General features: G+C 40.1%; 3 protein-coding genes across 4 annotated transcripts; all 3 read left to right on the top strand.

Moving 5' to 3' along the window:
* The first annotated feature begins 1,206 nt into the window (after positions 1 to 1,206).
* LOC117551102 (sodium-coupled neutral amino acid transporter 3-like) lies at positions 1,207 to 35,243 on the top strand. Of its 2 annotated transcripts, XM_034223819.1 has the most exons (17): positions 1,215 to 1,719; positions 15,452 to 15,685; positions 16,389 to 16,421; positions 16,589 to 16,682; positions 16,792 to 16,907; positions 21,120 to 21,193; positions 22,120 to 22,212; positions 22,330 to 22,411; positions 26,203 to 26,285; positions 27,589 to 27,647; positions 28,039 to 28,185; positions 29,004 to 29,083; positions 29,533 to 29,633; positions 30,199 to 30,323; positions 30,432 to 30,576; positions 31,545 to 31,648; positions 32,273 to 35,243. In XM_034223819.1, exons 2-17 carry the CDS (start codon positions 15,555 to 15,557, stop codon positions 32,375 to 32,377), a joined length of 1,572 nt encoding a protein of 523 aa, XP_034079710.1. In that variant the 5' UTR covers positions 1,215 to 1,719; positions 15,452 to 15,554; the 3' UTR covers positions 32,378 to 35,243. The 2 variants fall into 2 exon arrangements, with proteins under 2 accessions (XP_034079711.1, XP_034079710.1); XM_034223820.1 differs by lacking the exon at positions 16,389 to 16,421 and having other exon boundaries at positions 1,207 to 1,719.
* Positions 35,244 to 36,349: 1,106 nt separating this feature from the next.
* On the top strand, positions 36,350 to 94,782 carry LOC117551023 (guanine nucleotide-binding protein G(i) subunit alpha-2). Its single transcript, XM_034223677.1, has 9 exons — positions 36,350 to 37,098; positions 75,257 to 75,299; positions 79,370 to 79,511; positions 84,698 to 84,858; positions 90,376 to 90,504; positions 92,647 to 92,776; positions 92,927 to 93,080; positions 93,543 to 93,759; positions 93,848 to 94,782. Exons 1-8 carry the CDS (start codon positions 36,981 to 36,983, stop codon positions 93,731 to 93,733), a joined length of 1,068 nt encoding a protein of 355 aa, XP_034079568.1. The 5' UTR covers positions 36,350 to 36,980; the 3' UTR covers positions 93,734 to 93,759; positions 93,848 to 94,782.
* Positions 94,783 to 100,379: 5,597 nt separating this feature from the next.
* On the top strand, positions 100,380 to 103,249 carry LOC117551031 (PAK4-inhibitor inka1-like). Its single transcript, XM_034223697.1, has 3 exons — positions 100,380 to 100,552; positions 100,672 to 100,705; positions 102,164 to 103,249. Exons 2-3 carry the CDS (start codon positions 100,688 to 100,690, stop codon positions 103,121 to 103,123), a joined length of 978 nt encoding a protein of 325 aa, XP_034079588.1. The 5' UTR covers positions 100,380 to 100,552; positions 100,672 to 100,687; the 3' UTR covers positions 103,124 to 103,249.
* The last annotated feature ends 18,647 nt before the right edge of the window (positions 103,250 to 121,896 follow it).

Here is a 121,896-nt window from a genome sequence, read left to right as displayed (position 1 = left end):
GTTCTCTGACTTTATTATGCGTCAGCTAAAATACATTCATTGCTATATTTAATTATTTATTTAGCATCTCTGCCATCTCTACTTGCATTGCAGACCTGCTACACCCAGTTTCTATGGTTACGCCTTGCTGTGCACCGCTCTTGGCAGTCAGAAAGTCCTCTGGAGCACTACCAATCACCTTAAAGCTGACAGGTAAGGCAAGGTGAGACTGGTACACATGCACGGTTTAAAGAAGAAAGAACAGGGGGAGTTCGTACAGAATACAAAATGTGTGTCTCCAGAACCAGTTGCCATGATGTCTTTGCTCTTCACCCTCTCCTCATTAGTTGACAGTGCCTAAATTAGCATACCAACACATTTTCATGGGGAATAGGAACATCCAGAGGACTATATACTCTTGGAATGAAGCCCGGATTAAAGCACATGCACTTCCTTAGAGTCTCTCTTTGAACTATAGCATACATCTGTTGAGCTGCTCTGCTGACCTCCAGGACGCACCAGTCACTTTCTCAGCATCTCTGGCCCTTTCCTCGATGGGTAGCCATTCCCCACTGGGTTAACCTCAGAGCAGATGCTGCGCTTATCTGTCCCCAAGGTGAAATGTCCTTAGTTTTCCACAAGGTCAGGTTTACTGCCACAGCTTCAAAGGAAATGGTGGTTGCTGGGTCATTCTGGGGTGAGATGACACTGCAGTATGGTATTTGTGGGAGAAAGTGCAGGATGTATCAGCAATCATTGACGTAAAAAGATAAGGCACGTTTTAAAAAAGTAGATGTATTATTTGTGTGTTTGTGTGCAGATTGAGTAATTCATGCCATATAAATGAGTCATTTTCTTATGGAAAATGTGTTTGGCTCTATCTGCCCACCCATGAATACATTGAATACAAGTTCACAGGATTAGGGGACCTGTTCGTATTTTACTGCAGGTGTGTGTCATCCTCTCGTGATTGTGGGCTAGAAGAGAGAGCAAAGAGACCCCGAGCATATAGTGACATCAAAACGCGCTCCCGCTCATGACCTAGAAATGGAGCGTGCGTATCCTTTGTGGTAAGCAAACAGTGAGCTTTTGTGGCACATGGTTCAGGCAGCTGTTTACGTTGTTGACGTTGATGCTTGCCAAAAATATAAATTACATCGATTTTTCAAGAGAGCCCGGGTACGTTTTTTTTCGGGAGACACTCGAGTAGATGAAATAAATGCTAGTGTGTGGTCTCCTCACGACCACTCAATGTCTCATAATGCGCGCTCAAGCACGACGATAAACCCGTCAACAAGAAATGCACACGACCCCCTTCACCGTGTGAAAAATAACATGTTAAGAACAGCGGGCACGAGCCTTTCAACGACCGACGATATCAACGCAGCTTGGGTCATCATTTTCAAACGATTTAAACGGGCGCATGCCAAATAGTAGGGCTCTCGTGACCCTGTGCGCTGGCTTCGCAACAGCACACACACAACAATCATTTGATTGGGGGGTCGTTGTGCGTGCGGTAGGCGGAACCTGGGAACTCTTCACATCCCACTTTTGAGAAGATTACGAGGACAATTGTAGTGGGAAACACATTACATTTACGCAGTTTGGAGGGAAGGTGGACGGACGTAGCGGGACAGAGGCAGGACGAAACGCCACGGGAGGAGGCAGACCCATTAGCGAGCAGAGGATAGATCTGTGTGGAGATATTTGGAGTTGGAGGAGGACACTGGCACTTCACTGGTAAGGCACTGAATGCTGCTCGTTGACGAGTATAGCACCCACAATGTCTGAAACTTATCAACGAGCATGTTTTTCACATAGACAGGGACCTTAAAAATAAAGAACATTAGGAAAAAACGTTCCTTCGTATGTGCAGCATCAGCCTGCTTGCTTAGTCCGACTGTGACATTTAGCCTACACGGGAGTAAAAGTAAGGTCAAGATAACGTTGTTTAGGTTTGTTTCATTCAGACAAGGTCCTTCGTCGTCAGATAACCATCCATAGAGAGATGCAATATTACTAAGCTCGCTGCACTTGATCTTCATTTGTCTTTTGAGATTCTCTTTGCACTCCAAATACCTTCTTTGTAAGTTATTTCTTCATTCGGGTTTATCCTAGAATCAGCTGGAATAATTTGATACACAACTAAATACATGTTCACTCTGCCCAGAGTGCATCCTCTGATTTGAACAGTCATTCCCTCTCACTGCCATGACCCAGTAGTAGCAGTCATCAAATGTGTGTTTCAAATGACCACTACGCTTTGTAATTTGAACAGGTGTATATGTAAGGCACTCAATACTATAATGACAGCATGAGGCATCGTGTGCCCGGATTGCTACCAAATGCTCATGCAGGTACATTGCATTGCACTTCACTTTTGGATTGTCTCTCGCGTTTTTAAGGATGTGCCTGGCTGAAGCATTCACAGCTGGCTCACACCACGTCACATCAGGCTACAGGTGCTATCAAGTCTGAAGGATACAATCAGGCTTTTGGTAGGATATGCCCAACTATGCAAAAGAAGCACTCAAATTAAATACATCTGCTTTGTGCACAACATGCCATAGACTGGATACAACTCCTAACAGCGGCATGCTTTCTGGAGACACTTTCAGTCAGCAAGGTCCAGTTATTAACTCCTCCACGATGAGTCACCTCAAGGGCTTGTGAGCAGCAGGTGAGACAGTGGCAGACTTGACGGTTTGGAGCTGGTGAGAGCTCGTGTCAAGCCCACATGGCCTCTTTCGTTATAATTGAGTGACACACCTCTCTGTTCATCGCTGGCCTGTGTGCTGCCTCTCTCCAAACTCCACCCCAGAACGAAATCACAGTGTAACAGACTTATCCAGCCTCAGTTTTGAGGCGTGCTGAGTTTTTGATCTGCTGTGAGATTAACGCCTGCATTTGTGTGTTTCAGACTGTATCCTTGCACACGTGTATGAGAGGGAAACAAATGTACATGTTTTTGATCAGGCACATGGTACACAGCTGTTATTTGAGTGGAGAATGAAAGGTGTTGTTTCACAAATGTCATCTTATGGCAGGTTGATAACAAAATGTATCGATTGACAAGAAATTAGTAGTGAGCACTATGCAACAAAGGTCATAGCCATCATTCACATTTACTATAGTGGTTCATGGCCAGCAGAGAATAAGCAAATATCTTCCTTAGTATTTGTTTCTTCTCTTTAAATCTGCAGTTAGTGGATGAGAAGTGTTCATGACTCCTTCTGCTGACTCCCTTTTATCCACCATTAGATGTGACACAGACAGAGATACTCAGTAAGTTCCTATTTGATTTGATCAAAGCCCTATTTCTATTTTAGATATCCTGTAGCAGTATCATCACCCCTTGCTGCTAAATACCAACAAACTATGGGCAATATGTGCAATATATACATGCCGTTAATAACTGTGTAATATATACCTGGCTGCTAAATCCTTAGAACTGTTACAAGGTGTGTATTTTGTATTTTGTAAATTGTGTAACTTGCTGCTGTTAAATACCAACCACCTGTGCAATATGTGCTAGATGTGCAATATGCCGTTAATAACTGTGTAATATTTACCTGGCTGCTAAATCCTAAGAACTGTTATGGGATGTGTATTTTTTAAAAATTATTTAACTCTTTATTATATTTTTTTATTATATCATAACTAAAAAAATGCATGTCACATATTTAACATATGTAACATTAAGCTGTCAGTGGCTCTTTTCCCTGTTGTAACTACAAATGTCCCCTCCGTGGGACTAATAAAGGTATTCTGATTCTGATTCTGTATTGATTTACATCTGTAGGAATGAAAAGAAAACATGAAGGGATTGTTCAGTCATGGAGTTCAATCAATCAATCAATCAATGTTTATTTATATAGCCCAATATCACAAATGTTACATTTGTCTCAGTGGACTTCACAGTTTGTACAGAATATCAGTATGACAATACGACACCCTCTGTCCTTAGACCCTCACATCGTACAAGGAAAAACTTCCGGAGAAAACCCACAGTTTAAAGGGAAAAATGGGAGAAACCTCAGGGAGAGCAACAGAGGAGGGATCCCTCTCCCAGGACGGACAGACGTGCAATAGATGCCGTGTGTAAATTGAAAAGACAATACATTTGCAACATAGGTAGTCCAAATGTTTGGAAATGCATGTGTGTATAATAGGAAGATGAATCCACGAGGATATCCATCCAGGACCTATGATCCAGGACCACAGCCACGACTCAAGATCCAGGGCTCGCGATCCAGGACAGAGGAGCGCAGGATCATCCATGACTCCGGATCCCGGCGTATATAGACACCAAAAAGAAAGACATTTGGGGAAGCTGGGTTAATCGGAACATGAGAGTACACAGGTATAGACAGAGAGAAGGAAGAAGTAAGGTGTCCCCCGACAAACTAAGCCTATATCAGCAAAACTAGGGGCTGAATCTAATCAGCCCTAACTATAAGCTTTATCAAAAAGGAAGGTCTTAAGCGCACTCTTAAAAACGGATAGGGTGTCTGCCGCCAAAACACAAACTGGAAGCTGATTCCACAAATGTGGAGCTTGATAAGAAAAGGCTCTGGCTCCCATTGCACTTTTAGAGACTCTAGGAACAACCAACAACCCTGCATTCTTGGAACGCAATGCCCCAGTAGGACAGTAGGGTATAATGAGTTCTTTAAGGTAAGATGGCGCCTGCCCATTAAGGGCTTTGTAGGCAAGAAGAAGAATTCTATCCTGTGTTCTATAGGGAGCCAGTGTAAGGCAGCCAGAACAGGAGTAATGTGGTCCCTTTTCCTAACTCTGGTTAGTACACGAGCTGCAACATTTTGAATCATTGAGTTCACTGTGAGAAGAAAGGAACACCCTGCTGTGACTTTGTTGATTGTATTAATCTATGAGAGGTCATGATTTTTCTGTCTGGAGTTGAGGTTTCAAAAGGGATTTAATAAAAGCAAACTGAAGAAATTCCTTAACCCTCTCCTTTCACTGGCTACAAAAAGCAGTAGTTGTATTGGCACAGTAAAGCGGATGGATTAGAAAGTCTAGGCCTACAGTAAGGTAAATCTATCCTTTTGGCTCAAGTCATTTCACAGTATTTCTACATTTTGAAGAAGAATTGTAGTCCGGATTAGGTCACACCACTTAGAGCTCATCTGACCATTGGCATACGTAGAAAATGATTTTACCCTCAACACTTTGCTCAATCTACTGCTGATAACTGGACAGCAGAGTCTTACATCAACGTCTTACAGAAACAACTGCTTCATGTAATTGAAACTGCATAATGGCCGAAACAATTTTTAAATGGATCCTCAGAGTGTCCATGTCTATGAGATGTGAGCAGTTTAAATGAATAGTAATTGTTTAGCTTGATTGATTGATCAGCCACAATACTTAACAACAGTGAACCACTTTTATAGGGCATTTCTTTATCATTTCTTCTCCTCATAAAGAAGTCAGAGTAAAGGGTTGGTTGGTGTGAGTCTGTCTTGGTTCTTGTTGGTCTCGATTTATTTGCCAAAGACACTTCAGTAGGACGGAAAGTGTTAAGTCTTACCATTGGGTCAAATTAAACTGCCCAAAAGCTGAAAACAATCTTCTGAGTCTCAGCTATACTTGTATTTTTGCTCATTATCCATCGTTGGCTTATTGTACTCAGCACCTAGTTCTATAAGGGATTTGATGCTTAAGCCTTACATTGATCTGCTTACAGTCGGTGCCCGCTCTGATTGGGATTTGGACGTCCGTGGTGCTGCGGCATGTGACAGAGTCAGCAGTGCAACATCCAGCAGGGTGGTCAAACACTGCATGAGTTGTACTACCAGCTCAATGAATGCATTCGCCCCCATGATGTACTCTCTTTCTTTTGCTCTCCTCCCATGTGATCAGGAGGAAACAGGAGTGAGCCGAGTGGCAGATGCCAGGAGAGATGGTACTTTGTTTGAGGGCGCATGATTGAGGGAAGACAGAGCTGGCTTTGAAAAGTGTGGTGTTGACAGAGGACGTCTGAATGAAAGGCTGGTTAGCTGAGTGCATCCTGCTGTATTGTTTCTAACCAATACACAACTGGCATACGCTTTCCTCAATGAGGTGATGTCCTTGACTGTGCCACTGCTGAGCTTTATGTTTGGTCCTTAGTCAATCTGCCTGTGAAGCCACAGTGCGAACAAAATCACAGCTGACCATCTGAGGAAGAAAAAAGTAATTTGCTTGTATATCAATTCAACATTGCGTGGTTAAACAGGCGGATCTGCAATAATTAGTCGATTTATTGATCAAAATAAAATGACATTTCTTGAATATTCATTGATTTTTTTAAAATCAGCATATGTTACTTTTATAGGTCTTGCATTATGGTTTATTTAATATTTGTTGTTTTTACTGTTAGTTGGACAAACCAAGACATTTCATCACCTCACCACTTGTGCCATAAAATAATGTGAGTTTCTGATGTTCAAGAGACCGATCAATGAAGCCATGAATTGAGAAAAATTCATTGATACAGATACAAAATAACTGTTGATTAAAGCTCAATAAACTGGCTCTTTCTAAAGCTAGAAGAAGTACAGAAACAGTCCCCATTTCATAGTTTGTTGAGACTAATGACAAATATATATATATTTTTGGTGTATATGTATTGTCACATTTGCATAAAAAAGAAAGGGAATAATATTTAAAACCATATAAATACATGATAATTTACGTATAGAAAATTCTATTGTCCACTGTTCTTTAAAGATACCTCAACAGTAGATCTAAGGGAAGTGTTTTATCTGTTAAATAGGAGTTTTTCAACTCCTACCAAAATATTTGTGTTTACTAATGACCTTTGCTACCTTAGTATATCCGTTCAGCTGCCAAGATTTTCCAAATTAAACTGATTTGGTATTGTCATCCAGCAACTGGTTGGCAGGCAAAACACAGTAGTCTGCTGGCGAGCTTTTAACACTTTTAAAATGCTTGCACACACCTGCAGTATGCAGCAAGATTGTGATAACTTATTCATATACAGTATATTCATATCGCTAAACTAAAAACATCTTGTTTTAAAGAAGTACAAAATTTACTATTTTGTTTACCCTGACTTGCAGTCTTATTCATCTGGCAGTGAGTTTACTGGCCTTTGCTTTCAGGGCTGTATTTGGCAGCTGTCTGATGAGAACTGGGCACATTTGATTTGCCATAACCCTGTCAGCATTGTGTTACTATCCAGGCCAGTTCTTACCAGCCTTACTGTACCACCCAGATACAATGAATGGGGTGCATGTGTTGAAACATGTTCTCTTTTTCTTAGAAAACAAAAAAGCATTTGATCCCAATCATTTACTGCTTTGGCAATAATTTTTTTATACATTTGTATAAATGTATCAATACCTAACTTTGAATATACACCATCTTGGGTATCATTTCCCCCCCAATTCCCATTAGTTCCTTCTGCAAACAATGTGAACACAACATCACTTTGTCATTTTGCAATGAGTACTGCCCAAAATGTAAGCACCACACTATCTGGCATCTTGTAATAAAAAACGTGTTAGAAAAGTTTTATTGCACTGTATGTGACAAAAGGTGCTTGTTAACAGTTTATTTGCAGTTTTGCACAGCATAGTGTTTGTACAGAGGAGATGATGGCAGCTCGTCAGCCAGAGAGCTGCAGGGCTGAGATCACTTTCCAGTCAAGTGAATCATTTGTTCTACATTCACATGTTGTTGTTGAAACAGATGTGGGACTATACAGAATCTGCATAACCTATCATTTATTTTGAAGCAGCTGATCACCTCAAGAGCAACATGGCATAAACACCCTCGCTGTTAACTGTTTTTTTGTGATATGTTGAAAGATATCCCCTTTCTTGCCTTTTCAATCTTGATTGGGGTTTTCTCATTCTGTTTAGACACACTTTACTGCTTTTTGGTTTTCTTTTAGATGCCATACCCAACTTAAGTTTACAGGGATTTCATTTGACTGCTTTCAGTGCATAATTATAGCTGCCTTCTGCACCTGGAACAGTGTGTGTGTTATACAACGCCTCAAACATGCACAGCAGGATGGAGCTGCAGATTGATTGTCATCTCAAGCTAATGCAGATTCTGCTGTATTGTATAACCTTCACACAATTTGCAAGAAGCAGTTAAAAAAAAAAAATATCTCCAAAAGATTGCACTGGAAACTGAAATATATAAGAAACTACGTAAACGTATAAATACATCCAGAAATAAACGGCAGTAATAATATATAAACCCTGTATTTTACTATTTAATAGCACAAAACAAAAAGACAACTTTCACTTGGCTAATGCTCTGAATGTAATGTTTTATTGATAAGGCTCAGCTCCTAGCTAATTAATGAACATAAGTCTAGCCCATACAGTCTACTTGTTCTTACGTGTTACCTGTCCCCCTTTGTCTTGTCTTACAGGATATTACTTTTGTCCCCAAGCCCATCCCAGGCTGTTTGTATCGTAATCTGTCCTGTCTGCATTCTTTAAAAGAAGTCTCAGGACTTTTATGTGGGGTTACATTGCTCCTCTACTGTCCCTTCCTGTCGGTGGGGTTTCCAGAGTCAGAGTTGAGCCAAAGTGACGGAAAGTGTTGTTGGATTCTATAAATAAATCACAATTTTAGTGAGTCACCAGGCTGGTGCTCCTCTGCAGGGTTGTCACAAGACACTAAAGATGATCCTCACTGCCTCACGCCTCACTTTCCATCTAATCCCTCATCTTGTTCGGGGTCCAGACCCACGTAGTATCGCAAACACCTGTCATCTTCCAACTACAGCCTGCGAGTCAGACCTGCAGACAATACAGTACACCGTTGGCCTCTTTGAGTGAGTGAGTGAGTAAGCAAAACAAGCAACTATATGCTTCTTTCTTTCTTTCTTTCTTGGCCATGAGAATGTTCTGTGTCCTTGTGTGTCATTTGTTGCAAGTTCATACAACGGACAAGGATAACCACAGGGTGTAGCTATGCCTTGCATTAGTCTGGCAAATTGATAAAATATTGTATTTTCAGGGTTTAAAACTGAGAACAGAACACAACCCATACGTTATTAAGGGCTGTGCTGAACTCCAGCTGTTTATGTTCCCTGTCAAATTACTTTAAAATAAAGCTTTTTTTTAGTTATTTATCACCTTATTTGGAAGGTGGAGAAATTGAGGGACATGACACCAGATTTCCACTCGCTCAAATTGCACCATTTGAGTTAACAGACCTCTAACTGGAATAGTTAAGAATGTGTTGACCCCCCTGACTATTGGATAGTGAGTGATAGAGCTCTGTAAATAACAGCCAATCAGATCGGTTGACACTGGTGGGGTGATGGAGGGTCAAGTGGCTGGAATGACAACAGAGAGAGACAAAATAGGAAATATATCTACAGCTAAGATGATCGTAGGGTGATAGACAGAACTGAAAACAATGTACACTAGTTAAGAAGTGGCACTCAGATGTGATGTTAAAACTGATTTACATGTTTTTTCTGCATACACTTTTACTAAAAGTTATATTCAATTTAAATAAGGAATTGGATGTGGAGTACAGAAAATCTAATAAATGTTTGGTAAAAAAAAGTGCGCAGCCATTTGTGGAACAAATATCACCAACAAACTTAAAGGACATAAAACTGCCCCCCCAAAAAAACATCCCCTACACACCCCTGTTCATGCCAACTTATTCAACAGTCTAGAATATCTTGGGTAAAGGTAATAAATCCAACCTTTGCAACAAAGATCTTAATTGTGCAAACGTTGGATGTTTTTAATTAATATGACAGCCTTGTTTTTATGTGCATATATACTTTTTTATGTATGCCATGCCGGTCTTTACAATACTTACACACGTCAGCATCCATCCCTTATGAAGACATTCTGGGTTACTAAATCATAAAAGGAGATTTGAGGGGGAAATGATTGCCAAGAAATGATTCTCTCTGCTTTGAAAATTTAGAATAATCCCGATTAGGCTCTGTCTGAAACACTTGATTTACTGTGGGATAATACCTTCCACATGATAGGGAATATTTAAATGCACTGCCAAGCAGAGACCACTTCCTGCATCCTTTCACAGTCTCTGGCGTGTGTTTCTCACTGTATACGGAGTCCTGATGACGAGGAGCATCTCAGAAACGGACAAATCTCTTAGTCAGACGTTAATCTCCTATTCTCCCTGTTGGTTTATCACAGTGGTCTGTAGCAGGGAGAGAGATGGCCGGTCAACAGAGGGAACACACGTCATAAGGCACTGCCTGTGTTCTGTTTAATGAAAGACTCGGAACATGCAGTTGCAATATAATCCTTCTCAATTTGTGGTGAATCTAATGATTAAAACTCTCAGACATTCTTTGTAAGCTTTTTTTTATAGATTTTGTGAGAGGCATTTTTCAGGGAAAAGGAGGAGCAACAAAAGCATGCCTAAAATCCCTATAGGTTAGCAGGGAGCTCCCGCTTGTATCATTCTTTTCAAGGTTCAAGGTTCAAGGTTCTTTATTGTCAAACTAACATAGCTACAGAGTAATTATGTCGTTGAAAATCTTAGGTCACAGGCTTCTCCAACAATGCTACATAATAATACAGATAAGCAGACAATATTAAAGCAATATTAAAGTATATTATATTAAAATAATACAAAAAGAAAAATAGTTCTAAAATAAAGTGAACAAAAAAAAAAGTGGAATAGTGCAATACGAGTCTATATACAAGTTATTGGAATGATATATTAGATAATAGATAGATATTACTAAGTAGCAAATGAATGTTATGACATTTACATTTCTCACCTAAATACCAGCATAGCTCTGGCCAGATGAGCAGAGCCCTACTTAGCAAGAATGATTGAAAACACTGGTGTGGTTCTGCATAGCCTTAAATAATATCTTAAAAGTTCCTCAACACAAAATAACTCCTTTTAAAGTTTAGCCAGATACAAATGTATATATATATATTGTGGGCATCAGTTTTGAAAATGTCAAATCTACATTCACTTTTCATTTTTTGGTATCACAAATACTAAGCTTCCCATGAACCTGAATCTGCATTGCTTTGGAGAAGAGGATTGTCCAAGATGCAACTCAGAGCTTTAGACACAAATGCTCAGCTGTTTGGTTTGGGTGCGAGCAAAACATTGCACTGCAGTCAATTTACCTACATTTCACCCAAATCACTAATTGAAGCGATTTTAGCACCATGTAAAATAAAAGGTTGCATGTCCTTGGTGTCGTAGGTAAGCAGGATATCTCAGATATGGTAAACAATACAGGGATGTGTGACTCTACACTGTTCTGTAGCTGTTTCATGTGTTTCATCCATCCAACAACAGCATACCCTTGTTCTGTAATTACACTGCATATGTCTTTATAAGTGTGTTTGGCTTCAGTTGTATTTATGTTCACTCTCGTGTAAAGAACCAGAATACAGGCAGATGGTTGTTGGATGTGTTTCCTGTTTATTTCAGGCAGCTGCAGTGCTCAGTGGAACATGCAGTTAAACACAGCTTTAAGTGAGACATGACATAAGGGCTACAGTGAGGGTATTCACTCCTTTAGAGCTATTTTTATACAGATGCAGGAGTATATATAGAGTAACCTGATCAGTTTGATCCTGATTTCCTGCTTGAGAGAGAGAGAGGGACCCTAATCTGATCAACTCTAATATCCTGCTGTCAGAGGTTCCAAGTTTAAACTCACTGTTTTCCCATAACATGTTCCCCGATAGATCTTTTAGCTGCTCATCAGTGAAATTGTTCCCATGTGTAATCTTTTAATCTACTGTAAATCTCTTCCTGTTCATGGACAGAAATGGAGGGTGAGGAATTATCTTTAGATGATAGAACCATGAAGAATCCTGCTGAAAATTAGTTTTATTTTTCATTTTCATTTCATTGCTGCAATGAGAGAGTTTTGATTGATTTCAAAAGTCATTTAAAACAGTTCAGCTCTGCTATTAGCATATGTATAGACCTGGCTGTGAGAACAAATTGGAAAAAGCAGTCCATGATTGTCCATATGCACTTGAGCAGATTAAGAGTCTCCGAGAAACACATTGGACACTCAATTAAGAAAGCTTTTTGGCCAGATGACTGTGGGAATCAAGTAGTGACAGTATTACACTGTGAGATTACTCGTTGCATAAACTGCACACACACACATAAACACACATGTAATCAGTCCTAGAAATACAACTACACAAATGAAAAGCAAGTAGTGAGGATGAATCAGCCTGCAGTGTGTCATTTGGTCCAGGTATCAGTTAAGGAATAACAATGAGTGGAAGCGCCTGGCTCCGTTTGCCTCCCTGTGCGATGACGTCTCTGAGCAGAGCTGCTTACGTCGGAGTCACTCGCTGTGTGTTGGCACACTGAAGTGATGTTTTGGATGAGGGCTTGAATAAACATAGCCTCTGCTGTTGCTGTGAAAAGACTCACTCACTCCCACCAAAAGCATTACAATGTGGCATTAACTCTAGCAAAGGATTTGGAGGTTTGGATCATTGAGGGAGCATTGGATTTCTAATGATAATCTTTATTCCTTCCGGTCCTTCTGTTGTTGATTCGTATTCTTATTTCTCCTATACAACTAATTTAGTTTTAGATGTTATACATTTGCATTTGGTTGTGGTTTATTCGAGGGCACTACGGTGACAATCAAACTGATAATTAAGAAGATATATTATCACCCTGTCAGCGTCTCTATGTTCTGCAATGTGTCATGGTGCAATTAGGAAAATGGGCACATCAAATAAACCAGCATTATTTATGTGGAGCTCTTAAGATGTCTTGTGCGTCTGTTTTTCTTTTGGATAAGACATGCTTGGGGTTAAACTGCATGTGTGCTTGGATGACATAGAGTCTGCAGACTACAGAGCAGTGAGCATTTCCTCGTGGACATACAACCCTTCTCTGTTTCATACCACAATGGTGCTATGGTAACTGGTGTTCAACCTGTGGGGCTCAACTCAATTGTCTTTGTGCTGGTACTAATTTCTCTCCATTTTTTTATTTTAATATTTAGTGGTGGCTTGTCACAAAATAAATCCTTATGTTATACACCACAGCTTTGTATGTATTATTTATATTCAAGTGTGACTATGCAATGCAAAAACATGTAAGTCTAGATTAAATATTTTTCATTTAAGGATTTATCTAATTGCAATCTTATCCCCATCCCAAACTGCATCTGTAATTTCTGTCTACAAATGTATATTTATTTTGCAAATAATACATGATATCAGAATTAGTATTTATTTGGTCAGAAACCTTGTCCTACTTGTAAAGGACACTTGTTTCCCCACAGCAATTCAGCTACCTCCTTTTCACCCTCCTTTGCTTTAAACTTGGAGAGGACTGGAGACCAAACTTCCTAAAAATAAAAGCTCTGCCTTATTTAGCGTGATTTCACTCAGCTTCTTCCAAGGATGTCATGTACTGCTTTTGTCATTAAATATATTGATCGTCGAGAGCCACAACTCTGCCATCAGGTCTTCTGTATTAAGCTTCACTGCTTGAGGCCATTGAAGAGGCACCCTTGTAGCCGGACAACCCATCATGTATTGGCCTTGAATGGCTCCCCCCAACCTCCTTGTGATTTGTAGAATTTCTGAGTGGCAGTGTGGTTCTGTGCAGTGATTTGTCCCACTAGAGGGGCCTTGCCTCTGCCATCGCTACCGTCAGCAACTCTTCTACAACTGTGCATGCATACAGGATACTGGCATTTGCTGAATCCAAGGTGGCGTCTTTTCAACCAGAACGCAGTGAAATACCTTTTCAGCCCCTCGAGTGGTCTGGCGAACTACGGCCAAGGGGGCCCCAGCAGTATAATGATGCCTGGCACAATAGTTCCACTGTTCTCCAACCCGTTCCCAGGAAACCGCACAACATGTGCCATTGTGCACTGTGCTTTGCTGCCCAACCACGTTGCCCGGCTTTAGCCAGAGACACCGAGAGTCCTGGTTGTGCAGGGCAGCTCACAGCAACGTGGTTGGTAAGACAGGTTCAGAAGACTTCTAGACGAAGGGTTTATTCACCTCGCACTGCGTTTGATCTGTTAAAATAATATTGTACAAAGCTACATTTAAAAGGCCAAGCTGTGAAGCGGAAGAGGCCTGAGGGGAAAAGGACAGCTGAGTGGTTGCCAGGAATGGTAGTACAGACAGCCCTGAGCATTGTTGTTATGCTGAACCCTGCTCAATAAAAGAGGAAACCAAGAGAAAAGTGACAAGCAGAAAAATGGTGGCACAAAGACGGCTAGAACTGGTTCGTAGCTGGTCCGAGCTGGTTCCTCTCCTTTTATCTAATACTGGGGATTCAACCGTTTGTGTTCCTCTTCTATGGCCCCTGACGTGCTCTCCATTAAAGCCTCCACTATGCAGCAGAGCAAAGGAGATCTTTCAGGGCCGGCCAGATAGAGGCCTTTAGTCAACTGCATCCAGGAGATACATGTCACGAGGGCCTTTCTGGGCCCCACTAGCCAGCTGGTCACCTAAGACACCACAACGGGATATCCAGGAAAAAGAGGCCTGATACAAAGCCCAGTGTGTCACAGTTAACTGAAAGCTCCGTTTCCTCTGATCGTAGACATGTCAGTTGATGTGTCAATTATTCACAGGATTTGCCAAAACATCACTTTATTGTCAACTCACTGTTAAAGGGATGTGTTTTTGCTTTAAGTTACAAGTGAAAATGTGTATAAGCCTTACTATAATTCTGAGCTTGTTTTTTTTTATCCATTTCAATTTTCAGAATCTTTAGAAGTTTTAGAATCTTAATCTAAATCTCCAATGTGTTGTGGCGTGTTCTTAATGGGAACATTTGATCAGAGTCTTCATTCGTCACCAGTCCCATTAAGCTACAACTACAATATTAAATGATGTTGCTTATTTAAATAAGACTGAATGAAATGTTGTGATTGTTGCTCCATCTTGATATCACCTTTGTCATCCTCTAATAGTGATTTGGAGTTCATTCCTGTCACTGTTGGCCCTTATGGAAGATAAAGACTCACATGCCCTCAGGGTGGCCTCCTTTATCTTCCCACGTGTCTCTTATTGCTGGAAACTAGGAATGAAAGCATTGATAGTGCCAATACATTCCATGTCAACTCTCAATTGAGTTGGACTTCCTAATATAGTTCATGAAAAGAACACATTATCTCAAATATCAAGCAACAGTTACATATTGTTGCTGTCCATTTACAACGATGTATAAAGGATCTTTTTTATCCTTCTGTTTATAAAAAATAAATAATTGCCCAAATAAGTGTTAGAGCCGTAATTTCGATTATGATAAGTATAAACACCTGTGTGGGTTGAAAGGGCCTGTAATGTTCTGATGTGGTCTGTTAACAAGTTATCAATTTACAATATATATTCAATATGCCTTCACCACTTCATAGAACATGTAAGTGTATAGTGTATATCATTGTTGTCCAGTGATTTTGAATCTTCAGGTTGTGTTGCTAATTGTCCCTATCTTTTTCCCTCTACAGATCCCAGGAAGAAAATAGACACTTCAGTCTCAGAGCACTTTTCAAACATTCACAAGTTTGAACAGACGTGTTGTTGCATACTAAATAAAGCACCAGAGCAAATATGAGTGAAGATAAACCAGCCGATACCGCGGAAACTGCTCCGGCTGAGGTGAACGCAATTCCTAATGGGAAAGGCCATGATCCAGGGGAGGATATCTCAGCCAAAACACCACCTGCAGAGAGCGGAGGGAAGTGAGTACAATCCTCCTTAACACAGATGTCTTTGTTATATTGGGAATACCTATTTAGTTTAACACAGCTGACAGATAAATAACTAGGATTTTATACTGTCAACACTATTTACGGCAGGCGATTGAAGTCACAGGATGCTTTTAATCGTCAGCTTAACATGCCACTTACTGAAGGTCTCAAATGTCTTCTCTCATAGCAGAACATCAAGATAATTAAGTGTCGGGTGTAATTTGTCTGTGTCTGTTCATTGACTCATCATCAGGGTGACTTCAGCACAAGAAGGACCTGCGACCTAGAGAGAAAGAAATGACATGCAATATTTGTATGAATTGGCCAGAGGCATTAGAAAACGTATTACTCAAATGCTCACATTACGTTATGGGGGAGATACAAAATTGCACATTCGCTGTGACAGCCTGGTGTAATTTACCTCCTACTTGCTCCTTCATTGTACTGTCATTTGTGCTGGAAAATGGAGTGAGCTAAATGCCTCAGTATTATATGACTGTTTGTCTTGCAATATGTTTTTAATACCCTCTCATTTTGTATAAATAGTTTAATTAAAATGTCCCCCTCAGATGATGATCCATGAATGGTCCGTTCTGCCGCATTTTTTGACTGATTATGTTGTAACTGAGGGTGTTGTGTTTCCACTTTGTGCTCTCGTTGGGTGATGGATGGCCTCTCTCTACACTGCTTGTAGGGAAACTGTACCCAATAGTACCCAGAATGCTAGGTATGTATTTTGTGATAAGAAACAGATAATTCAGTGTGCTATCTGCATTTAGTGATAGAAATTTGCACAGAGAAGCAACTAATGTAACCAGAGCATGGTACAAAAAGAACATGTATAATTTCTGATGAATCTTGAGTGTTTTCTTTGACAGTATTTCTTTCCTTTAGTCCCCACAGAACTGAGAATGCAGAGGCCAACCTCCCAGAGGGCCAGGAGTTTTTATCAGGCGTGGACGACAAGAAGACCACTCACTTTACAGATGTAAGTTCAAACACTTCCAATCAACAGTTCTCAATGGTATCATTATATATATTTACTATCAGATTATCTAGCATGTTTGATCTTACCATCTGTCTTGCATGGGTTATAGTTTGAGGGGAAAACCTCGTTTGGGATGTCCGTCTTCAACCTGGGCAATGCGATCATGGGAAGTGGAATCCTGGGACTGGCGTATGCCATGGCCAACACCGGGGTCGTCCTGTTTCTGTAAGATATTCAACTGCTTTTGATACACTACATTTGTAACTCTATGATTACTGATTGGAAGAATGACGTACGGTTAACAGATGTTGTCCGACTCATTTTCTTCCCACTTTCCAGTGGAGATCTGCGTCACACATAAATAGCACCTACTTGTTATTCTCTTCTCTGAACCGAGCAGCAGTCGCTGAAGCATATGACACAGGGCACATTTGTTTGATAAATAAAGGCCCCGATTAATAGTGTTTTGGCAACCATTTACTTGTTCCATAAATGACTGCAATTAGGGGTGAAGAAGATTACCACATTGTTTCTGCGTGGTTGATTCTCTGCCATGAACCAGTGGGTGTATATACTGCATGTGGCTTAACATATATAAGCCTCTGGAGAATTGTGTGTCAGGATACTGACGTCAGAGGCGACTGCAGCTTTCAGGTTGAATATTAATGTTTTCACGCAGATGCTTTTCTACCTTTTTTAAATTCACTGGACGTCTTCTGACCTATGAGCTGTAAGTGAGTGCTCACAGTTGTTTTGTTATTTTACATATTTTTTAAATATCTATAGCCATTAATGCTTGTCAACTAGCTTGTAGCTTGCTTTCAGCTAATTTGACTGGATTCACCACTTCATTACATGCTTGTCATACAGTGTGGTAAGGGATTACATCATCAGTTTTCTTGTGGGAAAATAGATCTATTCTGCTAGCTATTACTCAAGTATCTCCCCAACATTTCAGCTGGTTGGATTTACGGTGGCTGGATTCTGCATTTACATGCAAACATGAAGCTCTAGGGTGGAATCTAATTTATACATAGTGGTTGTATGATATTGGACTGATGGGCTATTGAAGCTTAACATGCTCATGTCAAGGTCTTATGTGTGTTATCCCCTTCCTTCATGATGTTTTCAGCTGTAAGGTTGAACAGTTTGGTTGCATGCTTCTCAAAAGTAATCAGTGTGGTGTTTCCAGAATGTGATCTCACCAGATAGCGCTGAAAGAAATCAACACTTTCCCCATCTTGTCCCCCCGTGGGCTGTTTTGACACCTCTTCCAGATGGCGCTAGATGTGTCTGGTGTTGAAACAGGCTGAGTTAAGTATTTTTCTGTGAACATGCCCTGATGTAAGCCCCTCACCATTACGTTTCTTAAATGTCAAGCACTGCTGTTTAACTAAGCATTCCAGGATGGAAATGACAATGCAGAGATCCAGTGAGAGATGAAGCAATGTTTGATATGTCTGTTTAACTCTTGGCTTGTTTTAAGTGGATGTGCAATAGTGTAAAAACTAGATTCTCTCTCCCCTTGGTAGGCAAGATGCATTTTTCACATCTACAACAGAAAGGTAATAGCATATTAATGTTAGCTTTCAAGATTCAAATTAATAAGGGAGACATTTGAAGCCTTCCTCAAATATTATTCAACGTTATTTTCGAGGCAGTAATGTATTTTTTTCTCGTGTTAAAGAAAGCTTCTTATTTTGAGCTGAGTTTTGTGACTGTGGTTTTTCAAGCTGTGTGAGGTCTTGCCTGGCTGAACCCTTTGTCAAGGAACACCAATGTATTTGAGACCTATAGAAAGGAGCTGAGATCAACTCTAGCCCATTATATTATTATATATCATGAAAATATCTATTTGCATGTGAATTAAGAGTATGTGACAGAAATGTTGTACGAACAATAGAAGAGCTACTGAGAAATAAAGGCAGGGTCAGGGACATATTTGGCACAGAAATGCAGGCATTCTTTTTTTCCCATTTGACTCCAGGCTGGTGATCGCCTGAATTTTTCTTAATCATTTATCCTAGCACAGTGTCATTGGGACCTTGGTTCTGCTCCTTAAGGGGACAGAAGACCTCACAATGAGAAAACCATGTATGCTCAAACATAGAGACATTAACAAATGCAAAATAAATGCTACTTGTTGCTATTTTGGTTTAATAGGTCATTTTAATGTTTCTTCTCTGACTGGGTCCCTTGCTGGAGACATATTTTATACATTGAACCTTGAAGGATAATAATTCATTATTCACTTTAACCTGAACACTGTGGTTAGGCCAGATACATTAGTACACTCCACATACAGAATGTAAACATCTGCCAACATTTGAGCATAATTGCAGATGACTTTTGATTGATAACTACATAACTATGAATATCAACAGTGAAGTCGTTGGGTTATTATCAGTCAAGTTTATTGCCAGGTATGTTTACACAAAGAAGGAATTTGCTTTGGTATCTGGTGGTGCGAACATTAAAAAAAAAAATGAGGATAATAAAAAACAAGTTTTAATAAACAATTTAGCATTAAAGAATGCTAAAGACAAGTATTTACACCAAATTTAAATTTAAATGTACAAATAACCTTAAAAGCTAAAAAACAAAAACACTTAGGACAGCTAAAAAACAAAAACACTTAGGACAATGCGTATATATGGCGTGAGCTGAACAATTTATGGTTAAATGTCAATCAGTACATCCTGTATCTGATCCTATTTCAGGTTGCAGGGTTCAGGCAGTTGTGAGGACATCTCTGATGTAAGGACAGTTTTAGGATTACAGTAAGAAACACAATTTGACTCATGCTCTTAAACTAGATAATCGTTTCAGAATGTCCCTTGTTTCACTTTGCCTAATGGCCTGATGTATCACACAGACTTTTGTTGGCTGGTGCAGAGGCTTCAGCAGGTCAGTGGCCCGGCCGGGGAGGAATGCAGCGGGGGGGAAAGCTGTGAGCAGAGCTACAGGGACCCAAGTGTGTCAGTCTGTCTGACTGTCAGCAGATCGGTCCTCCCACCAAACTGGACTTCCCAAATCCTCCACCGCAAGTCAGCCAAGCATTCTTTCACCTAGTCCGAAAAAAAACAACTGCGACAAGAAAACCTGTTAACTGGCCAAGAGTTGAAGACCAGTTGAAAGACGTGATGGCTGGCTTTTCCAAACAGTGAGAGTAATGGAGAGAGTGTGTGTGAGAGAGAAAGTTAATGTCGCCACAAGCAACAATAAAAGAAGAAGAAAAAGGGAATAGTTGGAACGAGGATGATTGGGTCAGTCAATAGATCAGCGACCCATTCACAAAGCGTCCTCATGCTTTGCATTTTGACAAATGTTTTAGAGGCAACATGTTTCTTAAAAATCTCCTTTATTTATTAAATATTAGTAAAAAATACAAGTCTTGTCTCGCAAGCAAATGAAACATATTATTGAGTGTAGTAGTTTTTTTTAAATTGGTAGTTCTCTCATATTTAGTCAGTGTCTTGAAAAGCGCTGTCATTTCAATGCCATTTCAATCTCCTTCAAATAAAAACGATATCTTTATATCTCACATTGAGTTATATAAACATGTTTTTCTGCAAAACACTTTAAAATTAAGAGAGCCAAAGTGTTAAAATATTAAATCAACGTTGCACAACAGACAGTCAAACAGGCAGCCACATATTACTGACAGTATCAGAAACCATAATAATACCTTTTTTGTTTTGGTGTGTGCATTCAGGAAAACTACGGAAAATGTTGGGCCATGTAATGAGCTCTCAGATCCTTTCTAGAATGTTTGTGCATTTATGTCCCCAGGTTTCTTATCCCATGTCACTCTGATTTTCATCTGGGATGATTTGAATGAAAGCCAAATAGAGTATGCTTTTCGGAAAGCATTGAAAATCATCCATAAAAAAAACAGAGAAATCTAATGATTGAATGGGAGAAAGTCGATTCCTTCTCAAAGAGACATCTGTATTACTGAATATAGAAAGGATGCCTGTTGTTGGGACTGAAGTGGGTTATTTCACTGCTAAGGAGCAAAAAGCAGAAGATTAATCTTTATAAAGGATTTTCCTCATTTTGTCAGTCTCAGCAGTAGAAAACGCTTTCTATTAAAACTGTCCATCTGGTGTGTGTGTGTGTGTGTGTGTGTGTGTGTGTGTGTGTGTGTGTGTGTGTTCTTACTTACTGTGTCAGAGGGCAGAGGGGCTGACTGTGCAGCCTCCTTACAATCCAGGGTAAAGCAGAGCCACAGGGACTCTGTTCTTCCACAATAATCTATGTAACCGCATCCAGACAATGTATGCCTGTGTTGCAGCTGTATAAATAGCCTACAGCCGAATGCAAAGTGTTTAACTGTAACATATAACTTTGTTTAAAATGAGAACCTTTATTATTGATATTGTACTGCTAAAAATTGTAAAAATATTCATGTCTGTATTTGCTTGTCTGTTTCAGGGTACTTCTAACAGTGGTGGCAGTCCTCTCAGCTTATTCCATCCATATACTACTGAAGTTATCTGGTATCGTAGGTATGTTTGTATCCTGACAATATGCATCTTCTGATTCAAAACCATAGGGAATTTCTTTTCATATGCATTCAACGGTCACTAATATATTTCGATACATTAACACCTTTTATGTAAGGTTCAAAATATACACAGCCTGCAGTGAAAACAAATCTGCGAAAAATAGGTAGATTTGAAGATATAAGAGGGACAACAAATTGAGTCAGTGGCTACCTGCCCCTTTGTTTTGCAGAAAATGAAACAATCATATTGCCTCAAAAATGAGTGGTGTGTAACTCAATGCCACAATATCGCTTACCTGATGGTATCAGTGAAAACAAGTGATGAGAGTTATCTCTGATAATGGGATATCTTCTGTTCCTGCTCCTGCTCTCATACCTATGGCTGATTGATTGATTGTCACTTCAGGTCAGATATCAGTTAGGTTACTAAACACTATTAAACTTCCTGTTAATCAATTTCAATAGTGCACTGATATACATTGAAGAACATCTAAGAAACGTTAGCGTTATCCTGTGGATGTGCACATTTTAGTATGCAGTATGCGTTCTAATACCAATTTAAAAGTGTGAGAAAATCTTTATGCTTGAGTAATTAAAAAACATCCAATACTAGACAGAAACACCATTAGTGTCGGAGGTCCTATTCTTTGTCAAATCAATAATCACCACTTGGTTTTGCACACATTGGCAAAAAGGTTTTTCACAGTGCACCACAGGGGAATCTCTCACCTCTCTCCTGTAGGACTGTTCATCCTTTATCAGGACAAATAAACCAAACCAATATAATACCCTCTAATGTCAGATATGGTAAGATTGTACTCTATAAACTACGACACAACAAGTTGAGTTTATTTAGATCTAATGTCTCTTTGTTAGTAATTGTTAGTATAGATTCAAAAATATTCTTACTTTGTTTTTGTGGCCCAGGTATTCGTGCGTATGAGCAGCTGGGCTACAGGGCCTTTGGGACCCCCGGGAAGATGGCAGCAGGTATTGCCATCACGCTGCAGAACATTGGAGGTGAGGTGACACTGTCACACTTACATATACTTACATTTTCATGTTCCCAGAGGTTTCTGGGATAAAACTCTGGGGTTTTGGATTAACACTGTATGTGTTCCTATCTCCTTTCCACAGCCATGTCCAGTTACCTGTACATAGTCAAGTATGAGTTTCCTTTGGTCATCCAGGCCTTTCTGAGGGTGGATAAACCTGCTGGGTGAGTGGCCATTGCATGCATGACGTAAAAGTTGTAATTCACACAATGCAATAACACAAGTGACCTCAGGTCCAGGGAACACACACTGTGTTTTATAGGAAGGAGTACATGACTTAAATTAAGCTTAATCTAGATGTTATAATTGAGTGATTATATATTTATTTACAAATACTCGTATTTTTCACTTAACTTCACTCAAAAGAACATGATTAAAGTTGTTATAGGCTTTCATTTCTAGGCGATTAGCAACTCCCATGGTCACTTGTTAATTACAAGTGTAGTTCATACTACAGCAATCACTCCGAGAGCTACTTTGTTGGACATACAGTACAGCATAAGAGCACCTGGTGTTTCTGTGGCAGTAAAACACACTTAATTTAAGGAGTCACTTCAATCATGATGAACCTTGATTGAAATAAAAGTGATTCTCCACACTTGTAATAAGGTTGAAATACCCCTTGTACACATTTGTACAAACTGCCATGCCTCCTAAAGGTAAAAAATGTGCCTGTTCATGTCAGAAAGTAGTATGATATCTCATCACTTCTCTGAGGGACCTCATGCAGCCATGCTCTTTTCAGAGCAGAGGTGTCAGGCTGTGCCAGTTGGTGGCTTGGTGCTGCTCAGGATGTGCTGAGCAGCTGACCTGAGAACAGCTGTGATAGTGACCCTGGAGGAGGAGAACAGCACGGCCGCCTTGAAACACTCACATCAAAACACAGCTAGACTCCATGGATGAAAATGTAAACCATGGGATATCACTGGCCGGTGCAGGTGGCCTCAGAAACAAATAATTGGGAGTGGGATGTTCCCCCCCTTACACCTTAACCCTTACCCCAGTTAGATCCTCTCCTCACATATTCTTTGGGTTTGAGAAATGTTTGTTATAGGGGTATACTATATTAGTATATATTACTGCTGTGCTGGTTTCCACCTTTATTGAGAAAAATGGATGCTCTGCAACATGCTTTGCTTATAAATGTTGAGATGAATGTGTCCCGCTACATTTAGTCACCATTCACCATACTGTAGAAGTGATATACTGTGACAACATGTCCTCCATGTTTTCTCTCTTGCTTTGTGAAGCAGTGCTGTGGGTCATGGTCAACGATCACAGTTTATTTGAAATGACAGACTAGATAGACCCAGTGACATTTTATGTGTGTTTATATTGTTAAACTGTACAGGGGACATAAATAACACCTCACAAGCCAATGCAATATAGTTAAATAGCTTTATAACTAATACTACTTTTATAATAGAACGGAATAACACTGTAATGATAACGCTTATAACATGAATTGCAGCTTAGCGTTTTCAGTTTTAGTCGACTGGATAATGGATAATGGATAATGGATAATCATACTATATAAATATTTACATTTTTGTAAGATGCAATTATCCAAGTTATCCAATGTTTATTTGAAAGGTTGAAAATGTTCATTGTGACGAAGGTAACTTCGTCACTATGGACTGACGGCTTCAGGCCGGGTAATATTGCACTTTATTAGCGTGATTGCACAGTACAGTTGACATTACATATTTGCACATAATTCATACTAATTATTGAGGTAGTATCTTTTAACTGATTAAACCGTATTTATTGGAATGTTGTCTGGCAGGTGCTGGTCGGGTCCTCGGCTCCGCCTGAAAAGATAGGGGAGTTTGCGAGAGCGCCGAGAGTAGTTATGCTGGTGTAAGGATGACAGCGGTTGAGAGTAATCAGGTTGCAAATAATATGTTGATGTCTGTGGCTGATGATTGTGTGCACGTGGTGTCCTGTGTTGTCTCCTCCCCCCTCACCTGTGTCTTGTTGTGCTGATTAGAGTGTGTGTATTTAGGCTCTTTTTCCCTGTCTGTTGAGGAGGCTGGTAGTGTGTGTGAGATCCTTGTGGCTGCAGGATGTGCAAGGAGAACAGCAGGATTGAGGCTGTGAACTTTGTGCACATGATTTTAATAAATGCCCACGTCGGGTTATATTTTCGGACGTTCTGCCTCTGCCTCCTTGCTTGGTCTGGGCCGCTCAACGGTCAGTCTCACATTCATTTTGAAGAAATAATTATAAATATATTTTTTCCAGTTGAATCTTTAAAGCATCTTTTCACATGCAAGCATTTCCATTCTTTGTTTTATCTATATTTATCTTGCAGTGTAGGGATTTGAGTCTACATGTGTGTTGCACCTGAGGCTGTCTCTTTGTGTGTGTTGGTTTAACTAGCTTATCAGGGTATTTGCTACATTTATATTTTCTTATCAACTCACTGTTTGTGATGATTAGTGATTGTGCTTTTGTGAAATATGTTTGAGCATGTGTGTATCAGTGTTGGTGAGACTGCGACCCTGGTCCAGATGGCCGGAGGGCAGGACGACTACAGGATAGATGTGCTCTTGTTCTTTCTGCGTGTGTGTGTGTGCACATGTGTGTGTGTGTGCACATATGTGTGTGTGCGCACATATGTGTGTGTGCGCACATATGTTTGTGTGTGCACATGTGTGTGTATGTGTGTGTGTGTGTGCACGTGTGTGTGCACGTTTGTGTGTGTTCAACAGCATCTCTGCTAAGCCTCCCACCTGATAGAAATCATGAAATCAATCCCCCCTATTGTGTCAGTCTATAAATAGCTCACAGAGGTATATTACTTAGGCATGGCTGTGCATGAGACAGTAACATGTGGTAGGTTGTGTCATTGGAGTCTGTTTGTCATGCTTTTTTGCCAAACATCTATTACTCATGTCCTACACTTAGTAACAATGTTTATACTTCGAATGTGAGTATCCACTTGACTCTGTGTCAGTCAGTGGAAACCAAAAAAAATAGCCTCAAGGGGTATAACTAGTAAATGATATTTACTTTGGTTTAGCCAAAACCAGGAATTCCTTTCTGGTTAATATTTCCCTTTAAAGTTTAATGGGTTCTCTCTTGATGTTCTTCAGTAAATTGATTGCTTTGCAACACCTAATGATATACTGTATTAATCATGCTGCTAAACTGTGTATGGCTAGTGCAATTAATAAGTAAATAATAATACACTCGCAGTCAGCCAGCCTCGCCATTATGAAACCACTCAATCATAGTGTGATGGTGTAATTAAATTCTCAACAGGGCTGTATCTAAGACTTTTTACACACTGAGGTGGTCATAGGTCGGTATCCCCCATCACAACACCACACCTCTAATCCATTTTTGATTAGCCCTAAAAAAAAAATTGTAAATATGTTGATAATTACTTTTACATCTCAAATGTGAACCTTTAAACACTGTTTCAAAGCCTTCTCCACACAACACAGGATCATTATTCTGGTGGACGTATGTTTGGCCTCCTTATTGTGTTTGAATCATTTTTGTAGTCAATGGAAAATATATTAAGTCCAGATAATCCCAGAATCAGTCTAAACACTAAATACTATGTGCAATTTGTGTGTGATAGTAACCTGTACTACAAACACTCTCATAAACAACACAGGACATGACCTCTGTGTTCCAGCCTGGGTTCTCGGTGTCCAGTGGTACGGGGAGCAAAGAGGCTTATTTTCTACTCTAACTCTTCGATTTGGCATATTGGTGGTGATGGAAAGAACAAAAAACCTCATTAATTAAATCCGTTTTTACACAGTGTGCCTTATTTGTGTGTACCTGATTTTCTAGCTGTTCACCCACTTTACCCCTGTGTCTTCCAAATCGATATCTGATGCAGTGCAAATGCTCAAGAGGATTAAGATTGAGAGGGGTGTTTAAGCGGAGTACTTCCTAATCGATGGGTTGTATTATTTGTGTCTTTCTGTCTCTGCAGTGAATGGTACCTGAACGGGAACTACCTTGTGATGATTGTATCTGTTGCAGTAATATTTCCACTGGCTCTCATGAAACAGCTAGGTGAGTATATATAATATCACATCCTTCCTTTAGTGGGATGCTCAGTAGTGTTTCACTCAGGGATTCCTTGTAAATCTGGTGTTGTGTTATATTTTGCACTACTATATAACATTTAGCTAAAATGCTAAGCTATTATGACAGCAGCACAAGGCAAGGCACGTTTATTTAGGTAGCACCTATAAGGTAGTGTGGTGGTCGTCTAACAATTGGAAGCACAACATGTCCATGTATCACTGGGAAGGATACATAACCCCATATTGCTCCCGACACCCAATAGTGCAGGAATGTGTGTGCATTTGTATTACCTTGAGCAGGTGACACCTTGCATGGTGGCCCAACGCAAGATGCCACCTGTGACTTGTATATGTTAAGCGCTTTGAGGGGTTATAAAGACTGGAAAAGAGATCAATGCAGTCCATTTACCGTTAGCCACCAAAGGCAAGCAGCAAAACTTTTGAGGACAAATATGAGTAGTATCTGATATTAATTTTCCCAATATCCTGCAGGGCTTGATGCAGAAAAGGTTTATTCAGTGATCTTCTCAGTAACAATTTAGAACCACGCATGGATGTGTTAGTTTTTTATTTAAGGGCTTGCTCATTTACATGTTAGAGCTAAACTTTGCCTTATTTAATGTATTTTTCCTGGAAGAGTCTTTCTCCTCCCTCCCTCTCTTCTTCTTTCCGTGACCAATTCCAATGTTGTCCTCCTGACATGGCTTATGCCCCTGCTTCTTTAAGTCATACCTGAATTCAATGAGTAGCCATGCCGGATAATTGGCAGCAAGCTGCTAGACCGCCATGGATTTCCTCCCTTACAAATAATAAGCCTGTGTTGCACTTGTGACACACTGAAATGTGTTTTTGCGAGGTTGGTTGAGTGTCATGTGACTGGTCTGTGTGACAGCGCTTCAGATGAGCAAGTTCATGAGACAAAACAGACGGAAAGTGGAAGAAAAGCAGAGAGAGACAGTTTGGAAGTGAGAATAAGAAGGCGTATTGGCTGACCTCTTTTAAGAAGTCTGTCTCCTGCCGAGACATCAAGAACAACAGCCAGTCAGTGCAGTTAGTGTCCAGTTATGAGCTCTGACACCAAGAACAGTAAATCAGTGTAGCTCACCTTAAGGCTTGAAGAACATACAGCAGGAGGTATAGTTCAGCAGAAATATTTAACTCACTGGTGATTAGTTAACAGAGTTCATCTTCATTTTCTTCATATAAGCTTTCTATGTAATATATGTGAGAATAAGCATAACCATGTTATCCTAAAAAAGAGACGTGCTAATGAAGCGTTTGTGTTTTAGGATACCTGGGATACACCAGTGGTTTCTCTCTGAGCTGCATGGTTTTCTTCCTCATTTCGGTACGTCCTCTGCCTCTTGGTATACCTGCATGTTCACTAGACATGATGTCTTTCTTTTTGTTTCAATTCTGTTGGCAGAAACATCAAGGCAGCATATTCAGATGCAATGGGATCTGTCTGTAACAAGAATTCTTTCACCATCCCATCATCTCTTTAGAATTCCCCACTCCTCTCATTGCCATGGACTAGTGTTTGCATGCTGCAGTTCCAGCCTGTGTCGGTTCTCTGACCTAGATTTGGCTGTGTGGGCTGTAATCCATGAATCTCTCACTCTCACTCTCCCCCAACCCCTCTCTCTCTTTTTTCTGTGCCATATTTTCTGCCTGTCTTTATGCTAGCCATGTCTTAGAGCCTTTGTTTCTTCTTAACACCTCTCGTCTGCCTTGCACAGGTCATCTACAAGAAGTTCAATACCCCGTGTCCATTTTCGGACTTTGCATTCAATAGCACTGTCAGTATGCTGAATGTCAGTGCCATGGATCCTGGTGGGGATCCGGATCCTTCCTGTATTCCAAAAATGGCCAACCTCAACTCACAAGTAGGTTTAACGCATGCCACTCAGTCTGAAAGTGCAAATCCACCTCCACTGCCATGACCACTGACAGCCACCAACTTATGTTTTAGTCATCTTCAGCATGTTGCCAGCGACAGTTCACAATGCAAGCATGGAAATCGCACCTGGTTTGAAGCACTCAGTTGAACTCAGGAGGAGATTGGGGCTTTTATCAAGCTGTTAATGGTCGACATTAGTCTGTGAATAATGCAAGGGTCAAAAACTTACGGTGACCCCCGAGCTGTCTGCTCCTGCAGAGGAATACAAATTGCTTTGGCATACTGTACTAACAGTGAGATCATCAAGTTTGCCCTTTGTTGACCATAAAGATGGGTAATGAATGAAATGTGAATGACTTGACATTTCTCTAAGTACCCTTAATTGTAACACTTAGCACTTACCTTCACAACATGAGTGGGCTGTAGAAGGTCTCTCATAGCTATATCCTTCCATTTATTCCATTGTATCATAACATTACTTAAATTGAAACTATTGTACTTTTCAGAGCATAAGCAAAAACGTATTGCTCCTATCAAGTCTTTATTAGCATCCCTTAAAGATGTGTGAGGCTTACTTAACCCGGGCTAGTGCGACCAATCCCAGCTGCTTAGCAGCTTACGAGTAAGGCATTCTTAAAAAGGCTAAACGCTGGTCCTCAGCCAGGCCCAAGTTAATCACAGGGAAACAATTAGCTCTCTGTGATGTGTCCGAGGGAGTAATGGGCTGTAAAGCGCGAGGTTGGTGGTAAGACGTCTGGGATGGTGCTGCTGTATCTATGGTGACCTGTTGGGGTTCATTTTCAGACGGCCTACACCATCCCCATCCTGGCATTCGCCTTTGTGTGCCACCCCGAGGTCCTGCCCATCTACACAGAGCTGCGCAAGTATGTTCTCATGATGGGAAACCCCTGATATATTTTGGACAAGAAATCAGTTGCATAACAAAGATGAAAGACACTGTTTCTGATTTGTCCTTGGCTGATCATATTCTAGTCACATGCACTGCTTTAACTTTGTTTTGAAATGTGTTGGCACTGCTTGTACAATGTAGCATGTTTTTTTAAACGTAATTTCAAATGTATCATCCTGCTTTGAAACGCTGTTGCTTGTTTTCCTAAGATTAAAAGGGATGTGTTATTGAGTAATTTTCCTGCATCTAATGTAGCCTGCAACTGAAGATGGTATTTTATTAGTAACTCGGCTAAATGCTTTCTATAAGGGCATATACAGTATTTTTTCTGTGAATGCGTGTTTGTGGGTTTGTGCGTGCGTGTGTGTGTGTTGGTTTATGTTTGCGTGTGTGACATCACATTGCAATATCTTCTGATTTCAGTCCCACCAAGAAAAAGATGCAGCATGTGGCCAACATCTCCATTGCAGTCATGTACTGCATGTACTTCCTCGCTGCTCTTTTTGGATACCTAACTTTCTATGGTGAGGCCTTGTCCTCCTCCAAATGCAGAATATCCTGTCTCTCTGTCTCTATCTGTCTTATACACATCCTCATTTGCTTCTGATTTTTATTTATTTATTCTTGCGATTTGCTTTCAAAAGAGGATAAAAGGATATTAGCACATTATTATAATATATATATATATATATATATATATATATAATATATATGATAAGATACAGTAAGTCCTTGCAGAACATTAGTCCTGAAGACTGAAAAGCATCATGATGCCTCTACCCCCTCTAGTGGTCATGTGGTAGATCTTAATGTAATCTGTTGCATAAGAAAATGCATCATGAAATAATGTAGGTTTTATTTGATATATAAGAATAGTAGTTTATTTTAACCTTTATTTTTGATGTGATTAAAGTCCAAGTTCTACATTGTTCTTATTGCTATACAGATTTAAACATACCAGTTAATATTCATATTATACTTACATACTTATATATCTTTATGAATTAATATGTATTCAGTACAAATGATGTTTTACCAGCTGGTCTTAGAAGAACCTATTCTATGTTCCTCCTCTCTGATCTCTTTCAGGTGAAGTGGAAGCAGAGCTGCTTCACACCTACAGTCGTATCGATCCGTATGACAGTTTGATTTTGTGCGTGCGTGTGGCTGTGCTCACGGCTGTCACACTCACTGTGCCCATTGTGCTATTTCCTGTAAGTACAGCTTCAGCGTTCACACTCACTTTTGGAAAAACCTTAAAGCAGTTATAAAAGTTAGTTTTTCCTCATCCAATGACAATTGCCTTTTTTTGTTTTCACAAGGTACGGAGAGCAATAAATCAAATGGCGTTTCCCAACAAAACCTTCAACTGGCCACGTCACATTGCCATTGCAGTTGTTCTGCTCACTTTCATCAATCTGCTGGTCATCTTTGCCCCCAACATCTTGGGCATCTTTGGGATCATCGGTAGGTTAGACGAACCCTGGGAGATGGGTGGTTTTGATGCATTAATACACAAACATTTAGAGAGACCAAGTTACTAGTAGAGGGTGCCCAGTGATCTCTAAAGATATATTATGGAACATTTCTGCATTAAAATATCTACAAATGACTAAACTATCCTATATATTTTTGTGAAGTTGTGTACTTACATTATCACAAATGTTTCTTACAAACCTAGAGAAGTTACTAATTTTAAACAAGATAACTGTTCAATTCAGTTGGTGGCCTCTAATGCCGTTGCGTTAGCATTCTGGTTGTCTGCCAGAAGCTGTCATACATCTACTTTCTATCCAGTTTTTAGTCACATTTTATAGTATATTTTTATTTATTTATGTTGATTTTAACTATATAGTCATGGGATGTCTGGATCTTTAGTTATGAGAGAAACAGGGGCGAGCAAAAGCAGCCAAAGAGCTTGGGAGAAACACTGATTTTAGAAGTGATTTATTCAGTGGTTCGACCAGTTTCACTAAGTGGGTTCTCATGTTTTTGATAAGAAACAATTCCATGCAGAAAATTAGACTCCCAGTAAAACTATCCTGAATGATGAACACTAGAGTAATCTTAATCGGAAGAAGGCTGACTGTATTGTCAAACTCACAGGAGCTGTTGTTTTGATTTAGAGACCCTATTGACAACATAGATCAGATTTACATTCTCCTTTATATTTCCACATAAATATCAAACCTCTTTCTGTATGTTCCAGAAACAGTCTGTTTTTAATGTTTTGCTCATAATTTCCAATTCAAAGAGCAGAATGCTTCCACAAGAGTTGCATGCAAATAAACACATTTCATTCCCCCTTCATACTAATTTCCATATCATCACAGTGCTGTTGGACTTGCAGCAGCAATTCATGAGAACTGAATGGACAGAGAATTGATTGAGAATGAGTTTCATGAATAATCTTGGGCTTTTTGTCGATTTTCCAGGTGCCACATCTGCCCCTTGTCTCATCTTCATATTCCCTGCTGTCTTCTACCTTCGTATCGTACCCAAAGAAGAGGAGCCAATGACCTCATTTCCCAAAGTCATGGTAAGCATGTCTTTAAAATGCCAGGAAATTAAGTTCAGTTGTATTTATTTTAGGGTTAGCTTCAGTATTCTGTAGATGCTATGTTTAAGATGCTCTGCAGTGAATGGGAACAAAATAGAGAACAGAAAGCTTTAACAGACATGTAATGTGCTGAATGATCAGAATCAGCTTTAGTGGCAAAGTATTTGTAAACATACAAGGAATTTAACAGTTTAGCATTAGTCTCAATGCATATACACAGAAATACACATATATTAAAAAAACATGTAACTATAACTGCTATTTACAGATATACAAAAAATGTATAGTATATTAAATAACGGAAAATGCCATTTATTTATATAATTTAGGCCTATAAGACAGTATATAGTACAACATGCTTACAGTTGTAATGATATTTATATGTTAAACACCATATATCTATTTCTATTTAATAATGTACGATTTTATTCAAATGCTTACACATACAGTATGTCTGTTTGAAGCTACACAGGTATTCGATGGTTTACTATGGACGTCACTGTAAATATTGTTATATTAGGAAAAGGATGCATCCGGAGTACTTAATGATCTCTCCATCCTGTTGTCACTATCTTTAACTCAATCCCTCTTCCTCTCTTCTAGGCCGTCTGTTTTGCTACGATAGGCGTCCTGTTTATGATCATGAGCCTGAGCTTTATCATCATGGATTGGACATCTGGCTCCAGCAATGCCAGCAGTGGTCACTAGGCACCACTCTCCATGTTTTTCTTTCAGGTTCTATATTGTTGATTTAGATCTATGTTGTAATGTTACAGTTTTTACTTTGAATGATGTTCAACGTTGAAGATGCCCTATCTCCTCCATTAGAGAATTTCGGCCACAGAGAAGGAGTCTAGAGTTCAGGAAGGCTCTCAATTTCTCCACAAAAGCTCTCACCCTAATGACATTACACTGTACTGTACATCCTGCCAAACAGTGACTGCCGATCCACTCCAGTATACTTTCCTGGAAAGTTGATAATAGGTTGTTGACATTTGGAGGCTGTGCCTTGATAGGTAGATGTAAGAGAATATAAGGCAACACTTTACAAAGCTGCTGTCTTTATATGCCTTCCCCTGTGATGTTGGTTGTGAGCATATGCCGCCTTTTTACCAACTCTGTGTTGTCCCTAACATGATCTCTGATCTGAAAACTGCTATTCAACACATAATACACAACCTGAGGCCCCTCATTTTAACTGTAGATTGACAAAAATCTATTGAATGATAGACAATTATTTTATGATGTTTAATTATCTATGATGTCTATAATTATTATTAAGTTATTTCAACATCTACATATTTGCCACACTGCAACTGCAGAGAAAAGTGAACATTTATTTCACAGATTGGTGAATACTTTTCTTGCAGAGAAAATTCTTAACACTAGCTGCTTAGCTTAGCATAAATACTGGAAAGTGTTGAGCTGCTTCTTTTAAGTGTGCAGCCTTTAGCTTACTTCACTAAGTTGTGCTGCTGGTGGTTATTTTAAGGTTTGGAGGTGTTATCATTACCACCTCTGACAGAGCAGGGTGTACAACCACTGAAAGTATGTGGTATATAGCACATTTATTCTAACATTCCTACACAATATGATCAAGATGTATATTTTCTTATTATTATAAAGCACTTGATGAAAACCTCAGATGATGCAGTATGGACTGATAATCCTCAGCTAGGTCTTTCTGAGGCGATCAATATGAGAGAGGCAGGTTTCAGGTTATGGCCGTTGTTTAATGGTTCTTGGCTCTCTAGATCATTACATAAAACACTGCCTAGATGTACACAGTTTTCTCCAAGTATTACTGTGTAAATTAAAGTGATAAAATGGTACTAAAAACCTTATCAGGTGGATTGTATAAGTGATATATGAGAAGAAGAGAAATTACCGCTCAGTGTTCTTAATGATCGAGAAGGGAGCATTTTTACCTGTATGATGAACATGTACTGGAAGTGATCAGAGATAACAAAATAAAAATAGGGTCACTTAATTAAGTCGTTAGCAACAGTTTGGTGCCCGCAAATATGTTGGTGTCTAGCTCAAGCTTGATCCCCAACACAAATGACACAGACATGGGACTTCTGTCTCTTTAACAATCTTGAAAAGTTGTTGGTTAGCAAAAGCACTTTCCATTTGATAAGCACAACTTCTTGTAGCCATTAACAAGTTGAACAAAGCAAATGTGAGGAATTCACATATTAGTCAGATGTGATTTAAGGGCATGTATCTTTTGTAAACCGAAATCTTTGGTGAAGTAATCAATCTAATGTAGATTACGAGAAAATTAGCAAATGTTTTGATGGTTTAATATGGATGTCTTCTCAAACATTACTTGAAATAACATTAAGGTTAGTGCACCTGTGAGCCCCTGCCATCATGATGTTCCCCCTTTGGTCCTTCTGTAGATACAAATAATGAATTGGATGTACTGTTGGAGGTGTTCAAGTGTCCGTGTTGTTAATAAAAGAAAACATGGCTCCAATGTAATTGAACTATAGTACCTACGTATATGCATTAGTGTTGTTAAACCTGGACCTATACTCTAATCAGAAGTATAATTCAAGTGTTTGTCTCCCTCTATTGATAGTTTCGCTGTTGTTTTAAACTTTATGTTTAATGTTTATTCCATTGAATCTGACCAGTGATGAAATGCAAACCTGTCAAATTAATGATTTAATGTTTTTTTCTTAATATATAAATCATTTATAGTCAGTGGCGTATGATCAGTGGTATAGTTTGGGTCGTTCCGAATTCCTTGCTGCTTCTTGGCAGACAGAAACCTACTAACTCGGATTTGATAGTGAGTTGGTTTACTTGTCTGAATATCAATATATTTTAATAATAAACTCCGTTACACCAGAGTACAGTGAGTGCTGAAAGGCTATGTGAGTATTGTCCGGTCAATTTGCTACACAACAAACTTTTTTTAATCCCTCGTTTACCATTGCATCTAGATATTGTCTTTATGTATTTGTATGCGGAGTGAATCGTGTAAATCAGCCACTGGGGCATAACATATTGTGTGGTGTTGTTTAACCAATGCAATACTTATATTTATCCCCAACTTCCTGTTCCTAATTTGACCTTTGTGAGTTTTTCAATGATGCAAACATAAACACCCTTCTCAACCTCACAAGACACACACACAAATGAAATTAACTTCAGGCAGCACAGTTAGGGGATACACTGTGTTGGTGGCTGATATAAGATGATCTCTGAGGACATCTATGTAGATGTCAGTGTTATAAGTCTCCATCTTTGTGTGATTTATTGAAATGTGTATGATTGAAAAGTAACATAATAAGTATTGACATTGGCCAGCATTTATAAATAATGTATATACAGTAAATGTATACCCTTTATATTCTATATGCATATCTAGTTTGTACAATGTAAATAGCAATTACAGTTTTAGTCCAATTAAAATGTTAAATGTAATCATTTTCAAAGTGCTTTTAAACCTTTTTGTCCTTGGATTCATGTCGATTTTCTTGTATCTCTATATATTTTAATATGTTGCTGGCAGTTGTTGTACTGTAAACAATGTTGCAATAAAGATAATGAGGTAACAAAACTTTGATCTCTCATCTTCTGTCAGATGTGACGAACCAGAAACAGGAGATTATTGTCTGACTGTTCTTTAAATTTGAAACAAATTGGTAATTCAACAACTTTTCAGCCCCCTTGTCGAGATGACTGATATTAGTGAGACAATTGGATATTTTAGCATTAGATTTGAGTATGCAATAAATTGAGTATTCAATGCAATAATACCATCGTCTGTCTTTGGCATAAATATGCACATAATTGGATTTTAATAAGACTGTGGTAGATAAATTGTGTAATAAAAGTGTCCAGTCCACTAGGTGACACTATGGAGCTGTTGTAGGCATCAGCTGTGGCGTTATGACCATCAAGCAATGTAACAATGTGGGTTTTTATTACTTTAAAAAAAAAAAAGAACAGATGCTTAAACTATTACATATATTTTAAGTATGATATCTTTATAAGTGTCAGTTGTACCTTTATACAGTCAGAAGTATATTTTTTAACCCAACTAAAGTTACTCAAAGGCTTCAGTTAAATAACTCTTCAGGATAGGATATTTTTAAAGTTCAAACATTGAAATAGACAAATAGTTTTGTGAAATATATGAAGTACTATTATAGATTCAACAATAGGCTATTTATATTGGTATTTGGTAGTAGTTGAAATGGCTCTGTCTTGCTGCTACTACTGGGTCTACAACATTATACTTAGATTGCATTCGTAATATCAACAACTCTTCCTTTAGTTAATTCAACAACATAGCAGATCATGGTTTGTAGCTACTAGTCCTACTTTCTACTTTGATACAAAAAGACAAACTTCTGTATTTTCCTATTGCTGTATTGAAAAAAGAACAGTAGGCTAACCTAGGTTGAGAAAGTGTGGCGTACTGGTTAATAGAGCAAGCTGTTCCCCAATGTGTAGGCTTTAAAAAACAAAAAACACCTGTTATCTCTTCTTTTGGGAATCACATAAACCCTTGACGCTTGGGGCACTGAAGGCTTTTTCTAATAGGCCTACCTTTTGATGAAAACAGTGGCGCGCCGCCTTTGACTACATTTCCCATGATGCAATGGGAGTGGGCGTTTCTTCCTGGTGAAGGTTGGCCCTGCTGCTGCTGAGCTGGGAGGTGACGGGCTGTCTCTCTGTTAGAAGTCGGACAGAGGGGAACTTCACGGCGGCTACGGGTGTGGCTTCAAACGTGATAAATCTCAACGCGGGGGAAGAATGCTTAACGGCACTAGGGATTAAAGCAAAACAACATACAGAGCAGTGAAGATAAATATTATCTGAAAAGTGTGTGGTGTCTGTGCGGTATCCTCACTGGCAGCAGGAATCCGTGTGTGCTCGGGTTTTCAACAGCTGGAATACTTTTTATTTTTGCTCAACTCCTGTTTTCGTGTGTTTTAACCTGCTCTCTTGTTTGACTGTACGAACTACCATTTTACCTAAAAGTGGAACGTTAGAAAAAAGTTCCTTGAGTCGCTGGACAACTTCTCAACTCTGACAAGAAACCACAAATGCTGGTGAAGTGACTGAACAACCAAGTGTGTTTTTGGGAATTGTTAGAAATCCAAGTTCACATTGCAGGAGGAAATCTATGTTTCTAGAGACCTGTCGCCTCTCACCAAAAAGAGAAGTCGCCTTACCCAACTTCAGCCCTTGTTTTTTAAAATAAGGGTTTTTCGGACTCAGCCGATACATTATTTCTCAGGTGATATTTCCCCACTAAGCAGCAGTCCTGAAGCGCGCACTAGGAACCATGGGTTGTACGGTTAGTCAGGAAGATAAAGCCGCGGCCGAGAGGTCTAAAATGATTGATAAAAACCTCAGAGACGATGGGGAGAAGGCGGCGAGAGAAGTGAAACTGCTGCTGCTGGGTGAGTACTGTGTCACAACACTTGTACTGTCTTGCAAAAGTGCCTCATTAATGGCCACAGATAAATTGTGCAATAGCATGGAACACTTGACCATTTGTACACACATGACACAGGAGAATAACAGACACATAACAGACACAAAGCCCACGAGTAAGTTACTTGTTTAGCTTTTAATAGTCACATTTCCCCTTTTTAAAGTGTGGCATTCATTCATATCATTCACACTGTTGAAGTATTTTTACAGCTACACCAGAACTCTATTGGTTAGAGTTGAGTGTAAACCCTCTGGAGACACACATGAGGCAATGTTGAGTGAAAGGTTGAGTGTCTGATTTCTTTTGACAAGGTAGCCAAATAGGCAGTCTTATATTTGCAGAGGTTTCCTCCCACCAGGACTGAACTGAGGGGTCAGACAAGCCAAGGTCTGGTTGATAATGAGTGGGCGGCTGCTGTTTGGACTGAGGGTCAACAGCCCTGACTGTTCCCAGCACTCACACACGTATAAACAACTGATTCATAGTAGTGCTTGGTAGCAAAGAGAGAATGAGGCTTTCCCAGGCTTTTAATAGTCTCCCTGCTTCCTTTGACTTCTAGCTTACTGGACACATTGCTTTGTTCTGCTTTGATATTGAAGACACTGACATCTTGTTTTACTTCCAACCAGCCTTATCATTTGACCCTAAATGAATGTCAATATTATCCTGCTAATCCTTAAAATATGCTCTAAATGTCAAATGGAATCAAACTTACTAGAATCATTTTAATCATACAGTCTCGACTAAGGTATCAATACATCATAATGTTCCCATGCATAAATGTTCTTTCTTGCATGATCATTCTTGTCTAGTTTTTTTGATCAGGCTTTATATTGTGAGTCCTTAAATAGCTATTTTTCATCCGTGATAAAATTCTACATCTCATCACTTTTCCAATACCTATTCTTTTTTTTTTTCAAGCAAGTATCCTCTAAGAAAGAAAACCTTACTAGATATGCAGCTCAGACAAGCACAACAAATTGGCTGCTTCAACAATAATTTGTATGATGAAAAGTTCAAATCAGTAAATTCAAGCATCGATGACGTGTTTATATCGTGTTTATCGATGACATTTCATTTCTATTGATTCACATTCCAGAAGCTACTCCTGTTATTGCCTCAAGATAGTCAATGCAATTTTGAGTCAGCCACTCATAGAACTGTATTGAAAACGCCATGCTGAACATATGCTCTGGTTAATATTGATCCTGTGTGCAGAGAAATATGGGTCAACTTGCATCATATTTGAAAATAACTATTTCATATTTTCATTCTACACCACGCTCAAGCATACTATAGCTTGCATAAATCAGAAATAGTTTGGAGGCATTTTTGTAACAGGTTGGCGGTCACACAACATTGATTTGTCTTCCTCTTCCTGACAGAAAACAGTACATTCTGTAAATTGATAGAGACCGCATACTGTGTTTCTCTCGCTTGGGTCATTAAAGAGATGTCTGGCCGTTAACTTGTGCCACTGGTTAGAAGTCTAATTACATACTCTGCTGTACAGCAGGTTTGATATCAGCAATTATTACCATCCAGAGCAGTGTGTGGGGGAATTATAGGAGAGGTCTGAATCTGAACCCTGGGTTTGTGAATGTATGGACAAAAGACTTTTCCCCTTCACTTGTGCATTTGGAAAAAATCTTGTCACGGTGTGCAAAGACTATTGGATATAAACCTGCAATATCTTTTGTAGGATTTCCAGTCTCTGAAAAGTGAACTTTAAGTTCTAGATCTGGAAAGGGTAAATGCAGTTGTGCATTAATAATACCTTCAAGATTTAAGGTGTATTTTGTCAGTTAGAATAATGCTCCGTTACAGTGTCTCCATGTTGTGTTTTTTAGTTGTAGCTGAAATCATATAATCTATTAAGTATGTGTGATGGAGGTGTGACATCCTTCCAGAGGTGCAACATCACACCTCCAGGTACGCTTTTCAGCACCCCCATCTGTTGCCATGGAATCTGTTGGAACAGCTGTGAAAAGAATGCCTGCCTCCTTCACCAGTAAACAGTCTGTGCTGTCAATGTCCCTCTCAGAGCAAACTCGCGGGACTCTTAATGTGAGCTGTTATTGGGTTTAATGTTGAATGATTCCTCGTTTCTACCACAATGATGAATCTCTCTTTGAATCAATTCTGAATTACAGAGGGAAACCACAGAATGTATAATACAAATCTTAACTTCCCCATTTATATTTCATACAGTGTCATGCAATAAGGAGTTTCCATTATTAATACTTTCCTGTTGCCTGCCTGACTAAAAGAAGGCTGTGTTAGATTGTTTTGCTGTCCCCAGAGAAAGCCATTAGTTAATGTAGCAGCGAGGACTTCATACCATTGAGGCTTAAGTTTTCATTAACAGGAAGCACTCATTCACAGGCTTCCCTGTTGATTCTGATCTTTGATCGACATGTAATCCTCCTCCACGTTCACAACAAAGATTTCTCTGCTCACTTTAGTTGATTCACTCTATCCTTTGGCTTACTAACCTTTTTTTCCAGCTCAACACAAATGAAAATGTATTTTGGCTGCATGCCACGCTTAAACTGTGAGAACTGCAGTCTAGTAGTAGGACACATTTCTGCATGAGGCGCACACACACACACACACACACACACACACACACACACACACACACACACACACACACACACACACACACACACACACTGTTAATTGTGCATAAACACACTGGCTTAGATTAGCGTCTTGATAGGCTATACTGTTATGTAATGTGCTGGCTCGACAGCCTCCTTTTATTGTAACAATATACAGACTTATGGACGTCGTACTAAAAACGTCTTTGTTATGTGTGAACATTAAAGAGGCGTGAAGCACGTGTGAAAACTCCCTTTTCCCCGCACAGCTGTCAGCTCGACAGGGTAGAGTTGATAAATGAATACAAAATAAAAAGGGGGCTGCGGTGAAAAAATGCTGATCTTGGAAGGAAAACAACTCGGTCTATTTTAGGTCTTAAAAAATAACTGATATGGCAGCGCTGTTTTCCCTTTCCATCGGGGATAGTGGACGTGTTGTTAAATGACATGATATAAGGCATGCTCTGCAGTACACATTATACAGTCAGTTTACGGTTGGTGCTTCCATGTGTAATTGACTTGGATTCCATTACATAGCGCCAGTGGTCACTGCAGTGAGGCTGCCATGTAACAATGTAAGGCTGACGTACTGTTCAGCCTGCAGCTGGTTTTATTCCTGATCAAAGCATTAAACGGTTAACCTAAATGAAAGCGGAAGCCACTTTGCATTTCTCATGCCACGGGATGGTGAATTTGTAGTTAATGTTTTCAGGCTAGGAATATATTAACTGTGTGTGGAGAGGGGATGCAAAGAGAAATCTTGTATAACTAACACGGCAACCATGTCTTTACACAAGGTTGTCATTATTATAAACCAGCATTAAAATGTTTTAACCACAGACAAAAGGAAAGAACACATGATGTGAAACCAGTCGTTTTCTCTTCCTCTTTTTAAATGTGCTCTCTGCAGTGTGCGTGAGGATGCTCGCTCGATAATCTGCATACTTTGCTAAAGCCTTGGTCAGGAAGTCGGGAAATAGCCTCACAGTGAACACTGAAGCAGATATTGGATGACGTGAGCTCCAATGAAAAAATGAGGCTAGATAGGCTACACTTAATCGCCTGGACTTGCTCTTTCTTCGATTTCTTTCAGGCAAAAGTGTGGAAGGTTCACCCTTCAGACCACTGAATCAACACTAGCACATAACGGGACATCCCTGCATGACATCCATTTGTTTTTATATTACAGCTGATCAACCCACCTACAATGAGTAGGTATATCCGCTGTGGAAAATAAAAAACTATAAAAGCACCTGGTACAAAAAGTGAGTCAAGTCGAACCAATGCCAGTCAGTGAAAATGCGGTTTAACCTAGTGGCTATTATGATTTCCAATGTTTTCTTAGCTCAAAAACAACGAAACCTATCAAACCTATCAAGGATAATCAAGTTATACTGTACGCTGTTCAAAACAACAACCCCAGAGTCTATCAGTAACGGTACAAACGGTCTTTTATTTCCTCGTTGCAATAGAGAGCCACAACCAAACACTTCAGGGTGACATTTAAGCTCATGTAATTCTAATAGGTCGTAACCACTGTCACACATCTTCACAGTTCACAGTTTCCTCCTGTGGGTTCCAGCAGACCAAACTGTTACGTTCAGTTCTCTTAACAGCTTTGATCAGGTAACTTTCTGGAAGCTCAGCGATGCAGACACAGTATTGATCACAAAGAGAGGGCGTCTATCGACTAGCCCGGGCACTGCTCGATTTGTGAAAGCCATCAATGTGAGCACGGTTGAGCTGGGAAACCTGAGCTATTGGTTAGAGAGGCAGGGAGATCAGGACTCTCTGAACTGAGCCTGTTATTTTATCTTCACCTCTTGGTGATTATAGTGTTTGACTGTTCTGCAAAACTCTATAAAGCTGCTTCCAAATTCCTTCTCCATTTTCACCTCCACACGAGTGTGATCAGAAACAATCCCAAGAAGTCAAACATAACAGGGCCATATTTATCCAAGAAGCATCAACAGCACATTTAGTCTCCAGTGCAGGCACATATTTACTGTAGACAGTTGTGTTTGATGACAACACAAGGTGACATATTCTCCTGCTGGTCAGCCCATGTGGTCAGCGCTGCATAGACACTGGGTTCCTCCCTCTTATTAAAGTCAGTGTCTGAGATTCAGTGGGTGTCGGGTGTAATTACAGTTGGCTGATTATAGGGACCTTGGTTTCTGTCAGACTGACCTGTTCCGCAGCTCCATGTCTCCGAGTGCCTTCTCCGGAACACTTCCACTGCTCCCCAACAAATCTCCTCTGAAACTCAGCTTGCTTTGTTACTGACGTCTACAATGAGCACTTTTGGCAGATATGTGCCGATTCTGTGAGATGTATCATATGAGCTGCTGCCCTATTTTTTTTGGGTGACCGTGTTTACTCAACAGTCTGCACCACAGTGCTGCCCAATTAGCTGTATGACGCACTGGATAGCAGATCTGTGTGTGTGTGTGTGTGTGTGTGTGAAGGGGCAGAATATCCTGCAATTACAGGGAGCGCTAAGATAAAGCCAGCTCCTACAGACTGTGTGTCTCAGTGCGAGTCCACAGGGACAGCGCTTTACCATCCTCTCTCCTCAGGAAATACTCATAGCTTAGAAGATCCTCCACGGCTGCCTCAAATATAGACCACGGCTGTATACCTACATTATTCCTGCTGCTTGAATATTTTAGTGAGGAAAGGGGGTTTGTGATTGTCTGTGCCTTTCTGTTATTGCGCACAGCATCCAGAGTTCACCTTGATCACCACAGGGTGTGAAGATATTTGACACAGGACCAGATCACAAGCATTATTCTCTGTGCAAGGACTTAACCTCCGATGATGTGTGTAGGAGGAGGAAGTAGATACTGCAGACAGCACTTCACACGGGAACGGTTGCAAAATGCAAAGCTCTATTATTGAGAGCCTTGGATATAGGCAGATACAGAAGCAGCTTTCAAATAACGTGTTGTTTTGATATCTTTCTTTAAAGGGTCAGTTCAACCAAGTCTCAGAAAGCAGTTATTCACGGGGGTATCCAGACGTGCAGATATCATTTCATTTGATTAAACTGCTTTCAGGTATTCTCCACCACTTCTACTTCCAGCCAAGTACAATGAATGCATCCTTAAAGCTTCTCAAAATACTAAAATATCATTTGTTTGCCAGAGTTTCTAACGATACGCCTAATTCTGCTCATGTTGGTTAACCGGCTATTTTCTCCCAAAGATCAAAAAGGCTGGAAACGATTGAGTGTAGACAAGGGCGTGAAGAGAAGAGATCTGCAGATGATCCTGAGTAACTGGGACAATGTTTGTGGTTAAACGTGCTGCTGATGAGCCTTTTAAATGTTATCTCTAATCAGTGTGAGCACAACAAACAAAGTAATTCACCTGCACTGTATACGGTGTGTTACAGAACTGTCTGGAATGGAGGTCTGAAAACCTGGGGGATTACATCTGACTTATATGCATCACTTGATACCACAAGTTCTTTTAATGAACTGGCCTGCTCATGCACATCTCTGAGTGTTCTGGCATTTGTCCATATATAGCTACAGGGTTACAAAAACCTTTATTTTCCTGCTTCAACCCAAACCTGATAGACATTATTCTATAGTCATTACTGTGCTCCCTGCAGTGCTGCTTATTTTGCTAGTGTCCTGAGAATACACAATTCACTCCTCAAAGTCATGCCCCCCCCCCCACAATAGAATCACCAGAAATGTCAAAGGTCCCCACTTTATTTTGCTTATTTACCAAGTGCCCTTAGGGGCTTGGGTGTGGGAGTGGGGGCTTTCTTTGTCTGACCAAGCCATTATCCCCTCTCTCCCCTCCCACAATCCACGTCCCTTCTTCTTGCCATTATAGGAAATGAGCTCGCTTCACTTCCCTTCCATCCGCACGGGTCATCCTGTCATTTTTCTGCACTGGGCTTCCCCCGGGGGGGCCGTCCTGCACTCAGCTTTTGAGACTGTGTGTATGAACAGCCAAATGTCAAAGTGTGCTTCAATGGAGGCGGACTTCTTTGTACATTTTATCCTAACAATCTAGGAACAGAAGTAAAGTGAAGATGACAAAATAAGAAAAAGAGGGTTCATTGAACTGGAAGAGCTCATGAGGTAAACAGTAAGGATGGAAGCAGAGGGTGGGCCACAGTTCAGGTTTAACCAAGTGGAAGACAGAGCGTGTCTCTATGATCAGCAGGGAGGCTTCACTTAACACAAATATCACTGCTGTACTTCTCCTCAATCTGCTCAGTTTCTTCATCTATTATTTAGTTCAGCTGCTGTTCAAATGGGTTCGAGGTGGTAGAGAAAACACTTGGATGGCTGTGCAAAAAAAGGCAGACTGTCTTTTAGGAGGGTGTGCCACAAAAGAGATTTTATCATGAAAAATGTTATCATCAACCTGTCCCTGTGTTTCTTACCGAGTGACAGTGTGTCGCCGCGGAGATGTCAAATGATGATGGAGTGAAGCTGTCAGGAAGCAGACAGAGGAAAGGGGGGGGGGGGTGCAGGAAGCCACAGTGTACCCTTTCGGTCTGCTAAGTTCTCAGATTTAGTTCCACCTTGACCTTTTCTTGATCTGTCAATCTGCTGGCTTTCAGCTGATTCTGGCTTCTGTTGGTGCTCATCTGAACAGAGAGAGAGAGAGCATCAAGTGAGGTGCCTAGCATAACTTAAGCAGCAGGGGCCCATGCAAAGGTGATAGATGGTGGGAATAGTTTAGATGTCACACTGGGTGAGGGTATGGTTTTTTTCTCCAGGGGCCTCAGGGTGATGTTGAGACAGCTGCACAGAGAAGGCTGTCATTAAGGGGTCAGTTTATTGCTGTGGTATCGCCTGTCTTCAGCTCTTCAATATCTGACAACTAAACTGATACAACCCTTAAACTTCATTACAATCTTTTATCTGGGTTATATTCTTTACCAACTCGTTTGTTGCTTTCAGTGTAATGCTGCACAAAACATTTACACTACATTAAATTCAAAGCTGTATGAAGTACTTAATGAAGGAAATGTATTTCTTTATGATACATTATTGTACGTTATAAAAAGTGTGTTCACCTTCCAAAACCAATTAGAGCTTCCTGTTGATTCTACAAATGATGATCCTCTGAGGACAAGCCATTTCAAGGAAATTGACACTATAACCACCTTCTCTTTAGCTCATTTTATTATTTTATTACCTCATATTCCCATTTTTCTAATTAAATACGTTGATTAGTTTTGTTGTACTTTAGATCAATTAAAAATAACCTCTCTTTTCTGATATCACATGGTTATGCTTGGGACTTCACTGAAAGCAGCCTTCTTTTGTTATGCTTTTCCGTTACGATCTCAGTCTATTTCCTCTTTCTTTTGCAATTTTGCATCATAGTTGTTAACTGTGTTGCAGATAGAATTGATGTCATTTCCTGTTACAGCCTGTCACCCCCTCCATCTGTCACTTCCTCTTTCAGCTGGCTGCATGTAAACGAGAAGTAGATGTGAGTCTTTTGTTCAGCTGGTGGAGGAAACCAGCACACCCATCCTGTGTAGCCTGCTTCTGATCCTCAGACTGTAGTCTCCACTTTTTAAAACAGACTGTTTGAAACATAACAATGAAGCCCTCAAACCAGTCTGATTTAAAGCTTTTATTCATTAGAAAATCCTGTGCTTGTTGAAAAGAAATGAAAGCAGCCACCCTTTCTTTTCCCTTTTTCTTTTGTCTTTAAAATATCAGCAGTATTAACAATACTCGTGTGTCAGTGTGTTTTCACAATGTAAGTGGCAAACCTAACAGGAGGATAAACTGGTGAAAATGACACACACCCCTGTGTCTGCTCACAATGAGTGGAGTTTAAATAGTGTTAGCAATGATACTTTAGGACTGTTATAACTCATCTTTTGGACATACCCAGTCCATCTCAGCTAAAGATGTTTGGAAGGAATGTACCAGTGCCATCAAATATGTTTTGGTGTATTGTTTTGTTTTCCACCCTTAAAGGTGGGGTAGGTAAGTTTCAGAAACCGTCTCGAGTGCACTCAAATTTGAAAGTACACAGCCGAAAAGAATCCGCCCCTTCCTTACAGAGCACCTCCTCCAACACACATGAACGCGCACATGACGTCAGCAGACTGGTGAAAGTGGCCGCCTGTTGCTGGCGAGTCATTGAAGTACTGCTGCAATGCACGTCCAATGAGGGCACGAGATACATTTGTGCGTGCACGAGATGGAAGGCTGACAGACAGGGCGGCAATCCAATCCGTTTAGCCGGCCCGGATTGGTTGTACTTTTTACAGTACTACGGCTTCCACAGATGACATTTTTTTATGGATTTTTTGTCAAAGCACTTCAGATATTCATTGCTATCGGGATGTTAAGAGCATTCCATGGAATATAACAAAAAGTGTATCACGAGCCAGTTTCTCAAACTACCCCACCTTTAAATCAGCAGGGCACAGTGGAGAAAATGTGTGTGTAACTTTAAGAAATATCCTTGGCTGGTTTGTGCCACTTGTAATTTGTGTGATTTTGTTTAGTGTCAGTGCGAGTGTGTGTGCTTTTCGAGGGCTTTTGTGTGGTGTATAATTTTGGCATTTTTGGCATGAAAGGCAGGCTGACATCCTCTGAAAAACAAAACTAGTTTTAATCTTAAAAAACCTTCCCATGAGCCAAATATGATGAGTTTAAAATGAAAAGCACATATTCAAATATAAAGTTAAGACGACAACAAAAGAGACATTTAGTAATAGATTATGCTATCTGCTGTTGTGACAGTTGAAGTACTTCTGTGATGAAAATAGGATTAATTAGTTTTGCATGTCAAAGCATGCCGCTGTATCTCTTTACTCACAGAAACTATGCATGTATTTGTATACAAAACAAACAGTAGCTGGTGTATGTAAGCCATGGGCATTTCAATGTGCGGTGCATTACTGTAATACCATAACAAATGACATAAAGTGTTCAAATATGTGCAGAACTATGTCAGCACACATTTGGATGAAATATGAAGTGAACAGTGCTTTGTGTGATGTTCAGTGTAACAGAAATATTGTCAACAGCAACACAAACTAGCACATCTGTTCACAAGCAACACCTGGCTATTTATGGTCCAATTTGGCTGAGGCAAGATAGGGTGAAGGTTTAGGAAGAAAGACATCTAGCTTTTATCACCTGCACTTTTCCTCTTCAAGGAAATGGGTGGAGGACGCTGACTCAGCTCATGCCTTTCATTGGCTCCCTCATTGACGGGGATGATGTCCTCCAGGTAGACTTTAAATCAGACCTGCTGGCAACCTGGGAGCTGCTGTGGTGTGTGTGTGTGTGTGTGTGTGTGTGTTGTGTGTGTGTGTGTGTGTGTGTGTGTGTGTGTGTGTGTGTGTGTGTGTGTGTGTGTGTGTGTGTGTGTGTGTGTGTGTGTGTGTGTGTGTGTGTGGTGTGTGTGTGTGTGTGTGGTGTGTGTGTGTGTGTGTGTGTGTGTGTGTGTGTGTGTGTGTGTGTGTGTGTTGTGTGTGTGTGTGTGTGTGTGTGTGTGTGTGTGTGTGTGTGTGTGTTGTGTGTGTGTGTGTGTGTGTGTGTGTGTGTGTGTGTGTGTGTGTGTGTGTGTGTGTGTGTGTGTGTGTGTGTGTGTGTGTGTGTGTGTGTGTGTGTGTGTGTGTGTGTGTGTGGTGTGTGTGTGTGGTGTGTGTGTGTGTGTGTGTGTGTGTGTGTGTGTAGCTCCTTATTGCACTGATGGGGAAAATAGGTACATCCAATGGCTGCGTGGCACCCTGCCCCCCCCCCCCCCCCCTGTGATTGTTGTGCTGTTTAATGTTTAGCTGTAAACTAATGCTCTAACATTAGCAGTAACTTGAAATTCCCCGTGAAAATAAGTTTATTGGTTTTCATAAAATTGCCTTACCGATTGTGAGAGCGTTAAAATGCCAACTGAAAAAAGACTCCCTCACTTATAATATACCAACATGCATCAAGGAGCTTACAAATGTAAATACCAAAATAAGATTATATGCTTTGGTCTGTAAATCCCTTTTAAAATGTAAAACTGTTCCTCAATCCTCACTTTTCCCCATCATTCTTTCTAAATCCTATTTTATACTAGTTTAGCGCTTTCCACTTAAATAACTCAAATTGCAACAACTGTGCCAATGGCTCGCGGAGCTGTGTGCCTTCCATTCGTAGCTCGAATGTTAGGGAGCCGGAGGTTAGGAAAACTAATAAGTAGAGCATATGATGGTCTCATCCACATTATTAAGAATTCCTTCCCACGCAGAGAGGATTTCATTTTGGTGTTGATGCGTGTGTCGTAGTAATCACAGTTACGCTCTGACAAAGTGAAAACAGCCATGGAGATATCAGTGAGCATGTGCCCTACATTTGGTGATTGTTGCAGAGAGAACAGAAAGTGTTTGACGGAGCCACACTTCTCCCAGTCTGAAACATAAACAATCACAATGGCTGACTTCAGGAATACCTGAGATAACTCGGCAGCTATGGCTCATGTTCATAAAAATCACAATGGCATTGAACGCCCTTTTTTATGACACTTTTATTTCCATTTTTAACCTTTGAGCCCTTGGAACGAGCGTTATCCACAGTAGTTAGAGAGTGGATAATATTATGGGACAGTGAAAGGAGAACATGGAAGTAGAAGGATTTCACTGAGGTAGTTGATTGTCAAATAAACTCACGTTATCTAACTCGGAGCTCATTGTAAAGGATTGGTCTCCTCTTTAGTGTCTGCTGTCTTTTCCCTTAATTATTGTACGTTCAATATTTGAAGGCTACTGTCACTTTGCCTTTAATTCCACTGCATTTCTGAGGGAACTAGTGTGCATTTTATTAGATTATTAGCCACTATTAGATTAATAGTAAAACATAAAACAAGAGTCAAAACGTCCTATCAGTAGATTCAAAGATATGTATTAGCTCTTCCTGTTATAAACAACAACCTTCAAAGACTTCGAGAGTAATGTGAAACTAGTAGTTCAATGAAATTGTCAAGGAAGTTTCAAATGATGACGCAGTATTTTCTCATGCTGGTAATAGTATGAAACAGATTTTATTGTTTTAATGCACCTAGGGGAATAAGTGGAGTCTAACACCCAATGTTTGCATCACTTCCAAACACAAATGTAACACTGTATTTATTTGCATTAAATCTGTTTACTTGTGTTGTTTTTCCGTCTGTATCACTGCAGCTTCATTTATTAATGTTTTGCTAAGACTACAAATTGAAGTGTTACACCTTTTCATGTGGAGCAATGGTTTCTCTTTCCTTGTGTTCTTCTCACATTAACCTGCATGGCAGTTTAAGCAAGTAATTCTCTTTTAAAGGGACCTAAGGTCCGACCACCACGGCCGTCCTGTATAAATTACTGAATAATTATTACAGTTTAATTCACTAGAGAGATATTCCCCTTTCTCTTGAATACGGTTTAATGATTGGCTTGGTTCTGTTTGCTCCGACCTGGAGCGTAGACTCTGTATGAGACTGTAAGAGGCTTCTATTGCTGAGGCACAAATCCTCGGCTAATGAGAGCATATTTCTGTTCAGTGTTCACTCAGAAAGTAAACCTATACCCTGTCACAGTGGTGCATCGATACAATAGCTTATTTACCTTGAATTATTGTATGAGCTTGTGTGCGTAACTGTGGTAGAGTTATAGCAGTTCTCCACAAATGTATAAAACAATGCTCTTCTGAGTTAAGACAATTTACTGATCCCCCTAGTGGATTCCATCAGATGCAAACAAAAAAGACATGGGCACAGAGGACTTGGGGAAGTAAGATGAATAGTGGGGACAAGAGAAAGAGAGAGGGGTGAGGTGGAAGGAGGGCATGGGTTAGAGAACTGAAAGAAAGTAGTGAGGGGGGGGGGGGGGCTGTGTAGCTGTAAGCAAAAGCCTGGAAGTGGAGCAGAGCAGGGTGCAGCTGAGCCTCTGGCAACGACACATCACTGAGGGCTTTATTGTGATTTGTAATTATGTGGTTTTCTGTGGGGCCTCAGTTCGGTGCGCTCCCACACTGAGGCTCTTTTTAGCAAAGGAATACTGAGTAGGAGAACAGAGAGAGGGTGGGGCCGGGGGTCACTGTTAACTATTTCTGTTGGTAAGTATGAGCAGACATGGCTCGAGCTGCACTGGAGTGAATCAGGTTTTTATTAAAAAGTATACTTGGCTTGTTGGAATAGGGATAACTTTTCTCTTTTGTTATTCTTATTTCCTTTCTGGGTTCAATATGTGTGTGGTTAGTAAGATGTTTGAACTGGACAACAGTACAATTGGGCAATTGCTAAAAAGAAGCAATATGTGTGTTTGCTCCATGGTTCAAGATGAAGTGATCGGCATGTATATCTTGTTCAGTTACTAAAAGCTGAGAGGAAAGTGAAGATGTATGTGTGGAAATGGGCACGGCAATAAAGTGCTCCACAATAAGCCCTGAGGTTTCTAAAGCTGTACTCATCTATTATCAGCTGACTGGTGTTGTTTAACAACCCACTCACATAGTTCAATTATATCAATTGCTAGACTAAAAATGACTAGGTCAGGACCTAACATTGTTCCTGCTTTAGCCTTGGATTTTTACAATGACAATCGCAGTGTTATACATTTCCCAAAACTCTGTCTTGTTTTTGCTTCTGTTTCATTGGGATGTTTAGCCATTCATCTGATTACACCATAGCAGCATGTGCTACACAAGTAAGTCACTGTAAATGATGGTGGGCAGTTCTTTGTGATGTGTTGTTTGACTGTGAGATTAAAACAAACTGGGAGACTTGAAGGCTGTCGAGCAGTTGTGTGTTTTTGCACGAGAGATGTTGTCTCAGCTTCCTGAAGTCGTGTGCTGATTGAGGACTGGAGCTTTACTTCTGGGAGCCTCCGGAGACTGACAGAGGATCCCTTTATATACATGTGGAAGAAAGGACAAATGGGCTGTAGTGTTTGAAACAGACCAAACAAATATAGATAAAGAGGAAAGATATAAATCTAGATGTCTTTCAACTGAATGTGAAAGGAGTGATGGACAGGAGTGATAACAAAGTGTTGGAGTGTTGAATGGCTGTGCTGCATGCTCTGCTGTCAGTCAGAGTCTTGTGTGCCAGTTAAGTTGAGGAGAGCAGACAGCTGTACTGAGGTGGTTTGAAAACAGAGCGAAGGAGCGCAGCTCGTTATGCCCGAATGCCACTTTAATTGTAGTGCCTGCAGAGCCATACATTCAATACTCCAGGCTGCATATCTGACATAGCCTACGGTGTTTGTTGTGATTTGTTCTATATTGATCTGGGGTTGGAAGTTAGATGTTTTCAGCAGTAAATATTAGTTTTAAACTTTAAAGTCCAACATACTGTGTAATAGACGGTGACTCAGAGACTTTCTTTGTTAGCTCTAATCCTTCCTTCTTCTCTGAGTCTGCCCTTTAAAGCAGGCTGATCCAAAAACAGAAGGCCATGTGTTGACTCAAACCTTCCCACAAAGCTGCCGGTTGCAGCAGGTTGATTTCCTGTTTTTCTCCTGTCCTTCTTTTCCGTCACTGAACACATGTAGGCATGTGACTCTGTGTATCCACTTGTGATAAAATAACACGTTCATTCTTAAGGATTTGCTTCTGTTTGGGTTTATTCGATTCACACATTGTCACATCATCTGTTAAAGTAGATCCCTATTCTTTAGCAATTTTAATGGCAGGCTTATGCTAAGGCCTGTGGTGAAAAATGGCCCACCCTTTCCAGTCAAGTGTGATTAAAGACTGTGGGGAAATAGAGACAGTATAGGACTCTTGGCTGCCGCAGCATGGGGGAGGGTCTCCATGCTTTAGTAGACCCTAAATACAGCTTGTTTTGTCTCCACAGGAGGACCGTTTTGTTAATATTGTTTCTTCTCAATTACAGCCCATCTCAGCTCGGCACATGTGTAATCCTCATGTTTTCCAACTCCTCAGCGTTTTCATTGGCTCAGTCTCATGTTTTGCTTCAGGATTAAAGACAAGGTAGTTTGGGTTTAAGTGTGAGAAGCGCAAGGCAGACCAGTGCTCCTTATGAGCTGTAACATCTTCAGTTTCAATGTTTTCTTTTAAAGTGTTTACAGTCTTGAAGTTTATGTTGCAGATACCCTGCAATCTAAAATGATCCAGTGTGATGTTCACACAATAGTCACCTGGGTGAGCTGATAGTGTTTCCACAAAGAGAGGAAGAACCGGCCATCAACCAGAGCAAACTGTACCATGCATGAACACAGGCAGAGGCTACAGGAAGGGCAGGGCTGGGACTATGCAACGTGTTTCCTGTGAGGCAGGAAGTGAGCAGGGTCAGACCACAGAAGCACTACGACGTATTGCTCTATGCTGCTGCTGCTGCCAAAACCCTAAATAAACAATCCACTTGTGCCTCACTCTTCCTTCTGATTTCATACTGTTTTCTGATCAGACCACTGAGAGACTTGTTCCTTTACACTATAGAGTTTTTTCTCACCCTTACAGATTTTGAAAATGCGAAGTACACAGGCCTCCGATCCCTACACCTGGAAACGGTGTGATCAGGTTGCTCTCGTCACAGAAGGTTTCTGAAGGTTACTGTGCAAAATAAAATAGCTAATCATGTCTCCTAATGCAGTCTGATGGAGGATAGGGACTCGACATTTGTCTGAGGATCAACCATGACCTTTTACATGAAGAGAAAGAAGGATGAAGGAGCAGAGCAACAGATGACTCTGCTGTTTGGGTCTAGTTTGTTTATGCTGACATTAATACTGGATTGCATAATGCTTTTCTGCTTCCTTTTTTGTTTTGTATTCACAGAGACATACACAGACAGTCATTACCACAGAGTATACTGGGAAAAAAAACGTCATACTGTCATGCAACAATATTTTACTTTTCGGATCAGTTATTTACTAAGAATAACATCTGCCTGCATGAAAAAGCATGCAACAAATGTTAGGAGACCACCTTTTTTTATCATCACACCTGGAGACACCTAACATTGTTAAAGATTTGCATGACGTTCCTTATACTATGCTTGGTATCATTTCCAGTTTTTTGTTAAATGTGGTGCGCTATAGACTTTGGTAGTCGACGCATTTTTAAAGGTTTTCTTTTCAAAAAAAGTATCTAGGTGTTGTGATACCTAGATACTAGCTGACATACACTAATCCTAACAGACAAGTGAAAAACTGGTTATGCTACAAAGTGCTTTGTTAAAAAATCACAACAAATTTGAGTTTTACAGTGTTATTTTCTGTATAATATATTTTTGAAATTGCACCTTCATCCCAAGAATCAAAATCAAATTGTGAGATACCAATACATTCAAAAAACACCTACAAATAATAATAGTTTTATTGTCATGTGATGTTTGTTTGTTATTATCTTCTAATTTTCTGAAGACGCAATCCAAAACAATCTTATCAATCGAGTCTGTAATTGTGACACCTCAACTGAACCGTGGATTGTTTTTTATTATTTTTTAACATATTAAATTATACATTAAACAGGATGGCTGCTTTAAAAGGATCTTCCCTGAAAATGTGTTGTTGTCTGATGTTCAGCCAGCCTTGAATACTTTCCCTAGTCATAAATGACTGACCTCTTGGACTATTACACAAACCTTTGTACACCACAGTTGGTTTTATAACACCATGCAGTATATCCCTGCTATCCTGCTCACACAGTGCAGCTCTATTCTGACAATCCTAAATCTATCTCCAAGGTTTTGTGATTAACGTGATGTGTAGCAGCTATAGCCTGACCGATATATCTCTTACATTGAGATCACGAGTTAAACACATATTGACTACGCAGACTAGCAGCTCCTTAGTTCTTTCAACCCGTAATTATTTACAGGTTGCATTAAATTGTTGGCAGCTAGCCATGGGTCGGATGTTGCATACAAAGAGTTTTATTGATGCATTAAATATTGGACATTAAACGACCTACTAGATTTCCTCAGTGCATTCTGTGCAGTGATTTATTTTTAATTTGACCAGAAAACAGCTAAGTACGCAGCCTAAAGTAATGGAAAACGTGGCATGACAAAAGCAGAAAGTGTTAAACCCAGACAAACCACTGCATCAACAAAAATAAAATGACCCTATATGGTTATAGAAAAGAGGATGGGAGACTTATTTTGGGAAGAGAGGATGAAATATCACCTTCCTCTTCTGTAAAGTCTGCTGTGCAGCAGACAGGAATAAAGACCACATATTTGTGGCACACTTTGTTAATTTGTAACCATGCAATCCATACATACTCTCTATTCTTAATGCAGTTGCCATGATAATGCTTATCAGAGTGAGAACAAAGGAAAAATATATAAAAGGTCCCTTATCCGCAGAATGTATTATTTGGCGACACAAGTGTTCATATCGGTGCAAGAAACTGAGTGACAGCTGGGCTCAATCTGCCCCAGTTACTGCCTTAAAGTGCTCCTAAAGCTCTGACTACTGTTCGGAAGTCACCACAAGGATCCATATTGAACATTCTGCTTATTTTTGCTGGTACATTTGATCTGTCATTGTCAGATTGAATTATCTACACTATTTTTTACAGCAGAAGCTAAAGAGTAAAGTGTAATCTCTACAGTTCTGCTATATTTGGACTAACAGGAAGATCCTTATCATATAACCCAAAGTGGCATGAAAACACTGCATTAAAGTATGTGACAGAAAGTTTGTAGAGAATAGGAGCAGAAAAACAAATCCATCGAAGGTAAATCTGACACAGGAGAGAGAGAAAAAAGCTTTTGAGAAACAACATAAATGAGACCAGAAGGAAAACCAAGCGAGGAAAACCCTCTTGGGGTATTGAAGAAAGTGACAGAGGACATGAATCCCACTATATTTAAAAAACAATGACAGCAAATGCAGACTTTTTTAGCACCTCCCCCCTGCACACACACCCCACAATCGTTTCCTTCAAACCCTGCAGTACTTTAGATGTCTTCAATCCAGATTACCTTCTGATCTGACGTTGCTCTCATTTACAGGGAGTTATGGCAGGCTTTGCAAAGCTTTAATGTAAAACGTTGTCGATGATAAAACCTTGATCAAGGATGATATCATACGGAGCCCCTAAAGGGACATGGAAAAAAAAAAAAAAGAGAGAGAGAGAGAGAAAAAAAATAAAGTCAGGAAAACGGATTTGTTTCTCGTGCGCACGAGAAACAAATCCGTTTTCCTGACTTTATTTTTTTTTTAGAAACGTACCGATGCACCAAGGAGGAAGTGGAACACGAGACAACCTATTTCATTGCAGACTGTTATGTTTACGTGGGGAAATGACAGTGCATACATTATTTGAGATATATTTTGAAGTCAGACTTAATTTTATGGACATTTCGGCCAGGGGTGTAGAGCTATTGGTTTAAGCACCGGATTGGCAAAACACTGGCGAGTCTGTAAACCAGTCTGCTTTGATCTATGAATTAATGTCCGTGACTCTCAGAGTACCTGCTGCCCGCAGCTGTTTTATAGGGAAACACACACACACACACACACACACACACACACACACACACACACACACACACACACACACACACACACACACACACACACACACACACACACACACACACACACACACACACACACACACACACACACACACACACACACACACACACACACACACACACACAGAGCCAGTGGCGGACTGGCCATCGGGCCGAATCCCATTGGGCCGGTACCAAAGTGGGCCGCCCGTCACTAGCCGTCTAAGTACGATATATATCTCAAATAATTTATGCACTGTCATTTCCCCACGTAAACATAACAGTCTGCAATGAAATGGTTGTCTCCTGTGCGCTTCACTTCCTCCTTGGTGCATCGGTACGTTTCTAAAAAAAAAAAAAAACCGGTAACTTTCTCAACAAAAAAAAGTGCGCACGAGTTAGTAAAAAAAAAAAAGTCAGGATAACGAGTCCTGACTTTTTTTTTTCTCTCTGTTTTTTTTTTTTTTTTTACACGTCCCTTTAGGGGCTCCGTAAAATCATGACTCGGGAATGTAATAAAATATGTACACAAACCCGTGAAGCTCTGTCTTTGGGCCTCAGCTTGAACTCAAGGGCAACTTCTGCTGAATCTGCTCGGACTTCCTGTCCTAAGACTCAGGGAGAGAAGAGTCAGGGAGAGAAGGGAGTTCAGCATTTCATAGCAAAGAAGTCTTTCTATTTCTTTCTTTTCCTGTAACTCCAACTTCCTCTTCAGCTCAAGAATAGTGTACAGGTTAATGTTGATTATATAGAAAAACCTTGCTGTAATGGTAATGCTCATTACAGCCTCACTGTTGGGCTTTGACATAAAGCTTTGGGCTAAAATGAGCTTTTGATCGAAAATGTAATAGATCTAATGGGAAGTGAAAGAGCATATCTTGCATTTAGCTTATTACCACGGTGGAAATGCCTTTGAGCCAGACACAGTGGTCTTTCCATCAGACTGCAGTTGTACTCGGCAGTTTCCAGAACAAAAGAGATGTTCAGTGAATCTTCCTAGGATAAATACCATATAATGTGAAAAAAACAGCTATAAGCAAGAGTCCTTATCTCCACCTTTCCTTTCTGCCATCTACCAGATGAGGCCTGAGGGCCCTGTTGCCAGGCAGCGTTGCTAAGGGAATGAGTTGTTGAGAGTGGACTCTCATTGTAACAGTGGTAATGAATTAAATCAGCTTCTTCTCATCATCCCTGACCTAATGTTTGATTGCTTGAACACGTCTGTTTCAGTGAACTGTAACTGTTAATGTGTGAAATGGTCCGGATAGCTTTGGGTTTCAGTTCTCTGGTGGTTACTATGGCGATTATCACTGGAACAGGGTGTGTTTTGAAAGCAAACAGGTCTGTTTTGGCACCATGGCGGGCTGGGAGGATGTCACTGGGAGCAGCCGAGGTGACTGTGCCTGCATGACTGTTTTTAAAGGAACACTTCTAATCTGGGTCCTTTTTTTTCATAGTCTCCAACATCAGTTCTGTCTGTTATGATAATGAAGGGGCTGTGACATAAGTTTATGATGTTTTACAAACTTTGCACACTTTAAATACTAATGAACACTGGATATCTTCAAGAGCAGCATTCCCATGTAATCCCACGTCGGAACAGAAGCACAATTGGACATTAATGTTAAGGCTGGGTTGATCAAAAACGAGTCAATTATCATAACAGATTAGATGGTATCTTGCTCTTTCAAGTAAAACATGACCGTCGTTGGACATATTTTATCGTGTGCAGAAACGTTCGTCATTATCTCTTTCACAGTTTATTTGTCTGTGATCAAGGATAGCTGCATATGATTGATAGAAGTTCTGTTAGGAGAGCTCATCTGGTAGTTTTTCAATTACCACGGCCCTGTCTAAACAGGATTTACTTTACACAGCACTTGTCTGTTTGCCTGGTGTCTGTTTATCTCCCACTTTCTCTCAGCGAGTCTCTCTCGCTCCCAGATTCGGAGTCCGGGGACGGGGCCGCTGCTTTGGTCAGCTGCAGAGAGGAACCTGAAAGGAAGTAGAATAAACAAAAGGAGAGCAAGCCGAACAAAGCTGCAATGAGGCTTTGGTGGACATGCCGGTTCAGTGGCAATGTGCGCACACAAAGAGCTCTCTGTGCGAGAGCTGGTGCTCCGTATTCCTGTGGAGTCCTCACTCAGTCACACACGCATTACAATCAGACACACATCAACGCAGAGAAGCTTGACTTAAACCTCCCATACTGCTAACTGTTTTTCACCTTGACACTCTCCAAGATGCTTTATGAATAACTTGTATCTAAGATATACTCTTAACTGTGAAAGGCAATTCTCATTAAAAGCGTTGTCCAATTTTTCTCCGCATGTGTACAGTGGTCTATATAGCATGCTAGAAAAAGGATGAGTGGACTGCCTTGGCATCTGAATGGTTACAGGGCCGTTATGGCATTTCATGCTCATCTCCCCGCATTTCTAAACATTTCTTCTATCAAAATTAGGCAAACGTTCAACAAGAAGATAAGAAAAGAGTAAGCGATCAGTACCTGCAGTGTTTAGGGTAGGTTGGACGATAGCCTGTAATCTGCTGATTTATTGGGTTATTTATCAAAATGAAATATTATTCTAAATGACCCAGCAGTAAGCTTTTCAAATAATGCTGTGCAGCCATCAGCCATCTCTTGTTGCGAAATGACAGTATAATAACAAATAGTAGGCGATGCACATCACTCTATGCTGATTAAACATACATTTAGTCTGTCCATTGTTATTGCACAGTAAAGCATGACTTAAATGAACCGTGATGAAGCAGAGTGACAGTAACAGCCTGAAAAGGTCAGTTATGGCAGTCATAGAACAGAGAGAATTCATGAGGCTGTAAAGTAGCAAAGTATACAGGAGGTTGGGCTGAGTCTGACATTGTAAAGCAGTATCTGTAGCACATGAGTATAATAAACTGTGTGTTCAGGAAAGTATATGCAGAGGAAACAGGTTTACAGTCGTAGCACAATGAGAGCTGAAAATAGGTTATTGTGGGTTGGTCTCAAAATGTCAATGAAATTAAAAATGAAATGACATTAGTCATAAGGGGTCAATGTGCAGGGTTGACGCCCCTAGAGTTCTTTTTTTTAATGCAAGATAAAAAAAAAAAAGACATTAAAAAGATATTTGCTCAAATTCAAATTCAACACTTATTGTCCAAGAAATCCTGTAACTAGAAACCTAGCTGACACCAAGGAGCATGCACTTTTTTTAAAATACAAAGCAACACAAATTCATGCACTTTTATTTCAAAGTTTTACAGGACTTTTTGTTACAGTTTCTTTCTTTTTTTATTACCAAGGATTTGGAAACAAGTCTGATGGAATTATGGAAAGCAAGTATCTGTTCGACATTTGAAACTAAAATAATCGCAACCGAACTGTCAGAGAGAATTTGTAGAGGAAAAGTGCAACTGTCTATCAGCTACTGGGTTTGAATGATTGAAAGAGCAGAGCACCTTAACAAATCAGGAGAGACCTGGTTAGGGTCTGTGTAGACGGAGACAACAGATATCCTCCCTGCTGATCGTCTCTCATGGTGTCATGCAGGGTCTTGATAGTGTTCAGCTGACAGGTGATATTCTGGTGACTGAGGACGACTCAAGGTGGTTCTTTTGGGTATATATTCTCACTAGCTGGTGTGCAGGAAGTTTCATTGAGGCTCACTTCATGACAGTGAAGTAATGTCCTCACATGCATGTTTGGGTTAGTGCACATAGCCCAGAAAATCACCATGGTCCAGACCAGGATGCAACAAACTTGAGCAGTCAGGAGATGCATTTATTTTAAGAATTAGTACAGCTTTTATTAATAACTAGAGTCTTATTGTGAAGTAAGTAGACTTGGGTGGATAGACAGATGTTGTTGTTCAGCCCAAATTGGAAAACGGTTGAAATTAGATCTGAGTTAGTTTGACAAATATACTTGAACTAATATGGTATGTTGAAATGAAAACATGTCCATATCAAGGTTTATTCCTGTGCCTGAACAGTGAGTCACTGAGCAAGCTTTTTAGATCATGAACCGAATATCATCTCTTTTAGGATCCAAACTTTTTCATTATTAGAATTTTGAAAAAAAACCATCTTGATAAGCTTCTTTAATGTTTCACATACTGATATAGTATCTCAAGGTGCTTGCAGACATCTCGCAGCTCATTGGTACGCTCAGGGCTGTTTGCCAACTAGGGATGTTCAGTTTCCTCCTCTCTTTGACCACAGAGTATTCCCATATCTACCAGAGAAACACATGGAGGGAAGAGAGGAGGAATCATTATTTTCCAAAGGTCTCGACAAAATGACCAGATCTTTCAGGCACTATAAATTGTGACTAGAAGGCCAACCAGTCAAAACCTAGTATATCAACAGCCCTCTACTGTACAACGGAGCTTTAATCATAATGGGCGATCTGTAACAACCACAAATGAAGAAGTTATGTTTACCAGCTACTTTCTAACTTTTCTATTCATCCAGTTCAAATTCAGATTGGTGTGAAGTTGAGAAAATGAACTTCCTTAACATGTTAATGAAGTATTTATTTCAGTGAAAGGTGTCAGTGAAGCAAGTTTTAGCTTGTACTTGTACTTGTATGGTGTGAGGGAAATGTGTGTGAACGGTTGAGAAACCTCCCATTTCCCCCCTTCTCTTTCATTTCCTGTGCTTTTTTTTAGGTTGCTATAGCAACACAGAGATGAAATAAACTTCCTGTCTGTTTCCCCCGGGTAATTACGGCATCTTTTGGCACTTTTTATTTTCCTCTTCAATCTATCGCACACTTCAGATTTGTTGATTTCACAGCATTCATCAGTTCATGTAGATACTTATAAGATAGACTCTCAGTTTGCTTGATGAGCAAAGGACATTTCAGAGTCTTGCTTTTAATGTGGATCCGTCAGGAGTTTTATTAATTAACCTTTCAAGACTTGAAAGAAAAAGCACAACTTTTTAAAAACCGTTTGAGAGGGATTGCTTTGTAACAGAACTTGCTTCCTCTTGCTATTAGTATCATGCGGCACAGCAGTTGAGGAATATTAGTTTCTTTGTTTAACTAATCTTTAAGTCTTTATCTTCCTAACCAGCTGTCACAATGATTTTTTTTAAACTCATATCTCAACACTAAATGCACCAACACACTGTTGTATTTTAAGAAATCGTATTAGCTAGCCACAACACACATGACTTCCTTAAAGGATCTGATTCTGAAATTTCCCCTATTATACTGTTTTTCATCAATATATTATAGGTCTCAGATATATACAAAACATGTCTCTGAAGTGTTTGTCGGAAATACCAAACAGATCATTGTAGCATCCCATAACCCCCTCTGTTTCAGCCCTGTTTCAAAGGTGCTGATTCTCTGTCTGTTACCTTAGATGAAAATAAGGAGCTAATGGGCTAATGGGTACACAAGCCAACAAATCTTTATGACATCATAAAGTGGCCAAAATCTGATCAGCTCATTTTCAGACAGGTTTTTATATAAATGGATCAGGACAAAAAGAGAGCCAATCTTTTTTCTTGAAACTTTCAGAATCTCTTTCCACAGAGGGGACACATGTTTATGTGTAAAAGACATGAAAAAGTGGATTTTGCATAATAGGTGACCTTTAAGATGTATGCAAGGTGTTGACACAGTGGGTCTAATATTGAAAAATATAACCTCCTATATATAAACATTCACACCCTTTCCCTAAAACCTTAGACCATACTGATTCTTCTTAAATGCTATGCCAATGTCAGTCCGGTTCAAAATTAGATTTAAGTTCTGCAAATTACACAAAATAAACATAAACAAATAGTTGGGAAAGTATTTAAAAACGGTGTGAGTATATACGTATCCTTAGGATGTTACTGGTTAATGACGTCTAAGCTTCAGCTCAAGAGAAACACCTGGTCACTGCTCCTGGGCTTTGCTTATACTGCCAAATATAATGGGAATGGTAATTGCAAAACTTTAAAATATTTGTATATAGCTGCTGTGTTCATTATTTGGCTTCAAGGTAAGTCTTTAAAGAAAACAAGTTATATCTGAAAGTTAGAATTGGATACAAAGTGTGTCATTAAAACTTGAGTTAAAATCCTGAGCCGGGTGTTTGCCGTGGCGACGTCAGGTGCATCGCTCTGCTCGGGCCTTTCATGTCTGCCGGCTTCAAGGCCAAAACAGCCTCTGATTTTCAGAGAGAAGGCCAGTCGTCTCCGGCAACCTTGGTCGCCTCGCTTGTTCTTTGATCGATGGCCTTTCAGTCTGGAGTAATTATCCCAGAGCAGACTGGGAGCCTGGTGACTTTGTGGACTTCCATGTCCACAAAAAGTTGCATCAACCAAGACAAATCTGGTCACACGTATAAATGAATGCATCCACACCAAAGGTGTCACATTTATTTTCCAAAGGTGTATTGCCCTTACTGAAATGCCAATGAATGCCAATTTCAAAATTGTGGATAACAATGTAATATAAAAGTGTCTCTGCAAGTTTATAGTGTTGTTTCACCTTATATTATATGCTTTTTTATATTGTGCTTCAACATACTAAACATTTTAATGTTCTGTTTCTATTGAAACACAATCCTGAATCCTGAAGAAATATAAAAACAGCTATTTAATCGAACAAAAACACATTTTTCACACAGCATTTGTTTACCACTGTTGTTAGGAGGTCTAAAGAAACAAGGAAACAAAACCTGCAGCACAAAGTTGTTTCTTTACATTACACTAACTGTCAGAAGGAATACAACATTGTTTAAGAAAAACATTTCTACTTCCGTCAAGTCAAAATAGGCCTTTTTTTATTAGATGTTGTAAAAAGACATGGATAAGATTGCCATTGTGCGCTCCCTGTTTTATTCAGCATATGTAATATATATGGAAAGTCCACCGTATCATAGCAATGCCACTTGAATTGAAGCTAGAAACAACTTTTGTTTGGCCTTTTTGCCAAATAATGGTTAATACAGTTCAATTATCAAAACAGTTGTCGATTAACTAATAAGTAATCGACGTATCATTGCAGCTTTACTCTGATTTACCTCCAGGTTTTGACCTTGAATACGGTAATGCATTGAAGGACTTATAAGAAACTTCTGCTTTTACTGTCTGGCCTTATTTCATGTTTTCATCAGATGTCTATACCACGCCTTTTCCTCATCTCATTGCTTAATTGGTGATGCACCGATCCATAATTCATTGAAACCTTTTCCTCCATCCTTCTGTCTATGTGCCCGGACATGTGATTGTGGAAGTGCATGTCTAAGTACAAAGGTTAGTGCAGGAGGCTGGTAATGGAAACATGTATAATGCATCAGCAGTGCATTTCTAGTCGCCCATGATGCAACAGACGCCTCCAGTTAGAGACCACCACACTCTTTCACCTTAATATTGCCAGTAAGTAGTGAGAAAGTGAGGACAAATGTGTCCTGCTGTACTGTACCTAGGGTCAGTATAACAGTGTTTTCATCAACTGGATATTCTAACAATCCTGAGCCTGGTTCATGTATCACTGGGAGGCTGCTGTGGCTGCTAATGAGACTTTGTTTCTCTGCTTTAAGTAAGACTGCTCAAAGATAATTGTGTAGAGAGGCTCCTCTGGGTGTAGTGTGACTGGAGTGGCTTGCTTGTTGACACAAAGTATAATGAATATACATCACTGTAGTCTATTCATCTTCTTTTATACAAACATCCATAGTTTTCTGTTTATGTGCATCGAAATCCTAGACATAAAACATAACTGTTGATACACTTTGAATTCAGGTTTGTTTTTCTCAGGGTGTCGCTAAGAGAGGGAGACACTGAATTATGGGGGCCAAGAGCTGGGAAAAGAGTGTGAAATATGCCAGCTATGAAAGATATTCCTCAGAGCTGCTGCTCAGCTGTTTGCAGGGCTGAGTTAGTGGCCTTGATCTTATCATGTGTTGAGGGAGCTTGCCGCTCTGGATAACTATGAGGTATTTTATTTGTCTCAATTCTGATCCAAACGATTAGCACATTTTTGTAATTTCAACGTGACCAAACATTTTCACATTTGTTTATGTTCTCCCAGAGCAACCTTTTAAAAAGAGATTAACACCAAGTTAGAATCTCTTTAGCATTAAATATAGACGTGCAAAGCGCTGAACACACACAGAGTGTTTACAAAAAAGAGTCAGGAATGTGACGCAAAATAAAGGAAATGAGACCGAACCTTAATGACGTAAAAAGCACAGGAAGTCGTGTTTAGAAACAGTCTAAGGCGTCTTTCTGAGCAGTGAACAAAGCTGTGTCCTGCTTAATTCTTCGAAATACATGTTTTAGCCTAATTGTTGTTCAGTACAGCACATTGAATATCTGTATGAGATATTAAATTGATGTCTGACTTTTGTTCTGGACCATGGTGCTGCTTAAGGGGGGGGGGGTGCATGTGTGTTTGTTTATGCAATAGGATCAAGTAAGGATAAAGGATGCCTGGACAAAGAACCATGGCTTCCAACAGATTTATTTATTAATAACAGATTTATTTATTAATAATTTACCAGTTTATTATTTTCCGAGTTATTGTTCTAAGGAATGTGAATATTTCTTAAATATTTGTTGGCACAGATATCTATTATTGATATAAGGGGTGTCACAATATCAGATTTTCACTCAATGGTAATTTTGGCAAAGATTATTCACAGTAACAATATTATCGCGATATCTATAGACCATTGGAAATAAAGCAACATCTGTCAAATAGCTTTGGCTCTCTTTTTGGGTAAATCCATCACTCGATTATTTTTGGGTGTAAGTACACAAGGACAACCATTACATTCAGTTTTCTTCAGAGGACATGTTAGTAGTAGTGTTGGTGTAAATCCATCCTTTATTGGGAACCATGCTTGAGTATCTGCTTTACAGAAGCACCATGGGCTAAGTAGCCTGCTTCAGATGTCACGCCACATTACAAAAGAGCTCACTGGGCTGCAGACGTTCAGCGCCCCTGTACCCGATGCTCCTTCATCCCAGCAAACCGTTCGAAAATCGCCATCAATTATGAATTATTTCCATCCGTTGGGCTGCGATTACGGCCCGTGGCACTGCAGCGGGGCTGTGAGCTGCTCCTGCTCTCAGCTTCGTCAAATAATTTCACTGCTGCCATTCAGAGTCGATGAAATGAGGCAGGAGAGGAACTTGGGCCAAATCCAAGAAATAAATGAGAGGGGGAGCGACCTCACCTATTTCTTTTATTCGTCATCAGTCAATTTAAAGAGCATAAAAATCGACCCAGTCAGATTTGAGCTTCCCTGTTAAGTGAGTGTTTTTCTGAATTGGATTGTTATACACACATCTACTCCTGGCTGTGGTAGATTTCAAGCTGTCTCCATCATGGGCATTCACAGGCAATGACCTGGCAGTTGATTTGGCACCCTCACTCTCATGTCCCATCAGGGTCTCTGCAGTAGGGCTGCTCAATTAATCATATTTTCATCGTAATTACGATTTTGGCTTGCCACGATTATGAAAACAACATAATCGAAATAAAACGATTATTTATTTTTATTTAGAATTTTTTTTTGGTTTTTCAGTTGAATTATACTTTAAGTTCAGGGTAATCAACTGTTAAAAACTTACTGTTCAAATGTTTCTTTTCAATAAATGGATGTTTTCAAAGTAAATGGGTAATCGTTTTTAATAATCGTGATATCAATTATTGACCCAAATAATCGAGATTATGATTTTTGCCATAATCGAGCAGCCCTACTCTGCAGACCAACTCTGTCTTCTACTCCTTTCCCTGCTCTGTTGATCCTCTCTGCTGTCTGCTACAATGAATGGTTTTCTGTCCCACTCTTCTCAGTCTCCCATCAGCCTCTTTGCTTTTCTTGACCCCCTATGGCTTTGTCCTACCTCTGTTTTCCAACCTCCAAAGAGCACTTCACCTTCACATTGATAGAACCTCTGAAAGCCGGTGGGTTAGAGATATTACCTGCTCTACATCCCATTTGCCATCTGATATGCTTGTGTGTCTGTGTGCTCACTTGCATGCTGCATGTGTAAAAAGGCCTTTAAGGGAGAAACTGTTGCCAGGGGAGTTGAGTATGATGCTTTTTGACGGATAGATCAGTGAAAAGGGCACGATGTGAACGTGCCTTAAAGGGTGAAAACCAACCATGGGTATGTTTTACTCTGTAAATAAATGTCATGTTTTTCTACTGCTTCTTTGTAAGTAAACCTGAGGACGGCTGTCACTATGTTACGATGATCCTCACATCATAAGCTTATCGTGCTATAAAAAACATTACAGGATTTTTGCCATAAAAGCTGAATAACCGTAATAACGAAATGGTATTCTCTTTATTTTTGACCATAAGAAAGTAGAAAGGCAGTTAGAGGCTTGTCGTAATGTGTGTCCTGAGGTGTGGAAGTGAGATCACCAGCAGGGAAGAGTTGGCTATCAGCTGCTGTTCCCTTTTTGATCTTCTTCTCTGTTTTTGCTCTCCATATCCCACCATGGGAGCAAGAAGACGGGACATTTTGTTCCCGATGTCCCAGTAACCTGTCAAACATATTACCCCTTACACGTTTAAGAGTGACAGAAACCTGAGTACCTGTGAGCCTCATAATTGACTTTTCACACGTTTCAACATGATCGTGATCGATTCAACAACATGCTACATTGTTATTACCCCCTCTTTTATTTGCAGTTCCTCCCTCAGAAGCCCTCAATGTTTCTGGGACGGATGAAGGATGCCTGTGCAGCATCCTTAGCGTTAGACAAATATGGCTAACCTCTATATGCTTATTTGATAGGCTTATGGCCTGAAATCTGATTTAAGAAACAGTATGATACAGACTGGAACAACATAACATTTGTAGCACCTTTGACACTTTCTCACTTAATTGACTTCACATTGGATTATTAATATTTTATCAATGATTCCCCATCTCTGACTAATATAAAGGCTGTATTTTTGTTTCATCTTTACACCATCTAATTGCTCTGGAGGTGTGTCTTCAATGCGGTCCTCTTCTGATCTGATCACCTTTACAGGAGATTAACCACACCCCGCCTAAAGCTCCATTGATTCCTTTGTGTCCTTTTTACAGTCCCACAAGAAATGCCAGACCCCTTTATTTCTCATGCCTCTAATTGGTGATGTTACTCATCAATTGATTGTATCCATTATCTGAGCCTTGCTGATGGCAGGGGTTTTCCACACAAAGTAACACATGTTCTCTGAAACTCACCAATGCAGCTCTTCGTCTAACTCACCGCATAATTATGGCTGCTTTTCCATCAAAGTAAGACGCACAGCTTTAATGGTTATCAATACATTATTGATTGTCTCTGTGGCTGCAGACTTGTTGAGATCATTTGCAGAAATGTCATTTAAATGTGTCTTTCTACACTCTCTTACATCCAGTCAATCTACATAGAAGAAGTAGATCCTCTAGCCTCTGATCCCTCTCCTCTTTGGCAGCAGTTGTCACATTGCTGTCCAGACTTGTTCTCTGCCCGGGGCACGGTAGCCATCTGTCGGATGAAACCACATTTCTCCGTCCCTGTCTTTCAAAACGGACAGATATGCCCGACTGTGTGTGCACATTTTTTTTTTTGCGTTCTCGAGTGTACACACGTTTATGCAAGCTGCTTCCATTTCCTCCTTGATTGGATCTGAGAATAGGAAGTGGGACATGTGTCTCTCCGAGGGCCTCTGGTCTCCAGTCTGCACATTTTCTCAACGCGTAGCTGAGAAGAACAGGCGGCGTCGGGTCGCCTTACGGCTGGTGTGTAGGCGGCCGAGGACATTGGGAGGACCCCTTTAAGAAATGATGGAAATTTGAATGGATTACATTATAGAATAAATAGAGAGTGAAGCCTAAGGGAGATTTGGAGATGGAGAAGTGATGAGGCAGTGTTTTTGCGTAAGAGACGTGTGTCATTATGGTGAGGCTGAATTGTCTTACTGGATTCCTCTGTAGTGTGAAATTGCCCCCTCAGCATTTATTATTTTATTTGTTTTTATCCCCTTTTTTCTACGTCTGTTTCCTTCTCCTTACTGCCTTCATTTATTTAGTAACTAATCTTGGCATCATCACCCGCTGCCTCATCACTTTCCCCTGTATGCTTAGTTTAATGTTTAATTGGGAGATTGTGTGAATTCAGGCATCTCATTGTTTAGTTTTTTAAGTCGTAGTGAGTCACAGGGTGGTGAGATTGAGAAGAGAATACGTGAAGTCTGAAATCCGAGAGAAGTCTAACACTGTCTTTATCAGTACACGAAGGAAGCAGGAGAAATAACATTTAAGGGATCTTAAAAGCGTTAGGTCCCATTTCTCTAAGTGCATATTGATTTCAAGCCTCATAACATCCAATATTTGCCTCTAATGTCTCCAGATTCCAGCTTCAAAGCCAGTGCATGTTTGGTAACCATTGGTCAGCCCGTCACTAAAGGGTCAGGTATTGATTTATTCAACAGATTTGCTCTGAAGTGTGGACAGGAAGGACCCGAGGGCCAGACCATTATAGATTTAGTGGACTTCAAAGAAATATCCTTGTGCTCTTTCCAATGTGTTATTCAACTTTCTCTTTGTTTTACCTAACTGTCTCTAAATTCACAGTGGCAGAATAAGAATCAGTTAAATAATTGTCTCATTAAAGAGAGCAGCATTAATTTTTCACTCACACAACCAACCAACTACTGCGTAATGTGGTCAAATATCATTAACACCTACAGTATGCAGTTTAATGCAATGCAGTACTATCGCCCTTTAGTAATACTGACTTTGTGCGACGTTTAATGTTCAATTGGATTATATTTTATCCCAATTATGTGTGGGTTATTACGCCCCTACTCTGTTTTAAAGTCTACATTTAAATGAAAAACGCATCTTTGTACATTATATTGGTGTCTACACGTTCTTCAGTTGAATTTAATTTACATTAAAATGTGTCTTTCATAATACACATGATCATTTAAATGATCTTTCTCTAATCCAAACGCCTTTTCTCACATTGATCCCAATTGTCCTAATAAGAAATGGGGCTTCGATGGTACATTACTTAAAGTTTTGTATTGCCCGAAAGCAATTTCATGAGGAATTCAGGGGTACTTCTGGCACTTTAACAAAATCATGGTGTGTTTAGGATTTCACTCTTACTAACTCTTACTAATCAACTTCATGCTCTAAAACGTGTCTAAACTCATGTCACAGTTGAACTAGGGGTGGGCGATATGATGATATATATCGTCGAGACGATATTAGGTCTCCACGATATGCCTTTTCAGAGATATCATATCTATCGTGATAGTGCACCAGGGTAGGATTTTCACGGCGGCCATGACGGCCGGTCTGGCCGTGAAGCCCCGAAAAATAATTGTACGTCCTACGGCCACCATGGCCTGCGTGCCCCTGATACTGTTAAAATATCGAAGTTGCTTTAAAAGCATTAGAACAGTGGTTTCTGAAATGCGTTATGCTGCGTTCACAACGGACGCAATGCGAATATTCTCACCCTAACCGCTGGAGTTTCACCGCGGCTGTCAGCTCTGTTTACTCCTGCCATTCAAACAGGACGCGCTGTAAATACTGTGGTGGAAACTAACTACGACAAAATGAACCTATTTTACCGTGATTTAATTGTAATACACGTTTCAAAATGATGCCAAAGTAACTAAATATTGATAACGGTTAGTCAAAACCAAGCTGTCTAGTCAGGATTCAGACAGTATTGCACTTCATTTATTGTCTTGGTTGATTCTGTTGGCTTATATTTTATTTGATCAATAAGGTATTTATATTGTTTTTCTCCTTTGAAACAGATGTTCAGTTATGTTAAAGTCTTTGATTGCACTTCAAGTCTAAAGTTTACATTTTAATTGTTTGGCATTGACTTTTCCTCATTGATGTTTTATGTTCTACTTAGTTATGTTTTACTCTCCTTTTCATGTTTATTGATGTTACATCACTGCTAGTGCTACCTAAAACAGAAAGTGCATTTTTATACTGAGAAACTGTGCCTCGAATATTTTATTTTATTTAGCAAAAGAGTGCACTTTACTTGGTGAAGAAACCAGTGTTAACGTTTGTTGTGTAGGGTGTAGGCCTACCTACTTGAACACTGAGGAAGCTATATCAACATTCCTGTTGAATTGTTCATTCAGTGATTCATTGCAGAATTAAAACTAGCTTGAAATGGTATTTTGGTCTGTTACTCCTTTTTATTTTAGTTTTTGTTACCTTGTAGGTGGTTGTACTGTTAAGTAACTTGAAAAATAACCATAATAACCGACATGAAAAAATATCGTCTATCGTGATACTGTTTGAAAAATATCGTGATATTATATTTTTCAATATCGCCCACCCCTAAGTTGAACATATGTTCTTATCCTCAGTGTGAGATTGAACTTCTTCAGTCATGTACCCTCGAGCCATTTCTCTTGCTAGGAGCTATACTGTGTGTGTGTGTGTGTGTGTGTGTGTGTGTGTGTGTGTGTGTGTGTGTGTGTGTGTGTGTGTGTGTGTGTGTGTGTGTGTGTGTGTGTGTGTGTGTGTGTGTGTGTGTGTGTGTGTGTGTGTGTGTGTGTGTGTGTGTGTGTGTGTGTGTGTGTGTGTGTGTGTGTGTGTGTGTGTGTGTGTGTGTGTGTGTGTGTGTGTGTGTGTGTGTGTGTGTGTGTGTGTGTGTGTGTGTGTGTGTGTGTGTGTGTGTGTGTGTGTGTGTGTGTGTGTGTGTGTGTGTGTGTGTGTGTGTGTGTGTGTGTGTGTGGTGTGTGTGTGTGTGTGTGTGTGTGTGTGTGTGTGTGTGTGTGTGTGTGTGTGTGTGTGTGTGTGTGTGTGTGTGTGTGTGTGTGTGTGTGTGTGTGTGTGTGTGTGTGTGTGTGTGTGTGTGTGTGTGTGTGTGTGTGTGTGTGTGTGTGTGTGTGTGTGTGTGTGTTGGCTAAAGCGCTGATTGGTAGGGTCCAGGCCTAAACATCAACAGCGTGCTCTGTTCTGATCTAGCAGGGGTTCACACTGCTGCCTTTGTGTGGTCGCAGGCCCACCAGGATGGGTCACATTAGCACAAAACTCATGCACATTTATTCACACACAGAGTAAAACACCATAGGAGAAAGACCTTTAAAACAGTTAGCATGTTATGAGGCTGTGGCTGCTGGATGCTGCAACACATGGCATGGCACTGCAGGATGAAGACATAGGTTGATCATTTACAGCTGTTGATCCTCAGTCTTGACACAGAACAAAGGTGCTACCTTTCGTTCTATCCTCCTTTTATGTTCGCACTTGTCAGTTTATTGCGCTTCACTGAATAACGAAACTAGAGAGATGGTTCAGGCATGCCAGGATTCCTCACAGAAGAGCTGTCTGGCACACTTCTTCTTCCTGTCAAGTTTCATCCCTGGTCAGAGTCAATAAAGGCTTTGTCATTTCTTTACTCGGATCCTTTTTCTGCAAAAGAAAACTCAAATTCATTTTTAGGACATATTTCTGACATTCAAACAGAACAAATTAGTTTAAAGCCTTCAGCAAAGCTTTTTGATCTCCAGATAGTGATGATCCTTAATGCTGATGGCTTCTGCTTATTTTAAAGTTCATGACACCTAAATACCAAATGAAGTCTATCTGTATGATGAAGTACATACAGAGGGCATTGGAGAAAGTTCAGCAAACAGTGAATTGAAACACTGCGGCCCTCTGTGTCTATAATACTGTAATCACTGTCAGGACAAGAGAAACAATATATTTTTTCTTTAGAAAAGCCTTTGAGCGCCTTTTTATGCTCTTCTTTCAATTAGAAACTTGTATTCAATATGCTTTATTGGCATTAACTTAACAAAAATACATCCAGTTCTGTTATAGCCGGTGCTATTGCAAGGAGCTGCCTTTCCTTGTTGAGACACGACCTATAATCCCTCACAGGACACTGAACCACTTTATTTTCAGAAACAAACACATTACTTTGAGTTGACAAGAGGGATTTTTGGGGGATCTTGTGGTTCTACATTTCGTGATCTCTGGACCTACAGATATGCTGAATAATTATGCAACAGCTGGACCCCTGTTAATCCTGCATGCTCCCTCCCACAGGTTCCCCTGCCACCTATAATGGTGTTTGATCTGTCTGTCTGCCAGTCACTTTATTACTTAAAAAGATTTTCCTTTAGACTTGCTGGGAGATGAAAGATTCCCTTCTGCTTTCTCCTAGTACTACATATTTTCATGCTAGCAACCCTTCTTCCCAAACACGGGCAGACAGAAGAAATGTAAGAATGGAAACACTCACATTCATCCTCCTTTTTTCTATTTTCTATAACTTTTGCAATCCTATTCAAATAAAATTGCAGACTGAACTGGCAGCACTGAATTTTTCCCCCCTCTGCCTTTTTCTCTCCTAATTTACTACCATGAGTCAAAGACAACCACAACTGGCCGACATGTTGCCCAGTTGCTAGGCAGTGGGCACTATTTATTTTCCTGCGAGCTGCTTTAGTGTGTTTTTCAGTTCATCCTCATGTCAGTTCAGTTTGTTTTTAAAAGCAAAGGTCAGTCAGGTTATATTTAGTACAGGTTGAAGCTTTAGTTTTGAAGTGGTTTTTTAAATTATACTGTTTGTGAGGAAAGAACGTAGAATCAAAGGGAATACTTTGTTGGTTTGTTCACACTGTGATATGTTGTTCAAGCAGCTGCAGTCTTGAGCCTCCTCAGTCCAAATGAAGCTATGCTCATATGTAGCATTAGCCACAGATCAGGCTAATTGTGTTGTGTAATAGTGACAGTATCAGTGGTATCAGTCTGTCGTCAGGCCGTTGGTTTTTGCCAAAGCTTTCCCCCACAGAACCACCTGCAACATTGCTCATTGCCCCGATCTAGTGACAGCCCAGCCTTTTATCCCTCAGCAATCCCAGCTGGCCTACCAAGTGTGTGAGTTTCATTCAATTCATCTACCAGTGAAACGGAAGTTAGAGCATCTTAAGCTTCTGAACTGTGAAATATTCTCCACTCAAATTGAACATTCAAGCAATGTACTGTAACAAGAATGAAATGTGGGCTGATTTAGAATTTAGCATGATTGGTTTGTAGTAGCCTACGTGTGCGATATTTTGTTGGTGCACAATATGAGCTGGGATGTGATTTCAAAACGATTAAAAAGGCTTTTTCTTTCCCTCTCCACTTTATTTAAGTAGATTGTATTCAGTCCTGTAGAAATTCTGCAAACTGTTTTATTAAAGTACAAGTGCTTGTTCAGTTGCTGGCAGCCTTTCACTGCCAGCTGGCAGCTGCAATATTCAAGTGAAACAGTGCAGTGCAGGACACCATTTGCCTGCATATGCATGGGAATTGGGGTCTTTCAAGTACTCATAATATGGATTTCTGTAGCAGAAGTTTATTGTTCTTTTATTAATCCTTTTTTGGGTGGAAAATACTGTAAAACCTCACTTTATTCTCCAATTTGTTGTTCCTAAAGTAATTTTTTTTTTTGAGGATTCTGTCACGTGTGTGTGAAACAGAAAGGGTATCTAGCAGTAGATCCAATAAACTAAACCTATTCCACATGCACAGGCTTGATAACTGGAAATATACAAAGTGTGTGTGTGTGTGTGGTACAGTAAGGTGAGCTGCTACCTATTTGTTTATCAAAGCAGCAGAGGCACCGCCTCTATCGACTGTAAGCAGCTTCAGTTTCACTGGACCAACTCCAAAGAGTATGTTTACTTCTTTCAGGAGAGTGTGCGCATGTGTGTGTTCCTGTGTGTGTGTGTGTGCCTGTATGTGTGTGGCTTAAGAGAAATGCATGGTAGCTTGTCCCTGGTCAGGTCTAGAAAGTGTGTTTTGGTAGTTTTGGCTACAGACTCACATATTTTCAACTGTGCAACAGAGGCTGCAAGGTCAAACTCTCCTGTGTTTTGCACAATTATTTAAAGAAATCACTAATGCTTATCCCTTCGTTGTTGTATGAAGGATACAGTTAAACAGCGTTGGTGTGTGGATGCTCAATTGAAGGAGACGTTTTGATGGTCTTTTGGCTTGAAAGCAATATTGTGGCTTGAATCCAACAAAAGCTTGTCGGTTATGCTACATTTTCAATCTGAATTCTGACAAAAATGACTTTATTAATATGAAAGCACACTTCCCATTTCCATTGAATAAGTCTCCATCATAGTTATTTCCCATTTTCTTCAGCATCGAATATGTTTACAGTTTTTAACTCAAGGTACTCCGTGAGCAAGAGAGCATTCCTTCTGCTCAACAATATGGTCCACAGCCTGTACAGCAGATGGATGAGAGCTTCATTGCAATAACATTTGTAAAATTGCCTGGTGGGAGGAAAGGGGACTTTAAAACCAGGAGGTGGATGTAAGATGGAGAATGTCACACAACAGAAAATCCCTTTCACACAGACCATGGAGGCTAACATCCTTTTGGTTTTGATACATTTGGTCAGCCTAGGTTCACTCTAATAAATGTGATACCCAACCGTCTAAAAGGTGTGCATTTTATTTCAAGGCAAAGTGCACATTCTACAGTCTGAGCTCATATAGCATGGAGCTGTAGGAGCTGACAGCTGTCTGGGAAGCTATCTTAGCCCATTCCTACCCAGAGGCTTTGCTTTGCTGTGTGTGCGTGCGTGCCGCATGCTGTGTAGTATTTTAAGGGTCATCCCAGAAAGACTTCACCCCAGGCGAGTACGAATGGAGAGTGCACTGACAGGCACCCCTGGGTGTGTATATGTGAGTGTGTGTGTGTGTAGTGTTGGATTCCTTGTGGCAGATGAGCTCTCTCTGGTCACTTCAGGCTATTAGAATAAACACAGCAGTGGATAAGAAAAACCCATATCCTGTCAGTGCCAGACATTTCCATTAAAATGTTCACCACGATAAAGTGACCTGTCTTAATATGGAAAGGAGGGAATATGAAAGGTGGATTGTGTCCCTTTAGAGCAGTGTTTCTCAAACTTTTTCATACCAAGGACCACTTAACCAATAAAAAAACACTCGCGGACCACCTAACTCCACAAATATCCAAAAACACATCGTTTTTTGCAAATCGCCTTAAAATTGTACAAACAAGTGGCAACATGTGTGATGAAGGTGTTTATCTGGGCTATATCATGCAATCGAAAGTGAAACTTAAGCTTGCTCCATTGCGGAGATATTCCCGCGAGAGTGCGGAAAACTTTAATTAATTAATTAATTTCAAATGTGAAATGTTACCAATATACTCACGGACCACTAGGGGGCGCTCACGGACCACCAGTGGTCCGCGGACCACACTTTGAGAAGTACTGCTTTAGAGGTTCAGAGAGGTCGGGATGTTGGATTAATTTAAGCCCTGTGTTTCACCATTTGAGTCAGACTACAGATAGAAGTGAGTTTCAGAGTCCCTGTAGGTCAGGGGTGTCCAAACGTATTTCTACGAGGGCCACATACAGAAAAATATACGAAGGGCTTGGCCGCTCACTAGAGGTGAGGTTTGCCTTATCAGTTAAGTTATAAGTTAGCAAAATCAATCAAATGTAGGTCAATTATGCTTGATCCTTGAAAAAAACTGCTTACATCTCATCTCTCCATACGGTTTAATTAATTTGGTTGGCTGTTCATTCCTTAAAATGAAAGCCTTAGATTGCTTATAATAAGAGGAAATAGGAAGGGTCTATTTCAAACTTGTTATGTAAATAAGTTATTGGGCTTTTTTCTTATCAACTTAGATTTGATAGAAAATGTTTTTCTTTTTTTATTAACACATGAATACTGTGTAATATATTTGTACATGTATATTTAAGAAGTACAATATAAAACAAGCACAAGGCTCATTTGTGGGCCAGATTTCATTGTACTTTTTGAATTTGCTGAGGGCCAATTCAAAATGGCCTGCGGGCCGCATTTGGCCCCCGGGGCGTAATTTGGACACCCCTGCTGTAGGTGTACAGTAAGAGAAAACAGGAGGCAAGTCCAGGATGAAACTGAGTTCTGCTGCTGAAGGCAAGACTGGGAGGCGAAGGGAAGGGAGTGAGACGAGGGTCCAGATGTGAGGCGGCCTCGCTGGCTGCCTGTTTACATTTCTCAGCTAACGGGAGTGTATTTTTAACCTCTGCTTGTTTTTGTTCTCTCTGCAGGTGCTGGAGAGTCGGGGAAGAGCACCATTGTGAAGCAGATGAAGTGAGTAACTGCTCATTGTTTTGCTTGTCCTCCCATATTCTCAGACAAATTAATGTATGGTTTAACAGCACAATTACATGCATTTGGCATATTTACACAAAGGTGGATTTACAACACTTATTTAAGGATCAGTATGTTCTGTAAAGCTGTTAGAATAATTAGAGCAGCATATTCATTTGTTGATGTTAAAGAAAGTGGGAAGAAGAAGTATCACCTTACAACCAAATGTGCTGGCTTAAAATCTAAGCCCTGTTTCTTTTCTACGTGGCGGTTTGTAGAAGATAATACCATGTTCTCGGTGGCCCCCATGTTCCAATGAATCATGTTTTTAATTTCCACTTTAAAAAAAAACCTGAATAGAAACGAAAATTGAAAAAAAAGAAAATATACATAAATGTTAATAGGTTTCCCCGACAGCCATCTTCTGAATGATTAAAAGGCACCCTTTGACATCAAAATCCTAAAAGTCGCATAACAAAAGTGGATGTAAGCACTTTGTGTTTTTCATTTGCTGATGGTTTTGTGGTAAAACGGTGTGCTTGATGTGACTCTCATGCGATCCTAGTATACAACTTGATGCACCACGTTCTGACCACATACAGCCACATACAGCCTAGGTTAGATAAGACACTTTTTTTGCTGTGATAGTACAAGAGAAAAGTTAATGTGATTCGTAATCAAGAATAATCGTCTTGTGTTTCATTGTAATACCCCATGTCAGAGATAAAATCTGGGTTATTAAAACCAAGCAAAATTGTCAAGTCAGGCAGAAGCGTTTAATTATTGGCATGCAATTGTTGTTTCACTGAACATCAAGAGAAATACCAGAGAAAGTCTGAAGGAAGCAGAATGCATTAGTCCATAAGTGTCTTCCAGTGTAGTTTCTAATATATCACACACACACACACACACACACACACACACACACACACACACACACACACACACACACACACACACACACACACACACACACACACACACACACCAGGTTTATCTTCTTCTGCTCTACAGCTCATGTTATATGCAGGGATGTGCCTCCTTCGATAAATGCAATCTTCTGAATGCTGAAATGGTGAGAGCTGCTTTGGGTTTGGCACAGTTAGCATGGCATTCTTGGTTTAGAGCTAACAGGCTTGAAATAGGCCATTAACCCACATTGCACCTTGCATAATTTTTAACCAGCGTCATGGAGGAGAGAAACATTTGTTAAGTGATTAATCAAATCTAGCGGGGAGTCCAGTCACTGCGCAGAATACAGATATCTGTATGTGTTCTGCACTCTCTATACGTGGACCACATCAGGTACCAAAGTACATCTAATTATTCCAGTCTAAATGCTTCCAGTCAGTTTTGCGTGTGCACAATCTAGACGTAGTCTGGTGAAGAAAGTCCACCATTGTTGTTGCTGCACTGATTGTTATCTGACAAGGCTTTGGTAAGCATTTGCTAAGGATAACATTTTAGTCGGGTTGTACAAAAGATGAATAACAGTGCTCTATGACACTGAAGCATCAGCATGGACACTTCTTCACCATATGTTCTTCCACTCAATGGACTGTCTGTCAGAATATGGACCCTGGAATTGCATGCTGGTATATACCAAGATAGGCTTCAGAATACATTTAAGGCAAGACATAGAACATACATTTGCTTTATTATGGCTCATTTTATTTCACATTTTTAATGCTACAGTAAAAGGACACAACATTTTAGAGTGAGTCATGTTGATTTCTCCTGCTTTCATCTGTAGGGTTAAACTAGGTCTTAAAGGATGTTTTTAAAACCGAAAGACCAGGGGATACTATAGCCTAATAGCCTCACAAAGTGAAGAAGAAGTGAGCTACTTAAAACTTATGTTGGGAGAAAGTTTGGGAGAAAGTGAGTCAAGTTATTATGTAAAACACGTCACTTGATTTTCTGATTGTTCCTGCTTTTAGGCACAGGGTTTAACGGATCTGAAAGGCTGTTTTTAAAGGCGGTAAGACCGTTATAACCTTGCATATGTGAAGGTAAAGTGAGTAACTTGAAACTTTCTGAGGGAAATCCATAATTCTCAAAGTTTCAAACGTGTTAATTGAAGAAAAAGCTTGATATGTTCAAACTAACATGACATGTCTCAAAGATATGTGAAAAGACTTGAGCAAAAAGGAAGACACACATTAGTTGTATGTGTCTTTATAGCCTAAGCTTTTATTTCTGTGTGATGAAGCACAAATGAAAGGCTGGGGTCATGTTCGAGGATCACTCTTGTCAGTCTCTCTTAAAATGCATGTGCACAACACAAATACCAATATCTCTAATTATCAAAGTTATTTCTCTTTATACATTTTTTGATCTTTAATGTTTGTAATCCTCTCACTGAGATCACGTTAAACCCACTAACTGTATATTGACTTGTTTCACATGTTGACTCGCCATAGCATGAAAAATACATGAATAACATTATTGATGCATACACTAAACCAGGGCTGTTGCAAATGTTCCCTGTGAAAAAGATCTAGCTATGCCTTTGACTGACGGAAGTTGGAAGTAGAAAGAGCACAACACCGCAGTCTTTTCTTACATTCAGAGGAGTCGGAGTGACTTCTTTCGTCTACCTAAAAATAGAGAACAAACATAACTCAGTCAAAAGGAACCCCTCGTCCCACACTAGATCCAGACTTATATGAGCAACGTTTCTCTCTGGTTGTCTCTTTTTATGTAAGATGGACAAATAATGGATTTCAGAGCCTCTCTTTGTAGGATTTTCTATTATGACAAAAGGATTCAATTACTGTATGCCTCTCTGACAGTCACAGGAAACTGCAGTACTAATGATGGGCTTTATTTGTGTCTACTTCTTAGGAAGACATCTGAAAAGTTCCCTCCTGTTTCCACTACAGCTACATGATGCGACTTAAAGGATAATTCTGCTTAAAAAAGTATAACAGTCTAAATAAAAGCATTATTGATGGGATTCCTATGTAATCCAGTGTTATTGTATCCTGCTGAAAACCTCCCTGAATGAAACACGACTTGCAAGTTATTCTTAACACAAAAGTATTGAATTATTTAAAAAGGGGAAGGATGCAGCTGAGGTCCACACGATATCACTACAATGGTCATGTTGTGGTGTGGAGAGCGCCTTCATCTGGTCATTTCAAATCCCTCTTTGGTTTTGTTTATCGTATATCATGAACTATAGTTATTTTAGGTCCTTTTTGGGGTGCTTTGGTTTGGCTCAACAGTAAATCAAAAATGTTTTTGGAATCAAAATTTGATATCATAATTGAAATTACAATATGTATTAAAGACAACATGTAATATAATAATATTCTTACTTAAATTGAGATGTTGCAGTTTACTAATCTTATTGTATAGCTTAACTTGAGAAAAAAACTTGATAAAACTTTGTACAGATCTTCACAAAAACTCACAATTTCTTATTTGTTATGATTATTTTCAGTGAAAATGAGATAAATCATCCAAACGTCCACATCTTTCAAATGTTGGATACAGATTCAAAGACCTACTTAAAAAGTAGCTTCTAAAACAAACTGCAAAGTGCTTCATGATCATGTCATAAACTATTAGAAGTAATGTTTGAATGAGGGAGAACAGAGTGGGCTTTGAGTCTCTTGGCTGGGCCTCACAGTGTTCACAGCGGGCTCACTTGCATTTTAATGAGCTCCTATTCAGCACATCACACAACCAATGAGCATCCTGGCTCTGGTCTCATGGTAGACAAGAGGAGATGGTTCTGTTTGGTTTCAGTCTGAGCCCCATGCTTTTTTCAACCGCATGCCTCTCTCTCTATGTAACTCGTCCACAGCCCCACGAGCAAGAACGTTTTATTCTTCTCAAATCTTTGGCAGTTAATTTGCGTATTTTCTCTCAACACGTTTCTTGCGACCCTGTTGACTATTTATAACAAAAGTTGTAAGGTTCTGTGATCACGAAAAATGTGACCATTTGATGTCATTTGTAATCATGAATATGCATGTTATGTTTCATTGTCACATGTGATTTCATCTACATTGACATGCCATTTTTTTCCCTTTTCCTCCCTTCCTCTGCTCTGTTCTCAGGATTATCCATGAGGATGGGTACTCAGAAGATGAGTGTAAGCAGTACAGAGCCGTTGTCTACAGCAACACAATCCAGTCCGTTATGGCCATCATCAAAGCTATGGCCAACCTTAAGATCGACTATGAGGAACCTACAAGAGCGGTAGGTATCTGACACTAAAGTTGAAGGTTTTTACACACCATCATCCTCTGCAGCAGCAAGACCAATGACAATGTTTGAATTGTTTTGGAAAATATTATGCGGCTGCTAGCTTAAGCCATTACAACACTCAAAAGACCAATGTTCTTTTAAGGATTTAAGTAGGAGTCCAATTGTTCCCGTGTTTGAGGTAGTGACAGAAGTAACTGATAACCTGTTAAAGTATAGTGTAATATATCTGTTATATCATCTCTACTAATCACCTCCAAAGCTTCCACCGCCTCCTTCCTCACCGCCTTGAGGATTTGAGGCAGCAGGAATTATGCAGCTAAAGAATTTCTCTCGAGTGCAGTGTCACAGTCTCTACTCGGAAATCAACTCTGGGTAGCAGATGCTTAAGATGGACTCCTACAGTGCCATGTATTTTCAGTTTATAACTGTGTTTGTGTGTGTGTTTTTGAAACCGTAAATCATCTCCACCCGGGGAGATAAGGTGACAGAAATAAAATTCTGGCATTACTCATGAGAGTAGAAAATGCCATCATCTCATGAATGTGATTCATATATTCTATTTTCACAGATCATTTGAAAGATAATTTCTAGTATAAGATAAGTAAGTATCTGGAGAAGAGTCTCTATAGTTCCTTATGATTAATCAATCTGTCAACTCCTACATCGAAGTGAACCTAAAAAGATTGTGTTTGAATTGATTACATGGGGAGAAAAGGAGACCGCTTTTATTCCCTTGGCACAGTCCAACATTTCACACCGATTACACATATTTCAACTCATATGTTATACTTATATTAAAGTAGATCAGTGGCGAGCCGTCAGGGCCCTCAGTGCTTCTCAAAGTGTGGTCCGCGAGTATATTGGTAAAATTTCACATTTTTTATTAATTAATTAAAGTTTTCCGCACTCTCGCGGGAATATCTCCGCAATGGAGCGAGCTTAAGTTTCACTTTCGATTGCATGATATAACCCAGATAAACACCTTCATCACACATGTTGGCACTTGTTTGTACAATTTTCAGGCGATTTGTAAAAAACGATGTGTTTTTGGATATTTGTGGAGTTAGGTGGTCCGCGAGTGTTTTTTTATTGGTTAAGTGGTCCTTGGTATGAAAAAGTTTGAGAAACACTGCTCTAGGCCCTCTGTGAGGGCCTAAGATATTCTAAAAAATAATATTTGAAAACATTAAAAAAATAACGTTTTTTAAAAATATTTTGTTGTTGTTAAATTTTTCATTAGTTTTACCAAAATAACTTGATTTCATTGTATTTAAAATAATATTTCTAAAGAAATAAATCCTTCGAATCTGCCTGTTCAGTTTCTGTTGGAATGTGAAGGGTTAAATGCCGTCTCGAGTTATGTGAAGACGGGAGAGCTTGTTGGTCCCTCTGTACATTCACAGAGGGCCCGCTACAGTAACTCAATGAGAGAGTAATGTCAAATGACAGTACAATTGACCAATAATATCTTCCCTCTAAATGGGCGGGCTTTATTTTCGCGGACTTTATGACAAGTTCCGCCCGCTGTGAGGTCTATGCAAGTGGTGCAGTGACGCGTCCTAAACCCCGGAAGTAAGCTTCACTCGGATTCCCTCGACAGAAAGCATTGGGATTTCTCCATAGGATTTTGGAAAATAGCTCAAAATAAGGTCTGTGGAAAACGAACCTGTTAGATAAATGCACGTTTTGTTCAGCCGGATAATATCCACATGTCTACCCTACTTTTATTATTTTCGAATCATAAATCTAATCGATAGATTTATGATCGATAGATTTATGATTAGCATAAGTTCGTTCACGATGGCTCACTTCAGTGATAGGGATGACATCGTTGCGAAATTATTAACCGAGTCATTTTCAAGATTGAGTGGCAAAGGATCAGCTGAAGCAAGTGCTTCATCCAAAAGGACAGGAGGATGGACTTTGTGTTTAAGTGATTTGATCATCAAAGGTAGGCCTAAGTCATTTTCAATGTGGGCCGCCGTGCTGACTTAATTCATTTGTAATTGTTACTTGGCTGTGGGTGCCCTGTCTATAGGTGTTTATATAAATGGTGTTGTTTTGTGTGGTAGAGCAGGGGTGGGGAACCTTTTTCCTCTCAAGGGCCATTTCAATTTTTTCAACATCCTCCGAGGGCCGTACAAATTATTGACCTCTGCTTAAAAATACTAAAATCACAGCCCATTCATTTTGCCTTTCTTTCATGCTGTGCAAAGAAAAAGCAACCTCTTAATCCAGATATTTTACCATGACTCGCGCATGCATGCACGTGCACAGTTGTGGCATGACCACCAAAACAGAAAGATATGGACACAAGATGTGTGCAATTTAGTTTCCTATCCATGTGATAGGGGGGTATGTTCTCCCAGGAAGATTTTTTTTAAAATATTGAACTTAAAAGCATCAATCTGGTGCACTTTGAGAGCAACATGAGGAGATCTATGAAAACATCTCTCAACACGCATATGAAACAGAACTGGAAGAAGATTTTATTTTTCTTTATGGATTTTTTACAAATCACTCTCCTTTCAAACTGTATTCTTGTTTATTAATAACAACTTTTTTTTTACTGTCATATAGTATTTTATACCCGTTTACTTTATTCTCTTATTTTTTTATAACTATAATGATCATATAAAGATGTGCCTTTACCTCACTGGTTGGAGAAAAAGCTTCTTATATTCGTTAGCATATCTAGCTAACCAGATGCTAATAACAACAAAGTTATTGACTGTATGATCAGTATGACAGATGAACAGATCGCCACTGGGCTTTCAACTAAAGACACAGCCACGCAAAAACTGCGACATGTTTACGACTCTTTATGGCTACTGACATTTGTGAAGTCCCGGCCCGGAGCGGCGTTCTGGTGCTCTGCTCTCCCGCAGCTCTGCTCTAAACCCCTGTCGGACGAGACATGTCCCACGTGATGACACGTTAGGCTCGTGTTGTGTTCAAGGACCCTGACCTTGTCCAGGAAAAACAGGCACTCGCTTGTTTAATTATTTTGCGGTCTAGATTTCTTAATTTTTTTTGTTTTTTGCGTGTGTTACCTCGAGGGCCGTATCGAATTGTCTCGCGGGCCGTATGCGGCCCGGGGGTCGGAGGTTCCCCACCCCTGGTAGAGGGTCGCTGTCATTGATGCGTTTTGCACCCCGGTCCGCTGTTTTGATATTCCGCTGAAGTATACGCTGTGACGTAATATCTCTTCTTTGTTTTCGAGGGAAGGGGAGTCAGAGGGCCTAGGTATAAAAGTCACGGCTCGCCACTGAAGTAGATGAATGTTTCTAAAAGTGTGCGGATACCACATAGGAAATTGTAACCCACCTGATCCCCAGACTTGAATTGGAATAAGTATTAAAGCAGATGTGCGTCATGTAGTGGATACAGCTCTGTGCTTTGTGGCTCTCCACTAAAATATGCCTTCATGCAGGTAATTCAATTTAGACCGGTTTGTAAAAAACATTACTTTGCAGTTTCTGTAAATCTTTGATGCTTGTGTTGTCTCCAAATGTCCCTCTCCTGCGTGACCTTCAGTTGGAATTGGATAAATATGGGTTATTTTGTATGGAAAGAGCTTTTTGACGACTTGGCACATGTGAGGATCCGCTCTGCCAAGGGAGCTAACTCAGCATGACGAGTTCTGCTGGAGGGAGTGAATTAGTTTATTTGAGTTTATTTGATAAACACCATCCACCACTGCTATGACCTACAGGGAGGACAGACTAATCTGGAACATTTCACAGTTTTCAATTTAAAAATACATTATTCGTCTCACCATGAGGGAAAACGCAGTCAGCATTATTCTGAAATCAGCATGTGACCTAATGGATTTGTTTGATCTCTTCATGTAAACACAAGAAACACGCTGCTTTCACTGTTTGCCAAATGTGACAATTCCTGCAGACTATTGGTAACCAAGTAGCATTTGATACAGCGCACACATCACTCATTGGTTGGAGTTTTATTAACTAGTTTTCCAAGATGTGCCGCTTACAGATTTGCAGAAGTTGCAAACATTATTCATGACAGGGTCACAAGACTATTTCAGGTCGAATAAGCTAATTATTAACTAATCCATGGAAGTTTGCTCTTAATACCTAACATCAGAAGTTTACTTAAGCCTTCAAACACAGCGGGTCAGAGGGGTGCGGTGGAGGTGATGTAATCTGTGGACGATGCCCTTCTCAGAGTCCCAGTGAGTGCAAACTAAGTACAGTTGCAAAATGTCATTGCTCACTTATTATGTGTCTCAGGGTAACAAAGGCAAGTACATGCCATTACTTTTAATATTAATGTCCTGCCTGCCATTCGATGCATCTGCTTTTCCAGGCCACTTAACTTTAATAGACGGATTCATTACCGTGCAGAGTTTATGGCAGGTGACTGTGAGACGACACAATGCCAAGTAAGCCAATGATCGATCCTTCATTTCTGGTTCTTTACTCTTCTGTTTACTTTTACTGTGTCTTCACTTCCTTCAATATAATTTGTTGTGAAAGTTTACAGTTTGACATTAGACATGTCTGATTCTATGGAGTGCAGAGGGCTGCAGGAAACTTCAACAAATGCTGTTTCTCTTTCCATCATAGGACTGTGTCCATTGGTCGGAGCTCTTATCTGCAGTGTCTAAGTTGTTTTTAAAAAGCACCAATTACCACAGGCACATAATGTTTTCCCTCGCTACTTCCAGCTACATTTAAAAAAGCCTCTGTCACAGTTAGCTTAGAAGGTCAATGTTGACAACAATACTTATTACATGGCATGCAGTAAACAGTTGTGGTCATTCTTCAGTGCTTTTCATGTTGAAGGCCCTTATGAGATTTGATTCTCCAAGTAACTGTTTTAAAGGTTATGTGTTTGGGAACTGGTTTTCTTCTTCTTCTTCTTCTTCTTCTTCTTCTCGATTAGCTGAAATCTGAGGAATCTGTGCTGATGTATAGTTGTTTTCATCACAATTCTAAACTCTTTGTAATACTAACATGCATCCATGCCCACCATTACTGGGCCCTGCAGAAAGTGGGATATAATTAGCCATGTGAAAAAGATGTCCTAAATCAACTCTGCAGTGCTTATCAGCTTTGTCCATTGAAAAAGAAAAACAAGTGATACTAGACTTTGTATCTTTCTGTGAAATCGGCTCTATCTAATGTGTTGTGTGTGTCTCTTCATGTCAGGACGATGCCCGCCAGCTGTTTGCTCTGTCCGCAGCAGCAGAGGAGCAGGGCATCCTGCCAGAAGATCTGTCCAACGTCATCCAGCGGCTGTGGGCTGACGGTGGTGTGCAGGGCTGCTTCACACGGGCCAGAGAGTACCAGCTCAATGACTCAGCAGCATAGTGAGTGCCTTAATGACATAAAATAACACCAGAGAGCAGCTGCAGTTATTAATAATGATATTAATAGCCTGCTGTTTTGTTTAACCCAGGGCTTTCAAACACCAGTTGTGTCGCTAATCCACAACAACATGGCAACCTCAGCCTCTCTCCGCTGGTCTTAATTACTTGAATGAATCTAATTTCTGAGCACTCAGTGTTTTTTGCAGCATTGTTGTAATGTACCAGTATAATAAACAGGGAGAACATGAGGTAATTGTGAGAGGCTGCTGGTAAGAGGTGAGAGGTTATCACTCGTACCCTGTGGGATGAAATCAGAGAGCTTGAGTCTTGTCGCAAGCTGCAGCAGGAATTAGCTGATTTCTGTTTAATACACTCAGCCTTTGATAACACCATGACACTGCCAGAATGTGCGCTGAACTGTCAGGGGAGTGTTAACTCTTTCACAAGTGATTGCTTTGCAGTAACGGCTGTATTATCTTCCACGGGGAGCGATATTGTTCTCTGTTTGTGTTGGCCGGTATTAGCATAGCTTCACCTTCTCTGCCTCACTGCTCTTGCTAAGGCTGAGGGAACCTGGAAGCTAACAGGCTAACATTTAGAAGCTCGGAGATTGGACAATGTACAGTCATGGCTTTGTCGAGCTCTGAGAGAGTTGGTTGCTTTAATGCCCCTTTCACACCAGCGCTTTTCAGCTCCGACTCGGAGCTGGAGCCTGAAAAGCGCCGGTTTTTCCTGTTCACACCGCAGCGGCGCCGGCTCTTAGCTCCGGAATCCGGTTCACTTCCAGCTCCAAAAAATTGTCGGTCTAGAGGCAAGAGCTTCGGAGCTAAGAGGCGGCGTCGCTTACGTCTCTCTTACGTCGAGGCGTGCAGGAAACTAAACCCACCTCCCCTGAACATGGGTCGACTGTCATGCCTGCCTACAAGCAGTAGTGCTTATAAACACACTTTATAAAGTCAGGCAACACTAACCAGGCTTTGTGTGATTCTGTTTATTTGTACCTTACTTTGACCATCCGTTCACTGTTATTGATCATTGTGGAGAGAGGCAGACGTGTTGTTTTGTATTATAGCAGCTATCGGATGGAATCAATACATGGGCTGCACAGGTTGTCGTGTCCGACTATCACAAGTAGAATCATAATAAAAATACGCCGGTAAAATGTGCCTGTAGAAAACGGTTCATGCCACAATAGGATAGCAAGTAGTCAGTTTAGCTTCGGTTGCTATGCTAACATCACCCATGTTATACCAGAGAAACTTTCATAACAGCGTTGTGATGCCAAACAGCGTCAATTCAGACTGACACACATTCACTTAGGCTAAGGGGAACTGGGGATATGTATCAGCTGCTTGTGTGAGTCGGACAGTGAATACTTTAGAGCGGCCGCTGCAGTGTGAGCTAACCGGGAGCTAACGGAGGAGAATAAACTCCCGTGGAAGAGCAGCCAACACTGCAGCGGTCGGTAAATGCTGCAGAAACACATTAATAAACAATGAACCACGGCACTCTGGAGCAAAGTATAAGGTTGGAGAAGTCGTTATTCAATTTATTCTGGCTTCGTGTGATTAAAAGCAACACGATCATCGACCCGACGCAGTTCCCCGTTGTTGTTGTTGTTGTGAGCGCCGTAATACCGTTGGGGAGCAAATCAGCGATGTAAACGGTGACGTCATGACGCAGCAGCGGCAGCACCAGTCGGGTGCTGGGCAGTGTGAACAGAGCGGGAGCAGAAAAGGGAAACCGGAGCTGAACCAGAAAAGCTCTAGCTCGGAGCTAGAAAGGGAAAAGCGCTGGTTTGAAAGCTGCATATGAGGGAACTAAATGAGTCTGGCAGTAGAGAATAATCCATGTCTGAGCACCTGCTGAGAGCCAGAGAAAGGAAGGGAAAGATAAAGCGAGAGAGATGGCACGGCTCTCATTAACTGAACCTCTCTGCTATGGCTGGTTTGAGAGGGATGTGTAATTTACACTCAAATAAAAAATGAATCCAGCTGCCATTATTTTAGGAAAAACACCTTTCCACATTTCTGGGAGTATCCAAATGAAACAGTCTCTCCTAACGCTTTAATTATTCTGTGTGATGAATATAAAGTATATTAGGGTTCCACGCTAGGTCACTCATAACTGTTTACTTCACGGATGAAAAAAAAACATGTTGAAATGGTTTTAATTGTTCTTGTAAAACCTTTTAAAATGACCAATATTTAAATCTAAATCAAGCTGTGCTACAGTATCTGATGTGTGGACTACAAAAGCATCCTAACCAAGCGGCAAACTCTGGGGAACGGCCGGGACGCCAATACGGAAGTGCCACACACTGCAGTTCATACATGGGCCGCTAGGGACTGGCTGCAGAAAGGAGCAATTTCCATAGACCCCCATGTTAAAATGCCCGACTTTACAGCAGAAAAAAACATGTTTCTACCCATGGATGCAATAAATATTATTATCGATATAGTTAGATTCCACCTTCATGATTATGAATCTGTGAGTGAATTGTTTTCTAACACGACCCTTTTATTTATATTAGGTCTTAAAGTTTTTGCATAAATTAGGGCGTGGTCACTTTGATGGACACGTACATGCCTCACTGTCAGCTAACAGCAACTTGTCCACTCTGCTCTGCTAGGCTACAACCATAGAGGCTACAACGTTAGTTAATCATAGTACTGTACTTGACCCTTTAGCTTTAGCCGTGTTCGTGGTGATTGTGCCTTTTAGGGAATATTGTTACAAATACCAGACAATTAAAATGTCGTGCTGTGCGCTTGAATGTACTAACAGAACTTCCAAGAAGTCTAAAATGATAATATTATACATGGTAACCCCATTCGCAGGTGTTTGTGTGCTTGGTAGCTTAGCTTGTTACTTATTAGCCAGCTAAGGACGTAACCCTTTATGCATACATATACATTTTAGTTTATGATTCAGCCTTGGGTAAGACTTTTATGGCGCGTTTCCACTGTAGCGGGTAGCTCGCTTGAAGCGTGCCGAGCCGTGCGGGGCCCGTTTTTGGTTGCGTTTCCACTTAGCCTAGTTTTGGCCCGGGGCTACTTTTTCACCTTTTTTCTGGCCCGACTAAATCGTGGTTCTAGGGCCAGGAACAACCAGGGTGAGTCGGGCTGAGTATGCTAAACCAGAGAGAGAATCGCTGGCAAGATGAACATATTTGACCGTGAATTAATTGTAATACATGTTTCAAAATGATGCCGAAGTAACAACATACTGATACCGGTTAGTAAAAACCATGAATTAAGGCTTTGACAAGTTTGCAGACAGACGGCAGGCGAAAAACCCTTTTAAAATGCGTGTTTTCTAAATGTAGCTTGGCTAAGCTAATGTTATATATGCTCCGACCGTCCACACTCACAACAACGGCCTATACAGACATAAATAAACCAGCTACTGTATTCGCCATGACACAGGCAGTCTGTGGTTTGTACTTGTTTAACTTTTGTCAAGTTTCTGAACAGATATGAAGAGCTGTGAGCTCTGAGTGCTAAGAGCTAACGGCTGTGTTGTTTTTCTGGGGCTCTCATTGAAGATGACGTCACGGCTCCGCCTACACTGCGTTACTATAGTAACTGCCCCAGTTCCTAAACTGTAATGGAAACGCAGCATTAAAGTGAGCCGCCAGAGCCGGGCCTAATAAGGCCTAACCAAACCGAGCGAGGCCTGCAATGGAAACGCGCCAATATAGTCTATGGCTATGACGCCCATAATGCTAAACGGGAGCAAATGTTAATAGGGGACCCAATTATCCCAGTGGTGGCCGCCGGAGCTAACGGAGCCGCAGGGGGCTAGCTCCAGCCGGCGTCCCGGAGCTAGCCCACTGCGGCTCCGTTAGGTCCGGGCGGTGGAGTCCGTCTTTTCTCAACGTGTGAATGACAAGCATTAAGAATAACAAAATATAGCTAATTCTCTTGCAGATTGTCTCATTTGATTATGAATGTAACGTTTATATAGGGGAACTACACTGTTAGCAGTAACTTGGTATGCATGTATTTCATGTTAGCTTAGCTTCTTAGCCTGAGCTAGCTCTGTTTACTTCCAGTTCGGAGGCAGCAGGTCCCGCCTCGGCTCCGCCTCTTTGCCCTTATTTGGAGCAGGCGGGATTAGACTCTGACGTCACAGTCGAGCCGTTAGTGGCCGACTCCACCTACTAAGGGCTTCACGGCAACTCTGCAGAATCCTATGGCTGACGTCACGGACACTACGTCCATTTATATATACAGTCTATGATCCTAACCCTCTGCCCGTGTGGAGCAGGATTATGATTAAACTGTCGTGGCATGAAATAGTGGTGCAGAGGCTCTAATATCTACAGCCGGGCTGAATGGGATAACATCCAGCACCAACACTTTGTTTTATAACATCGTTTTTTCAAGAGTTAAATATTGTGCTGAAAGAATGACGTAAAAATGTACTTTTGGACTTGTATTTGTCGACCAGGGTAACTTTATAGTTGTGAAAGTGGATTGTGGTCTTATGTTAAAATGTATCAGGCTTTAGGTATGCTGAACAGTGTGAATGCTTTATTGTCCGTTTTTGAACACACACCGTTTTTCTTCTAAATAGATTTGAAAGAAAATATACAGACAAACAGAGCATAGTGTCAAGATATTACATTGAAATATAGGTTTTGACATACAAATCATTATGTATTGTGTGCATGTGGATATGAACGGATCTCAATGCAGGATTCAGTGTATGCATTGCTTAACCATACTACATGATTTTGTGATTGCTAACAAAGGAAAATGTAATCAGGAAACAGAAATCTGCTACCAGAGCTTTTCCTTACCATGATCCACATAATTTACTTACCTTACCTTTCCCATTGCTGGGATAGTGCAGAGTATGTGATATAATATACATCTTTACAATGTCTGTATTCAATTGCATGGTCACAGACAATATATCGTATGCTCCTGTCACTAATAGAGATGTTGCATATCTGTTCAGGCATTCAAAAAGTCAGCAGATATTCAGTTTCGGAAATAATTTATTATCTTTACACTTTCACATCAAGACCCTGAATACTGGGTGCTTGATCATTCATGTCAATGATAACAAAGAGAATAGGACAGCACGTCAATTTAGCTTTGAAATATTACCACACGAATGTTAATCCTACTCGTGTGTATTGCATACATGCTGAAAAAGGACGTCTTGCCCCATTTTTTAAGGGTTTATTTTGTGTGTTGTCCTAGTTTTCCTTTTCTTACCGTAATGTACATTATATAACATGAATGTTCATGACTGTGTGATCTGGTATAGCAGGGGTAACGCAGCAGCCTTGTACAGCTCTCATCACTGTCACTTTGTAACTGGCTGTGCTGAGACGACACAGAGCTGTTAGCGGGCCTTCTGTACTTCTCATGTCTGTGAGAAGGAACAGATGAGACCTTTCACCTGAAAGAACCCAAACCCTTAACATCTTAAGGTCCCTTTATTTCTGCGAGGTTACTGCACAGTGTTAATATATGTGGTGTGTGTCCTTGTTCCCGACAGCTATCTAAATGACCTGGAGAGGATAGGCAAGCCAGACTATATCCCCACACAGCAGGACGTGCTGCGGACCCGAGTGAAGACCACGGGCATCGTGGAGACACATTTCACCTTCAAGGATCTGCACTTCAAGTAAGACACTCCCTCCTTTCATAGTTATTCCTTTAATCTTCATTTTGTAAAATGCTAATAAAGTATTAAAGGTCTAAAAGAATCAGTTTATATTGTACAGCTAAATATTTCATTTGCAAAAGAGACATACTCGTTTACATAAAAACTGTCCCTGCTAATATAAGGTAAGTTACGTTTATTTATATAGCACATTTTCAGACACAGGCAATTCAAAGTGCTTTACATGATCATTAACACTTAACAAGAAGGCAACAGAAAGGAACACAGAGCTCTGGGTGGCTTGTAACAGACCAGTATGTCAGACATATTTGGGGTCCCAAACCATTGAATGCTTTATAAGTTAGCAATAACATTTTAAAATCGATTATACAGTGGTGATGTTTTAGAACTTATTTAGAACTTATGTGTAATGGATGTTTATTTTAGGATCAAATGGTAACCACACTGCCTTCAGGACTCGGGCTCAGGAGGTGACAGTAATTACTAAATGAGGCTCATGCTCACCACCTGAAGTAGCTCCACACATTAGTTATGAGCTGTGCCAGAAATATCTTGCATGTTTCTAAATGTATCAGAAAATATGATCATTACAAAAGCAGAAACTCATTTGATCTTTAAGATATTCTCAGTGAATCGCTGTGTTAGTTGATGACAATAACAGACTTTAAACGCAATGCCATATCTTATCAGAAAATCAACTGTTGTCACAAAGTACTTTGTTCTGACAATTATGAATCGCTAGTGACTGACACATTTTGCCGACTGAGGTAATTGAATTGATGTGCCTTTTGAGTCATGAGTTTCGGTTTGTACAAAAAGTATGTTCTGTGTCTGCCAGAACACAATGCTTCCCTTTTTTGGAAAGTCAATACATTTTGCAAGAAGAAAAACATTTATTTACTGATTTGTCAAGTTGCTGATTGATTTCAGCAGCTGAGATAAAGATGTCTTTAACGGTTAACCAAAGCAGCATGTCCCACTCAACCCTGTTACAGTGATTTTTAGACACCGAGAAAAACCAAGGGGAACTTCAGAAAAGTGACATATCCCACACACAAAAAATGTAGACATGTGTGGGATGTTAGTCTGTATCACAGCAGGATATTAGAGAGGAAGAAAGTTATTTCTGAATACAAACACATTACTACCCTTTTGAATGCTTGTTTTTTGCCATGCTTCTCAGAAGTGTACTTGTTTTGACAATGTAAATGTGTTCTTCTTGTCTATATGTTCTGAAAACATATGCTGTTTTCCCCATTTGTATTTTAACATCTGAAGTCAGCTCTCAATCCATACGTGCGATGCTACAATGGCTACACTCTGCCTCTAGCTGCCAGCTGAAAAGCCTCCTCTCAATGTTAGACGGAGAAAATCTTAAGTGTTGCAACGTCCAGACGAACATCCTCCATCATCCATCTAGGTACCCTTCATCTTCATGAAAAACTCAGGATCCCAGTAAAAAAACCTTCTGCTGCCTTGCCTCATCCTGCCTTAAGGCTGTCGTTACCACAGCAACTGCACTGAACAGAAATGCCCAGAAATGGCAGGAGAAATGACGAGGCCTGTGCAGAGAAACAACCTGCCCAGAGAGAGACCTTGAGGCTGCTGCCTGTCAGCAGGCGAAAGTGTTGTTTCTTCTCCGGCATTATACTGTATATTTAGTGTGTGTGTGTGTGTGTGTGTGTGTGTGTGTGTGTGTGTGTGTGTGTGTGTGTGTGTGTGTGTGTGTGTGGTGTGTGTGTGTGTGTGGTGTGTGTGTGTGTGTGTGTGTGGTGTGTGTGTGTGTGTGTGTGTGTGTGTGTGTGTGTGTGTGTGTGTAGTGTGTGTGTGTGTGTGTGTGTGTGTGTGTGTGTGTGTGTGTGTGTGTGTGTGTGTGTGTGTGTGTGTGTGTGTGTGTGTGTGTGTGTGTGTGTGTGTGTGTGTGTGTGTGTGTGTGTGTGTGTGTGTGTGTGTGTGTGTGTGTGTGTGTGGTGTGTGTGTGTGTGTGTGTGTGTGTGTGTGTGTGTGTGTGTGTGTGTGTGTGTGTGTGTGTGTGTGTGTGTGTGTGTGTGTGTGTGTGTGTGTGTGTGTGTGTGTGTGTGTGTGTGTGTGTGTGTGTGTGTGTGTGTGTGTGTGTGTGTGTGTGTGTGTGTGTGTGTGTAGGATGTTTGATGTTGGAGGCCAGCGTTCAGAAAGGAAGAAGTGGATCCACTGCTTTGAGGGAGTCACAGCCATCATCTTCTGTGTCGCCATGAGCGCCTACGACCTGGTCCTGGCTGAGGACGAGGAGATGGTGAGTTAGGCTTATCCTCAAAAATGTTTAAAAGCTTTGCACGAGGAGGTGATTCCGAGGAAAATGGAGAGGAGAGGTTGGGATGTCAGGGAACGTCTTTTTAATAATGATAACAATCTCTTTATCTCCACTTGTGCCCGTCCCATCCAGAACCGGATGCATGAGAGCATGAAGCTGTTTGACTCTATCTGCAACAACAAGTGGTTCACAGAGACCTCCATCATCCTGTTCCTCAACAAGAAGGACCTGTTCGAGGAGAAGATCGCCCACAGCCCCCTGACCATCTGCTTCCCCGAATACTCTGGTACGGTGGGACCGCCTCAACACAAACACAGGACAGGACCAAATGATAGATTTTAACAAGTAAAATATTTAGTAAATAGGGTGTAATAATTACTCTTGTACTTGGGGTTAGAGTCTGCCTCTGTATAGAACCATTAAACCAGGCTAAATCTAGACTCACGTTTTGCCTCTTATGTGTCACTATCATTTGATATTTTTGCAGATGGTTAGAAGGGTCTTTCTGGATACTGAAAATATCTGCTGACTAGGAAAGAGTGTTTAAACAACACGTTGGATTTTCAAACATTGCCGGGTGGTCAGAGATACAAACCGATGATGTGACTCTAATTTAATGAAAGAGGCAAAAATTGAGATATTGGCTAAATCATTCCAGATGAATTGAACAAGAGAACAGAAAAAGACCCTTCAGAGAGTGTGTTCTCCTCAGCGACTCAGCCTCTCCTCTCTCACTCTGTCTCCTCAGGCCCTAACAAGTACGAGGAGGCCCAGGCTTACATCCAGACCAAATTTGAAGACCTGAACAAGAAGAAGGACACCAAGGAAATCTATACCCACTTCACATGCGCTACCGACACCAAGAACGTGCAGTTTGTGTTCGACGCTGTCACTGACGTCATCATCAAGAACAACCTGAAGGACTGTGGCCTCTTCTAAAAAAACAAATCTGAGAGAGAGTCAAGGTGAGTTCAGAGAGAGAAACCTGGCAGGTCAACGACTGAAGCCTGTCAGAAATAATGACTGATAGGTGTGTCTGTTTTTGTTTTTCAGATTACTTGAAGAGTTCCAACGACCATGAAGAAAGGGGGAGTAAACACACATCATGAATGACTGCACTGGCCAACCACGATTTCTGCTTTGATCTGCTTTTTATAAAGACACCTAAGAGACTAAAAACCCGACGAGACTCGCAGAATTTCAACATGCTGATCCAGTCGCTCGTATTGTTAACTCTTTGGGCTATGACCACAAAATCAACATTTATAATTGTATTTTTGTTCTAATTTTTTTTTTTTCTTTATTTTCAATTACTAAAGGAGGTAAAGGAAAACTTTTTTATATAAATGCATTTATTTTACTTTTAGAAATTCTGATGTGCAAATTATTCAACTTTTAATCACAGGAAGCTTATTTTTTAAAAGATGAAGCACAGGCATGGACATAAAATATGACTGATAAAGGAAAGTGCTTTTTTTTTTTTAATAATGTTTACATAAGTTCATCATTCATAGCCAAACCGTATATTGTTCTGCATGACTCAACATGGCAAATATTAGCTCTGTAATCTGCACAAATTATCTAATATTCCTACAAAAAACTAAATAAAAAATGTTAAAATGCTGAAAAGGAAAAAAAAAAATGCTTCACATGCTGGGGGAAATTATGACAAAATTCTAACTGATATTTAAAGTATGTGTGTAACTAACATTCTCTCACTTTTTATAGTACCATTTCCATGTCTGTCGTGGTATGTGTGTGCCTTGACTTCTGTTTACAACCAATTCCTAGATATGCTTTCAATACTGTTTGACCTACTGTGCGCCTATATTTTTCTTGTGTTTTCTGCTTAGCACCTATGAATATATAGTGATTATTAATGAGAGACGAAAATCTAATTCAGCAAAAGGTTAGTGTTTTTTGGTAAATATTAAAATGCTTTTAAAGTCCTATATGATTTAATTTAAATAAAAGTAGAGATCACCTGACCTGTGCACGTTTTTTTCCCCTCTTGTTACTTCTATTATATTGCAACACATTTTGTGGTTAACTTTGCAGTTGTTTGTCATTTCTTTACACAAAAGGGTTAAAAACAAACAAAGATAAATAAAACTGAAGTATTGGGGTTTAGAATATTTACTTTCCACAAAAGTGAGACTTTGTAGCTGAAAAGAAGACATGGTGGCTATAAATGACAAATAAGGAATGATAGTAAATGCTTAAATGTAGTGGAATAGCAACACAGTTAGAGCACTATAACTGAATGTATATGTAGTAAAGTTATGTTGGTATTAAGTCTAGTTTTATATCTGAAGTGTGCTAACATTAAACAATGTATTCTGATGATGCCAATCCAAGTGAGGCTACATTGACAAGACTTGAGTATGACATTTAGCTATGGTGTTTTCTTTTCTAAGAGGTTTAATTTTTTCTATCAAAAGTTACAGAATCTCGCTTCAATCCCTTTTACATATAATAATAATAATAATAATAATAGATACATTTGTTAGCGCTTTTACAGGTGCTCAAAGTTGCTTTACAGAGATAGTGAAATAGAACAACAAATAATTAAAGTCAAATTTAAGATCAAGCAATACAAAAACAATCACACATTAAAAGCCCCGGGCCTTTTTGAAAATGTCAACATTCCTGTACATATTGGGTATAATTATTCTGTGTTATACAGACAACACACAACTTCCTGCTGAAATTAAACTGGCCGATGGCCCCATCTAGTGGACGATTAATGTAAGGATATCAATTCCTACAAACACCAGTGTCTCAGTTTTGCCTTCACAAAATGTTCTCGATTAAGTATGACAGGGCCGTGGGAAGTAGGGGTGCTGAGGGTGCTGCAGCACCCCCTGGTGGAGGACAGGGATCTGCAGTTCCACAAGATATAATACAAAAAAAACAACATTCATAATTAAGTAAAGATAACACCCTTTTCACCCCGGTTACATTTTCCATTTGCCCTGTACGATGGGCGCTGTAGTGATGAAAGTGGGGGATGTTGGCTTATCAGGCGCACGCAGCTCACAGCCAAAGTGAGAGAGATAGAGAGAGGGTGTGCACCGGTACCGGCGGGGATTGTTGTTAGCTTCTGCTGCGCTAACGGATATAAGAAGCTGTTTCTACAATAATGTGGAGGGAGAGTTCTGTCTTGTCAGACTGAGAGGCTCAGTGAGGTAAAGGACTCTGAGGGTTTAGCTTTAGATAGTTCACTTTAGTCTAAGTTATCTCAGTGAGTCTCAAACGTTTTGATCACAATTTATGTAAACAAATATTTCCAGGGCACACCTTTATAATTATTAGGATAAATAAAAACAGGTTTGAAATCATTCCAATGTATACTATAGGACAGTAAACCAAAAATATCGTTTACAACTGGAGAGATTTAAAAATATGCATAAATAAATAAATGTTAACTGGTCAAATAAGATATGAATGAACAACAAAAATAAAATAAGTTACATGTATTTGTTATTGGCTATGGTAGGTTATTGGAAATGTTCACATACTTATTTGATTAATAAAATGCAAACCGATCTTTTTCATATGGGTGTTTAGAGTTGTACCCCCTAGATCAGTCTCTAGTAATTGGGTGCTCAAAGTGCACCAGATTGAAGCATTTTACTTTAAAATGTTAAAAAAATCTTCCCGGGGGACACCCCCGGACCCACATAGAGGATGTGAAGTCCACCCCCTAATTAAAACATGTTATAATACTAAATCAATTTGAAGCCTTTTTATATAAGCTGTCCACCATGTCAATATGTTTCTCTTTTTGTAGTGTATTGGTCTTTTGTAGCGGTTTTTCATTGCCAGCTAAAATCTTGCCTATAGGGCAAGGGCATTGGTCAGAACCAGCCCTGGTGTCATCCCCACAGCACCCCACATTTGAAACATGTTCCCACGGCTATGGAGTATGATTTCCCTATTGGTGACAAACGGAAAAATCAACACAACAAGGACATAATACTCTGTTAGGAGATGTAGTTACTTATTTACCAGATGAAGAGGTGAATATTAAGGAGAAGTTTGTTTTATAAAATATTGCTGTTGAGTTTGAGAGACACGTGGCTAATAGTGGTTTCTACTTCCACCACAGTGGTTTCAGATACCCTGTAATATAAATAAAAGACAGAAAATAAGAGCCAGGCATATGGTGACAAAGGGGGAGTAAGATGATTTAGTTATTTTATGAATACATTCACAATGTCATGAATGAAGTTAAACAGTAGTAGTGCAATGAGAACAAATAAATCAAAGGACTGGAGGGAGATTTTATTTATTTAGAAAAATAAATACTGCTAATGCCTAGTGCTCACATTCTTCCGTAGACCATCTAAGAGAAGAAATACGAGGACAGACAATGACCAGTGTTTTGTGGAAACCATTATTTATTGACAAATCCTTATTCAAGTTTTTAAAAGGCCTCGTTTGACACATTTACGATATGCTTCAACCTATTTTATATGTCTGGATTTAACTTAATATGAAATGATTAGGAAGCTGTTCAGGGTGTGATCCATATTACATGGACAACATGGCTAATTAATTACGCTCATATTAGCTTAATGACCCTCTACTCATCCTGCCAATCCTCTCAGATGCCCTCCACAATAGTAATACTCATTTTTCAGACAGATGAAGATCAAGCAACAGAAAATGGTGAAATTGGCAGCATTATATGTTACAGATATGGTCTAAATCTGAGGGCAAAGCCATCAATCACTGGAGCTTAAAGGTTCTCTCGGTCATGGACTGTAATTTCTGCAATAAAAAAAAGAAAATCTGTTGATAAAAATTCAATTATAGTACTGGCCCAGTTTTAATGTGGTGCCGCTGTGGTTAAGAAACTTGCTGTAAAGGACAAAACATTATTTTAAAGGTTGAGACAAGTCTGTGGACCTGTGAATGTGCTTCTGGGGGAACACTATCCAGTAATGACCCAGAGGAAGACTGATGAGTGTATGTGTTATAGCACATAACATATATCTTGAATGTGTTTATATGCATGTATGCATGCAGATTATGGTAAGGTACTCAGAAGGTTTTACAGTATAACCATTGATTTCTCAACCAAATCTGTGAGTCACTGACCAGTTTACTGCCCAGTGTTACACAGACAAAATCCTGCTCATTATAAATTCAATTTAAAATGATCACATAGTTTACAGGAATACGCTAATGAAAATGAACGGTGCTGCTAACCAATAATCAAGGACATACAGAAAAGCAATATGATATAGCCTAAATATATTTAACAAATAATCAATACAACAATTACAACTACTATCATCCTTACTGAGTGTGAAAGTGTGGAAAAGATAAAGATGTCTTTTTTTACTACCTCTGTAAAGCGACTCTGAGCACCTGTAAAAGCGCTTACAAAATACATGTATTATTATTATTATTATTATTATAAAACTGCACATTACTTTTTTTAATTCACTTGTATAAACCTTCTGCAGTTTTTCCCTAGAGGGCACTGCAGTTCTACATCTCAAAGAATCTACCTTTCACCCTGCCTCTCAGAGACACAACACATCTGTCTACTAACCAGAGTAACGTTTACATGTTTTGCTCAAACAACAGTAAAAATGTTATCTTGAATTCTTTTTTTTTTGGGTATCTTTCAAAGTAAAATTCAATATTTTTAAAGCAAGCATATTTGTTTTTGAAGCCAATTTTAAATCAAACATTTGTGTCAAAACATGTTGCTTTGAATTTATTGGTTTTATTAGTCTTGCATTTAAGCTGTGAGCCATGGCATCAATAATATCTGGTCAAATTAATTATTTTCATCTGTAGCCACTAGCCAGAAATGACATGCCGACAACCAGAAAAAAAGGGGGGATGGGGGGGCTAAAATACTTATTTCTGATGGTGTGTGACCTGCCTTGAACAAAATACTGTTTGTTTAGGGATTTATACTTAATGGACATCACCACTGCCATATCTATGAATGTTCTGAAAAATAAAAAACACCAGCATGATGTTAAAATCCAGTTTCATAAAGGGAAGTAAACCATTCATGTGTTCAAGTACCAACTAATTTAATGATTATAGCCATTAGGGATTCCTAAAAGCATAGAGACTCAGAATAAAGGTCAGTCTGTATAGAAAATTGAAATAATCACAGTTCCATTACCAGGCATGTGTAATTACTTAATGGATAGTGTAAGGGCTGGAGGCTTTTAGGGTGGTATGCTTTTTCTTAGAAACGTTATCTCGTTTAAAAGTGAAAGCCTGGCGTTAACAAAAACATGCACTCTGTGAAAATAATATTTTCAATGTAAGTGTGTACTGTAGCTTGTCCTGGATATTGAAGCTTAATGTGAAAATGTGTGTTAGAATATGAGCATTTGACAGAATTCACTGAAGAAAAGTCTGAAAAAGAGACAGTTTTCAGTATTGCTTAAAATCTCCCTAAAGTAGTCAAATAAGACCTGAGCAGGATGTGTTAGAGTCTAGTCGGTTAACAAGGTCTGGACATGCTGCAAGTTACCTGTATGCTAATGTTGTCCTTGCTGTGGAGACAAATCTGCACCCGAACAGCAGGCCATCAGATCTGGATTTACCCACAACAGTAATGAACAGATGCATTCCTCTCAGATTTGCATAAACATCCATTTAGTGAATAGTGTGAATTGAATGTTGAGGGCCCAACGACTGTCTGGGTTACAGGCTCAATGCCCAATGAGTGCCGGATTATCACATTAACATGGAGGTATTTAAACACTGATCTCGTGATTAACATTAACCATAGGACAAGCTTCTTTTATTCTACCAGATGACAAGCAGCCCAAGAAAAGGGTTTGGTTGCTTGCATTGTTTTTGCTATGCAACTTTAAAACAATCATGTGAAAGAAAAAGGAGTGATAGGACATAATTGCCTGCATTTAGTGTTGAATAACACACTTACACATTAAATGCAGGCTATTATGTCCTATCACTCCTTTTTCTTTGAAATGAATACATTCATAACTTAATTCAAAGTACTCAATTCATGATATTGAATGGCTGAAGAAGAAATGAAACCACAGATTCAAACGTCTCAAATGTGAATATTTAATAGTCTTCAAATTATTCTAGAATAGTAAACAAAATATATCTTCATGGGAGATCATACTTTTGTCTACATTGTCTACAAAAATTCACAGTATATAAAATGCTAAGGGAGAAGAAGACAGATCATAATGCAACAAACTAAATCATGGGCACATAAAGTTACAGAGAAGCATCAAAACATAAACCATTAATTAAAAAATAATCTAATTCTACGAGTAGGTTCCTAAACCAACTCAAAGCCTTAAGCATGATGTATTTTAGGATCAAAAACATATATGTGAAGTTTCAAAATAATCATAGTCTTATCTAGGAGACGGTTCCTGAAACTACAATATCAAGTATACAATGAGGAATTGTTTTCCTATATTGATCTAAGATCCAATGTATGGGACTTATTTCTCCTCTCTTGCAGCTCTTGCAGCTGGGTTCATCTGCACACGGAAGCGGGTCTGTAAAAGAGCTGTGTGTGCGTCATACGCTCTGATTGGCTCATTCAGACACGATGCATCAGGGCGCGTAGCTGTAAAAGGAGGCGAGCAGGGCTGAAGAGTTACTCAGATCATACACCTCTGTTCAGGAGGCATCTGCAGACACACTGTAACACCCTCTGAAAGAACCGGGACGCTTAACTCTGTTTATGGGATACATTACTTACTTTGGACATAGAGTGCCATATTAGAAGTGAGTGTGTGCTTGTGTTGCCTACTTTTTACACGCTGTTGTGATTTCTTACGGAATGATTAGCCTAATTGTGTGTGGGTATGTTTTTCTAAAACTGGTTCTTTTCTTTTTTTTTGCAGAAGCTGCGTTTTACCAATGAGAGGAGAAGAAATGGTGAGTTCGTTTTCTGTTCGAAATCAGTTTTGTACTTTATTGTTTGACATTATAACCGAGCTGCATTTACGCACTAGCCTATACATTGCTTACCTTGAGTAATATTAGCCCTAGCTACTATCATTAGTATGATGTGATCAACTGGAGTAAACATCTGCCAGTGCAGCAGACGGCTGAAGGGTCAGTGATGCTCAGATGCCTCCACAGTGTGAGTTCATGATCTAAACACAGCAGCATTGTTGGAGTAAATAATGACAGTTATGGCAGCATATGGAGATGTTTAATTGACACTCACTGATTTTGAAGAGTAGTTTATTATATGAATTGATTATTTAGTTATACGGATATTGCATGCCCTGCTTTTTTTGTTCCATACAGTAGCTTTGGGTACTTTCTCAAGTTCTTGCAACATCTCACAGAGTTATGATGAAAACCAAGGTCTTGCAGCAGGGTCACATACTGAAACGGATTGTGTAGATTCAGGGTAGAGAGGTCATTACAGGTTCAGAGGTTAGTGCTGGCATTGTGTCAAGTACCTTGTGTTGGATGTGACCTCTATGGCCACATATGAACCTGTTTCCTGTGGTTCCTCTGACTTTTGGTGTGTGTATATATATATCATACTTATATATAAAATAAACACTATTCAGTAGCCCAGATATACTATGGTATGAATCCAGGCTCAGTTAAGAGACCAGAATAGCTAGACTTGGTTTACAAAGAATATGGGACCTCATCTTTGTTCACGTTTACCCTTAAAGCCTCACACACACAGTCACATGGTCTCTTATGCCCTGTTTGTGTTTGAGAGTGAGCCATCGCTGCTCACTGGCTGATTCTGACCAATCAGCACAGGAGTCAGAGAGGAAACACAAGTATTATATTCCTTAGTGTGTCACTGGTGAATTTCATAGGCAGGCAACCTTAAAGAGGCAGGACCCCTGCAGCTAAATCTGGATCCAGCAGACCCCAGTTATTCCTTGATATACTGCAGATGTTGTTTCAGTGTGCAGTGAAATAGCTGAGGGGAGACATTAGTACAGCTCTCCCTCTTATAACTTCTGTCTGGGTTTTCAGTTGAATCACACCTGACACAATAAGAACAGGGCGTTCCCTAAGTTGTTGGTGTGGTTGAGTAAATTAATGGACAGATGGATTTGCTTTGTTTTGAAAATCTGTCTATTGTGCGTTCTTTGATCAGCAGGTCGGCTGACCTTCGTGATTACAATAACAGAAAATGAGTTCTTTTTAATAGCTTCAAACTGACTTTGAGCAAGTCTGAGCGTGCCAAAGAACTGTGAATTTAGTCAACTCTTATTATTATAGCCATTCTTCAACACCTCCTCAATTAGGCTGAGTAATGTGCTATTTTCAGAATGGCTCTATCAACAGATCTGCCATGGTGTTGGATTTATTGACACTTTGTCTGACTCTCCCTCTCTCTCTTTGTCTCCTCAGCTGTGCCTGCCTGACTCAGGCGACTGCTTACGGGAGCAGATGCAGTACATGATGAGGTCACTGCAGGACCTGAAACAGCTCCGGAGGACCTGCCCTGCAGCCAGACGCCCCCTCAGCACCCAGCTCCCAGCGTTGGTGTGCCACTCTGCGGTGGCTCGGGCCTGTCAGCAGCGAGCGTTTCAGCGAGAGCAGCGCACACGCCTGAGGATATCTGATGCCAGCACGGCCAGCACATACGACTCGGCCTGCTGCCTGGCGAGTCCTCTGGAGGAGGACGAGGACGACTCCAGCCTGAGCCTCAGACTGGGCTCTCCCAGCAGTCACAAAAGCTTGGAGTTTGATTCAGGCTACTCTGAGGCGTCCTGGCAGGATGAAGCGGTGGTTCTCAGGAGGACGAGGAACGTGCGGGTGTCCTCTTCAGCCTGCCTCCGTACAAACAGAGATCCAAGTGCACGCACCCGTCCCAAATCCACGTCTGACGCCTGTCTAGAGACGTGGACATCGTTTGATGCAAACCAAGAGGACTGGACGAACTCTTTACTGACCAGGGGACGCAACCGCCAACCTCTAGTTCTGGGCGACAACAGCTTTGCAGACCTCGTACAGAACTGGATGGAGTTGCCAGATTGTCCTGAACCCAATGAGCTGAAGCCGAATGTAGGAAATAGAGTGGGGAGGGGTTTCTTTGTCAACATGAGGAAGAAACTGGTTGGGTTTTCTAAAAGTGTAGAGGACAGAGTGAGGATGAGATCCACAGACTCTGCGCACGTTGACAGAACTGCGAATGCTGCAAAGCGTCTGTCCTGTCCAGTAGCGGTATCTCAGTCCAAAGTCCCTTTTTTCCACCAGTCTCACTCAGGCCTCAATGAGATGGACCCAGACTTTTACAACTTTGCAGCCCTCATGAAATCACGCTGCAGACAGCCGTTAATCTGCAACAATATCATTGGCTACGTCTGACACAGAGCCATGTATAGCCTGGACAACCCTCGGAGTCACTTTATATTTTTATATGACTGTTTCCCACTTTTTATATGCTGTGACTATGCTAAATGAAATAAAGATTGTCTCATAATTTAAACTTTACATCATTTTTTCTCTTTTTGTATCATTCACATCTTGCATGCGACACAGTATATATGGTTGGTTAATATAATTTTGCATTAGCAGAAGGCACCCAAATCAATTTTATTTATTTCGCCATTGTCATCTGATTTCCATTACAGCTCATTATAGTGACAATGATTCCTTGTTGCTGGATTAAAAGGGGCTTTTTAACTCTCTACCCTGTCTCTGCAAATGAATGAAGGTTCATTTTGTTTTCATTAGAAATATAATACTCGGGGCAGGGTGATGGAGTAAGTTCATGTATGGCTTAGTGTAATTGGTGTATAATAGAAAAGATACATTGAAAACATGATAATATCTCAGATTTGCAGATTTTCCAGCCCACATAAGGCAGGGCATTCAGTAAATGTTCAAGCATATTTTAGAGCACAATCGTTAGACACAAAGGACTTTATGTTCTCAATAAAAGTTCTCTTCTTACTCAACAAAAAGTTTAATTCTTCAGAGAGGTTTCTAACGGGGCAACGGAGCTATTTACAGGCAAGAAACAGAGGCTGTATCAACACAGAGCGCTGTGTGGCTGATGAGGTAATTCCCCAAGTGTCCGAGCAGAAAGAGGTGAAGAGAGGCGAAGCAGCTGGTCGCAGATGGAGCAGAGGTTTACTCTCCCTTTGCTTTATGAAGCAGAACGCCTCACTAACAGCCCCCTGCTTCATTTAACTTGGTCTCTGCTATCATTGTGGTCTAGCCTCACAGGTGATACCAACTCATCCACACACATTGGTTAATGGTCCTATTAGTTCTGGGTCCTCTGAGGAAAGAACACGCAAAGAGTGACATATCCACCAAGATAAGCTAATGATCACTTCACCTTCACCTCCTTTACATATTCGCTTTGACCATACATTTGGAGGACAAATAGCTCCAGACATTTTAAAGATAAAGGATTTTCCCCAAAAAGCGATTTCCCATGCTCCCTGCAGCCAGTCTCACCAATCATGTCTGTTATCGAGGCCACAGGAGGGTACAGGAGAGAGATTGTTCTGGTTGGGTGCCGTTTGTCTTAGCCTCTTTATCTGGGTCTCCTGGTGGTTTGTCACTGCTGCACACTATTGAGCGCTCAGCTGGGGAATAATTAACTCTTATCAGGACACATTCACAATGACGTGGAAGTTTGTAACAGTGTGTGACAATCCAGAAAAAAAAGAACTTTTCAACTCCAGGTTTTTCTGGCTGATTTTCCCCTTTTTTAGCACACGCTTGTTCCCAGTGGTGTGCATCTGCTAAAGTGCATCAATACATCACCTTCCCAGCTGACTGAGAATCATTCAGAGAAAAGGGATTGCAGGAGACGAGAGAGGAAGCAATGGATCCAAGCCATTGCTCATCTCTACAGCACATAGTCTCTAGATCTATGTTTGTCTGTGAGTAAGAGACCTGTCATGTACATTGTGAATTATGTAAAGCTATATTAATTGAACACCCCAATTAGATTAAACACTGCAGACTTAAGGCTAGAATTAATCACATTATTTCCAGAGAACAGAATCATAAAAATAGAGACTCGCTTTGCTCCTGTTGGACAGATTGGTTTAGCACATTGTACAGGCTTTTCTCTTAACTTCTTTGAGGACTGCCAGAAAACGTTCAGGTGACTTCATCCCACAAATTCGATTTGTTTTTTGCTTCTCAACGTCTGGATTCTGCTTCTGGTTCTTGCATGGTTTATCTGGGGTCCACCTACATGCCTAATATTTCAAATGAAAACATGCCCCAAAAGAAATCAAGCTATTATTCAGCAGAACTGCATTATCAAGCCAACATTTCTTTGTTAAAGGATCCTAAACAACCTTAAGAGGGAAACTTTTAGGTAGACACATACTGTATAGGTAAGGAAGATGATCAACTGTGCCCACCATCATCGATTATTAAAATGACTTACCTTTCAAACTTTGAAGCATCAGCCATGGTTGCCACCCACAGTTTGATTATAGTAAGTGAGACTCTGGCAGATATTAGCACCAGTTGCCATAAACACAAGATGATCCAAAGCAGATCTGCTGAGGCGTCGCATGCTTTCAGGGTGGCCCAGTCTGATGTAGTGGACACACAACAAACTTTCTGTTAATTACTGTAAAAGCAGAGGATTTTCTTCTCCCTGGTCCTCACTGATAGTCCTGGCTACCGCTGTGAGCATGAGCCCATCCACACTAATCCCTCACTCCCATCACCCATGTTGTAATAATCCCTTCATTAAACAGAAAGAGAAGATGGGCCATGTGTTTAAATTTGGCAAAATCCTCATCCCTGTGATTCCTGTGTGTTGATAGAAACACGCTCTAATTAGAGCTGCTACCTGAAGTCTCTGAATATGATTATTGCAATCATATTCAGAATTATTGCAATAAAAAAGGGACCTTACATTAATCTCACTTGACAGTTACCGGCCTTTTGAGGGGCTGTTTCTCTAACCATAAAAAAGACCACCCCTTACTTCCAAACCCGATTTCAGGTGTCACACATCAGCATGTAACTGAATTATGTCAAAAAGGATATTTTTACTAATGACAAATCAGTTTCATAGTGTTGTTTTACATTTAAAAAAATGCTATTTTGTGCAGAGTGGAAATGTTTAAAAAAGCTTTCATTTTGCTCAGTTATTTGAAAACGCCTTGTCTGCATTAAGCATAATGCTTAGAACTTCCTTTCTAATGCTCAATCGAGTTTTCACACCTGAATAAGTCAACAAAAGAAAAACCAAATTATTCAAATACTGTGCTTACTGAAGAAGCTAATTCAGTTACTTTTAATAAATAAACAAACCTTTTTCCTCCCAGAAGAACAATTAAAATCCTTCACTGCACAATGCTCTAAATATGTAAAATGCTTAATTGCGCCGTAGAGTAACAGAGCTACAGATAAATCTGGTCACAAAAACTTGTGATTTTCATTTAATTTGATTTAGAAGAAGGGAGCCATTGTTTTGAGTTTCTACAGATTTACAGTTACAGGAGGCTGCTGACTCTGATCACATAGATCTGCCTCCGAGAAAACATTGTCTTGGAAATAAGAGAGAAATGACATCATGTGAACATCTTGCTGGAGGCAACTTGGCATGATGCGAAGCACTCATAGAAAGCAGGTTTCCATCTGAGAAAGTCTACAAAATGCTGCTGCAGTTAAACCATGATGCCTGGATACTGAGATATTGGCTATAACCACATGAATGAGTTTGAATTACTTTGGGTTCTGAGTTAATTCCAGTGAACTGATTCACAAAGTTGTTTGCGTTACTCAGAATTTCAGGTTCTCATGTTGTAGTGAAAGCAGAATATCATATTCAGTTGTGTCCTTTAGTAAAACAGGAAGAGAAGGTGTAAATTGTGAGATGGTGTTTAAAGGCTTTATCAAACACAGTGTCTATGGAGCTGAAGAGTTTAAAATACTACTGTTGGACAGATGCCTAGCAGTGTTTGGCTTATATATCTGCACACACTATGACTACGGTTAAAAGCCTGTCTACTGCACTGCTAAAAACAAAGTTCAGTCATGGAGAATAAACGTATCTCTTTAGGTTACTATAGAGAGACTTCTCACATGCACGCACGCACGCCCACACACACACACATACAAAAGCTTTTCCTATCAACCTATGAGCCAGCAGAGAGGGGGACAGGAAGTGAAGTGTGGGGGGTGTTTAGCCTGCAGTCTGGCAAAGAATCAATGTGATTAATGGTCTTTTTTGTTTTTTGTCTTCCTTTTTTTGGCTACAAAATGGCTGGTAGAAACTCCCCCATAATAACCTGGCCAGAATTTTAAAAAATCATTTCCTGAGTCATTAATTCATTGCTGTTCCTGTTCTTATATATCTTAATAAAACACAGACTTCCACCCTGGCCCTGTAGTAGCTTTCTGGCTAGGAAGTAATGAATATACAAAAATAATGAAAATACAATTCTATCATTATGGAGGTTCACTGTACATTTCCTTTATGTACATATATAAAGTAGGTATATTTGGTTGTGATACGATTTGGAGAACCAGGGAGTCATCACCAGCTCAATTTAAAATCACACAGCTGCTTTCTTCCTTTGCTTACTAAAGTCCGGTCTGTGGTTCATGGGAATCATAACAGACAAGATGACACAGGGTGAAATATCCCAGAGGACTTTGCTTTGGTTCTCATGGCCAAACAGGGCCTCTTAGGTCAGACCCTGCTTCCTCTGTTTAGTACAACACACTGCTTTACAAGCAAACCCACATTTCCATAGTATAAATAAAACAGCCTCAAAGAGTAAAATAGAGATCGTTTTGCTTATTTCACTAATTAGTTGAATTGTTTGCAAGTGAGAAGCTGTTTCAGTGTATATTCCAGTCCACACACAGTCATTACATCATACTCGCTTTCTGCAATAACAGATATGGATTTCCCCACTGCAGAAAATCAATGATCATTACAGCGGTTATTATGTCATCACTGCTTTCTATGATCCACTGTGTGCAATCCATAAATATATAATATTTATAATAGCATTACTGTTAGTCCAAGCCAAGCTTTTTTCTTCCTGCATTGATGCTATTTTTCAATTTCTTTAATATTACGAAGAGTCATTCTCTGCCATCGTGCAGATTTTCAAACTTTAATAAACAACCACCTCTGGAATGTAGTTCTATTATTTGATATCTATTATTAAATCTGTGTATCTGCCTGTGAGTCGGGACGGGCCTGAGCCTGTGCCGTGTCACATCCCAGTTCACACACATTTGGCTCAGTTAGTGCCACGGCCTCTACAGGGCCTGCGGCCATCTCTTACAAAGAGCATTGGCTGCAGCCGTACTGTGTCCACACTCTACTGTGGAAAAAGTGAAAAACAGCACAGTAAAGAGAACGGAAAAAAACATTAGCTTCTCTGGAGACAATTAATGTTTTTTCTATTTTTTGCAGAGCCTTGTGTTTTATCTCTCCCATAAAGCAGCAGTTTCCCACTCTTTGTCTAAAAAAAGATAGAGCCCAAGGGAAAGGCAATTGTTCATGACTATGTGAGGTTTGTTTTTTGTTTATACAGATAAAGAAGATTTAACATCATGCAGCCTTCACATTGCAGAGCTAAAACTGGATATGTTAGAAAACGGTTGCAATAAATACCACAAAGTCACAGAAGTCTTTCCAAACAAACCCTACAGCAGATGCCAAAGCCACATATTGTGACAAACTCTCTAAATGACTTGTTGTGAAAGGACTCTTTGGGCATTCAGAGTCCATTTACAACCACATGGTCCGATGTGTGCTAGTCACAAAGGCAAAGGCATCACCTCCAACAGCACTGCTAAGTCAAACACACACTTTCACTGCCAAACACAAATATGTCACACTCTCACACACACACATACATTGCCACATAGTTTACCTTGGTACAATAGACACAGAAGGCTACGGTCAATAAACCAGAATATTGCCTGCACCCAGAAATCAGGAAGCAAATACGCAGTCTTTCAAGATGCTCTTAAGATCACACATGTACCCTAATGTCAGATTTTAGGGCAATTATTCATATTTAGTTGTTGTTTTTGGCCTGGTGTTTTTAATTCCATCTTTCTTGGCTGAAAGATGCTCCTGTGGCTGATATAGAAAGCACAGAGAAGTAACCTCTGTCTTGCCAAAATATTGCAGACACAGGAAGCATCCCAGAGTTCAGTGGTGTGGGAGAGTGCGGCCTGCCTGGCTCATAGTCAGATGAACTCAAGGTGGGGAGAGATAAGAAGAAGTAGAGGAGACATCAATCCTGCGCTGCGAGGAGGAGAGGGAAAGGAAGGAGCGATGAGGAATAAAACATCAAATGGAGATTAATGAAAGAGCGATGTGAGTGAGAGTGTCTGGGTGGGAAATCAGTCATCTGAAAAGCCTGCAAGCTGCTCTGTCCCACAATTGGTGATTCTGGTGAGCAGGAAGCAGAGGTCAGCAGAGTGACCTTGATAAGTTGTCTTCCTGTGGTGCTCCTCAGCATGGTCGTGCCACTAACTGTCCCTCCGCAGCTTCAGGCAGAAAACCCTCACTAGACGTCCGCACAATGGAGTCCTTCTTCAGTGTAAGACGGGCTTCACTGAGAGGACAGACAGAAAGCAGACATTGTCTCTTCCGAAAGATCTCTCAGGCTCCCGCTTCCTCCAGCTCGTTTTTCTCTCTGACATTTTCACTTCCTGCTGACATCCTTCTGCATCTCATCTTCTCAATGGTATGACGTCCTTTCAATTCAGTGAAATAAAAATGATAAACTATTTGCATTTTAACTTTGTCCCACCAGAGCAGACCCCTGCAGTCATTTGTTAGTTTGTGCAGACTTTGCTTTACAAACCAGTTCGTCATGGCTGACTTGCTCTGCCTGGATAATAAGTTATGACGGGCGATCTTGTTTGGTGACCTCTCGTTCTGATACATGCCAGAGTAGGCTGAGAGTAAATAGAAATGTTGAGAAAATGAGAGAAAATGTCCATGGAGGCCATAGAGTCACACACATTATAATCATAATGATACCACACGGGTTGTTTGTTTACGTTTCTTGAGAGTTATTTCCAATCTGCTGGAGTCAAGAGAAACTGCAGTGTGATTCCAAATATTAACTTTACTGTTGGCCACCTTGGATCATTTTAACCAACATGGTTTCAATGTGGACTATTACAAACAGATGTGTATGCAGCCAGTGATTACACTTTATATATTTCTTTGAAACTGCTCCACTGCTGTATGAAAAATATTTAATGAGTGAGTTATTTCTTTAAAGAGCTGGTATCTTGCACAGAGCAAAAGCTAAAAAAGTCCCATCCAACAAAAGCATTGTTGCGTGACCGAAAAGAAAATCATGTGTCATTGAGTTCAGCTGGGTTGATCGTGGGTACGGGAGCATGTCATCATGTGGGTAAAGAGGGGGTCAGAGGGTCAAGTTTTATGATCATGTGAGAGGCCATCCTCATTCACTCATTATAATATTATTTGATGTGGGGAATGAATAAGTAAGAGTGCAGGGAATGGTTAGCAATGTGGTTTATTCCCAATATTTCCAACAATGGATGATTCTTCTCACGTTAACTAATTGGTCCAAAATGAAACAAATAAAACATTCATCCTCTCTCATCAAAGTTATCAAGAAACTTTATATTCACAGTGTTTGGCGTAAACTAGAGTAGGTTAGATGTTTTTTTACTGACCAAATCTCCTCAGCGCAGCATTATTTCAGCAGATTTAGAAGCTCCTGGCTGGCAGAGAGGCGTGTCCTGCTCGCGGCCCCTGAGTCAACACAGGGTCCGGTGAAGGTGGGCTACTGCAGGCACCAGATGGCCTCCTGCTGCACCTGGACTACTGTTGATTTTAAACACAGCTGTCCGTCCTAATGCAGAACGCCTGACTGAGTGGCCGCCTCCGACTGATGGAGTCAAATATTAAACTGAGAGTTTAATCATTCAACCCCTTTCAGCTGACACACTGCACACATTTTCCTGTTCCTATAGATTTGAATCCATTCAAATGTTATAATAATAATAATAATAATTTCAATTTTTATAGCGCCTTTCACGAAAAGGACGCTTTACAATGGGGAACAAAACAACAAAATAATAATAATCATACAGATACATAGGTTGAATTGGGTACTGATCGCTGTGAACATAACTGTAGATTGGTGCTCGAGCATTTACAGTGCAAAATTATCTGTGATAAATAGTTTTTTTTAAGGGTGCACATAAGAGTTGTCAGCGTTGATCAGTTATTGATGAATCTTTCAATTGTTACTTAATTGTCCCATTAATAAATTCACAAAATGTGATTTAGATTGTTGTCGATTAAATCTGAACTGACATATATTCTGCTATTTTTGAAGTCATATATTATTTTTGACAAACTCCCAATTTATTTTTAAATATAAAAGTTTGAAAGCCCATGTCTTATTAAACCCTTTGGATGATTACATTCTGGACAACGTTTCCCTTTCTATATTCATGATAAGAATATCTGTAAGTCATAGTGCCGCAACACCACAAAAATTGTCAGTTGACAACAACCAGTTTAACAGTTTCATAACCAGATCTTCAAGCATCCTTTGACTTTGGTTGTAATAAGTAAGCTGAGTCAACGATGCACAAGAAATTGAGACAGGTTGGGTGACATGTGACACAACACTGTTTTAATTGAGCAATTTAAATATTATGGGCGGGATCATTTATTGTTACTAAACGATTGCATTCATTTTTACACAGTCCACCCTTCTATTGATTGCATGCTTACTTACGTTAAAGCAGTTACTTTAATGAGAATCACGCTTTGTGTAAGAGGGCAGACAGACAGATGGGGGGACAGCAGCTCGCAGTCATGTGGTTACTTTTGTTGTTGGACCCTCTGATTGGTCTCATCTGACAGCAGTATTACAGAACTGATCAGCAGACTAATTCAATGGAGAGGTTAACCCTGCCTGGCAAGACTGAGCCTGTCCAGACTTGTTCACGTACATTCACACGCACACACACAAACACACATTGGATTGTGGCAATGCTTGGAACAAATTGAGTTTTGTGACCTTCATTAGATGTACCGAGAAGAACAAAGAGAATAGGAAACAAACATTACATGACCACAGCAAATACAATCATTCTGGAAAGTTGACATTAGTTGAATCTATTGGAGCAGTTCATTGCTCAGCAGTAGAAAGTTAAGTTGTAATATCCAGTCTCTATAGCGTAAATAGATGGAATTCAAACTTCCTTCAGGTGTCATTGAACCAAAAACACCCTGTTGTCCTTCCTCTACCTGCTGCCACGCCCTCTTTCAGGGATGTGAATGGAAGGATAAGAGAAGTTTTGGTTCGGACGATGAGTCAGGAAACGGGATGGATCACTTTTACACTCAAGGTAGTGCTATGTGGGAACTCTGTTCATACTTTAGACCGGCTGAACCAGCTCCGAATGGAGGGTAAACGGCAAGCAGGATGCAGCCTGGGAAAAATACTTCTGATGTCACCGTCACTTCACTCATGCAAGCCTGTTGACAGTTAAAAGTGACAATATGAAACTGATTTTCCAGGTATGCCAGCTGTTAGTCCACGCTGTCTCAACATTTGGTTGGATTTGGATGATATGTGGTTATTAATCAATTGTCCTCCAAATGTTATTTGAATGCTTTGGTTTGCAGATTGTTCAACTATATCATATATATCAGAGGTTTTCATAATAGGAGGCGGGCCTCCCCATTGGCTCCTTTTCCCAAACTTTGTCTGAACGGGATGCCTGGAATATTACGTCTTTAAAAACCTCTGATAAAGATAGAAAGAGTCATATCCTTTAGAGCTGATTTATCAAACAAAGAAAGTTAACAAATAACAAGTTTGAATTGTTTTAGTTATATTTAAAGCATGACTATAAAAAGTTGGTCAGCCTCTTATATGTGAGGATTTGCTTTCCTTTGTCATTTATGTAATTTATCTTAATACCTTAAAATGTTTTGGACTACAGTTTGAATATGTTTCTTTCACTTTTTAAATAAATGTTAAAGATAAAACGCTTAACGATTAACCGATAAAACTAATATTCAGATTACTCAATAATTCGAATAGAAGTACGCAAAGTACATAATGCACAAATTAAACTTTGGGTAAGCAAAAACGAAGCATCACAACAAACACCAATTGGTAACATATTGCAGGGGTACACACACACACACACACACACACACACACACACACACACACACACACACACACACACACACACACACACACACACACACACACACACACACACACACACACACACACACACACACACACACACACACACACACACACACACACACACACACACACACACACCAGCAATAATCGTGTAATGTCCAGCACTTTATGAGCGTGGCGGCGGGGCTGACCCTTGGCACCGTGGCGTCTGTGGCTGCAGGGCCGAACAGTACAGCAGATTTTTCCATCACAGACTGACCACTGTGCTGCTAATTACTCGGTCACCTCTGTCCCCCTTTGACTTGTCACCACCCCCCCCACCCACCACACACCCATCAACTGTCCCTCCCCCAAACAGAGTGCCCGACAGAAGTGAAAGTCTTTGATTAGACAAGAGAACCAAAACTCTATCTCAGACCTCATAATAAAATCAAAGACAATGCATGTGTAAATCCCTGACTGGCAGAATAAATGAAAGTTGTTGCAGAACCCCTAAAGCAGCTTTAAGTTGCAATTGTAAAGTACAATTCTGCAAAGCATGTCACCCTCCTTTTGAGGAAGGCCTGAAACTCGCTGGTCGCTTGAAATTCGCTGCAAACCTAAATACTTTTAAGACAGTATCCAGATTGTGGTTATTCCAAGAACAAACCTTTACCATGTAATGTTTTATTTACAATGTGCTCTATATGTTCCTTTTACCTCATAGTTTTAATCTCTAAGCGTCATAAAAGCACCTATAGGGATAGGAGTTGAAAAAAAGCATCTGCTAAAAATATTATAATGCCTGTTTATAATTGACTGCACAGTTCACCGTTATATTTACTGTCCCTATCAAATAAAAACATTAATAAATGAAACTTTATAATTGAGTGTCCCACTGGGGTCCTATCAGCACAATATCAGCTCAAATAACCGCCTTCACTTGCCCCTGCAATCTTATCATCACTACTTATCATATAAACACTGTGTGATCTAATCAGGAGTCCATTTCTTCTCCATTTCTGTTATCTGCGCTGCCTTTTCATCCTCTGTATTTGAATACACATACATCAGCCAAACTAGAGAAAATAAACCCCATCATGCTTGTGTTTACTCAGTGAAGTCAGATCGTGCTCTTGGCTGGTTTTCAGCGATGTGTCGCTCTGCAAGGCTGAGTAATGCATGTCGCTCAGATCAAATACACTGGCTCAGCGGCAATTAACGTCCACATTCCTATCGAGAGTTTAACCCACAAGTATGCTGTGTTTGATGTTTTTACTGCAAGTTCAGCTGAATCAGGCCGGCGGTTGGTTTTGCTCAGGTTCCAGATGAGAAATGTTTTAAATGTCGGGATGTACCTACTGCTGCAGTTTAACAATGACATAAGTGTTTTTTTAAAGGAATAGATCGAGATGTATGAATATGCTAATCTTTATTTTTGCAGAGTAAAATGAGAAGGTTGATAAATATGAACCTACAGCAAGCAGCCACTTAGTTTGTCATTAAGACTATAAACAAGGGGAAACAGCACAGATTAAAAGTGACCCAAAAAATGTACTTTTGTACAAAATAAACAGTGATGGACTCTATTCCTCCTATTTTCCAGTTTTAATGTTAAGATAGGTAACTGGCTGCTGGCTGTAGCCTCATATATTAAGCCTTACATTATTATTATTTATATGTATCTCCAACAACTCTTCTTGTGTTGTTGACTGTTTTGAAAATAAATTCACATCAAACCTGCCATGCCTGTTATATAAGTGTGATGTGTAGTTGTATTTCCTTACTCGTATTTTGTTGTTTTGTCTTGAACTCATATTGTATGTGCTAAGTCAGTCACACCATGTGATCCAAGCTGTGATAACCAGAGGTGTTGATTGAGATTGATCCTATTATATCCACTGGGGAATTGTCATTAAAATGAGGTCAGCTAAATAACACATCTCTCTAGATAGTTTGATTTCCAGAGTAGGTTCAAATATTTCTTTCCCATGAACTGAATCAGGGAGGATGCTGCTTGTTTACTAGCAAACTTCCTCCATTAGGCAAATGAGAAACCACACAACCGTGCACATCATCTGCACTGGAAGCAGTCTGAAGTGATGCCTTTGATTAGATGCTAATGTCATTATCACACTGGCATCTGGAACATTCTTCCATCAGACCAAAGAGGTGAACACTGGGCTTCTTTGTGTATGCTGTTTTTCTCCACATGCACTCTCTTAATAGGGTTGAAGTCATCGCATTAGCGCTCCCCACCCCATGACTCTGCATGGGATGTGACCCTGCAAGTCGGACTTTTGGACGAGGAGAGCTTTCATGTAACATCATCAGACCAAACCAGATCTCAACATCCACACACACACACACACACACACACACACACACACACACACACACACACACACACACACACACACACACACACACACACACACACACACACACACACACACACACACACACACACACACACACACACACACACACACACACACACACACACACACACACACACACACACACACACACACACACTGTCTCTTTCTTCAGACCTCAGGGGACTGCACCCACAACAAACACAGAGCCGCCCCACAAAACGTCAGAAATCACCAAAATAAGTTTCAAATGAGCTGTGCATAAGGGTTCTGACAGCAAAATTATAGGATGAATGCATGTTGTATGCTATACTTGTTCTAAGAATGCTGGTGGTGGAGTGGGGAAATCACCTTCCTGGTGCAGGACGCTTTTAGGTCTCAAAAGATATTATCCAATTAAGTATTGTTGACAAGGTTTTGGCTCTGGTATGATTTTATATACTGTATTTACCCCTGGCATTAGTTCCATTCATTGAGTTTTGCCAATTGTGCCAAGTACATTTTGACAATCTAATTCTACATACTGGGTCCAGATCACAGTGGTGGAAATAAAGCAGTAATCTTTCATTTGAAATAACAGTACTTTGACAACGTGATAAAAATGTATTATCCCAATAAAACCAAAATTAAAAAACATCCCCCTTTTACTTCTGTTTTTTGAGTGTGGCAATAATGGCAACATGGTATGCTTTTTGTCATTGAAGTAATTGTGGCAATATGACCTGCACTTATTTCATTTTAAAGAACGTTGAACACTTACAGTACATGAAGCATATATGTATTTTGCTTGTTTTTTGTTGTGTCTCGTCAAATGTGTTAGTTATGTTTATGTATTTTGTCTGTCATTTCCTGTTTTATTGTGTATTTACCTCTTGTCTTTCATTTCAGGCCCTGTTTTCTTCCTCCCCCTGTGTGTTTTTCCCGCCATCATCAGTGTCGGCCCCGCCCCTGATTGTTTCCACCTGTTCCCACTCACCTCATGTTTAAATAGTCCCGTCTCTCCCCTGTCCTGTGTCAGTTCGTCTTGTTTCTTTCCCCGAATGGTCGTGCCAAGCCTCAGCTCTGAAAGGATCGCTTTTCACTCATGTCAGGTTTTGTTATTTTGTTTAATTTTTTGTTGGTTTAAGTTTTTATTAAGTCCTCTTTTTGTTATGCTCGTTTTTTCCTCCTTGTGAACGCCTTTTGTTATTTCCACCACCTACTCTGTTAAGGGGGATTACCTGCACTGTTGAAAAATAAATATACCTTTTTTATATTCAAGACTTTCTCTCTGGGTCGTGCATTTGGGTTCATCAGTTTGAGTCGAGGTCCTGACATTTTTCCTTTTATATAAGTTTATGATATAGTGTCAACATAATTCTTCTAATGTAGATAAGGTTATTTAAATTAAAACCATAGCAGGAATGTCCTACGAGTACTTTATGTTGTCCGGTGACATCTAAACCTTATTCACGAGCCCATCAGTCTTTCATGCACTTTGTATGTTTCAGAGACAGGCTGCACGGAGGACTTTGTCAGGTGAAACATCTGGTTTAGGGTGATGCTCTTTGGTCTTTAATGGCCTCTGCGAGAGGCCACATCAATGGCAGGGATGATAAATCTGGACAATGAGAGAGCCAGTAAAGCAGTCAGCAGGGGTTCCACGGTGTAGGCTACAGGAAGTGTGGCTCCTCTTGACCCCTGAACCCTGAGGTGATGTGTGCCCTTCAGTCTGCTCTCTGATATCTGACACATGTGCTATAGTTCAGATAAAAGACTGCACAGCATATAGCCATCTAATATAATCCATATTCTATCAGCACTAAAGATTATAAAGTTGTGTCTTAATTGGGTTGGTACAACACATCTGACATGACAAATATTTCCATTGCATTTCTTTTACAAAACTGTCATTATTAACTTTGAATTGGATAAGTAGGGAGGGGTTTTGATCTAACACGGCATGAAAGCGAATTAGTGCCTTCCCAAAAAACGTCCCAATATTCCTTTTAAGAATTTATTTAAATGTAGGAATTTAAAAATCTTGAAATGCTTATCTGGCAGATCAATTTAGTATAAAAGAAAATATATATGTATATATATGGCCCATTGATCATTTAGATTTGTCTGTCTTTTCTCTTGATTTCAGCCTGTAAACAACACAGACTTGTTAACGCCATTGAGAGAATTAGTTTTACAACAGTCTGGCACTATAGTGGCCGACAGTTGTACACATGAAACTCTCAATTAGTGCTGAGCAGATGTCACAGTAGTTGGAGAAGATCAATAGGGTCAGTGGTGACAGACTGGTCTTCAGTGTGGCCTTGCATTTTACAACACAGGCTTCTTCAGACAACTGAGGCTTTAGCTGCTAATAACATGAGAAGGAAGTGTGGCAACATTAAGAGTACAAGAACAGAGGGACCCTCACAAAGACAAAAAGCTCCTATGCAGCTAAAAGGCTCGTCCAGCCAGTGACCTCGGGGACCCTGAGAGCTGCCCTTACTCAGGAGGACCCGCTGTTCGCTGCTGCGGAGGAAACGAGATGCTGCAGCCCAACAAACTGATGATCTAGGTCTATATATGGAGAGAGCTGAAGAAGCACTGAGAACTGCGGAGTTTAAACGCCGGGTCTAACTTCTGCCAGTCCTTCTTATTGCCAGACGTTTACAGTCACTTGTCTAAACAATAAAGTGAGGCGGATGTGCAGAGGAAAGGTTTCACTTTATGTATCCAATACCATATTTGGATGAAGTGACAGCTGTGGCCTATCATGCTGTTCATGATTGAGTGTACCTGAGCAACCTTGAAGCAGATATACATAGGCTTTATATATCATGTGAAAAGTGCAAGAAGAAAACTTTTTCCTAAAACTTTTGTGTATAGCAGCTTTTAAAACAATCAGACTTTTTAAATATTTGGCATTACGCTGCAGGAGGAAATACTTCCTTTTCCCAGACATTGAGTGGCTAACTCTGCTGCAAACATGTACTTGTGTGCTTGGGCTGGCCCAAAATTAAATCAGGGCCTCAACTTAATCATCTGCGTGTCCAGCGCTTTTCTTGAAGATGTAGGGACTGCCCTTCCAAGGAAATAACACATCCCGCATATTTGTTTTTACTTTCAAAGCTCCTTGTTAAACCCAGTTCGGTGCACACATCAGGGAAATGAGAGTACTCTGCTTTTCCACTTTTGAAAATGGTGCAGGATTTTGTAAAGGAATTAAATTAGTCTGGCTGGGAAGAACACTAAAGTCTCATTTTCTTGAGTGAGTCTCATCTGGACTACAACAAAGCCAAACACTCTACCCACACCCCCGCCCCAGCTACCCATCTCTTATTTCAGGATATCATGTGGTCCCACACCTGATGGTGCGTTGCGTTGGTGCTGGGATGTAATCACTTCGCACAGCAGGACCTGTCCAATCAGGATAATTGGCACCAGACTGCAAACTACAAAGTTAGTGTTGGATTTTCCTTCTCTGCTCTCATATGGGTTTATTAGTGAATAATATAGACCTAGAAGAAAATGTACTGGCATCAGTTTTACCAATAATGTGCAACCCCACTTGTTCATAACTGTATCACTCTGATGTTTTTGTTTCCAGCTTTCTACATGTTTCTGAAAAGTTTGGTAGGCATCTGCTGTGAACCTTTATAAGTCAGAGATACTCCAGTACTAAGAAATTAGGTCAAACTGACTCAAGAAATATACTGATGCAATACTACTAATTCACAGCTTTATTTGCTTTTTTAACTAAGAGTTAGGTGAGAAGATCGATACCATTCGGCAAAACCTTCAAACCTTCACCTTATTGGGATAATAAGAGGAAATAATTGCATCACTTAACATTTCCAGCATTGCATTCCTTATTATATATCATATTTGTACTACAAAACAATTGATATAATACATATTTATTTGCAAAATGTAGAGGTGTTGGTTAGCTTTTTATAATTGTTCTTTACATTTGGAAAGCGCCCACCTAGCTTTATTCCCACTGCTTTTAAAAAAAAAAGTTGAGCTAAGCTAACCTGTTGCTGACTTTGGCTTCATGTTTAGTGTAAAGACAAGCAGTATCAATTCACTCACACAACTCTCTATTAAGCGAGCAATTCCCAATATATATTTTCAGCTTCTGATAAGCTATACTATGTGTGGCAGATATAGATGTTATAGCCCTTAAGGTTCAGTGCTAATTTAATTCCAGCTGGTGAACAGGTCATTATAGCTGTTATAGGAGTGCTGCTCTGCACTGTGCAGCAGCCGCCCCTCCCCCGACACCCAGGTGTGAAAAGCTTTTGAATGCAGTGGGGAACTGGGCCACTCTCCTTGGACCCAGACCAACAAAATCACAACCGTACGCACTTTCAGGTTCACACAGGGATGACAGGCATGGACAAGATAAGGTTGATAACAAGATGGGAATACATGATAGAAAATATGCGGAATGAAAATAGGCAGTGCAGTATAAACATAAGGGGAAAGGTCAGCTTCTGTAGCTCAGCTGCTTTTGCTTTACATCATTTTTTGCAGAACCGAAATGTTTTGCTTTCATTTGCATTGCTATTTTAAACAGATGTATGCTTTACAGAAGCTTCCTTATCTTGACAACTTATTTGTTCATTATACCGTACTCGATACGAGACAATGAATTGCAAACTTTTCATTCTTAATCACGACAAAACAAATTCAGTATGAAATGTGAAACACTTTGCGTACAGCACTCCATACGATAATAGTTCTCATCCAGCTGTGACCACAGGGCAGTGTTCGTTCGTTCGCTCTCTCTCGCTCTCGCTCTCGCTCTCGCTCTCGCTCTCTCTCACTAATCACCAGGCCACGCCAAGGAAAACCTCCCTTTCTGAACCCAGACCAAAGCTTCTGGTTCACCACAGCAGAGTTTCCTATGTTCAAATATAGACAAGAGCAGAGGCACAAATGACACAGAGTGCACATTCTTTCCCAGCAGAAGCTCACAGCACACACCCTGAAGTATGTCCAAAAATCAACATGTTGTTTGGCAGCGAGGCACTCCCGTGAATAATAAACGATGGAAGGTAAACCTCTCTCCCACTAACCCTGATTACAGCTCCCTGACTTCATGTTTAAGGCTTTGCGGACACACTCGCCCTCTGCAACAAGAGGAAAGTTTCCTTTCCCAGCAGATTCACCCTCTCTCCTCCTGCGGTTTATCCCTGTCCTCAGTTGGTTATTGTGCATGTGTGTATGCATTGCTGCATGGGGTTGATTGTCAGGGTTGTGCCATAATTAAAGCTTGAAGGCAGCTATAGCATCATGGGAAAAACACAGGATCAAACACGATGATTATCTTTATGATATACGCGTTGGTGATGGAGGGTGAACTGTGCACCCACATCTGCCTTGGCTTCCCAGGACGTAGCTCACTGGCATGTTGCTAGGATACTCATGGCTCATTGAAAACACCTGGAAGGTAAGATGAAGCCCGGGCCACCAGCACGGCAGGACAAAAGAAAATGGAGTCAGCCAAACAAGCTAACAGCAGGAGAGAAAGGGGATGAACTGAAAGCAAAGGATCCATACTGAGATGAGGATTAGTGATATAGAAATACAACACCAAGAGGAAACGGTGGAAAATCCTCAAGGATGAACCACAGCAGCAACATTACAAAACCAAGTTATAGGTACAGGTATATTGCGAAATACATTTACCTGGCGGCGATCTAAAAGAATGCAACATTGTATGTACAGTACATACCGGTAAACTCTTGCCTGTAACGGTCATCCATTTATGTATAAATCATTTAATTTAAAGATGAGAAATTACCTGTACTGTAGATGCAGACAAATATAGATTGAGTTGAAAGGTTTATCATGTTCTTCCGTCCTAGTTTTAAAATGCAGCGGTCAAAAGGTGTCACAAATCTTACACAGCGATTAGGACAAGATTATAATAAACTTAAACCTCCCACATTGTAAAACATTAAGTTACTTCAATCAGATAAGAGTGAATAGCTGCACTGTAGCATAACGCTCTAAATGCAATGTTCTTCAATAATTTCCCACCAAAACAACTTGTGATAGGTTACCTTTTAGATGGCGTAGTGTTTTAGTTTGTATGCTGTTAGGTCTATTAGGCCACTTCAAAATGACATGAGGTAAACAATAGTCTCCTGAGACGTAACAGTGTGGCCCCTGGGGTCCCTGTCTGCAGTGTGGGGGGTCCCGCCCCCGGCACACTTCCCTTGACCTCAAGGTTATCACCATGGTAATCCCGGCTACAGCACCCATGAGGAATGGCTACTGGGTGATAGCTGGACAGCCTGAAGCAGCTGTTCTGGTGAGTCGGTCACTTACTGCATCAATATAGACATAACCATAACGACGATTCTCACAGTAAGGTGTGTAATCATGTTTCGTGTAAGCAACAAAACCAGAGTGTATTAAAGAAACACAAATGAGGGTTGAGAATAATATGTTCTCCTTGCTTTCAGATTTAAAAACACGTCGCAATCATTAACAGTCTGTCAGTGTTATAAGAAAGTATGTTCCTGCATGTGTGGCTCTACATGCAGCTTACAGCAGAGAGACTGTTTGGGTTGAGTCCAGGGTCAGTCGGTTTCTCCTGACAGTT

The sequence above is a fragment of the Gymnodraco acuticeps genome, unplaced genomic scaffold, assembly GCF_902827175.1.
Source record: "Gymnodraco acuticeps unplaced genomic scaffold, fGymAcu1.1, whole genome shotgun sequence".
NCBI classification, from domain to species: domain Eukaryota; kingdom Metazoa; phylum Chordata; class Actinopteri; order Perciformes; family Bathydraconidae; genus Gymnodraco; species Gymnodraco acuticeps.
Note: the sequence above shows the minus strand (reverse complement) of the source record. Positions and strands in the feature narration are given on the sequence as shown.

Bases quoted from the DNA above. Each gene is read 5' to 3' on its own strand.
- LOC117551102 (XM_034223819.1), top strand. From the start codon at position 15,555: ATGAGTGAAGATAAACCAGCCGATACCGCGGAAACTGCTCCGGCTGAG. The intron at 16,422-16,588 runs GTATGTATTTTG...TCTTTCCTTTAG, and splicing joins AATAGTACCCAGAATGCTAG to TCCCCACAGAACTGAGAATG. The intron at 30,577-31,544 runs GTAGGTTAGACG...TCGATTTTCCAG, and splicing joins GGGCATCTTTGGGATCATCG to GTGCCACATCTGCCCCTTGT.
- LOC117551023 (XM_034223677.1), top strand. From the start codon at position 36,981: ATGGGTTGTACGGTTAGTCAGGAAGATAAAGCCGCGGCCGAGAGGTCT. The intron at 79,512-84,697 runs GTAGGTATCTGA...TCTTCATGTCAG, and splicing joins ATGAGGAACCTACAAGAGCG to GACGATGCCCGCCAGCTGTT. The intron at 93,081-93,542 runs GTACGGTGGGAC...CTGTCTCCTCAG, and splicing joins CTGCTTCCCCGAATACTCTG to GCCCTAACAAGTACGAGGAG.